This window comes from Xenopus laevis, chromosome 7L (assembly GCF_017654675.1).
Source record: "Xenopus laevis strain J_2021 chromosome 7L, Xenopus_laevis_v10.1, whole genome shotgun sequence".
Classification (NCBI taxonomy): domain Eukaryota; kingdom Metazoa; phylum Chordata; class Amphibia; order Anura; family Pipidae; genus Xenopus; species Xenopus laevis.
In genome coordinates this window covers 52,374,120-52,518,298 of record NC_054383.1, presented here as the reverse complement: position 1 = coordinate 52,518,298, position 144,179 = coordinate 52,374,120, and the positions used below count along the sequence as shown (strand labels likewise).

General features: G+C 38.8%; 1 protein-coding gene and 1 pseudogene across 1 annotated transcript; one reads left to right on the top strand and one right to left on the bottom strand.

The window, feature by feature from the left end:
* The window catches only part of LOC108695801, a 15,536-nt pseudogene extending 9,446 nt beyond the window's left edge, over positions 1–6,090 (top strand).
* A 33,128-nt stretch (positions 6,091–39,218) lies between these two features.
* On the bottom strand, positions 39,219–138,252 carry cdhr1.L (cadherin related family member 1 L homeolog). Its single transcript, NM_001172196.1, is given in 17 exon segments — positions 39,219–40,501; positions 43,115–43,369; positions 44,269–44,497; positions 59,484–59,551; positions 62,789–62,953; positions 63,788–63,940; positions 65,141–65,344; positions 75,264–75,364; positions 76,841–76,919; positions 78,044–78,187; positions 79,090–79,206; positions 106,983–107,069; positions 107,767–107,856; positions 109,795–109,845; positions 115,953–116,098; positions 117,965–118,060; positions 138,100–138,252. Coding segments are annotated over 17 exon segments (2,604 nt in total). The 5' UTR covers positions 138,164–138,252; the 3' UTR covers positions 39,219–39,946.
* Positions 138,253–144,179: the final 5,927 nt, after the last annotated feature.

The following is a 144,179-nucleotide window of genomic DNA, read 5'->3' as shown; positions in this document are numbered from 1 at the left end:
TTTCAGTAAGTGCAAGTAGGTTAAAGGAATTTGAAATTAAGTGGTTGTGTATAGCAGTGAGTTTGTTGCAAACAGATCTGGCATTCCAGAGAGCACAGGAAAGAGTAACTGGGGTTTTGGGTATAGGAGTAAGAGTTCTGTACTGTTGGAGTTTGCACAATAGAAAGGAAAGATAGACTAAGTGAGAGCGGGATTTGTAAATTCTTAGTTTGTATGAACAAGAGGAGTTTTGTGGAATAGCTATAGACAGAGTACTTTATAAACTTCATGTGTGGAGAGGGAAGGAGAGGAGAGTAGAGAGGCTGAGATTTGTATAGAACTGGGATTTGATGGGGGAGGTAGTGAAAAATGTTTTATGAAGCATGAAAGTGAAAGGAGGAGAAATGCAGGATAATGCATGTTTGGAGTAAGAAGTTACAAACTGGCAGGTACAAACAAATCTGTGTTCTTCTTATCCCAGCTGGTTCAAAGTTGATAGAAGATAATGCGGTTCCTTTTCCCTTGTCAATACCTTGTCCAACTGCCTTGTATAACTGTCATTTCAAGCACTTCTGAAATATTAGCACTTAGGAAAAGTTAGCACTAGTGCCATGCCCCAGACACTAGAGTATCTGGCCTGGAAGTTCTTACAAATGTCTGAGAAATAGAATGGTGCACTTATAATGATTCTACAGAAAGATAAGTATGCAAAACATAAATATAATCATTTTAGGTGATATGGCTATTCTTATTGTAGTAATCTGCTTGTGTGGCCATTTTGGTTAAGGGCATTACTGCTGTTTTGCCATTGTCTTATGACTCATTCCTGTTTCCCTCTTCCTGTCTAAGCTGAAATCAATAATGGGACAGGCCACACCTACCTGCCATGTTGTAATAAATGTACCAGAAGCAGGGGTGTAACTACAGAGGAAGCAGACCCTGTGGCTGCAGGGGTGGGCAGGAGGTATAGGGGCCCCATGAGGCCCTAATTCATATAAAATTTCAATAAATATTGGTAAAACAAGTCAACCTTTAAACATTTTGGGGGCCTTATGGATTTTACCGGCCGCGTAATTGACGGTATTTTTAAATACCGGCACCAGTCTTCAGACCTGTTTTTCCGGTTAAATACCGGCTGGGTGGCAACCCTAGACACTGAAGCAAATGACAATCACTGATTGCCACATAATCAGTCCTGCCCCTGATGTCACCTGCACTGCCCCCCCCCACATAACTCAGCTGCTTTACTCAGCCACATATACCAGATTATCCATATGGGAAACATTCACACATGGTTAGTCTCTACTCAATCACAAACTGTTACACTTCAATGAAACGCAATGGGCGTTAAAATGATTTTGACGCATGTCAATTTTTGACTCGAGCTACAATTTTTATACATGGAACTATTTGGTCCAAATTCATTAAACTTAATGTGCGTCTGAATAATTTTGACACACAACAATTTTTATGTGCACAACAATTTTGTCGCTCACAAATTTTTTGTAGTGGATTTTTTTCCGGCGAATAAATTCACTTGCGGCAAAGTGTGGTAATTCGCACCAAATTTGTGTCTGGCGAATTTATTTGCCCATCACTATCCCTAATCACCAAGGTTACACATTGTAATATATAGACTTTTTGTAATTGTAATAAATCTAGTGGCACACAGAGAATGTTATTGGTTATTAATATTGTTTGTTATACACTGTGTTTGTTATATACTGTATTAGCTGCTGTTATCTCAAAAATGTCATCCAAAATTTCTAGGGATATTATACTTACTTGAAAAATATTTCTAGGGTACCACCACCTCCGCCCTTACTCTATTTCAATGCCATGTGGGCCCCTGATTTAAATTCCTAAGAAGAACATGTGCTTCACTTTTAGTTACGAAATGCCATACCATATGGCATGATAAAACGGTCTGTGTCTGGAAAATCTTAGCCAAAGAATATGTATATTATCCACAATCGGCTTTTCAATAATATTATACATGTATATTATGCTGTTTTTTTGCATTTTTGAGTTGGATTCATATGCATTTGCATAATACACATTCTTTGCATTTAGTGAATTTCATGTCAAAGGAAATTGAATTTATACTGTTTTGCTACTCACACAGGGAAGTGCTTTGCAATGACGCTGAGATGACGCTAACACCAGTGAATAATCCGGTAGACACTTTCAAACTTTGCATAGAGAAAACCTCCATTCGCCGAGTGCAAGGGCAATCTTTCCGTCTTCTCACCAATCTGGAATTTCCGTGCATGCCCTATAATTCTGTGGGGAGCATAAGTATGGTAATTCGATGAACAGACAGCACCACACTTGAGATAAATTCTTAAAAGGCCTTTATTCCAAAAGGGCTTATTTCAGGATAAACAAATAGCAGCGACGTTTCAGGCTCACAATCGCCTTTTTTCAAGCTACTGGATACAAATTAGTACAGGCATTTTATAGTGCTGCTGTCTGTTCATCGAATTTGTTTACAGAACGGGTGGAAGTGGCCACCTCAGACCTACACCTGCATCCAATATACCCTATGGGTGAGTGCTGACTTCTTATCTCCACAGCATAAGTATGCTTACATTACGAGGGTTGGAGCAACTACAGGAGCTCAGGCTAGATGGCAATAACCTTACATCTTTCCCATGGGAATCATTCACCTACACTCCTGGCAGAGGTCCCTTGAACCATTTGAAGATGTTTGTGAAGATGTCGTGAGTTACACTCGAAAACTCGATCAGTTTGTGTAAGTCGAGTTTTTTTTTCACCAAAAACTCGATCAATTTGAGGATTTGCATTTTTCACCCCAAATTCACTGATTCCAGTTTTTCCGATTAGTTTTTTTTTTATATATCAGAAAACATTTGAGTTCTTTATTCATGGTAAAAAAAAAACTCACAAACCTCTAAAGCTTATGCATTTATCTCCATGTATTATTTGAATATATTACAGGTGTATGAGATAACTCATATACTATATATATATATATATATATATATATATATATATATATATATATATATATATATATATATATATATATATATATATATATATATATATATATATATATATATATAATTTTTTTTTTCTTATTATTATTTTTTTTTTTTTTTCAAGTTTATTAAAAGTTTGGGTTTACATTTATTATGGAAACAAACCTTAACCTCTTCTCATTATATACTTTCAAAATTGCACAAAAATATGCTGATTCTTTGGAGAGGTTTCACAATCATCAAACAAATACTCAGAATTTTAACGTCATTATTCATCAGTGACACAAAACCTAAATAGCAATGGAAAACTGTATTTAAAGAGTTTCTGTTTCTGACATTACATATGCCTGAAAGAGGTATTATTGATATAGCTATATTCTCTACATTTTAAATAGCTCTTGTTAAAAATCGTGGCATGCTTTCAGAAATAGCTAAAACCTGTTAAATGGAACATTTTGCCTCACTATTCACTATCCACTGGTTCATAAACAGTTTTGAAGGCAGCTGTAATATATTTAACCCTGGTCATTCAGTTAAGTGCACATCTAAGGCCTCATTTATGAAGTGTGGGGCAGGATGTAAAGTACAAAAAATGGGGTCAAACTGTTATGTCTTTTACACTTTGCACCCTGCCTCTCACTTAGTGCCCTAGGCGCTGCTTAGCACAAAAATCTGCTCTTTTCCCATGAATGCCTGGATTAGTTGTGCCCATGTATTGGATATAGAGCAAGTGCATAGCAGGGGCTATATTGAATCCCCAGAAGTAAGTGCTTTGTCAAAGTGCACTAAGGGGCACAATTCTGAGCCCTTTTTGCTCTAGCAATTGCATTCTGGGGATTTGATAAATTAAGCATCTTAAATCAAACCAGGGCTGGAACTAGGGGTAGCAGTAGAGGCACGTTCCTAAGGTACAATGGTAAGGGGGGCACTGGGCACATACTTCTTCAGTCACCTACCCCTAGTACAGGTCCTTGTGTCCCCAACCACTTGTAATCCAACCGCTTGCCACTAAACACCTCCTGCCTGTTAGACAACACGCATATGCATGCACTCAGTTACACTCATGCACACAAAGACTGTGGGGGTCAGGTAGAGAGTGTAGTGGCCTGACAGATTGCCTAGGGTGCCCAGCCAGCTTGGCCTGGTGGTGAATCAAACACGTTTGTAAAGTAAAAGATTGCTAAGATTCAAATTCATTGTATTGTTATTAGTCATTACAGCCAGATATCATCATTGGACTCTAGGACACTTAAAGGACAAGGACAGTTAAACTAAAGAAGTAGGCTAGAAATGTTGTACGTTATGTTTTAGGCTTCTGTACCAGCCTCAGGCAACCACAGTAAAAATCTGTGCCTCCAGAGATGCCCCAGTAGCTCCACCATCTTATTTTCTGTGGATTCACTGCACATGCTCTGTGCTGCTCTCAGTTACTGAGCTAAGGGACCAACTCAAAATATACAGTACACATAGAATATAAATGTTATAGTAGATGACTGATTAGTAATTAATATGGATAATTAGTACATGGCAGCACAGAAACCAGTGCAACTAGCATGCAAATAATCAGCACTGGAGCATCAACTTATATGATAGGCCAACCTGATTTTCTGCTTGATAATTTGTGACGACCCCTAAGCTTAGCTTCTCAACAGCAGACACTTTCCAAGATGGTGACCCCCTGTGACAGGTTTGAAGTCCTGGATCATTGCTGCTATTGAGAAGCTGAAACTTTAGGCTGGTGCAAAAGCTCCTTTAAATCAACCCCTATGCTAGGGTCTGGACTAAATTTAGTGTTGTCCATCCCAGTACCATTCCTAAAGATAACTTAATTAACAATTTGCTAATTGATTTACATATGCACTAAATTGATCTATTTGTGTTTTAATGACTATGTTATACTGTATAAGCGTGTATCACATTATAAGACATGATGAATGTTAAAGCAGCACTGTTCTGGTCAGGAGTGAGTTGGGGCAGTCTAATAGTACTGTGAATATTATATTCTTTCAAATGCAAATCCAACATAAGTGCTTGGTATTCCATTATTCAAGGACAGCACTAACTTAATGCACAAAGGCTCCCTATAAAGAAATATATTCTATTTTTCCTATTTGGAATCCCATGTATTCACTTTTCTACTAGAAACAATAAACTAAACAAACATTTATACCCTTAATGGAGCAGTATAGAGGCTCTTTAAATCAACAAATATTTAACTACTCAGAAAACTGTTATTCTAAACTATGACTACAATGTAAACAATTATATTAAGTACACCAGGAGATCTCAAGTGAAGGAATGAGCTGGTCTATGTTAAATGTGCCCAATGCCTCTTATAAAGATTCTGGAGAATATATCTGTAGAGCCAAAAATAGCCTGGGTATGACAGAAGCTTTTATATCTGTTTTGGTCACTGACTCCAACACCACAGATGAACAAAATGATAAAGGTATGTATTAAGAACACAGAATGTATTGAGATATATTTGATGGCATAACATAATATTGTTTTCTATGTCCACAGGCAGTATTCTGCCCACAGTAGGGAACTCCAATATCCAACAATGCCGAAAAGACAGCAGTAAGAATGCATTCAGTAATGAAGTGTAAAATATTAATCCAAATCCAGGAGTAGACATAGTACCTGACGGCAAGTATCCAAGTTATATTATTCCACTAATGTGTTCACCAACAAGACAGCCAGAGACTGAGTGTATGGTGAGAGGCGTTAAAGTAATCGGAGATACAGACCATAGTGTCTCTTTGGCATGAAAAGCTCCTCTCACTAAAAACATTACTGTATTTAGCATGCTCTATGCATTATTTGGAGAAACAGATATGCAAAGGATAAAGGTGGAGCCTGGCATGACAAAGATCACAATAGATGGATTGATGGGACACAGACACTGATTAATGTGGTAGTCATCATTGTGGCTTGTGTTATTGCAGTGCCTCTAACCTTGGTGGTGTGCTGTGGGGCTTTAAAAGGATGCTGCAGAAAGGACTTGAAATCCAAGGACATAAAAGACACTTATGTTGCATTTGAAAGCCTTTCTGTAAATCCAAAAACAAAGAGGGCTGATGGAGAATATATGACTAGGCTCTAAGATCAGGGAAAGGTCTTCCAATGTCATCTTTTCTGAAATTTTGCCCTTGCCACGTGCAAGTGTAGGAAGACAGCGGGAGCTTAGGGAGCTAAATGTGTGGCTCAAGTCTTGGTGTAGGAAGGAAGGGTTTGGGTTCCTAGAGCACTGGGCTGATTTTTCCTTGGGGTACAACCTATACAGTCGTGATGGTTTGCACCTCAATGGAAGGGGGTCCACTGTGCTAGGGGAAAGAATGGCTAAGAGGTTGGAGGAGTGTTTAAACTAGGCAAGGGGGGGTGGGACGAGATAAAGAATTATGGGGAAGCTAGGGTAGACGGGGCAGTGGGGTTAGTAAGGGGTCATGGGGGAGGAGTGAGGGAGGCATACAGTTTACCAGCTGAGGAGGTCCCTCTGTTACAAGGAAAACAGAATAATTCTAACTTAACATATCATTCTCCACTAAGTAATGCAAATTTCAAAAGTAAAAGTAATAATCGCCACTGTATGCTGGCAAATGCACGGAGTTTGTCAGCTAAAATGGGAGACCGAGAATTAATTGCATGCTCTAAAAATTATGATATAATTGGTATCATTGAGACCTGTGGGATGAAACATGTGACTGGACTGAGAATTTAAATGGTTACACCCTTTTTAGGAGGGACAGAGGGATAAAAAAGGGTGGAGGAGTGTGTTTGTATGTAAAGCCTGAATTAAAGCCATGCACTAAAGAAATAACTATAGCTGGCACTGGTGAGGGTGTAGAATACCTCTGGGTAGAGATTTTGATTGGGCAAAAGATTACAAAGAGAATTATCATTGGTGTATGCTATAAACCACCTCGTATAAGTGACGAGTATTGAGCCCAGCTACTCTTGCAGATACAAGCGGCTTCACAGCTGGGTCAAGTTGTTGCTATGGGTGACTTCAATTATCCAGACATTGACTGGGGTAATGGGGTTGCCAAGACAGAAAAAGCTAGTAGGTTTGTAAATATGCTGAATGACAACTTTTTATTCCAGCTCGTTCCAGAACCTACTAGGAATAACTCGCTTTTGGACCTTGTAATAACTAATAATACTGAACTCATCTCTAACATTTATATGGGTGAGCATTTAGGGAATAGTGATCATAACATGGTCTCCTTTGAGATTCTGTTGCAGAAGCAATTCTATAAGGGAGTAACTAAAACACAAAATTTCAGAGGTGCAAACTTTGACAGTATAAGGGCATCTCTGCAACATATTAAGTGGGAAATGCTTTTCACTGGGTTAAAAAGGTAGAAAAATGGGAAGTCTTTAAAATTCTACTTAGTAAATATACATATCAGTATATTCCCCTTGTAAGCAAGGAACGACGGTGCAAAGCAAAACCTTTTTGGTTTAATAGAAGTGCTGGTGTTGAGGTGGGTAAGAAAACACGTGCTTTTAAGGCTTTCAAGTTAGCTGGGACAGCCGAATCATTTATAAGGTACAAGGAGGCCAATAAATCATGCAAAGAAGCTATAAGGCAAGCTAAAATTGATATAGAAAACGATATTTCAGCAAGCAGTAAAAAAATCCAAAAATTATTTTTTAGATATGTTAATAGTAAAAAAATGAAGCAGGAAGAGGTGGGACCCTTACTATCAGAGGGGGGTCAGCTGGTTGATGAAAACAAAAAAAAAAACGCAGATTCTGAATATTTCAGTAGATCTCAAGACACTGTCAACAAATAGCTTGTCTATATCACCCTCCTATTTAATTATATTCATTCAGATATTTATTATGTTAAGTTGTTTGTTAAACATAGCAATATACATTCTCTCCTAAATCAATATAATGTTTAACTAATAGTTCCCATGGAACAGAATGCTAAAAAAAGCTAACAATGCTTTTATAAATGTAGATCATGGGACAACATCACTAAAAGTAGACTCTTTAGTAAAGTATGGGCACTCCTGCTCTAATGGCATCCCTGGCTATGATCACCCTATGGTTCATTAGTGCACTAGTACACATTTGCACAGTGGTTTTCTTAACCAGTGACTGATACTTACTACACTTACCTATTAACTCAAAGCATTTACATTTTTACATACAGCTGTTCCAAGTATTTAAACTTGAACCTTGGCCACATGGTAAAAGGGGCTTCTGACTATCCCCACCAAAGCAATATATCCATTGGCTAAATAAAGGTTTAATGTACTGTATAGCCATTAAGATCAACTTCCTTTACCCGGTCCAATATCTGTTTAGGTTGCAGATATAATTAACATTTACTATCAAAAGGTTGTATATTCTCAGCAACTTATCACCTTAAGAAAGGACACAGCGGGGTACAATCACCATTTGGACATATTTTATTAATTTAAAAAGAGAAAAGAAAAGTAAAACCCCGTATGTCTTTATATTCTAGAATCACTTAAAAGAGTTTACACTGCTGCCAATAATTAACTAAAAACCTCTAAAGTGCCTGTGCTTATCTACATGAAGATCACCAAAGTACTATGTGCTAAATTATATTATACGGTCAAATTAATAAAACTGCAATTCATTAAACATTCTAATACATCAATTTTAATTAATAGTGATACTTTATAAAAAAACACCAATTGAATTCAATTAACAAGACCAATTTTAAAATTATTACCTATGTGATTAATTCGGTTCTCCTATGGCCTGTTGTAATACAAGGTATTAGGGCTATTCCACACGGGGAGATAGCGATTTGCGGTCGCGGCGGCAAAGCGCCACGACAGTCGCCGCGACCGGCGCAGGCGACAGTTTTGTATGGGCGCCTATGTAAAAACGCCTGTGCTAACCACACGAGGCGATGCGCTTTTCAACAGTCGCCTGAAAAAGCCTGGCGAGGCATTTTCAGGCGACTGTTGAAAAGCGCATCGCCTCGTGTGGTTAGCACAGGCATTTTTACATAGGCGCCCATACAAAACTGTCGCCTGCGCCGGTCGCGGCGACTGTCGCGGCGCTTTGTCGCCGCGACCGCAAACGCGTCGCTATCTCCACGTGTGGACTAGCCCTTAAAGATAGAGACAACCTCTAAAGTGCATTAGTGCTAATTAATTAACCACCATAATTACCCCCAGGGGATTTAATTAACAAAAATAAATAATTGAATAAAGTATGTGTATAAATTCCACAAAAGCTAAAGTAAAATTGTTGAAAAACACAAGCTCCTTTCACAGGACTTCCTGTGAAGGATAAATTGTATCAACCTTATCAGTTTATTGGCAGGATATACAATGTAACAACAGATTCAAGAATTGTATCACATTCACACTTGTAATATATTAAGATTAGAATTGGAAAAAAGAGATAGTGGTGGAGTCATCCCGTTTGTTACTGTCTGGTCATTTTGCTATCTAGACCCTGGGATTACCACAAGTAAAGAAGGCAGAATATGGGGAACTGTGGTCTCAATAATACCTTTTCTAACTTGAATTGTTTTCTATCTTTCCTAAAAAAACACAAATTCCCCACGTCTTGTGAAAAGGAAGAAAGGATAAAAAGGAGTTTGCTAATCGGTAACTCCTGTAATTAATTTAAAAGAGTAAGGATAAGAGATCTATTTAAAATTGAATAATAGAGAGAGTGAGAGTGAACCACGCCGACGCGCGTTTCGCAAAAACTTTGTCAAGGCTGTGTTTTGCTGTGCGTGCCTCGTATCTATTTATGAAATTCTATCATGCGTCATCACCCACTGCCCGTTCGGTATCCTATGTAATGTAGTGTGCGACGTCCTATCTACAAACCAGGCAGTGTCAGGTTACGTGAAGGGCTGAAGCTGTATGTCTACGGAAGTTTCAGTATTTACAAAAGTTACCATGGATACCCTGCACCGGTTCCAAGGAGTTCTATCTGTTTACATGGGACTGGATAGTTTGAAATTCAATTCAAACTATCTATGTAAAAAAACAGGTTTCCATGGTAACCAAAATGGTTTAGTCAATTTCATGGGATCTGTGTTGCTTGCAAAACTATATGGTTTGCCCATTGGATTTATTATTAATTGGGTATATATATAAATATATCTAATTTACATGATTAATTGAAAACATCATTTATTTTATTCTATTTAAATTTTAATTGTATTTGCCTAGGTTCATCAGACCTGTAATTATATCCTCTTTTAAAAAGATTGTATATGCTTTACCCTATTGTATATATTTTACCTATTATTTATATTTTTAATTGATCTTATGAATTTCTTTGTTTGTGTGTATATATCATGATTTGATTCTGTATATTTAAATTTTTTATTATTGTGTACTTGATTGGTTATGGAATAAAGGCTGTGAATAAATTATTCTCATTTATACCTACAGGGGATACTGTGTTTAATTTAAATATCCAATGGCTTTCTCTTTTCAATAATTCTCTTTATAGATCACCTCTTCTAATCCCCAAATTCACCTTTTCCACGACCCAAAAGTTCAATCCTATGGGATTCATGTTATGGGCTTGTTTAAAGTGACTTGCCACGGTTGATAGGTTTATTCACTTTTTTCATATTATTATTACCTGCATTTCTAATAGTACTGCAATGTTGTATTCGAGTTTTTACCATCCGTGTGGTCATACCTACATATTTTTTCTTGCATGGGCATTCTAAGCAGTATATTACCCCTTTAGATTTACAATTGATGTAATCATTAATGTTGTGTTTTCTATCAAATCTATCTTCAAAGGTGGACTTGTGTATCATTTTGTCACACATATTACACTCCCCACATGGAAAGCAGCCTTTATGATTATTTTGTAATGATTGTCTGTTGAAATGGCTTCTGCTTAATAGATCTTTTAAGTTTGGACTTCTTTTGTAGCAGACAGCCACTCTATTGGTAAAATCCGTCCCAGGGTTTCATCTTCTAATAAGATTGCCCAATGTTTATCCATAATATCCCAAATTTTAGAACTATCAGTGTTGTATGTGGTTATGAACCTAACTGTTTCTTGGTCGGTAATCTTTCTATTTTTGGGTTTGAGTAATTCTGTACGATCAGTGTATAAGGCTCGATGGTATGCTTTTTTAATTGATTTTCCTGAATATCCTCTTTGTTTTAACCTCCCCTTCAATTCTGTGGCCTGTATTTTGAATACTTCCCTAGATGAGCATTTTCTTCTTATTCTTAAAAATTCACCCATTGGTAGAGAACTTTTTACTGCAAATGGGTGAAAGCTGGCTTGGTTTAGTAGGGAGTTGGTAGCAGTTTCTTTCCTGAACGTTTTGGTGGTTAATCTCCCCCCACCCTCATTACTAATTAGGAGGTCTAGAAAGAAAACTGACTTCTCAGACATGTCTAAGGTCAGTTTGATGTTTAATTCATTTTAATTAAGTTGTTCTACGAATTCGACTGCTTCCTCCTTGCTACCTTTCCAAATCAATAAGATATCATCTATATAGCGTATCCACCTGATGATATCCTTGTGGTACATGCCAAATTGTTCCCCCTGTACTATCTTTTCTTCCCAGAAACCCAGGAAGAGATTAGCATAGGAGGGAGCGCAGGATGTTCCCATTTTTGTACCTTGCACTTGAACATAAAATTTTCCATTAAAGGTGAAATAATTGTGATATAATATGAATCTCATTAATTCACCCAAGAAAATGATAGTCTCTTCAGTTTCCCCAGAATATTGATATAGGAAGTATGACAAGGTTTTTAATCCAACTTCGTGTTTGATAGAGGTGTACAGGGATTCTACCTCCATGGTTATAAGAATAATATCCCCATCAATTTGTATGTTATCTATGATATTGAGGATGTCCATTGTATCACGTGCATATGATGGTAGACATTCCACTAGAGGCTTAATTCTGAGGTCTATATATTGACTTGCCTTTTCTGTTAGATTGTTATTTCCAGATACTATAGGTCTCCCCGGTGGTTTTTCAGTATTTTTATGTATTTTGGGTAAAAGGTAAAAAGTTGCTACCCGGGGATTTTGGACAGTCAAAAATTGTCTTTCCTTTTTGTTAATTACTTTATTAGCAGAGGCTTCACTAATTATTCTATCATATTTCACCTTATAGTTATCAGTTGGATCTCCTTGTATCATTTTGTAACTGGATGAGAACAACTGTTTATTGGCCTCCTCCATATACATGGTATTTGGCCAAATTACTGTTTTCCCTCCTTTATCTGATTGCTTGAATTGTACATCATCCCATTTACGCATTTCTTGAATAGCCTTTTTCTCTGTAACAGATATATTCTGTTCATATGCACGTGGTTTTAACTTAAGGATAATAATATCCCCACATTGGGACAGATATTGAATGCCGGACAAAATTGTGACCTAATTCTTAATTTCTTTCTCCAATCATCAAACGTAGTTAATACATCATCACTATTTTGTTGTTCACTTAGGTTTTCTTCAAAGAGTTCCTCTAAATCTAGTAACGCTTGAATTTCTGTTGGTGTATTAAATTCTCTATTCTCCTTATCAAACTGTCCAAAATGTTTTTTTAGGAGTAATTTCCTAGCAAATAATTGTAAATCTTTTACTGTTTCGAATAGCAGGGAGCAGGGAGAAACAATACCAGCTGAATATCCGATTTTTTTTAGGACTTGGGAGGGGTGTGAAGGATACATGACACACCCTGACCAGCCACTAAGTTGGATTAAAAACCTTGTCATACTTCCTATATCAATATTCTGGGGAAACTGAAGAGACTATCATTTTCTTGGGTGAATTAATGAGATTCATATTATATCACAATTATTTCACCTTTAATGGAAAATGTTATGTTCAAGTGCAAGGTACAAAAATGGGAACATCCTGCGCTCCCTCCTATGCTAATCTCTTCCTGGGTTTCTGGGAAGAAAAGATAGTACAGGGGGAACAATTTGGCATGTACCACAAGAATATCATCAGGTGGATACGCTATATAGATGATATCTTATTGATTTGGAAAGGTAGCAGGGATTACCATTACAGGGTTTTACTTTTCTTTTCTCTTTTTAAATTAATAAAATTAACATTTACTATCATATACAGTATAAACTCACCAGCATTGAAAATATGAGAACTCAGAGTTTCCTATTAATTTGTGAGACCCCACAGCTGAGCATGGGCCCCTGAAATACATTTTGGAGGGGCATGCACTGCAGAGAGGATGGTATGTACTGAGAATATTTTTTGATCTTTGTCTCAATGTATGTATTAATAAATGGAAATCTTTCCTTTTTTTCCATTTTACAGATTAACAATGGCCCATACACTGTTGCTTTTGCTGCTTGATGTAATGTTACATAAACTCTCCTCAGGTAGCAGTGCCCCACTGGTTACCGCCGCAAAAAAGCTGCTCATGGTAACTTTAAGAGCTGAATTTCCAGGTTTTAAACATCATCCAAGCGCACAAGATAGAGAGTGTTTGCAGGGTCTCAGACACCAGATTGTCTTTGCAATTTACCCTAAAGTCTCTATATCTCAATGAAAGAATTATAAATCAGTTTTTGAAAAATATTCTGATTACATTGCTCTTTTCAAAATCTGTCCAATCCATAATTATAGTGTACTTTCTTTGTTAAAGAAGCTACTTTCAATCTGGCCAACTAACCTCTCCAAGGACAATATTATTAAAATGTTTAATAAAGCTGATTTTACTTCAGTAACATACTTACTAAATATACCAGAATATTCATTGGTCATTGTTGGTAAACATTTTTTTTTAAACAATGACAACTCTAAGTGCCAACAGAATTTGATGTTTCGGTTATACGAAATACCAGACATTTTTTAAACATTTTGTGCTCTCTCACTTTAGTTTACCTAGGAAAACTATACATTGTTTTTTTGTAAGAACCTGAGCTTTCTAAATTTACCTGAGTTTTCATGTATGTCTACCTCTGCAAAAAAAGATTTATAGTGCTAAATACCATAAAAGATTTAAAATTCCTATTTTTTATAATATATGAATTTATACCAGAAAAATATTTCATTTTACGCATGAAAATCCCACTGATTTAGAAACCCTCATGTCTCTCAAACGTGTCAATACCACATATGTATAGTTTTAGGGAGATTTAGGACTTCTGTACAGCAATAACTTCCAGCAATATATTACCGAGTTTTGAAAGCACTGAGGCAGAAAACAGCATACTTTAGTTTCCAAGGCCAAAAAATCCTGAAACAGTAGGTTTAGCACAGACAACTAAATATTTTTAAAAAGTACACATTCTGATGATTCCAAAATAAGTAACTATGTCTCCCTACTCCTAACTACCAAACATCAAAGCTTGTCTGAACGTAGCGGTTTTTATAAAAGTTTATCAACATTCTGAAAAATCACTTCAAAGGTTTTATTTTGCTGCTCTGCATATCCCACACTGTATTAGGTACCAAGAAAAAGCACCCTGAATATGATTTCCAGGGGTCCACTGAACAGTTGAATGCCCATTGTGCATAGGTTTACCAAAGTATCTAGCATTTAGAGAACCCAATATGAAATTAGCGCATCCAAATGGTCCAGGGCTTTGCTTCAGCTACTGAAAAAGCAACAAATATACTACATTTTTTGTGGGGTAAAACCACAGAAAAATATGTTTACCCCCCAAAGCCATATATTTTTGTAAAGTTCACATTCTACCAAATATAAAATAGGTACCCATGCCTTTCTTCTCCAAACTTCTGAGTGGCGAGCCTTACCCAAATTTGTCGATTTTGGTGAAATACCTGAAAATTGCTTCCAAGCTTCAACTTTCCAGCATCATATAGCCTATGTATCATTGCATACCAAGAAAAAACACCCTAAATATGATTGGTAGGGGTCCACTGAACAGTTTGATGCCCATTGTGCATAGGTTTACCAAAGTATCTGGCATTTAGAGGCCCCAAAATGAAGTTAGTGCATACAAACAGTCTTGTGGGTAACTTGAGCTTATGAAAAATCAATTCATTGACTGCATTTTTGTGGGGTGAAAACATAGAAATATATGTTTACCCCCAAAACCATATATTTTTGGAAAGTACACATTCTACCGAATGTAAAATGGGTACCCATACCTTTCTGCTCCAAACTACTGAGTCGCAAGGCTTTCCCAAATTAATCGATTTTGGTGAAATATCTTAAAATCGCCTCAAAGCTTCAACTTTCTAGCATCGTATCATCCATGTATCATTACCAGGATAAAGCTTTATAAATATGAATGCCAGGGGTCTACTAAACAGTTTGATGCCCAATATGCATGGATTTACCAAACTATGTGGCATACAGAGACCCCCAAATCCAAATAGTGCATAAGAGTTCTCACATATGGCTACTACAATATAAAAAAGAAGGAAAAATATAATGCTCTATCTTCTGTGTAGCTTCTGTTTCCTGATTATAACAAACAAGTAGCTCTCCAAGAAAGTTTAGTTTACAGCAAATTGCCCATTTACAGTCTTAAAAGCCAATATGACTTGCATAATTATTATAGAAGTTTTTTTTAATGTCTGTATTTTAATGTCTGTATTATGTGCCATGAGACCCAGTATGGAGACCCTAGAAAACCAAATCTATGCTAAACATAATGGTTTTATGAAATTTCTGAAAATATCACAAAGCTTGCATTTTACCCCATTATATACCCCACATTTCATAACGTACCAGCAAAAGGCATCCTAAATATGAACTCCAGGCAGGCCCGGATTTGCGGCAAGGCCGCATAGGCCCGGGCCTAGGGCGGCAAAAAATAGGGGCGGCATGCCGTCCAGCCGCATTATGGGGACGTTCGTGTCCCCATTCAACTACACCAGCTGCGCCGGCGTTTTTTCGCTGGCGCGCTGGGAAGGCGGGCGCTACTGGTCGGACCGTGCGGCCTAGGGGCGGCCGGGGGAAGAAATCTGGCCCTGACTCCAGGGGTCTACTAAACAAGTTTATGCCCCATATGCATAGATTTATCAAACGATGTTGAACACTATGTCACACATAGAGACCCCCAAATGGATATATAGCAGACAAAATGTCCATGGGCAAAATAAAGTAACAAAGAACAGAGCAAAATGGTATAAAATCACTAAAAAGCAGTCAGAATCAAAGTTTGAATATTTTAGCATGGCCAAATTTTACGGACAGAAAAACCTATTTGGCCATTTTGTATGTACGAATGGTCAAAATACCGCCATCCAGAATCCAGACACTCATCAAAGGCTATAGCAGGCATCTAGAGGCTGTTACATTTGCAAAAGGAGGCTCAACTAAGTATTGATGTCATATCTCTGATGGGGTGCCCAAATTTATGAACCTGTCTAATTTTGTTATGATGTATATTGCATATTTCTGTTAATCCAATAAACTTTATGTCACTGCTGAAATACTACTGTTTCCATAAGGCATTTTATATATTAAAAAGAAGTTGCTACTTTGAAAGCTCAGCACATGATAAAAAAAAACTCTAAAGAATTAGGAGGGGTTCCCAAACTTTTTCATTTGACTGTAACCCGACAACACCTACGCAAAGCTGAAAATGCAATAAAATGGCTAAAAATGCACCAAAATCACTGAAATCACCAAACTAATGTACAAAAGGTATTGCGCAGTGCGATTAACAATTACACTATTCGCAATGGCAATAAAGCATTTTTTTCAGGCAAAATAACACAATGCAGTAATAAAAATAAAAAAAATTATAAAATTGCATTCCTCCCAACATTTTGTAAGCAAAAAGAGGGACAAAAACATGTGCCGTGCATAGCTCCCAGCACCAACACTTAGAGAGCTACAGACTTGGCCCAGGGCTAGTGGGGAGAGAGAAGAGGAAAGAACCTGGGCCTGGAACTTTGATGTCAAACCAGTGTCAAAACACACACACAGTAACACACACCCAGTAACACACACACAGTAACAAACAGTAACACACACCGCTGTGATGAACAGCACCGGATCCAGCCCTCCACCTGTTGGGAGCAGCATAGAAGGGAAATGGCGCCATGTTTCAGCTTAGTTTAGCACTAAAAGAGCCCATCCAGGCGTGCCTCTCTCAGACACTGACGCACCACTCTGTAGGTTCCGCCCCCCCCTCCCAATGAATGATGCTGGCATGGTCAGAAATTATTTGTCCTGGCTGTTGCAAAAGTCTGGATATTTAAGTATAATAGCGGGACTGCAGGTTGAGCTGCCAAAAGTGGGACTGTACCACTGAAAACGGGACAGTTGGGAGGTATGAAATTGTGTAAGTGTGTGTACACTAGGCAAATTGTGTGTTGTATGCCTGTATGTGTGTGTGTGCAAGTATGTGTGAGTGTTGTGAATATTTGAACCCCCCCCCGGAACCCCCAAAAGTGTAAAAGTGTGTAATAGTGTAAAATGTGTGTGTTTGCGTGTGTGTGTGTTATACTAACCTGGATGAAGACTGGCTGAAGTCAGTTGCAGAAGAGGTAAGAGGGTCCACGATGATGATGTTACAGTTACTTTAAGGAACGGCAGTGAAGTTCACAGAAATCAGATCAGCTTTATAAAGTATGTCACATAAATGGTAGAATAATTTGGTTTTAGCTTATTTTGAAGCTGTATTCTGATCAATGTCCACAAGATGGATCCAATGATCACTAAATTACTCTGATGTATATACACCTTAGTTTATTATTATTAACTATTTCAGGTATGATTGAACAATAAGGGGCCGATTTCTTTATGTTTTAGTGCTATGAATCTTGCATATGAAGAGCAGTATTAAAACACAAAATTTTGGATATTTATTAATTGTAAAAACCACAACAACCTCTAATGTAAAACTATGCCATCTAAAACTCTCAAATTTCACAAAAATGTATTTTGATAAATAACCCCCTTCAGCATGCATGATGATGAAGAATGAGGAAAAAAGCATTGTGTTGTTTTAATGAAACAAAGAAAGTAAGACAAAGTATACTGGTCAATTGAAAATATACATTTATGCAAAATGTTAGCATCTTAGGTAACCATTTTACATGTGAATTTTAGGAGACTGCACAAATAGACATGCAATGTGTGGTGTTTATACAAATGGCCTGCAGGTGTCACTGTGCACAAGAGTTATACTGTGTACATAGTACTTTCTAGACTGTTTTTAAAGTTGAAGTGTAATGGCTGCATGAACCTGTTAATAAAGCACAGTTATAGTCTACTCATCCTCAGCTACCAAAACATAACACAATGTTATCAGGCACAGACTGGCAATCTGTGGGTTCAGGCAAATATCAGAGGGACTGCTGTAAGATGCCATAGAAAGTGACTATTAAGTGGGCTGGTGGGGGGCTGTTTGGGCCTCTGTTTGGGCCTCTGTGTACTAGATATTAATCACATTTAACTTCATATAATTTCTATTAGGCTTCTATCTTTTTCGTTGCATAGATAGCAATACCGTTTCTAGGTTACATCTCAAAGATTTTTAAGTGTGGCAGGTGCAAACACAAGACCAAGTCTTTTCATTCGTAGTTTGAGAGTATCCTTCCAGTACTGGGATTTCTTAATGGGGTGCTCTCGGGGCTGGATTACTAGAAATCAAAAGTATCTTAGAGATGGCTAAGCAGTGGCAATAGTCTTCTCCTGACATCTTAAAGACTGGCAGTGAGCAATTAAGTCCCTATGCAAGGTGTCAGAACTCCAGGGGGTATATTTATCAAAAAGTGAAGTTTCGCCACATTCCTCCAGAGGAAATGCCGCCATTCTCCATTCATTTCCAGGGCATTTTTAAAACAGTTAAAGTGAAAGTTCATCCTTTAATAAATACGCCTTTCAAAATCCCATAGAAATGAATGGAAAGTGGCAGAATTTCACTCTTGGGGTCCCAGAGAATATTTAAAAAAAACAAACAAAAAACTGGCAGGGCCCTGAAGAGTATTAAAATAATACATTGGTGGCTATGGCTTTAAAGAAAAACACACACATTGTGGATCAGTGCAGTGGAACTAAACTTGCGGCTTCAGGGCTTCAAGTTTTGCTGTTTTCTTGACTTTGGGTCTTTTCGTGGCTTCAGGACTTCAAGTTCAGCTCTTTTTGTGCCTTCAGGTCTTTCTGCGGCTTCGGGACTTCGGCAGTTAGGCTCTTTTCATGATGTTGGGACTTCAGCAGTTCAGGACTTAAGCTTTTCGGCAGTTGAGGACTTTCGAATAGGTGGCACATTTTAGCACTACCAAGGGGGGCCCGGCTATTGCAAAAACTGCAGCACAACCAGGCCCCCTCCTTTAGGCCCGCCCAGGTACACTTGTACCCCCTGTGCCTCCCTGAAGGTGGCCCCATATACAGCTATAAAGAAAACACCTGACATCTCTGTGCCACAGGGGAATCCACAGCCACCCACAGGTCCACATTGGAAAAGGCTGTGCCTCTTCACACCCATGCTTGCACATATTAGATCTCTGTCTAAAGATATTAAATTGTATATGAATTTAATCCCTACAAAATAACATTATCAAAGAACTATCTTTAACAGTTAAATGGGTAGTATAACCCCCCACCCCCTGTTTTTAACGTGAGCTTTGTGAACTGGACTTGAACTAAACAGATTTTTGCCTGTTATTTTAAAGAGGTTGTTCACCTTCCAACACTTCCGACCCTGCTGAGCAGAATCCAAAGAGTTTCAAAGAGTTGTTCACCTTTAACTAACTGATAGTATTATGTAGAGAGTGATATTCGGAGGCAATTTGCAATTGGTATTCATTTTTTATTATTTGTGGTTTTTGAGTTATTTAGCTTTTTATTCAGCAGCTCTCCAGTTTGCAATTTCAGCAACCATACATTGATTTGAACAAGAAACTGAAATATGAATAGAAGAGGGCCTGAATAGCAAGATAAGTAATAAAAAGTAGCAATAACAATACATGTGTAGCCTTGCAGAGCATTTGTTTTTTAGATGGGGGTCAGTGACCCCCATTTGAAAGCTGGAAAGAGTTAGAAGAAATAGGCGAATAATTCAAAAACTATGAAAAAAGAAGGCCAACTGAAAAGTTGTTTAGAATAAGCCATTCTATTACACACTAAAAGTTAACTTAAAGGGGCTGTTTACCTTTGAGTTAACTTTTAGTATGATTCTGAGATGATTAACAATTGGTTTCCATAGTTTATTATTTGTGGTTTTTGAGTTATTTAGCTTTTTATTTAGCTGCTCTTCAGTTTGCAGTTTTAGCAATATGGCTGCTAGGGTCAAAACTACCTTAGCAACCATTCGTTAATTTAAATAAGAGACTGGAATAAATATATAGGAGAGGGCATGAATAGAAATATCTATATTATGCTATATTTTACTGCTTTACTGAGCACTGCTATTTCTGTTTTCCCTAGTTTTACACATTGCCCTTTGTTAATAAAACTGAAGCTTAATATCCTGTGTCAGTGGATTAATGAAGGAAGGAGTTTAGCTGCATGTCAAGCTACACACTACCCATGGGTAACACGCAGTGAGGACAGAACAAATGTTAATGGCAATCTCAAATACTAGGGATGGGGAAGGTAAAAAGTCTTTTAGGAATGTGTGTTCCTGTTTCCTGCTGTCTGCAAGTCGTGTAAAGCTTTCTGAAATCAGAAGGTATTCACATGTCTCATGCTACACATATAACACTGCCGAAAAACCAAAAATAATAAATCATTGACAGAGAAATGCAAATCACTTCGTAATGTCCTTGCGTGACAACTATGCATCCAGAGCTGCTGGTTTAATAGTACAAATACGGCCTAATAATAAAGAACCATATATTTAAACCTGCAAAAAGCCTGTTTCTACCTTGTCCTTGTTATCAGCGAAAGATTCGTGAACATGGATTCTGGAATTCTTTAAGGCAACAGGTATTAGTGAAAGTGAGCTTTCATTCTAAAAACTTCAAAAGACACAACAGCAAAACAAGAGATTCTCAAATGTAAATGTCAAATGTAAACTTCAGACATTTTTCAATTCCTGAACAAAAGGTTTAGCTGAAAAAAAATGATGTTAAATTATTTCTTTGCACAGATAGTTACCATAATATACCACACTAGATAAAATACCATTTTGTATGGCTAGCATATTTATTTCTATATTTGAACTGATAACAAATGACTGTAAAACTTTTGAAGGTTTCTTTAATAGTGGGATAATGTTTTATTGATCTATGTATAATTGTGCTCTTTTAACCACAATCATGGATCAATTTTACATTTTTGTTTTCCAAAACATCAAATGCTCAATTATATGATATACCATATATACTCGAGTATAAGCCGAGTTTTTCAGCATCCAAAATGTACTGAAAAAGTCTACCTCGGCTTATACTCGAGTCAGTGGGCAGTAGCTGAGATTGCAGTCACTTTTAATCATTCCTATACCAACAGTTCGCTTGGGGAGAGACTGCAATATCACACAGCGCCCTCTGTTGGTTATATGAAAGAATAACAGTGCGCCCTCTGTTGGTTATATGAAAGAATAACAGTGACTGCAATATCACACAGCACCCTCTTTTGGTTATATGAAAGAATAACAGTGCGCCCTCTGTTGGTTATATGAAAGATTAACAGTGACTGGAATATCACACATTGCCCTCTGTTGGTTATATGAAAGATTAACAGTGACTGCAATAGCACACAGCGCCCTCTGTTGGTTATATGAAAGAATAACAGTGACTGCAATATCACACAGCACCCTCTTTTGGTTATGTGAAAGAATAACAGTGACTACAATATCACACAGCACCCTCTGTTGGTTATATGAAGGATTAACAGTGATGGCAATATCACACAGTACAGTCTGTTGGTTATACAAAAGATTAACAGTGATGGCAATATCACACAGCACCCTCTGCACATGGTAGTGGGACAGTGGGACAATGCACACAGTAATCCTTTTGGCAATTCTCTGTCACCATCAACTTTGCAAAAAAGTCCGGTTGATCGCTGGGGGGTCGCTTTGGCGGAATGTGCGCTGCTGGGAGACAGGGCTGTAGTGTCTAGGCTTATACTCGAGTCAATACGTTTTCCCAGTTTTCATAGGTAAAATTAGGTACCTCGGCTGATACTCGGGTCGGCTTATACTCGAGTATATACGGTACCTATCAGGGTTGGGGGCTTTCTGGATGGTCTGGTCTGTCAGGGCAAATGATTGCCAGGAGGGGTTAAGTAAGGACTAAAGTGGAGTCAGATCCTGGGGAGACAGACATGACTATTACTGGCAAGGTGGAAATAACTCTTTATTTTATAAAGACAAGATTAGCAAGACAGGCAATGTTGGTAACAGGTAAGACAGGCAATGCTGGCACTGATTGTAGACAGGAAAGGTGATAATGAAATAAAGGAAAAGCTAACCCTAAAAATTGCACCGCCCCATCATAGGATCCGATGACTCAAGGAACCAAATAAAACAACTTTTAATACAAACTGATTAAAAAATATGTTGTGGTAGGTCCAAGAACTATTTAAAATGAAGTTAGCAACAGGAGGATGAACCTACTAAAAGTGGGTTAGGCCAAATGTGTAGGTCTTGGGGTGGGTAAAGAACCGACCTGTTAGGTCTGTTAACTGATCACATAGAGAGAGGTGGATATCAGACACATCTGTCCCATTACTCATTGGTTCACTGTCGAACCCCAATGAAACCACCACCCCTTCACCCTCCGTTTAGCCCTCCCAGCGATCTAGCTAGAGAGAGTTAAGTAAAAGTGGCGATGGTGCCATAAACGAAGCATATTTTTCCCAGAAAGAAGCTCCAGTTAGTCAACCACCCCTTCACAAACAGAGCTTCCCTCCCGGTGCAGCTGCTGAGCACTACCCAATGTGCGCACGTATTTATTCAGACACCCTAGCTAACAAAATCTAAAAAGCGCCTGATGCGCGTTTCACCTGCAAGCAGAAGGCTTTGTCAAAGGCTGCTGGAGGCTTACCTATATATATAGACACACGGAGGACGGTTAAGATTTGAACCGGCCAGTCATACAACGGAGGAGGAGGATCAACTGTGCTCCCTTATGCAGTCACTGTGAGTACCTTAATTGGCAATATGGTCATACAAATCCACTAATAACCTACTGGACCCCCACAATCTGGTTTTAGGCAACAACACTGAAACTGACCTTACCTAACTAACTTATGGCCTTTTATCAGTAAAAGCCAACAACCACCATTACTAATACTTCTTGATCTCTCGGCTGCATTTAACACTGTGGAACATCCTCTCCTCCTCCAATCCCTTTATTTACTTGGCCTTTGTCACAACTCCCTGTCCTGGTTCTCTTCTTACCTAACTAATTGTTCTTCCAGTGTCTTCTTCAATAGAGTATCATATTCTCCCCTACCTCTTTCTGTTGGGGTTCCTCAAGGCTCTATCCTGGGTCACTTATATTCTCTCTATACTTCCTCCCTTGGCAAACTAATCAACTCATATGGTTTCCAATAACCTCTCTACATGGATGATACTCAGATCTATTTCTCCTGATCTCAACCCAGTGCTCATAACTCGGGTCTTCTCCTGCCTGTCCGCTATTTCTACTTGCCACAATGCTACCTTAAATTAAACCTCTATCAAATGAAAATTTTTCTCTTTCGCTCAAACTAACAACCATAACATCTCAGAAGTATCTATCATAGTTAACAATTCCACTATTACCCTGTCTCCCTGGGCCATGTCAATTTCACCTAAGGAACATATCCAAAATACGAGCATCGCCCAAGATGCAGCCAAAATTCTTATTCACTCACTACTACTATAATTTTCTATTAATTCTCCTTCCCCACCAGAGACTGTCACCTCTCCACTGCATAATGAACACTACTGCCATGCTTATACACCTCAGCAACTGCTCCTCCTCTGCCATGCCACTCTGCCAATCTCTGCACTGGCTTCCACTACCTTTCAGAATAAAATTTAAACTCATGATCCTGACATTCAAAGCACTTCATAACTCTGCCCCACCCTACATCTCTGAACTCATCTCTAGACACTCACCCAACCGCTTACTACACTACTCCTCAACTGACCTGCTGCTCAACTCTTCTCTCATTACTTCTTCTCATGCTCACATTCAAGACATTGTAAGGGCTGCTACCCTCTTCTGGAATTCCCTCCCACAGTCTGTCAGACTTTCTCCCAAACTTTCTGATTTCAAAATACCTTTACCTGTTCATTATGTATGTAACTCTGTATGTTCTATGTTTGTAATTCATGTGATTCATGTATAAACAAATTTATTTTACAGAGCTGCACAATATGTTGGCTCTAAAAATGGATGTTAATAATAATAGCAAAGACAGATATGTATAATATCCAAGTAAAGAGAGATAACTACAACAGTTGTTATAAAATCCATTGCATAAAACTGTAATTTAACTGATTGAAGGAGACATATTCATTTATGTGTAATCTTTACCACAGAGGCAAAGGAAAGTGACTGTTAAAATCCAAACCCAGCCTAATGGAGATATATCACATAATTTATTTCACAAAGCAACTGAGAAAGTGGGTTTATAAACTCTAGAGGAATAAACTAAAGGTTATTTATTAATTAATTAATTGTTCAGAATGAAAATTAAAGAGCTGTGTTTCATCTGAAAAAAACCCAAATCATTCAAAGAACATTGCCTGGTCTGAATTACTAATTTAGCCGAACTTTAACTAAAAAGTTGGCTATTTAGTTTAACTGCGCATGTGTTTGCCCTGGGAAATTTGGATCAAGAAGAAGCCGGAGGATCGCTCCATGGTGCAGTTTTCTGCTGATAGGAACACTGGCCGGGGGTTTCAGGTAAGTCAATACAGTGCAGGATGACTTTCTTTCTCCTTTAAAGGCATAAACAGAAATAACCATCACAACATCATCTGACAGGGCTTTCCACACCCTCACTATCCTCACTATCCTCACTTTGAAGAACCACCTATGCTGCTTCAAATGAAGGTTTTATTCCTCTAGTCTAAAAAAGTGTGCTCTGGTGCATGGATCTTTTCTATGGGAAAAAAGGTCCCCCACTATCTATCTATAATTTCCTCTAATGTACTATGCAATTGTCTTTTTTACATAAAAAAACCAACCCCGACCTTGACAGTCTAACATCATAATTTAAATTTTCCATTCCATTGACCAGTTGATTTTTATTCCTTTTAAGGACTGGAGCCCAAAACTGCACTGCATGCACAAGGTTAGGCCTTACCAGGGACCTATAAAAAGGCAAAATTATGTTTTCATCCCTTGAGTTAATGTCCTTTTTTATGCAAAACAGTACTTTATTTGCCACAGAATGACACTGCCTGGAATTAGACAATTTATCTACCAAAATGGTAGGGAGAGATTGTGTCTATAGTAGCCAGTGTCAGACTGGGATGCCAGGGGCCCACCAGAAAACCTTAGACAGTGGGCCCGCTTTCCAAACTAGTATTCCTCCTCTCCTCACCCAACCTCTTTATTCTCCTAGTCTTTTATATCTACTTACTATAATCTTCCATTATTATGCATTTTCCCATGAATAAATAAATAGGGAATGACTATGAAATTGGCCAAATGTTAAAAAGCAAGAGGGCCCACTGACACCTTTGCCCACCGGGACTTTTCGTGGTATCCCGGTAGGCCATTCCGATACTGATAGTAGCAATGGGGTTAATAATCTCTGGGAAGAGACCAGATGACAAAAGCAACCCTTTCAGTGATATAGAAGCATAACATGCTGGATCACAGAGAACCAAAGACTGCCAGAGGCTACTGTATACTTTACTAGGGTTGCCACCTCAACCCTTTAAAACCGAACACATACAGTATTGAATACACAGCATGCATTGCTAATTAGCAATTCAATCAGATGCATGATGCATGGCTGCACATAAATCAGTTCAGTCTGCAGCATGCATCTAAATGAATTGCCAATTAGCCATGCAGGCTGTGTATTCCATAAAGTGTCTGACTGGGGTACCAGGGGCCCACCAGAAAACCTTAGACTGTGGGCCCACTTTCCAAACTATTATCCCTGCTCTCATCACTCAACCTCTTTATTCTCCTAGTCTTTTATATTTATTTACTACTATGGGCCAGTCCGCCACTGATTCCATATGTATTCGGTTTTAAAGGGGTAAGGTGGCAACCATATACTTTACTACATTAGAATGCATTATACAAAACATTTACTTAACGCACTCCCTAAATCACAAATGATCAGGTTAACCGTATAGATACTGACAGTGACCCAGAGCAAAAGTAAAATGGTTAACACATTTTAAGATAGGGGCTACCTAGAAGTGCTGGTTAAGGAAACCATATAATGGGTAATGTTGATTGATCAAGAACAGTTAGTAGTTCACAAAAAGGGAGGTTAAATACAAAAAAACAGTGTTAAATTACTGGGAAATGGTGGTCAATAATGACACACTGGTTCCAAAAAGGCCAAAGTTCAGTTAGAGCAGCGGTGCCCAAAAGGTAGATCGGGATCTACCAATAGACCTTTAGCTGGTGATCAGTAGATCTCAAGACACTGTCAACAAATATCTTGTCTATATCACCCTCCTATTTAATTGTAAGGATGCAGCGCGCATGAACGCGCGCGTCAAGATGGGCACCAATGTGGATGCATGTGCGTCATCACGCACTGTGCGCCGAAACGGACGCGGGAGTCTAAACGTCCACTTATGTGAACGTGTGTGGCGTCATGACGCAGGCGTCACCTTAAAAGTTCATACAATGGTGTCAGATTTTCTGCTTTTTAGTGAAAAATGCCCTCTAGCGTTCTGGATAAATACAATCACCATATAGTGTTCTGAATAAATATACATTGTGTCAATTTTTAAAAGCCAATTTAAAAAGTTACAAAGTCCACAAAAGTCCATTGTTAGATTTAATTCTTTCAAATCTCTGAAGGACAAAAAACAAATTTGAAATAAACAAAAGCAATTGTCATAAAAAAGGTTTTGTCATAAAAAATTTTGTCATAAAAATTTTTTTGTCATAAAAAAGGTGGTACTACTCTCTTTTACCTATCCTAATCAACAAAGAAGCATGTTAAACTATACCTTTATACTCCATATTATTCACAATGGACAAAATCTTTGCCACATTTGAAAAACATTTTAAAGCTTTTTAGAATTGGATTAATAGAACTGCCAGGGTTATTATTATCTTACTGTACCCCAGACTCAGAGGCAACTTTTAATGTAGGCTGCCATCATATTAATATCTGTAAGACATAGATATAATGGTATTACACATTTATCATAAAAACACTTCAGACTCCAGGCATCATTGAGACTAAGGGAGTTTAATCTAGCAATCCACTTCGCTTCACGCTGCAACATCCTTTGTTCGAAATTACCACCTCTAAATCAAAAGTACCACCTCTAAGTCAAAAGTAGTTCAGCCCTTGCTGAACTACTTCCAGGACTACCATTTTAAATTGCCAATGAGAATGTTTTGCTTCCTTAAAATGTCTGGCAACTGTGGTATCTGTCTGGGTCCCTTCTTTAAAGTTTCTTATATAACTTTTGTGTTCCTTTATCCTGGTTTTCACATTTCCTATGGTTTGCACCACGTACAGTATGGCAACCCTCATGGGCATTTAAATATATATATATATATATATATATATATTTATTGACGCATAACAAATACAGTTAAGGCACAGGAACGTGCCCTTCTTTTGTGTCCCCAAGAATTGTTTGTTTGGCTTAATATCAGGTTCAGCTGGACATAACATATCTCTAATACTATTCCTTTCTTATAGCAGAATGGGGGGGTGCACTAAACACTTTCCCATAATTTCTATCCCCTTGGAGCACTGGCCAGTATTTCTTTTTCGATTTGTTGCCAGGGGCCCACCAGAAAACCTTAGACAGTGGGCCCGCTTTCCAAACTAGTATTCCTCCTCTCCTCACCCAACCTCTTTATTCTCCTAGTCTTTTATATCTACTTACTATAATCTTCCATTATTATGCATTTTCCCATGAATAAATAAATAGGGAATGACTATGAAATTGGCCAAATGTTAAAAAGCAAGAGGGCCCACTGACACCTTTGCCCACCGGGACTTTTCGTGGTATCCCGGTAGGCCATTCCGATACTGATAGTAGCAATGGGGTTAATAATCTCTGGGAAGAGACCAGATGACAAAAGCAACCCTTTCAGTGATATAGAAGCATAACATGCTGGATCACAGAGAACCAAAGACTGCCAGAGGCTACTGTATACTTTACTAGGGTTGCCACCTCAACCCTTTAAAACCGAACACATACAGTATTGAATACACAGCATGCATTGCTAATTAGCAATTCAATCAGATGCATGATGCATGGCTGCACATAAATCAGTTCAGTCTGCAGCATGCATCTAAATGAATTGCCAATTAGCCATGCAGGCTGTGTATTCCATAAAGTGTCTGACTGGGGTACCAGGGGCCCACCAGAAAACCTTAGACTGTGGGCCCACTTTCCAAACTATTATCCCTGCTCTCATCACTCAACCTCTTTATTCTCCTAGTCTTTTATATTTATTTACTACTATGGGCCAGTCCGCCACTGATTCCATATGTATTCGGTTTTAAAGGGGTAAGGTGGCAACCATATACTTTACTACATTAGAATGCATTATACAAAACATTTACTTAACGCACTCCCTAAATCACAAATGATCAGGTTAACCGTATAGATACTGACAGTGACCCAGAGCAAAAGTAAAATGGTTAACACATTTTAAGATAGGGGCTACCTAGAAGTGCTGGTTAAGGAAACCATATAATGGGTAATGTTGATTGATCAAGAACAGTTAGTAGTTCACAAAAAGGGAGGTTAAATACAAAAAAACAGTGTTAAATTACTGGGAAATGGTGGTCAATAATGACACACTGGTTCCAAAAAGGCCAAAGTTCAGTTAGAGCAGCGGTGCCCAAAAGGTAGATCGGGATCTACCAATAGACCTTTAGCTGGTGATCAGTAGATCTCAAGACACTGTCAACAAATATCTTGTCTATATCACCCTCCTATTTAATTGTAAGGATGCAGCGCGCATGAACGCGCGCGTCAAGATGGGCACCAATGTGGATGCATGTGCGTCATCACGCACTGTGCGCCGAAACGGACGCGGGAGTCTAAACGTCCACTTATGTGAACGTGTGTGGCGTCATGACGCAGGCGTCACCTTAAAAGTTCATACAATGGTGTCAGATTTTCTGCTTTTTAGTGAAAAATGCCCTCTAGCGTTCTGGATAAATACAATCACCATATAGTGTTCTGAATAAATATACATTGTGTCAATTTTTAAAAGCCAATTTAAAAAGTTACAAAGTCCACAAAAGTCCATTGTTAGATTTAATTCTTTCAAATCTCTGAAGGACAAAAAACAAATTTGAAATAAACAAAAGCAATTGTCATAAAAAAGGTTTTGTCATAAAAAAAATTTTGTCATAAAAAATTTTTTGTCATAAAAAAGGTGGTACTACTCTCTTTTACCTATCCTAATCAACAAAGAAGCATGTTAAACTATACCTTTATACTCCATATTATTCACAATGGACAAAATCTTTGCCACATTTGAAAAACATTTTAAAGCTTTTTAGAATTGGATTAATAGAACTGCCAGGGTTATTATTATCTTACTGTACCCCAGACTCAGAGGCAACTTTTAATGTAGGCTGCCATCATATTAATATCTGTAAGACATAGATATAATGGTATTACACATTTATCATAAAAAACACTTCAGACTCCAGGCATCATTGAGACTAAGGGAGTTTAATCTAGCAATCCACTTCGCTTCACGCTGCAACATCCTTTGTTCGAAATTACCACCTCTAAATCAAAAGTACCACCTCTAAGTCAAAAGTAGTTCAGCCCTTGCTGAACTACTTCCAGGACTACCATTTTAAATTGCCAATGAGAATGTTTTGCTTCCTTAAAATGTCTGGCAACTGTGGTATCTGTCTGGGTCCCTTCTTTAAAGTTTCTTATATAACTTTTGTGTTCCTTTATCCTGGTTTTCACATTTCCTATGGTTTGCACCACGTACAGTATGGCAACCCTCATGGGCATTTAAATATATATATATATATATATATATATATATTTATTGACGCATAACAAATACAGTTAAGGCACAGGAACGTGCCCTTCTTTTGTGTCCCCAAGAATTGTTTGTTTGTCTTAATATCAGGTTCAGCTGGACATAACATATCTCTAATACTATTCCTTTCTTATAGCAGAATGGGGGGGTGCACTAAACACTTTCCCATAATTTCTATCCCCTTGGAGCACTGGCCAGTATTTCTTTTTCGATTTGTTGCCAGGGGCCCACCAGAAAACCTTAGACAGTGGGCCCGCTTTCCAAACTAGTATTCCTCCTCTCCTCACCCAACCTCTTTATTCTCCTAGTCTTTTATATCTACTTACTATAATCTTCCATTATTATGCATTTTCCCATGAATAAATAAATAGGGAATGACTATGAAATTGGCCAAATGTTAAAAAGCAAGAGGGCCCACTGACACCTTTGCCCACCGGGACTTTTCGTGGTATCCCGGTAGGCCATTCCGATACTGATAGTAGCAATGGGGTTAATAATCTCTGGGAAGAGACCAGATGACAAAAGCAACCCTTTCAGTGATATAGAAGCATAACATGCTGGATCACAGAGAACCAAAGACTGCCAGAGGCTACTGTATACTTTACTAGGGTTGCCACCTCAACCCTTTAAAACCGAACACATACAGTATTGAATACACAGCATGCATTGCTAATTAGCAATTCAATCAGATGCATGATGCATGGCTGCACATAAATCAGTTCAGTCTGCAGCATTCATCTAAATGAATTGCCAATTAGCCATGCAGGCTGTGTATTCCATAAAGTGTCTGACTGGGGTACCAGGGGCCCACCAGAAAACCTTAGACTGTGGGCCCACTTTCCAAACTATTATCCCTGCTCTCATCACTCAACCTCTTTATTCTCCTAGTCTTTTATATTTATTTACTACTATGGGCCAGTCCGCCACTGATTCCATATGTATTCGGTTTTAAAGGGGTAAGGTGGCAACCATATACTTTACTACATTAGAATGCATTATACAAAACATTTACTTAACGCACTCCCTAAATCACAAATGATCAGGTTAACCGTATAGATACTGACAGTGACCCAGAGCAAAAGTAAAATGGTTAACACATTTTAAGATAGGGGCTACCTAGAAGTGCTGGTTAAGGAAACCATATAATGGGTAATGTTGATTGATCAAGAACAGTTAGTAGTTCACAAAAAGGGAGGTTAAATACAAAAAAACAGTGTTAAATTACTGGGAAATGGTGGTCAATAATGACACACTGGTTCCAAAAAGGCCAAAGTTCAGTTAGAGCAGCGGTGCCCAAAAGGTAGATCGGGATCTACCAATAGACCTTTAGCTGGTGATCAGTAGATCTCAAGACACTGTCAACAAATATCTTATCTATATCACCCTCCTATTTAATTGTAAGGATGCAGCGCGCATGAACGCGCGCGTCAAGATGGGCACCAATGTGGATGCATGTGCGTCATCACGCACTGTGCGCCGAAACGGACGCGGGAGTCTAAACGTCCACTTATGTGAACGTGTGTGGCGTCATGACGCAGGCGTCACCTTAAAAGTTCATACAATGGTGTCAGATTTTCTGCTTTTTAGTGAAAAATGCCCTCTAGCGTTCTGGATAAATACAATCACCATATAGTGTTCTGAATAAATATACATTGTGTCAATTTTTAAAAGCCAATTTAAAAAGTTACAAAGTCCACAAAAGTCCATTGTTAGATTTAATTCTTTCAAATCTCTGAAGGACAAAAAACAAATTTGAAATAAACAAAAGCAATTGTCATAAAAAAGGTTTTGTCATAAAAAAAATTTTGTCATAAAAATTTTTTTGTCATAAAAAAGGTGGTACTACTCTCTTTTACCTATCCTAATCAACAAAGAAGCATGTTAAACTATACCTTTATACTCCATATTATTCACAATGGACAAAATCTTTGCCACATTTGAAAAACATTTTAAAGCTTTTTAGAATTGGATTAATAGAACTGCCAGGGTTATTATTATCTTACTGTACCCCAGACTCAGAGGCAACTTTTAATGTAGGCTGCCATCATATTAATATCTGTAAGACATAGATATAATGGTATTACACATTTATCATAAAAAACACTTCAGACTCCAGGCATCATTGAGACTAAGGGAGTTTAATCTAGCAATCCACTTCGCTTCACGCTGCAACATCCTTTGTTCGAAATTACCACCTCTAAATCAAAAGTACCACCTCTAAGTCAAAAGTAGTTCAGCCCTTGTTGAACTACTTCCAGGACTACCATTTTAAATTGCCAATGAGAATGTTTTGCTTCCTTAAAATGTCTGGCAACTGTGGTATCTGTCTGGGTCCCTTCTTTAAAGTTTCTTATATAACTTTTGTGTTCCTTTATCCTGGTTTTCACATTTCCTATGGTTTGCACCACGTACAGTATGGCAACCCTCATGGGCATTTAAATATATATATATATATATATATATATATTTATTGACGCATAACAAATACAGTTAAGGCACAGGAACGTGCCCTTCTTTTGTGTCCCCAAGAATTGTTTGTTTGGCTTAATATCAGGTTCAGCTGGACATAACATATCTCTAATACTATTCCTTTCTTATAGCAGAATGGGGGGGGTGCACTAAACACTTTCCCATAATTTCTATCCCCTTGGAGCACTGGCCAGTATTTCTTTTTCGATTTGTTTACTCAGTTTAACATATTTAGATATGAAGGGGATACGGGTTGTTACTTCCTCTATCCTTTTTGTTCTTATATAATAAATCTGCTCTTGGTATGGACTCCACCTCTCTCATAATTCCCACTATGTTTTGGATCGTACCCTCTTTGTATGAAGCGTGAACACAAGTTTTGACTATATAATACATAATTGTCCATAGTGGATGCAATCTTTTTAGCCCTAAGAAATGGTTTCATAGGGATTGCTTTTATTGTATTGGGGTTGTAAAAACTTTTAGCATGCAGTAAATTGTTCCTGTCTGTATCTTTCCTATACAATTTGGTATTAATTACCCCATCTTTCACAGTCAGTTGGACGTCTAAAAAGTGTAATTCAGTATTAGACATTTCAACTGTAAATCGTATGGTCTCATACGATCTATTTGCTTCATTTACCATTTCATTTAGGGCATCAGGGGTTCCATTCCACAGGATCAGGATATCATCCACATACCTTAGATATAAAATAATGTGTTTGCCCAGTCTATATTTTAAGAAGACATTTTCTTCTAGTTTATTGACAAAAATAGTGGCAAAAGACGGGGCAACTGAGGCCCCCATTGAGGTCCCCTGCTTCTGCCAATAAAATTTGCCTTCAAATCTAAAATAATACACCACGGTCAGACAATCAAGTAAAAAATACACCAATTTGTTTTCTATGTTAGTGTTCAGCAATGACTCCTCAACATACCGCACACCCTCCTCCTTGGGAATGGAGGTATATAAACTCTGTACGTCAATACTAGCCAACAAAATCCCTTCAGGTAATAGTGGTAATTTTTAAAGTCTACACAAGTCATTTGTGTCCTTTAAGCTTGTCGGTATGTTAGCTACTATCAATTGTAGATAAGCATCTACAAACTGTGCTAATGGCTCAAGCACTGACCCCATTGTGCACACTGTAGGTTGACCCAGCGGATTCAATAAAGTTTTATGAATCTTTGGTAAAAGATACAGAACAGGTGTTCTTGGATGTTCAGTCATCAAGAATTCTTTAACATTTTTTGGGATAACATTGTTATCATATGTATCACTGACCATAGAATCAACCATGTCCTTAATATTATTAACAGGATTATAACCTATTTTTTCATAGTGTCCATGTACTGTTAATTGTCTAATGGCCTCATTGATATACATAGATCGTTCCATTATCACCAAGGCACCTCCCATATCCGCCTTTTTAATCACTATCTCATTGTTAGACTTTAGGGTATCAAGTGCTTTTTTCTCATTCAATGTTAGGTTAAACTTGGGGTTTTGTTTGCTAGATTCCCATATCCATTTAACCTCACTGTAAACCACATGTTCAAAACATTCTAGTGCAGCCTTTTCTATTTGTGGAATAAAGTCACTCCATCGGTTAAATGTCCCACTCACTCCACTAGTATTCTCAAGCAGTGGTGTATTTGCAAAATGCATTTTTAATTTTAAAATGCAAATACATTTTTTAAATTCAATATACCATTCTATCAAATCTCCACTATATGTGGGTACAAAGACCAAACCCTTATTGAGTAGTGACAATTCATGCTCAGACAGTTCATACGCTGAGATGTTAATAACGTGGTTTACCTCTTGTGTTGCTTCATTCTCAATGGGCAATGTTCTCTCTGCAGTGGAGCTCTAGGATTCTTTTGATGCCCTGTGGTGCTTAGAGGTTTTTCTCTCTGGCTGGCTCTCTGCTCACTCTTGTCCGTTGGGTGTCGCTGATGAGGTTGGCGTGGCTGGTGTGCGAAGCTACTTCCTCTTTGGTATGTTGAAGTGTAATGTACTGGGCATCTAGACCACAGTTTGGTCCACAGATACCACAGTTGCCAGACATTTTAAGGAAGTGAAACATTCTCATTGGCAACTTAAATGGGTAGTCCTGGAAGTAGTTCAGCCCTTACGTAGTGGTGATAATTTCAAACAAAAGAAGCAGCCTGGAGTCTAAAGTGTTTTTTATGATAAATGTGTAATACCATTATATCTATGTCTTACAGATATTAATATGATGCCAGCCTACAGTAAAAGTTGCCTCTGAGTCTGGGGTACTGTAAGATAATACTAACCCTGGCAGTTCTATTAATCCAAATGCTTTAAGTGGCAAAATAAGACAAAAGAGATCATAAAAAAATGCCCTAGACAAGAGCCCACCCTAAAACAATGTGGTATGCCCCTCAAATGATTGGGGAAAAAAATGTTAACACAAAAATAGTTAGGACTTTTGAAGTCAATCTCGTTTTAAAAAATGAAAAAACGGCAGAGTTTTTTTACAACTTTTATGACTTTTCGACATACAGGATATGATGTCACTGACATAAGATTGAGTAAGATGTAGCTTCATCTTCATCTGCTTGGTCTAAGGTGGCAAAGGAAACTCTGGCGAAAGAGGTAACATTCTGTAAAATACGCGTCTGTTCGTCTGTGTAAAAATGCACCTGGCAACATGGCGTGAAACTGCGCTATTGACGGTCTCTTCCGCTAGCGAATTGTCGTCCTGTTATGACCTGTTAATAAATTGGTGATGTCTTGCTACAGTTTGTAATTCTTAGTTTAGACCACAAATGCGCATGTCTATGTATATTAGCATTACTATAGATGCCTAGCAACGCTTTCCTATCAGTCATGGAGCTCCACATTTTGTGACATATATTCTAACCATAGTTAGTTTTTTGGGAAGTTTAAATCGTCTATTTTAGTAATAATTGAACTCTAATATTCACCAACAGCGGAGAGTTTATAATAAACATTATTTGTACATTAATTGCATAATTTCACTAAAATTTGCAATACAATATATATTTTTATTTAATAAAAAAACAATAAAACCTGTTTATTGTTTATATAAGCATTTGTGGTCTAAACTAAGAATTAATAACCGTAGCAAGACAATGATCAGGAAGCAGTGTGCGGCCTCTATAGTATTGCTTAAAAATTTTAGACATATGCAGTTTTAATTAGACCGGATGAGCTAAAAAAAATTGCCACATGCATATTTGCCAAATTGAGGGAACAAAAGTAATTTTGCTTGTGGGTTATTGGAGCACTATTTATACGGAATCCACTGTGTGACTCTGATACCACTGCTGGATAGCAGGACGACTTTTCTGCCTCTAGAAATATTTATGTCAAGAGGCATTATATTTATTTTTCAACCCTGAAGAAGTCACCTTGAGTGACGAAACACATTGGTATTGGGACTTGAATCTTTGGAAAGCACCAATTGTGTTGTTATACATTATTGATGCCTGCAAATAAGTGCATTTTATCTACAATTAATAAATTGTTTATGAAGATACACAGAGGGGAGTGCGCCCTTCTTATTATCTGTTTTTAGACTTTTACCCAGCGGTTCAATAACTTGCACAATGACTTACGTTCTGGGTCATTAGAGTTCACTAGATCCAGAATAGCATTTTTTGGTTGGCTCCTCAACAACCTATGCCATAAAATTGTCATGCAACAACTTGTTCCCATTAATTGATCTGGCAGTACTGTTGCTCCAGTCAATATCTCGGTAATTAAAATCACCCATTATTATTACTTTATCCAAACTAGCAGCCTCTTTTGTTTGCATCAGGAGCTTAGCCTCCTCCTCCTCACTTACATTAGGAGGTCTATAGCATAATGATTGACTCCTCCCCCTTAATTAGCAGGCAGAGGGAAAAGCATTATTAACTTTAAAAAATGTTACCCATGCAAACTACATCCCAGACAAAATAAATGCACTAAATGTATCTACCAGATTAACCCAACAAGAGAAAAGAAAAAGCTGTTTGTCTCAGTCAGATCGCACTCGGAACACGCATCAGTTTTTTGCACTTACTCCCTCCTCGCACCCAGCATTCCAGCATGCACAGAAAACACCAACGCCTTAAGGTTTTAATGCTGCTTAACACTTAATTGCCAAGCAACGCTTAGGGGCAAATTTATCAAGGGTCGAAGTGAAAATTTGAAGTAAAAAATTTAGAATTTCGAGCTATTTTCTGTGTACTTGGACTAGGGAATAGTCCAAATTCGATTTGAATTTGAAAATAAAATCGAAAATGTGAATATCGAAACTTATCATGTACTGTCTCTTTAAAAATTCAATGTTGACCATTTGCCATCTAAAAGCTGTCAAATTGCTGTTTTAGCCTATGGGGGACCTCCTAGAACCTATTTGGAGTCAAATGGTTGATTCTGACAGTTAAAAGTATTTTTTTAAAAAAACTTTGAATCGAATTCGATTAAATACGATGTTACTTCGATTCATACGATTCAATTTGAATTAACATGGCCCATTCACTCGCAAAAAATAAACTTTTTTTGGATACATTTCGGTTGGTCTTTTTTTATTCAAATTTCGAAGTTCAAAAAAACTCCCATTACTTCGAAATTCGACCCTTGATAAATCTGCCCCTTAGATCACATGCAACACTCACTGTGCATTAACAAACTTATTGAGGTATCAAACCACAGAACACAAAGTCTGATCAGCCTGTAGAAGTCAATGGCAGAGGTCCCTTTAACCATTTGAAGATGTTTTTTGCCTTAATGATTTTTGTTTTTTTACACTGATTTGCACTTGAAAACTTGATAAAATCAAGTATTCAAGGTTTGTTTTGCCTATAAACTCGATAATTTTGAAGTATTCAAGTTTTTTCCCCAATTGCATTCAATCAAGTTTTTTACATTTGGGGTTTTTCATAAATAAGCAAACATTCGAGTTGTGAGTTTATGCGAGGTAGAAAAAACCTCACTAACCTCACAAACTCGACCTTTGATACCCCCCTATGTGTCTCTCACTACTTCCTTTTTAGAAAATCCCTCAGGCCCCCACAATCCCACCAAAAACCCACAGACCTTCCATATATTTTTGTTTGGGCTGTAGTTATACAATATACTGTTATGCAGGCTGGAAAGGTGTGTCTGCTTTAGCAATGACAGTGCAGAAAATAAAACAATGCTGTAAATATTTGTGGAAAAAAATTAAATGGGATTATGGGGTAAAAGTGTAATAACAGTGATAAAAGGAGACAGCAAAGCCATGTCATCTTATTTTTGAGTTTTATTGATTAAAAAAGCAAACAAATAATACATGATAGGATAATTTAATGATAAAAGAAAACACAATACATAAAAGGTTTGCACAATGTGTATTCCGTTTTTTAAAATATTTTTTTGCCATTACAGTCATATTAAACACAGTGTATTTAAGCATTAACAAAGTTAATCAATATGTGAAAGAGGAGGTAGACTAGAGTGATACGCAGAAATATTTGCAGAAGTTGAGTGGGAAAACAAAAATGTGCATTAGACAATCCATTTCTGCATCATGCTAAAATTAATTTCAAGGTTAAAATCATCAGATATTTTCTTGCTATCAGGTGCACCATCAGCCTCAGGACCAGGTCAACCTCTTTCTCTGGCCAATCCAAAACCTGGGCCTAATAAATGTAAGTTTTTGTATAAATCAATGCATAACCAAATATTTCTTTACCCAATACACATGTCCAAAAGTCCACTATTGTAGCATATATGGCAGATAATACTGTATATCAGACATTTAGACAAACGATTAATGACATAAAAAAAATTTACATAGAAACCAGGGGCTCCTAAGTGCAGTACAGTCATTTTCTTTTCTTCAGTCCCCTGTTATGCTTTTGTTTGGTTTATTCATTACATATATAAGAACTTAAAGGAAGACCCAGGTTTCATTCTTTAAGTGTTCTACTGTGTGCTATATCACACTGCAGCATATTTGATATTTATCAAATTTATTTTCACGTATTGCCAGGCATTATAAGTTATTACACATAGTTTGTAATTCTGGTACACGGCACACATTTGTATATGTCAATACATGCCTATATTATTGTATAAACTGTCATACAAAAATCATTTTGAACTTAATATGTAAGTTGGCAAAAACTCAAATGCCAGCTTTCTTACACATGTGCTACTGAAATAATTTTGAAGGTAAATGTGCCGAACTGCCTAAACTGCAAAGCAAATACAAATTACAAATATAATTACATTTTTTTTAAAGAACCTTAATCTTACATTTGCCATGAGTTTGGATTTATGCAATAAAGCATTTGGTAACAAATCACATTAAACCCAAGGGAATTATACATGAAATGATTCAGCCTATGGAGCATGCAACCTCGGCTTCATCAATATAAATGTATAGTTAACTGTCCTGTCATTGTCTTTCAATTCTAAAGAAAAGCTGAAATACTTAAAAATGGCTAAATATAAAGATTGGTTAAGAGTACTGAGAGCATTTTTTCTCAGCTGCCATGTGAGGAGCCATATCTTGTGCTACTGGACTGGAATGAACATGTTGGCACAGTTTGAATGCCATTTATATTGAAATTTCTAATGAATCCATGTTTGATGTTTTGGATACTCTTGAAGCAAAAACAATGTTTTCAAGTATATGTGTAGTTATTGTAAGGTGTATGTGACCAGTGATACTGGCCCCACAGTAAATTAATTTTAGGGCCCCCAACATATCTAGAGGTTGTCCTGTTTTACCAATATATGTTGAAATGTCTCATTAATTAGGGCCTCATGGGGCCCCTATATCTCGTGGGCCCCCCTGAAGCCACAGGGCTGCTTCCTCTGTAGTTACACCCCTGTATGTGACCAAATTTTAGAATGCAAAGGTGGCCTCTTTTCAGTAAGATGTTTTATTACATATACTGCACACTGGTGCAAACTATAATATTTTTAATGTTTCTTCCACTGATGCATGGGCTTTTTTTAATGTTGAAAACTACTACTATAAGTTCTACTATAAGTTCACAAATATTGCTCTTCTGCCTTTAAAACCATTTAAAAGGATATTTAAATACACCCTTGTCTTCCCCTGGCATTGCTGTTGATTATCAATATTATAACGAATACTAATACTGTTACTACACAATCCAAGTAGCCTTAGTGGTTAGTTCATAAATGAACTTCAAATACAGTTACAAACAATACAGATGATTACAAGAAAGCAGTGAACTATTTTGTTCTTTGATTCTTTGTTTCTTTGTTTGTGGGCCCCTTTTTAAAAATGCTAATAATGAACAAAACCAAGGCCTACAAGGTTAATTTTTAGAATTATAGCAGCTACAGTATGTGGCTTCTGCTGTCAGTTCTAAAACCAAAGCATAGCTTATTCACATGTGGCATTAGTATTGCTTGATGATTATAAAGTATATTTCATTTGAGAACTATTCTATCCTTAGAAATACTAATAGAAGGACATTGAGCTTCCTGCATTCTTCTTTTCCAACATTTGTTTCAGTTCAGAGACAAGAGCAGCACTAGCACTGGGGACTCTCTCGTTCATCTGCTGATCTATGATCTTGGGAGTCAAGGACCCAGAAACTGTAGGCAGGCTCCGTTCTGTTTTACTGACCTTTGGCATTAGGCGAGGTGGTGGAGGTGGGCAAGGTGCCCTTGGAGGAACAGGAATACCTTGGTAATTGTTGTTTCTATTTTCATTCTTAGGGCCTGATTCCATTTCCTGGATGGTGAATTTATCTGCAGAATTGTTGGATTTTTTGAACTTCAACCACTCTGTCCTGGCTGTTCTTGGAGGGTGGTCATTTTTTCGTCTTTTAATTATTCTCCGCAGAGGCATAACTCTATTCGACTTTTTATTGCGCCAGAACATGGCAGTAGAAATGAAGATTGTAATGACCACCATAATAGCCATAACACCAGCTAGAACTCCTAGGGCTTTCATTGGATTATCTTTGCTTTGCATCAAAAAGGCAGCCATTGGCCCTTTGTGAAGAAGTGTCTGTAAAAGAGTACAAATAAAACATGACATGGATTTAGCTGGCCTCCATGTTTGCTATTCTATTTGCTCATAATGTGAGCATACAGAAGCAAAATGCCTAATAAGTAGATTGCATTCTTAACATTTATTATAAAGTGTATATTTTAAATTTTCTAGTACTCTTTTACAAACAAGAAAACACATCACAAATGTTATACATGTAGTATGAAAGTAAATCAAATAATAGTAATTTTACACTAGGTCATTTGACATGCTAGCAGACGTGCATTACATTTACTGAGTGGTTGGTCTTCTTATGATTTTTTTGACTCTGCCTTTGGGTTGAATTTTGGACTTTTTCACACTTTTCCAATAAATGATGGTGGATATCACTATAGTTATAGATATGCTTGAGAGGACGGTACTCATGCAAATCCCAAATATCATCCAGGGGCGCTTCTTGAGACTCAGTACATAGGATTTTACCCTTGATCTGATCTGGAAATTTCAAGCATAAAACAACGGAACTTGGGCATGTGGCAAAAAAAGTTGTGTGATTAAAGGAAAACAAATATGGATAGAGGGACCCAAGGGCAAATTGTATCTATGCCATTAAAAAGTTTTAATTCATCCTTTACATGAATAAAATTATCACTTTTTATAGGGTAGTATACACTTGTTGTTCTACATAAGTTAAATGAACAGGGCTTGTGTTATATATATATATATATATATACACACACACATACAGTCTATGGTGGTGCACTCTCGATATAGGCAACTGCCTGGGTGCTGGTTATAATATAGCATAGCCCGAAAGTGCCGAAACGTTGAAATAAAATGTTCTATTTTTTTCACTATTTCAAGTCCTGGAGTGCGGTTTTATTTTGGGTTTGCTATATATATATATATATTTTTTTTTTTTTTTAATCATGAAAACAAGCAAACCGAAGATCCTCCGTGTTTGGTCCTTGCAATGTAGATAATTAGGTTACCAGTATACCAGTTTCTTGCAATTGTTCTGTTAGCAGAGTCCATTATCTGTGCACTGATAATCAAATTATCTACCTCTTTCTGTGCAATGCTTGCAAGAACTGAAAATCATGTAGCTTCATTCTACGTGTTTTTCCCCATTTCACTCAAGAGATAACAAAAAACTTTTTGATTAAAACAATAGCCAAAGAGTATGTTCAACATAGTACTGAACATACTTTTCACTGAACTCATGTTGGATAAGGTGGTATTCCATCCTTTTAAAGGACCAGTTTCACAAAAGTGTACCAAAAATGTCAAATAATTAATCAAACTTGACACACCAGATATTGCTTTCTAGCACATGCAAAATGCACATAGATTGCATAAGCAGGTACCTTCCCATTTAGTCTCAAGTAAACTGTTCTTTTAAACAAGCCCCCCATATAATATATTGGAGTGAGGGATAGTGAAGATAAACTTGATTATATGGTACAGAATGTTTAATTGATTGTATTTAGAAAGTTTCTTATTTCAGTATGATGAAGCTTATATTAAATTGTTATTTTCAGGATAGTTCTACTTTAAGTTAAAAAGTACAGTGCTCAGATTCAGCAGAAATACTGCACCGAGAAGGATTCTATAATTCAGTGGATAAGTAGATGTCACTAGGCCCCATAGCAAATTAAATTAAGGGCCCTAAAACATTGGTATGGTGACCTATTTTTACAAGATATGTTGATATTGCACATTATTTAGCACCTTACTAAGACCTCTTCAGGGTCTGCTTCCTCTGTAGTTACTCCTGCTCTCATTTATTAAACTACTTATTTAATATTTTTCAACCAGCAATTTAGTAAAGTAATCCTACATGACTTGGAAAGATTATTTAAACTTGAAAATTGGTATGTTAATTTACAAAAAGGCAGTATCAGTGGTGGATTATCCTAAAGACAACCAGGATAATCACTGTGGGACCATAGAGCAAGACAGGGGTGACCACTGGGGGCCCATAGCTAAAAGGAAGGCTGAGCGCTGATGAAAGGTGGTGGAGCTTGATCAGACTGAGGCAGAGCTGTGGTAGGTCAAGGGCAAAACTGAGGATGGACAAGGAACTGTCTAGGGCAGGAGTGGAGGTTAATACACCCCTGGGCTTAATACACTAGAAGAATACATCATGGACAAACAGACCACAACGATACGGCAATGGTGGAGCTCATCCAGTGTATGCTGTCTCCAACCCGATCACAGCTCTTGTGATATGCCTTTCACTTCTTGCCGACTACAACCTCCTGGATCGCTGCGGAGCACTGAGATGAAGTGCCAAGTTTGGGGGCACGAAATGCGTTAGATTTGCACACCCACAATTGGAATGTAACCTGATTATGTGCCTAAATAAAGCCAGGTTGTTATTAAAGATACCGGACTCCTAGATATATTTGATTAGTGCTCCGCAGTGTTCCAGGAGGTGAATACATCATGGTGTCTGACACAGACAGGAAAGATTGAGCATGGAGGACAAAGATTTGTTTTAGAAAGTATGAATAATATAATAAAGGTTTTAATATAAGCAGTCCTAACATCTGGAACATGTCCATATCACTTTCAATGTAAGAAGGAAGGAACATAATGTAAAAGATAGGCAGACCATTATAGTTTTACCTCCTCTGTCACATCAATCTTGACTACTGCAGTTGTGCTGAATGAAGGTGAGCCTCTGTCTTTTGCTTGAACCACTACTGACCATTTGCAGTCTTTATTTCGTGTTATATTCTGAATAATATCTAGGGACCTTATGTAAGACTTTAGCTTAATCTCTCCAGTACTTTGGTCAATATCAAAAACATTGGATGGATCCGCTTGCATGATGGAATAATCAACAATATTGTTTGGTTCTTCTGCATCATGGTCTGTTGCCTAGGAAACATGTTCAAAGAAAACACTTTCTTTATGTGTCATAAATAAATCTTAAGTCTAAAGCCTTACTTTTAAGGGCTGTGTAGGATTAGTCATGAATACTACTAAAGAAGACATTAGTTTATCAAATGATAACAGACACATTAACATTAGAAAATGCCAAAAAATAAAATAGATATGAATAGTGCTGTGGAGTTCTTCTAGTCAATTGTGGTCCATTGTCTGTTTAAAACAAACTTAAAAGGACAGACTGATTTGTAATTCTGCTGCAGTTTCGTAGGATGCTATAAGCTCTCACCAGATACACTGTGCAAAATCACAAATGCAATAGAATAAAGGCAAGCACATCAATTTGATGGGGAATTACATCCCTTCTATTAAAATGTTTTATTGCAATTTTACTGTGAAAACTAATGTACACCACATAATGAGCCACACAGTACCCACAAGAAAAGCATAATGTCATAAAATCTCATCAAGATGCTGCCGGGGGAATTAAAATAGGCTGAAGAAACCCCTTGAACATTGCATAGCTGAACATATTCTGTATGGAGGAATGAGAAAAAACTTTCATCAAGTTGATGAGAGACTGGTAGACCGTTTTAAGAAATGCCTACTTGAGGTTGTTTCTGCATTAACAGGTACTTACTTACTTTTGACACAGAAGGAAAAGGCATAGCTAATTTTTTGTTGAATAAATTATTGCAAAGCCACCTTTTTTATTTGTACAACTGTGTCACCTTTCAATTAAAATTTCCCTTTTATAATATTTGAATAAAGATAAAATATTGATGGGTTTACATACAGTATGTTAAAAAGAAAAAACTTTACATAAGGGGTGCTTACTTTTTCTTATAATTATACATAAATATATACATATATTTACTGTTGTGCTGTACCTCTATTTTAACTGGGGTGCCAATTATCAAGGTCTTTTCTTGAATATTCTCACTGAACTCTGGGCTGTGATCATTGATATCCAGGACCGTCACAAATACCTCAGCTAAGCTGTACTTCCCTTCGGTATCTTCAGCTTTTACATAAAAGTTGTACTTGGAGGTGACTTCTGCATCTAAAGAAGCCCAAGGTTGTGTGTAGATGATTCCAGTTGAAGGATGGATGAGGAAACTGCAAAAACACAGTTAACATTAGCACTTTAGAACATTTCAATTCAAAACCAAGCGTTGGGCAAAAACTGACTCTGTTGGTTGTTTTAGTGACTCCTTTACTGACATACACAACCAAAAAGATTCATCCCATTGTTTGTGATCATCATAATGATATCAGAAAGACCTTTATGTCTCTAGAATGTGTTCCATTGATTCAGAAGGTGAAACATGGTACAACCTTTATCTCAAAGATTATATATGTATTGAAAATATTACGGAGAATATGATCTGGGGTTTTATAGATTAGATGCAGAGTTTAGAATTAGACAAGGGATCTATAAAGAATCCAGATGTTGTCTGCTCAGATGCAGCTTTAATTAAAAAAAAAGTACTATGATGTTCATTTTCTCATTGAGCATCTGAAATTACTTAAATTTCTCATGTGCGGTGAGCAGTGAATAATACTATGTTGTAGATGTGCAGGATACTGTGACTAGGTGTGGTGCATTGAGCAGAAAGGGCTAGCTTTAACCCTTACTGGACCTTTGACCAAAAAGTGTATATCTACCAAAACAAAGGAAACAATTTAATTTGCTTTTCTTGTTAAGTGATTGTTCTGCGAAATCTAAAAATTTAATTCAAATGGCTGGCTGACGGTTTCCATTGTAAAAGTGCTATGGCTTCAACTACACTTTAAATCAATGTGATTTTAGTTGTTAGTAATCACAGTGTCACACAAGTGACAACAACAGCCATCATGATAGATGCTGTAGTGACCATTACAATGGAAACTAATGACATGAAGATCATTGTTACATTCTCATGGTTGCCTGAAGTTTGCTGCTAGGTTGAACATTACAATGGTTATTGGTTGCTTTTTAGATGGTTACTATGGAGATAGTTGCTATCCTCTAAGTGGCAATGGTTGCTATAGAAAAAGCTGCTATGGTGATACTTGTTATAAGGACAATTACCATGGTGATGGTTACCATGGAGACAACAGTTATGGTAATGGCTGTCTTTTACAGTGACTATTATCATGTAAAACTACTATATAGTGGAAAACATTGCGTTATTACAATAATAGTGGTAGTCAGCTGTTTTTATGATGGTTGCTATAGCAACAATTGCCATCACAACATTCACCATTGTGCATTACTACTCAGAACCATTCAAAATGACAGTTGCTAGTTACACAGTTGACATGGGTGTAATTGCCATGGCAAAAAGTGCCATAGGATAGTAAAAATACACATAAAAAGTGATGAAAAAAGTGGAGCAGGAGGTGCTAAGGGCAGAAAAAATGGTGACTGTACCCCAACATTTCTCCCAACTAAAAAAAGTACAAGAAGAGTATGCCAAATGCACATGGGAAAGGTCACAATATAAAATACTTCTTTACTAAAGCTAGGATCCTGGAACAAGGTGAAAAGGCTGGTAGAATGTTGGCTATGCTTACTTAACAGGGTACTCCCCCCATAATTAGCAAAATCAGAACAGGGGCTACCTGGGTCACCACCGACCCCAGGATCATTCAACAAACTATGGTTACGTTTTATGAAGACTTGTATAAATCCAGGTTGGACCCAAAGGGACACACAGTGGAAACCTTTTTAGGTTCATTAGACTTCCCAACTTTATCGGTAGAGGCTAGGGAATTTCTGGATAAACCCATCACAGCCGATGAAATAACAGATGCAATTAGCACATTCCATGTAGGTAAAGCCCCAGGGGCAGACGGGATACCCATAGAGCTCCTTAAGCCCTCATCTGCTTAAAACTTACAATTACGCCCTCCAACACTAGCATCTCCCTGCTTCCATGTATGAAGCTACTATAATATTATTACCAAAACCAGGGAAGGACCCAACCTACCCAGAAGCATATAGACCCATATCCTTGTCAACGACGGATGTCAAAATATTGGCAAAAGTTTTAGCCAGGAGGTTGGCACAGGTGGTTACGCAACTAGTTACGGAAGACCAAACCGGTTTCATTCCTGGGAAGACCACAGCCCACAATATCAGGAGGCTTATGCTAAATTTGACCATAGAGCACTCAAACTCAGGACAAAGGGCCATAGCTGCGCTAGATGAAACAAAGGCTTTCGATGCGGTCGAATGGGCATACCTTTGGAGGGTTTTGAAGACCTTTGGGATCGATCCTCATTTTATTTCACTAGTCCAGTTGCTTTATGCCTCACCTACCACCTCTCTGAGAGTCAACTTCTCTTTGACTGAGAGCTTTACATTGGCCAGAGGTACGAGACAGGGGGGCCCGCTTTCCCCATTGCTCTTTGCCTTGGCAATAGATCCACTGGGTTTAGCGGTTCACCAGAATCCACGGATAAAAGGGCTTCAAGTGCAGGACAGGGAAGAAAAAATACAGATGTATGCAAATGACACTTTTGGTGTACCTAGGAGACCGCACTTCTAGACTTAACCAGTATTTTTGGAGGTATTTCGAGTCTAAAAACTAACCCAAATAAATCTACTCTCTTCCCCATTGACACAGCAGCCTACAACGGTAGTAGGTCAGGCAGGGCCGGATTTGCAAAGTGGGTGCCCCTAGGCCCACTGCCGTTCGTTGCCCCCTGTCCCCTCCCCTTTCATCATCTGGACTGGAGTAATGGGGATTGGTGCACGGAAAAATTAAAAAAATTATTGTAGCTCCAGCACATCCCCAGTGTTTTTGAACCAATGTGGGTGTGGTTCGGCAGTATGCCGTCCCCCTAAAATCCTGCCGCCCTAGGCCCGGGCCTAGGTGGCCTTTCCACAAATCCGGGCCTGAGGTCAGGCATCCTGTAACTAACAGCCTGCCAGTTTACCTATCTGGGGGTTAAAGTGGCTCTGCCGGTCACCACATATTATGAACTTAACATAGCCCCACTTCTACAATGGGTTCAAACTAAATTTCAAATATGGAAACAGCTAACGCTAGGTCCTACGGGCCGTATACAAACCATTGAATGATTATTGCACCAAAATGTCTTTATTTACTATGGCATACCCCCGTTTAAAATACCAAACTGGTTCTTCTCCAACTTAGCCTCTCTATTCAGGCAATTAATATGGGGTCACTCTAGGAGTCGTTTATCCTTAGCAACACTATGTTGACCGAAAGATGAGGGGGGGAATGGCGGTGCCAGATATGCATTTGTACTACATAGCTGCACAGCTGTCACAGCTATGGTCACTGAAGCAGGCAGGTCTGACAGAGGCTGTATACCAACTGTGGCAATCAATAACCCATAATGAATTACCACCATTCTATGTCCTAGCGGCTAAAGATCCTAAGAAACGTAAGCCTCCTAATAACCCTATACTAACTTTGCAAAGTAGTGTTCTTAATATGGTTCATCACCTTTCTAACCCGGTGGGATTAGACCCCTGACACCACTATGGTACAATGCTAGGCTAGCCCCTCTGGATAGGGTAAACCCACCTTAGGCCTGGCTGGATGCAGGGGTCTATTCTTTGGACAAGTTTGGGATGAACAAGGAATGGTTTTGTTTGCTAATCTTATAGAAATATTTGCTATCCCCCCTGCGCAATGGCTGATATATCATAAGGTGAGAGGTTCAGTGAGGAAGGCGCTTAAGGCCTGTGATTTTCACCTGTCCTACAAAGCTTTACAAAACACTAATTTACTAAAAGTCCCACTGAAATCTAGAGAGGGTTGGGAGTCTGATCTGAGGCCTTTCTCAGATGAGCAGTGGCATCAGGTACTCCAAACACCCCTACTGATCTCCCCCATCTACAAATATAGAATTTTGCAGCTTTACCTAATGCTTAGGGCGTACTACTCACGATCATTGTGGCATAAGCTAAATCCAGAAATGCCATCCATCTGCTTGAGGTGTGGAGGAGGGAAAAATACTTCATACCTTATGGTCATGCCCCAAAATACAACCCTATTGGGTGAACATACAGGCTCGTATTACTAAGTTGTTGGGGTTTGAGATACCATTGGACCCCCAATGGTTCTTACTAGGTATGGATATCCCAACCCCGCTTACCTGCCCAGCTTAACTGATGCTTCATAAATTACTCTTCCTGGCCCGCAAGATTATTACGCAGAACTGGAAAGCGTCTGATCCCCCCACATACCAAGTTTGGCTAAAGGCGGTCCAGGACTTTGAGAGGATCTAATAGCGAGGCGGAAAGGCTCCTCTAACTAAAATGAAAGTATGGCAGTTGTGGATTTTGGAAAACGAATGAGTGCTCAATGGCTGCTCTCCCCTGTAAATACTGAGATGGGGACTGCTAGGGTGGGTAATCCTGGCTCCTGGTCATAAATTGATGCCGTGTGTTACGAATAGGGTCACGTGTACGCAAAGGTTAACTACGCCTTACTGAACAAAGTAAAATCAGCTGCTGGGTAGATTGAATTTATGCATAGACAGAAATAACATACTTATACAGGATTCAAAAAACTTGTCGTTTATCATGTAAACAATGGATTTACTTGAATAGTTGTATTTATTCTGATACATTACTGCTTTGAACCTTTTGAATATGTGTGAATGCCAATCTGCGCATTGGCGAATTGTTTAATAATGCTGATATATTCACTGTCATGTATCTTGATTTCAATAAACCTCACTTGAACCAAAAAAAAAATGTGATGAAAAAATGGTTCCAAAAAATCAAAGTCCTTTAGTGAAGCGATACCAAACTAACCAAAGTCCATAAATTTACCTAATATATAAGATAGGCAAAAATTAACATACAAAATACAAAAAGTGTAAAAAAGTATAAAAAAGTATAAAAATAGAAATATTCTGCAGTAAGCAAATCTTACCCTACAAGATGATGGGAAAGGGCGTTCAATACCTGTCCCTGTCATATATTGAGGAATATTATCTGTAAAAGAAGAAATAACAAGCCAAGTTGTACTCCTCATTTAAACCCTTAGGCTGCCTGGACTGTAAGAGCCAAATCCAATAGCATTCTCTTTGGTGCAACAGCATTTTAATATCATGCCCATGTCTAGTAACCACCCGCTCTAGTATCTGCCAGCACAGTTGCGCCACCCGATGGCCGTGGGCAAAAAAGTGTCTTGCTAAAAGCATTACTTTCTTCTCTTTTTTCTCCTTTATCTCACCTTCCCTCTTTCCTTAAGCAGGTCTTGGTAAACTGGTTGCAGGTTTATAATTTCTTATTATCGATTTATGTTCATTCAGACGGATTTTGATAGGTCTCGTGGTTTGGCCTACATAGGCCATCCCACATGGGCATTTTATGCAATATATTACATTAGAGGTGTCACATGTAAAGTAACCTTTCATCCTATGTAAATTTGGACATTTATTTCAGTTACCACCCCTCTTTTCATATAGAAGGGGAAGAAATATAGGTGACTTAATCAAACCTAAACCAAAATGTAAAGCGGATGTTCATCATTCAGTTAAATCTAATGGCACTTTCCCAGGAGATGTGGTAATGCACCCTTCACTGGGTACTAAACATATTTATTTACATGTGACACCTCTAATGTAATATATTGTATAAAATGCCAATGTGGGATGACCTATGTAGGCCAAACCACGAGACCTATCAAAATCTGTCTGAATGAACATAAATCGATAATAAGAAATGACAAACCTGCAATCAGTTTACCAAGACCTGCTGAAGGTAAAAGCGAAGATGAGATAAAGGAGAAAAAAGAAAAAAAAGAGAGGAAAGAAATGCTTTTCGCAAGACACTTTTTTGCCCACGGCCATCAGGTGGCAAAACTGCGCAACTGTGCAACTGTGCTGGCAGATACTAGAGCGGGTGGTTACTAGACATGGGCATGATATTTAAAAGCTGTTGCACCAAAGAGAATGTTATTGGATTTGACTCTTACAATCCAGGCAGCCTAAGGGTTTAAATGAGGAGTACAACTTGACTTGTTTCATATAAGTAAACTTGTTATTTCTTCTTTTACAGATAATATTCCTCAATATATGACAGGGAAGCCCTTTCCCATCATCTTGTAGGGTAAGATTTGCTAACCGCACAATATTTTTTTTTTATACTTTTTTACACTTTTTGAATTTTGTGTGCTAATTTTTGCCTATCTTATATATTAGGTAAATTTGTGGACTTTGGTTAGATTGCTATCGCTTCACTAAAGGACATTGATTTTTTGGAACCATTTTTTCATCACTTTTTTGTGTATTTTTATCAATCATTGTAAATGTATGACTTTATAATTGCACTAATCATTGCGAGTGTATGGCTATATATGCTTGATCTCACTAATTACCGTAGGCTTGACAAAGGGGCGTGACCCCGAAACGTTGCTCACTTCCGCAATAAACATGCAAGGGGTTCCTTGCTTGCAGCAGCCTGTGTGCCTTGGATAATTTTTTGCCTGAACATTGTTGTGAGGTGGCCGAACCTCTAACATAGAGCACCAGATATCGCATAATATATTTTGGGTGTGCGAGAGCCAGCTGTATCATTTAAACAGTGCCATAGGAACCATGTTGGCAACACCTGCCAGGTACAGGTTTTGTAAAAATGCTTTTAAGAGGGGCTTGGATGATTTCTTGGACAGACAATTTCAAAGGCTATAGTTAGTATACAGTAGATGTGGGTATTGTGGTAGAGTGACCAAAACAATGTGGGAAAATGTGTGTTTTACCTTTAAGTTCTCCTTAGTGGGAGAGGTAGGCACCAAGAAGGGTGTTCATAAAGAGAGAATAGGTTCTCTCATTAAAGGTTTTGGCAGCCAGATTCTGGAAGCTGGAGTATTCTGGAAAGAACAGGCAAGCCAGGTTCTCCGATCCAGAAGTCCAGCTCATGGATTAGAGCTCACCTTCCACAGGAAGGCTGTCCTGTGGAAAGGTATTTAGTTCTAGTGAGGCTGTTAGGAAGGTCTCTCAGAGCAGGACACAGAGCAGGAAGGACACCTGCCTGTGTAAGGAACTCCCAGAGGGGCTGGGGGTGCCATTTGCTACTACAAGGTGCAGAGAGAGGAGAACAAGTGACAGAGGGTCTGTCTGTCTGTCTGAGGAAAGCCAGGAGGCTGAGCAATTCCCCCAGAAGATTTGTGAGTACAGGGGTGACCCCTACTTATGTGTTTGCTTACTGGTAGTCCACAAGGGGCCCAGTTTAGTAAGGGAACTCTTCATGTGTAAAGGTAGCGCCCAGTGGGCAGGATTTATTTTTATTATTTGTTTTGTATCCTGAAATGGTCACCCCTGTGTGTAAATAAACTGCCTTAAAGAGAAGAGAAGTGTCTGTCGTGGATCCCGCAGCTTACATATGGTGGAGGCATGCAAAGGGCAGAAGTTTGTTAGTACAGCAAACTTTGAAAATTTAAAGTGACAGACACCATCTTAAAGGCGAGGTTAAAGGTTCACCAAAAACAGTGAAGTTGGGAAACCGTGTACCGTGAGTTTAAAGTACCCATATTGTGTGTTGCAGTTGCTGTGGACTGTGTAAAGTGAACTTGGGCTAAAACAAGTGTTGAAACTCCTGGCAAAAGTGTGTTTGAATCATTGCTCTGTGGTTCAGAAGCTGCTGCTGAAAGTCTGCTCACAGGTGCAGCTTAATTAAAGTGGCTAATTGATTCAGCTTGTATATGCAGTGTTCACAGTGCAGAAATGGGCAAGAAAAGCAGAAAAGGTTCTGTGAAAGCAAAGTGTTTGCTGAATGTGTGTCCTAAACAAAAGGAAAGTTTGGGAAATCAAAGTTATGCTGCTGGAAAATGTTTACCACAAAATAATATGAATTGTGTGCCTAACCTTAAAAATGCTGTTGGTGTTAAACAAACATGGGGCATAGACTGTGCATTGCTTGGAGATGGCAATAAATGTGATTCATACAGAATTGGTGAAAATTGTGCAGCTAAAGTGGGTAGTTCACAGCCCAAGGAAATTAACACTAAAGCAAACTTTCAGGTGCAGCAATGGTTAAATAGAGTAAAAACTGACAATGAGAGTCAGAAGCTGCAGTGCCTTACTGAAATGGTTCAGTGGTTACAAGAAGGGACTGCAAAGTATTTACCAGAGTTTCCAATAAAGAGTGTTGTGTCTGCACTTATAAAACTGCTGGGAATGAAACATAATTATGATATGATGAACTTTGCCTGCCAAGCATTAAAATGTGTTTTGGAAAAGTTTCCTGTCTCTTCTGAAGTAGTAGTTGATGCAGTTCCCATATTACTGGAAGAGGTAAAATGTGTAAGAAACTTGGATGTGGTAGAACAAGCTTTTGCTATCCTTGAGATTATGTCTCATACACATGGCAGGGCCATATTACAGACTGGTGAACTGGGTGACTGTTTCTATGACTTAGAGTCCTTCAGCATCCAAGCACAGAGAAATGCTCTAGCCATGGCTGCCAAATGTTTACAGGAAATTCAGCCCAGTGAGTTTCATTGCATTGATAGAGCTTTTCCAGAGTTGTCACAAAGGTTAAGCCATCCTGACAAGGAGTCAACAGAAAGCATACTCCTGTGTTTCATGCACCTCACCAATAACTTTAAGTTTAACCAAGTGCTTTTGGAAAAAGTGTTGTGCCCTGAACTGGTAACCTACATCTTGCAATGTGATGGCAAGGGGAACAAGATGGTGGCATCCCTACTCCCACTGATAACGGTATTGACAAATCGTGAGAGTGAATCTGTGGTGGGGAGTGTGCCAGTTATAGAGCAGGAATTTGCTGTAGCCTCTCGGGAGGTTGGTGCTTCTACTGCATACAAAGCAAAAGAGGTAAAATCTGCAGCTGGAGTGCCCACAAAAGTTGTGGCAAAAGAGGCTGAAAGGAGCGATCAGCCTGAGCAAGTAAAATACATTGAAAAGTTGAAAATGATGTATGCTGAACTGGCCAAGGCTTTTAAAGAGAAAGAAAGCCAGCTTGAACAGTGCCAAAGAGAGGGAGTGACACTTAAAGAAGTGCACTCTGTAAAGGTCCTTGATCTGGAAAGAGAAACCCAGTCTCTAAAGGGGAGCCTTGCTTCAGAGATTGGGAATAATGCCCTGGAGTCAGAGGGTAAAAGTAAAGTCATAACTGTGTTACAGAAGGAGGTCACTGACCTGACAAAGAAGCTTGCTGAGGCCTCAAACCTTCACAGAGAGATGGCTGTGAGAGAGCAAAAGTGTACGGAATTAGCCCAGGCAAATGCAGCACTGCACACACATGTAGTAAATTTGCAAAGGCAATGTACAGAATTGACTGATGCCAAGGACTTATTGGCTGAAGGCGAAAAGAGTCTGCAAGAACAGTTGAGAAGAGACACTGCAGAAATAGCAACATTGAAGTTAATGTTGGATGACCTTTCCAAGTCACACGGGCTGCTGGAGAAACAGCTGTGTGATATGAAAGCCTAGAAAGCAGATCTGGAGAGTTGCATACAAGCAAAGGCCAGAGCTATGGAGCAGCTTCAGGCCCAACTAACAGCCACTCAATCAGAAGGAAAGTCTCTGAAGGATCAGAACTTTGAGTTTAAAGCTGAGAGAGATTCTCTGCAGCAAAGACTTTGCATGTTACAGGATCAGGTGTTTCATGAGACACAACACCAAATCACATTACTCCAACAGAGGGAGTGTTTACAACTTAAAGTCTGTAAGAAGGATGTAGAGATTCAGTTGTTAAATGAGCAGTTCCTGCAGAACAAGTTAAAAGATACCAATGCCTTTTTGGAGAATCGGAAACCTGAAAGGGGAGTTAACCATGAGCTGAAAGTAGTTGTAAGCTTTACTGACCAACTGCAAGGGAGTGCAGTTGCACAATGTCCTAAGCTTAAAGAAGCAGGTGTACGTAATTGTAAAGCTTCACATTCTGGTGAGCCAACAAAGTTATCTGGAGATGGGTCAAGTACATACAAGGAAAAGTGCTTTGATGTTGAGCTCACAGGAGTGAAAATACCACAAAGTACAATACTAAGAGACTTTGGGACAGAAAGCCCAGTTTGTCATCTGGAGTCACTCAATACTCCTATGGATTCTGATGACCATTGTACTGGTGCGGTTGGACAGACCAGAGATGCTTCAGAGACCTCAGAGAAAGGTTTACTGTGTTGTGACCCAGAAAGGGAAGTGTTTTCCAATCTAAGAGTTAAGCATAGTGGGGAAACTAACAATGAACTTTCTGAGGTTAAAGATCCAGATGGAATGACAAACAACTATCACAAGAACATTGAAATACATGCCAAACGTACTGCAAAGGAACAGTTTAGAGACTGTAGTTGTAATGTTTTGTTGTCTAACAAATTTTCTTTGCAGGTTTCAGATCCAGTTGTGTTGCAACAAAAATGTATGATTAATGTGATGCCAATGATGTTACTGAAAGGAGACTTTAAATTACTGTGGGGGTCACTAAGTAAGAAAAATGTACCCCTAGGACAGGTATCCCAAGTGGTAGGGATTTCAACAGAGTATTTGGAGCCAATAAGTCAAACTGAAAATGCTGAAGAGAAAGGGGTAAGTAAAAAGGTTTTGATTTCCCGTTCCACTTTACATGAGACAAAATGTGTGGAGCTAAACTCAAAAGTTCAGAAAACCCCCACGATGGTCAAGTCCCTAGAGCCAGAGAGCAATGGGATGGCTTATTGTGCTCACCCCTACGGGCTGAAGCAGAGGGGGAGGATATGTGGTAGAGTGACCAAAACAATGTGGGAAAATGTGTGTTTTACCTTTAAGTTCTCCTTAGTGGGAGAGGTAGGCACCAAGAAGGGTGTTCATAAAGAGAGAATAGGTTCTCTCATTAAAGGTTTTGGCAGCCAGATTCTGGAAGCTGGAGTATTCTGGAAAGAACAGGCAAGCCAGGTACTCCGATCCAGAAGTCCAGCTCATGGATTAGAGCTCACCTTCCACAGGAAGGCTGTCCTGTGGAAAGGTATTTAGTTCTAGTGAGGCTGTTAGGAAGGTCTCTCAGAGCAGGACACGGAGCAGGAAGGACACCTGCCTGTGTAAGGAACTCACAGAGGGGCTGGGGGTACCATTTGCTACTACAAGGTGCAGAGAGAGGAGACCAAGTGACAGAGGGTCTGTCTGACTGACTGAGGAAAGCCAGGAGGCTGAGCAATTCCCCCAGAAGATTTGTGAGTACAGGGGTGACCCCTACTTATGTGTTTGCTTACTGGTAGTCCACAAGGGGCCCAGTTTAGTAAGGGAACTCTTCATGTGTAAAGGTAGCGCCCAGTGGGCAGGATTTATTTTTATTATTTGTTTTGTATCCTGAAATGGTCACCCCTGTGTGTAAATAAACTGCCTTAAAGAGAAGAGAAGTGTCTGTCGTGGATCCCGCAGTTTACAGTATATATAATTTGTGAGGGTATTCAGGGGTGTGTGTTTGGATGCTCGGTTTGAAGGGGTTGAACTTGATGGACTTTTTTCAACCCATGTAACGTTCATCTTATGTTGATCAGTATGTATACCACAGATCATAGCTTCTACAGAATCTGCACATCGGGACCTGCCTGGCTTGGACTATATTTCTTGTTTTCCAGCAAAGACAAAGCAGATTGAGTGTTAACAGTAACGTAACTGGAGGGCCCTGGTGCGGGACGTGCAGCCGGGGCCCCGCCCCCCTCCATACCAGAAATCGGCAGTGCGTGAGCTGCCGGGGGGCCCTGAGGCCCAATTGCACCCCCTGCTCCCCCAGTAGTTCCACCACTGAGTATTAATGCAGCAACATGCAGTCTGCAAACACTTCAAGGGCCTCTTTTATAAATATAAAGGAACCATGTGCCTGCCATTTTTCTAGGAATGAAGATGTTAATAATTTTTTTAAGTAACTGTAAAGATGGATGAGAGTTTGCTTTAGCCCCTTCTCACTCTCACCCCCACTAACTTCCTGCACATGTTAAATTACATTAACACAGTGATCAAAGGCAAAAACACCATGTCTATATTTAGGTTTTCACCTTTAAGAAGTGAGAACACAAGAATAAATTGTCACAATCGTCTCTCCTCTATATGCTCAGTAGCAGCTGTCAAATTTGCTTATCATCTCTCCAGCTGTGTGTTTGGCTTCTCGGCTTCTCTCCATCACACCCTCATCCAATTAACAGCTTGTTTTTAAGATTTAATGAGAGACCAAATTAAAGTCACCAATGAATATCATGGCATTTGTTCATGTAGTACAGCAAGCATTTATAAAATCATTTCTTTCAATATCCCCTTGTGGGCAGACATTCAATTAAAGTTATTTATTATATTTATGAAAGGACTGATTTCATCTGAGGTTGGATTTTGTATTATTTCATTTATAAACGGAATGCTCTGATATGCCAATTTTCTTCCTGAAGTAAAGTTTATACCCAATTTCATTTTACTTCTTCAGTTTTAAGTATGTAAATGATCTCTAATTCTTTCTGTACTGACTTCCTCTTTTTCTTAAAAATAACACTTTAAATTCTTGCATTTTGTCTTCCCTTTTTAAGTGTTTTTATGGTTTGTTTAAGTCATATCATACATTGTTAAATGTTTGTTTCTATAATGACTATATAATAATTTCCAGACACTCAGATGCTCTAATGGTCCTTTTTATGAGGCACTGGCAAACACATAAATTACCACTGGCTGGATTATATACTAGCTACACCACTCTACGAGGCAAATTGTGGTGTAAATAGTGACAATGTAAACTTTTAATTATTTCTTGTTTTTTATGCAATCTTGTACATATTGCCTTTCTGCATTTTTAGTATAAAGATGTGTTTATCTTTTGATTATTTCTGCAATACAGTAGCTGCCTGTATGATACTACACATTCAGTTTTTAAAGGGGTTGTTACCTTTGGTTTTTGAGTTATTTAGCTTTTAATTCAACAGCTCTCCAGTTTGCAATCTGGTTACTAAGGTGCAAGTGACCCTAGCAACCATACATTGATTTGAAAGAGAGACTGAAATATGAATAGGAGAGGGGCTGAAGAGAAAGATGAGTAATAAAAAGCAGCAATAACAATAGCCTGTAGCCTTACAGCGCATTTGTTGTTTAGATGGGGTCTGGGACCCCTATTTGACAGGTGGAAAGAGTCATAAGAAGAAAGTAAATAATTAAAAAACTATAACAAAATAAAAAATGAATGCCAATTGAAAAGTTGTTTGAATTAGCCATTCTATAACATACTAAAGTTAACTTAAAGGTGAACCACCTCTTTAAAATAAAAAAATGTTTAAATGTTAAAATATTGTTACAACTTAACCATTAGATGAGGCGTAAGAGACAATGCCATATAGAACTAGTACTCCAACAAAAAACAAATATTCTTTTCTAAAAAAAAAGTTTTCAAAAAAGTTAAATAATTGTAAGTGTAGCTTATTTTTCATCATTACTGCTCAATCACTATAACATATATTATCATTTTGCAAATGTAGAAGTAAATAGGGACCATAACCTGAATTATATAGTTGTTATAGAAGTTATTAGTTCTGGATACATTAGCTCTCACGCTACCATTTACATTGTTCTAATTCTTCATAATGTGTACACTGTGACAACCTTATATAATTACTGCCTCAATGGATTTCTGACTTTTTTTCCTGACCATATGATAGGGTCCTACATTAACCCTCGTCTAACTTTCCTTTTTTATTCTTAAAAATAGGAAATCTGCTAATAATAATTTTAAGCACATGCCAGAACCTGACAGTGTTAAGAAGGTGTTAACGTGCTTCAGAAATTACAAATATCCTACCCAGACCACTGATATTTTCACTGGTTTCAGATCACTATCAGACCATTCTGACCGCTAAAATTTTATAAATGTGTTGTATTGTTCACAGTTCAATTTTTGGTTTCAAATTGCATGTTTTTCACCAAAAATTCCAGTGCCAAGCTGTACACTGTAGTCAATGTGTTACGAAGGGTACAATTGCGGGTATGGAGATTTGTGAATCTGGCATTAAAATTGTCAGAGTAGGAGTTATTATTAACTTATTAATAAATTGCCAACATATTCCGCATTAAACAATAAATACAATATTATATATTATACAACAAAATGTGTGTAGGCACTGAACATAGAGGTTTACATGCAAAGTAAACAATAACACATACAACCTAGAATAGTCTACAATTTGTGTCATTAATGCCATGGTGCGTTAAAATGGCATAAGTGTGTAATTTTGTTTAGCACAAGACTGTTGCACCTATTGATGTAGTTGATCCAGGGACTAGTCTGATTGTCATTTTGGAGTCAGGAAGGATTTTTTCCCTCTCTGAGGCAAATTGGAGAGACTTCCAATGGGGTTGTTTTGGCTTCCTCTGAATCAACTAGCAGTTAAGCAGGTTAAAATAGTGTTGAACTTTGACGTGTGTCTTTTTTTCAAGATAACATACTAACATACAACATAACATACTATGGAATGTAACCTGCCATGAAAACAGGGCAGGTTACTGAGATGAGGTGTTGAGGGTGGTGGTTTGTCTAGGGTTCTACAGAGTCAATAGTTGTAGTAGTTGTGCACACTTCATCAGAGCACAATGGACAGCTCCAATATAGCTTAACACAACTATATGGAAGTGTGAGCACACATTCAGTTGTGTTTGTAAATGAGAATTAATTTCTTCTTATTTTCTATAATTACTATTGATAAGCATGTACCTCAATATGAAGGACATTAAATTAACTTTACATGCTTGTTAAAATACTTGGAAGTAGGCTGTGTGACCTGGCTGATAGAGAGACGTTATCTCTGAACTATGAGTAACAGAATGCTTATCGTGTGGTGGTCCAGAGTCTGGGAGAGGCAATAGGGAAGTCAGGAAGACTACAATCTCATATTGCCATATAAAGACAAATACCCTGTTGACGTGAGCCATGAAAATCATGTAAATTATATCCTTATAAATGGTGCTAGGTGATGTCATAAAGTATAATCAGTTCTTAGTGTTATATTTTCACGACACACTGAAACTTATATTATAATAAATTTATGTACCTCATGTTGTAAAATATGAGGATATTAAACGCCACCTCAAAGTTTATATGACCTGTGTGTTGAGTTGCAAATTTATCATAGATAAAAACATAAAAATAATGTTAAAAAAATTATTTACTCACGGATCAGATCCTGGGCCATAAATTGAATACTTGATTTCTCCCCAAAGTCCTGAATCCAGGTCAGTGGCCTATGTTAGATAATTAAACTGAATTACAGCAATTATAGCATAGCATAACAGACATGTCACTGTAGATATGTCATACCCACTGGTACTGTTCTTATTTATGGGTGTATTGAAAAAAAACCAACTAAAAATATATCCATTAAATGAATTTAGCTATACATCCTATTAAATGAGATACCAAACATTGTTTTTTGGAGAATGACACCAGTTGTACTTGTGCTGCAAATAATTAAGTCTTCAAAGGAAATGAATAAGTTGCTCCTTGTTTCTAAGTGTGTAGTGAATCACGAAGTTCATTCAAATAAAACCATATTTATTTACGATTAAACATCATGTGAAAAGGCATTTTAATTTTGAATAGTTTAATATACTCCTTCAACATAACAACGTCTTTCTACAGCAACTCAATTTTACGGTTTGGCAGTTGCACAGTCTACTATTAATAATGACAATGCTATAAAGATTGTATTGCTCCAAGTTAAATATGTGACTTAACCTTGAGCAAGTTGTTTGCAGCATAAATATTAGAGTGAGTATTGTTTCTACTTGGTTTACTAAAGTCGCAGAAAGTTTGCCCAACAACACCACAGGCTGGCGCAGGTGAAAGAAGTGGCCATGCGGGACGATGGGAATTGGCTGAGGCGTCCAGCACCACAAAGCCGCCAGGTCAAGAGGATGAGATTCCTGCGAGTCTGTCCAGGGCTCGCAGAGCAAAGGCTCCCATGGGTCTCAGCCCCAGTCTGGTTGGAAGACGCAAAAGAGCGGGCAAACTCCATCTGCCTCCCCACATGCTGCTCCCCTGCCTCATGAAAGGTCCCAAAGACGCTGTGGCACAAGTCTGGTGGAAAGAACGGCTTCTCCCTCTGGCACCAGCTAATTGGGCCGAGTTGTGCAGGAGGACCCGCCCTTCCCTCCACTTCCCAAGGTGGTAGGAGTGTGCCCAGCAGGAGCAGGCGCTCCAGGAGCAGGCCCAGCAGGTGGATGGCACGTCCCGTTGCCAGGACCAGACCTGCATCTTCAACGAACACCATTCTGAGGACGGAGGAATTACGCACCGTTATGACGTTAAAGCCACACAGATGCCCCAGATCACAGCCCAAGGCACAGATCTGTCAGCTAAGACAGGGACCACAGCCCACCAGCCGACGCACAGCAACTTGCAGTGGACAGGAGCCCAGAATGCCCTTGTGGTCCACTAGAACCCTCTCACTCAGCTAACGGTTGTGAGTATATGTATGAGGCTGAGATTCCTGCGAGTCGGTCCAGGGCTCGCAGAGTGAAGGCTCCCACGCGTCTCAGCCCCAGTCCGGTTGGAGGACACAAAAGAGCAGGCAAATGGCGAATTCCGTCTGCCTCCCCGCATGCTGCTCCCCTGAAAGGTCCCAAAGACACTGCGGCAGAAGTCAGGTGGAAAGAATGGCATCTCCCTCTGGCTCCAGCGAATCGGCCGAGATGTGCAGTCGGACCCCCTTCCCTCCACTTCCCAAGGCGGCAGGAGTGTGCTCAGCAGGAGCGGGCGCTCCAGGAGCAGGCCCAGCAGGCGGATGGCACACCCCGTTGCCAGGACCCGACCTGCATCTTCAGATGACGAACGCCATTCTGAGGACGGAGGAGTTACGCGCTGTTATGACGTCACAGCGCAAGATGGCCACCGTAATGTGAGTTCCAACGTGCATTCCACTGTGGCTGTCACAGCCAATCCACAGAGATGCCCCAGATCGCAGCCCACGGTGCAGAAGACAGTGACCACAGCCCACCAGCCGGCAACACCAAGTTGCAGCGGACAGGAGCCCAGAATGCCCTTGTGGTCCACCAGAATCCTCCCACTCGGCTAACGGTTGTGAGTATATGTCCCATGCCTGGGGACCCAATAGGGGGGGAGGTGGTGAGAGCAATATGTGTAACATGCTGCAGCTGATTTTGGATAGATTAAAGGCTCAGCCCTTTCCTCGCAACCCACACCCCGGCAGCCGCTCACCACAAAAAAGGGTTATACTGGCTCTACAATGAGAGCCATTGTAGATGCTATTCATCCTGTCGTTTTCGACACAAATGCTGCTTTTGTGGAGGCATGAATCCCGTGGTCCGATGTTTTAAAAAGAAGGCAGGGACCACCAAGACAGCCCAGACTACTGCCCTAAAAGTCGATAACCCCGGTGAACGTCCAAAGGATGGAACCGTGGCTAAGACAGTATCCCAATGAGAGAGGGGCTTTGATTATCCATGACGGTTTTCTTAAGGGTTTTTGGATACCATTTGAACCTGGAAAGTACCGACTAATTCATCATTTGTCATTCCCCAAAGGGTCTTCTGTGAATGATGGGATTGACAATGATGAATCCAGGGTACAGTACACATCTTTTGACAGGGCTCTGGAGCTTGTCAGGGGGGCAGGCAGAGGAGCACTCATGGCTAAGTCCGATATTGAGTTGGCTTTTGACTTGTTGCTGGTTCACCCAGATTGTTTCCACCTCCTGGGCTCCGCTTTAGGCAGGTCTTACTTCGTAGACATGTCTCCCAATAGGGTGCTCGATATCCTGCTACTACTTTGAGTTATTTAGCACATTCCTGGAATGGTTCCTGGGGCACGAGTCAGGCTGCAAATCGCTACTGCATTATCTGGACGATTTTTTGTTTGTGGGCCCCGCTAATACTGAGCAATGCTCTACTTTATTGTATGCCTTCCGTGAGCTCATATGCCTTTATTTGTGTCTCGGTGGCGGAGGAAAAAACGGAGGGAACAGCAATGGTCATCACTTTCCTGGGTATACAAATTGACTCTGACAGGATGGTTTTCCAGCTTTCTAAGGATACGTTTGAAGTTCTTAGTTGCCTTATTGACAGGGCCATCACAGCCAAAATGGACATCAGATGTTTGATTATGTTTTGCTAGACAAGATTTACCACCTGTTTTCCCGATAAACATAAAACAAGCTATGATCACTGTAAGATCTTGGCTGTTGCATTTATCCAGAAAGCTTTAAAATATGGTATTACCACTTCCAGAATGTCCTGTCATAACAAATAATCCTCAGCTATTACATGATTGTTTTGCATTTTCTTAATAAACAGTACCTTGTACTTGATGTTACCTAAAATATCCATACATAACTCAATAAATCATATTGATGCCAAAACAGATGTTGAGGCAATTGTTACTATATATGTCAGATATAAATAAACATGTCTAGATCCCTAAAAATAAGCAGAATAAAAAAAATTAGAAATATTTCAACTTACAGTTGCAGCTACAACATTGGAGCCCCCTGGAGAATTCTCTGGAATCCTGGCAATATAATACTCTGAAGAGAACCTTGGGACATTGTCATTGATGTCCAGAAGATGGATGGTTATATCAGCAGTTGAGCTAAATTTTTCAGGAGTGTTCACTTCAATAGCAAGAAGCTACAGAGATATAAAGATATTTTATAGGGTTTAGTGTAGTAATGAATGCTTTCTTTAAATATTTATTTTTTACGATAACATTGCTGTATTAACCCTTTAAGCATCACAGATCATAGAATCTATGGTGTTTAACCAAAACATTTACACTGATCCTTTCTGATCAAGTCACACATGAATGAGACTCAGTGCCTGGCATTTAAACAGTTAACCAATATGCTGCACGATTTACTTACAAATATACTGTCATTTTGCTGAATAACGATTACTTGAGATATTATAATGTGCATATTAATCATTTGTCAGTTTAGTCAAAATGTGACACTTCACTGAACACAGGCCAGGAGAAGGGTAAGTCAAATTAGAGGCTAGGGTGCTTTATGAATGCAAAACAGTTTGGTTTTAAAAAAACAAGGCACAGTATTTAACCTTGCCCATAATGTCATGTTATCATGACATTTGATAATTTGAACAGGTTAACTTACATAGTAACATAGTTAGTTAGGTTGAAAAAAGATACACCTCCATCAAGTTCAACCTTTTTACTTTTTTTTTTAACCTGCCTGCCAGTTGATTCAGAGGAAGGCAAAAAACCCCATCTGAAGCCTCTCTAATTTGCCTCAGAGGGGGAAAAATTCCTTCCTGACTCCAAAATGGCAATCAGACTAGTCCCTGAATAAAATTGATTTGGGGCATCCTTGTTAAGACAACTATTTACTGTTAACTCTTTTTAACTTAACTCTTACCACCCTTTTATGTTGGAAGTTATAGAATATCTACAAAAATACAATCACTTTAAGCAATATTGTAAATAAATAATAAGAAAACATACTGTACCTTAAATGTAAACAAGTGAAATTTTTCATAATCTATTCCTGCAGAATTTTCCACAATAATTGTAACTTGGGCTTCGTTCAAAACAGTTTGTGGCACAACACGGAAAATGCCACCAGGCCCAACCAAGCGCAGATTAAATTTGGCATTTGCACCCTGTAAATATGTTAAACAGGAATATTTATCAAAATAATAACTTAGGTGACGTTCTTGAAATTGCATCAAAAGAGTTATGTTAAACTAATTTTATAACTAAATACTGTGTGATAAGTACCCCATTTCCCTCGTTGCAAATTCAGGGTATCGGAGTTCGCAGATGCCATCTTCTTCTCTTCAGTAAACTTCGGATCATCTTCAGGCGTTCAGCAATTTCCGTGACTTTCAGAGCATGCGCAGTTGTAGCGGAACAGAAGATTGCTCCAACTGTGCATGCACCATTACGTTGCTCTCTTTCCGAAGATTACCGAAGAGAACAAGAAGGCGCCCGTGAACTCCAATGCCCTGAATCTGCACCGAGGAGTAAGTAAAGAGTTAGAGGCATTTACCAAAGGTACCACCTATGCAGGGAGGGAACAGGGGTATCGGAGTAGGGGTTTTTATTAGCAAGGGTTTGGTTCTCCTTTAAATCCATAGGTCTCCTCCTCCCTTGTGGATAACACAGCAACCCCCAGCACATGATTAAACACCTTAGGGGCCCCTAACAATAATTTTTAAATGCTAACAAACCCCCAGAATAAATACCAGGCTTATGTTCCACAGGCAGAGCAGGGCACACACGGAGATCATAGGGCAGGCAGAGTATGGCACACCCAGGAAGCACAGGGAAGGGAAGGCAGAACAGAGCAGGAGACAGGGAAACCACTCAGCACCATTCTAATATGTACTACATACAGTGACACTGTACTAGTTCCCCAACAGAATTTTGTATGAGGTGTTAACAGGTAAACTGGGTCTCAGGTGTGAACAGTACACAGTTTTAGGGTGTGAACAATAGAGGCGTTACAAGTGTGAACAATGCAGGGGGATAACACATGTGAACAATGCAGGGGATGACATTTGGAATTTGAGGTTTAAACAATGCAGGGGCCAGTTAATCGCTGTAGTAGTACCTTTTAAATCTTACACATTTTAAGCAGACACAGGCAGACTTTCATATGGGGGGCCACACAAGGGGGCCGTGGGCCACCAGCTGGGCAGCCCTGCTCTAAAGCATATGTGTTAGTACCGAAATCTTGACATTTCTGAAATCCAGCATCTGCTATGCTCTGCTTCTTTTAAAAATAATTTTAAAATTTAGTTTCATACATGTTCCAAATATGTAGCCCTTATTTTAGTTGTATTTTGAGTTGTACAAACCTGATCAGAATCATTGACAGTAATTTTTAGACCTCTTAGTATCTCTCCTTCTGGTGGATGTTCATACATTGTAAGTTCAAATCTGTTTTGGGGCCCATTTTCCCCATAGAATGTTGGAGGGTGGTTATTAAGATCTACAACTCTAACAGTTGCAACAGTGAAGGCATGAGCTACTTTATCCCCTTCAGGTGTAATTTCTGATACCTGCAAATAAATAATTAAATAAAAGGTATATTACATGAAAGCAGTTACAAGTTACCCCAACTGTGAAATACTGTTCTGAAGACTGTGTGTTTGGATTAGTATCTTTGGCAATAAGAAAAATGTAGATTTATTGGACTGTCAAACAGATCTGAGTAATGTCAGAGTGATATACAGTTTATATAAATACATAACCAACCAAGCCAACCCTAGCTACTCTTGTCAAAAGCCCACATTTTGGTAGTCTAGGATATGGTACATTACTTATAAAATAAGATTTAAAGATCATCCTTTTTAACAGGAATTGTTTCAAATATCAAAAATGGATTTTATAGAACAAAAGCAATACCCTTTTTTAAGTTTTTTTCAGGGGGACCAGAAAAAAATGGTTTAAAATTAGGGAAAATGTTAAATCATGGAAATGCATTATAGATTAAATATTGGCGGGGCCACAAAAACTGGTGTAAAATGAGACAACACATAAAAACAGGGTAAGTAAAATTGAGGGTCCACTGTATCCGTATAACTAATCCTTTACATGGTTATTTTTAAAAATCCCATTCATTAAAGGTACTTGTGTCAAAAGGTGTTCCTTGCACCTTTGCATATTTGCGCTTCTGTTCCCCTGCCTTTGAATCTCTTCCAAATCAAGCACAGTTGTGCCTATTGACAGTGAGAACCTTGGAACTAGGGTTCTCATAGCAGCCTGCATCAATAGAGACACAGTTACACCAAAGATTTTTTGTCTAATTTGGAAGTGTAACTATAAGTGCAACACACCTGCAGCAATTACATCAAGCACATCTGCCCTGGTGACTGCAATTATGCTAAAATCATGTAAAAAATGCTGCATTGTGGGTAGAGAACACGGTGGCTGTACTAGAAACTGCACTTGGCCCACTACTGAGTGGTAAGTAAATATCCCTAAAGATAAGGAGGAGACAGGAAAAATGCAGAACTATAGATTATAAAGCATTGCTCCTGTTTCCTCTTTAACTATGCCTTTATTACTGAATTCACCTTGAGTGGGAATGTTTAGAGAAAATAGCAGAAGAATTTTTCCTCATTTGGTCCCAATCAAGAGCAGGGCCAGAATTAGAGGCAAAAGGGGCATCTGCCTTAGGGTGCAAGTGCCCTCCCTAACAGTGGCGCCAAGACCTCTTCTGCCTACTACTAATTCCATCCCTTACAAAGTAAGAAGAGTTTATTGGCATATTTAGTCTGTTATATTTAATGTATGATTATTACTGTACTGTTTTATTGTTACTATTGATAAATAACTCACAACTGCAGATGCCACTGACATTCATAAATTGGCCATGATCTACTGGTTTAAACCATCTCATAAAGAGAAAAACTCCACTGCTGGCCACATCTCCTGGGTACTTACACATAAAAAGCCACCTGAGAGAGGAGTGCTTAAGGGGGAAGGGTACAATTTCATTTATAAAATGAGCTAGATGTTACATCATAGATGAGATGGTGAATATTGCACAATAAGGGTGGTTATGCATAGAAATTGGCTGTTATTGGCGCTAAATAAATTACTCACCTATAAGAGTGAGAGGTGTTTTAAACTTCTTTTCAGATTATATTTGTCATGTTGGCCTTAGTAGGTTTTCTAGATGTGATTAGATGTGTTTTTTTCTTTTTTGAAGTCTATAAAGAATTTTGTAATTTTGTGCATTTGTTGGTGGGCATAGCAACCGTTTGCTTGTCCACCAAACAGCAGCTTTGTGTAGACTGCTGTAATGTTTTGAGGATGATTAATTGTGGTAAGAAATAGTAATGATCTTCATGGACCATAATTCACTAATAAGAATGGTTTAATGAAGGACGGTTATATGAAACAAAATTACTTTTTATAATATCGTAAGTAGAAATTTGAATGTTGCGGGGGGATGAGGTCAACTTAGATTTTTTTATAAAGTGCCACATACACATTAGCTAAGTACTAAGTTCTGTTGATCCTGATGATTCACTGTGTATATAAGGGAGAACTAGTTAAAGAATAATATACAGAGAGTTGATAACAGCACTTCTAATTAGCCTAATTTTCTAGGGTTATGTATTAGGTCCATGTTTTATTGATTACAAGAGGAGAGCAATGTATTACCAAGGTAATTACTAGTGACAGAATTATGCAGAGCAGTTAACTTCGTTCAGAATGTATCATTATAGCAGTAAGATCTAGATACACTGGTGATATAGGCATTTTAGGTGCTGATCCAATTCAGTACAAATAAACACACTTACATACACATGGGATGTAAAAATATGCATGCTACATAGGACTAGTGATGGGCAAATTTATTTGCCAGGCGTGAATTCCCGCGATTCGCTGCTGGCGAATAAAATTGCAAAACTGCCGCGAAAATACACTGGCAAAAATTCGCCGGCCTCAAAAAAAATGTTTCTGTTTTCCGAATTTGGCGAGAAATTTGCTAATTTTTGGGCGAAACGGGACAAATTCGCCCATCACTACATAGGACAGGATAATCTTTGATGTAGAATAACTGAGTAGCTACAAATCCAGTACTAGACTAGCAATCAAGTATATCAAAACATCCAAGCACAGCTTGGAAATTCCAGATCGGTGTGTTCCAAGTCCAGCAACCACTCGGGCTCTTCACCGCCCGTATTAACAAACAGATTCAAAGATTGGATTGCTGTGTCCCTCAAAAACTGTAGTTTAATTGAGGGGGAAACAAAAACAGAAAAACGAAATAATATACAGTATAGTGCAGTATTCTCAACACCCTTGACACACCCTTGGGGGTCCGTTTATTAAAACACGGTAAAAATATGCACACAAAATATAGACAAATTTGTCGCCAAATATGTTTTTGCCAGTTTACTAACCTGCGGTAAATATAAATTTGCGAATTTTCTTGTACAAAAATATGTTTTCGCCAGTTATCGCATTCTGAAAATAACGATACGTACACATTAACGCCTGGTTTACTAAACAGCGAAATGTGCAAAAGACAAAATTTATGCAAGAATATTCGCCAAATTTTACCGCCACCTATGTAGTGATTTTAAAGGTTTTTTTTTCGCCAGAAAATTTTCAAGAGCCAGGAAATATCCTAAAATACTTTTTTTTTTTACCCATCATTATTTGCTGACAGGAGAGAAATCTGTAGCTATTGCTGACAGGATGTTTTGGCTTCTGCTTCTATCAGCAGCAGTTCCAGCTCAGAGGCGTATTATTGGCAGCGGGCATCCCAGTCCAAAGATTCGTCATCCTCTATGTTTTTTGGTTTCATTGTGATTGGCTACATTAAACTGTGCATTTATTTGAAGCAAAGAGATTAACTGGTATGATTTCTTGTTCATATGATTCTATTGGCAGAAGGGTTTATATGATGCATACATGTTTGGTGAACTTGCAGCACTGAGAGCATCGGCAAACGAGGGGAATGACAGGAGGCTCGCAGAGCAACCACTAGCAGGGGCTAGTGGAGTGGGGGGAGGAGAAGGGGCAGTGGAGGCTAATGAGGGAGGAAGGTTTGTGACAGTCAAGAGGGGAAGTAGGGGACAGAAGAGTAGGGGGGCTGGTCCAAAGTTTGTCCAAAACAGCAAATTCGCCGTTTTGGCTGAAGATGCTGGGGAGGAAAACTCTGAACTGGCGTGTATGGAGCAGGCTGACTCTCGGAGCACCCCGGGAGGCAGTGGCTCTAATACGGGTGGTGGGGGGAGTGCAAGGAAGGAAAGGCAGGTTCTAGTTATAGGGGATTCAATTATTAGAAAGGTGGATAGGGTAATCTGTCGCAAGGCCCCTACATGCCGAACAGTCTGCTGCTTGCCTGGTGCTAGGGTTCGGCATGTGGTGGAACGAGTGGACAGATTATTGGGAGGGGCTGGGGAAGACCCAGCGGTCTTGGTACACATAGGTACCAATGACAAAGTTAGAGGAGGTGGTGAAGTCCTCAAAAATGATTTTAAAAAACTAGGTGCAAAGCTGAGGGCGAGGACTTCCAAGGTAATTTTCTCAGAGATATTACCTTAGCCACGAGCAACACTAAGGAGACAGCGGGAGCGTAGGGAGAATAATGCGTGGCTGAAAGATTGGTGTAGGGAAGAGGGTTTTGGGTTTTTGGAGAACTGGGCTGATTTTTCAGTCGGCTACAGGCTCTTTGCTAGGGATGGGCTGCACCTCAATGATGATGGGGCAGCTGTTTTGGGAGAGAAGATGGCTAGAGGGTTGGAGGAGATTTTAAACTAGGTGTGGGGGGAGGGTTCATTAAAAGTTTCAGTGGAAGACCGGTTAGATGAGATAGTGGGCAAAGAAAGGGAAAATGGGGGAGGAGATTTGGCTAGGGATACTGTTAAGGATAGGGAGGACCACATGTCATATGTTCAATATGGTACCAGTATTAAATGTATGTTTATAAATGCAAGAAGTCTGACTGGTAAAATGGGAGAGCTGGAGCTGCTGGTGTTGGAAGGAAAATATGATGTGATTGGTGTGGCCGAAACATGGCTGAATGAGTCGCATGACTGGGCAGTAAATATCAGTGGCTATACTTTGTTTCGGAGGGATAGAGGCAATAGAAAAGGAGGAGGGGTATATCTGTATGTTAGGCAGGATTTAAAAGCTCATATAAAGGAGGAGGTTATGTTAGAAAATGAGGGGGCAGAAGTCGTATGGGTGGAGTTCTTCACCAATTGTAAAGAATCCAGCAAATTAATTGTAGGCGTATGCTATAGACCCCCTAATGTAAGTGAGGAGGAAGAGACAAAGCTCCTAATGCAAATAGAAAAGGCTGCTAGTTTAGGTAAAGTAATGATAATGGGGGATTTTAATTACCCAGATATTGACTGGAGCAACGGTACTGCCAGATCAGTTAATGGGAACAATTTTTTAGCACAGGTTGTTGAGGAGCCTACCAGAAAAAATGCTATTCTTGATTTAGTGATCTCAAATGACCCAGAACTTATAGCAAATTTGCAAGTCATTGAACCCCTGGGTAATAGTGACCATAATGTTATATCTTTTAATGTCTGGTGCAAAAAACAAAAATATACTGGGGCAACAAAAACCATGAATTTTGGAAAAGCTAATTTTAGTGCCTTGAGGGCTGCCCTACAGAGCATTGATTGGGGCATTAGGTTTTCAGCTAAAAACACAGAACAGAAATGGTTGCCCTTTAAAATGATATTAAATCATTACTGTTCTCAATTTATTCCCTTAAGGACTAAACGTAGAAGCTTTAAGAATCATCCTGTGTGGCTTAATACAGAAGTAAAAAGTTAATGGGAAAGAAGAGAAAGGCATTTAAAAACTACAAATCTGTAGGGACAGAAGCTGCATTTAATGAATATAAACACTGTAATAAATGTTGTAAATCAGCAATCCGGAAGGCTAAGAAAAGAAATGAAGAGTTAATTGCGGTGGAGGTGAAAACTAACCCTAAAAAGTTTTTTAAATATATTAATAGTAAAAAGATGCAGGTTGAGAGTGTTGCTCCCTTAAATAATGGTACCAGTATGGTTGTAACATACTGTATACAGATAAGGCAAATGTGTTAAATCAGTTCTTTTCTTCAGTGTATGCAATAGAGGAGTCTGGGTTCACAGGCTCACTTAACTGCACGAATGGTTCAGCTCAATCTAGTCAGTGGCTGACTCAGGATATGATTCAAAAAGCTTTAATACAAATTAATGTAAACAAGGCTCCAGGGCCTGATGGCATACACCCCCGGGTTCTAAGAGAGCTTAGTTCAGTTTTAGATCAGCCCTTATTTCTGATTTTCTCAGATTCACTGTCATCTGGTATGGTGCCTATGGATTGGAGAAAAGCTGATGTTATTCCAATATTTAAAAATGGATTACGATCTCAGCCTGGCAATTATAGGCCAGTAAGCTTGACATCTGTGGTGGGCAAATTATTTGAAGGCTTGTTAAGGGATCACATTCAAAATTTTGTCCTAATGAATGGCATTATGAGCAACAATCAGCATGGCTTTGTGAAGGATAGGTCATGTCAGACGAATTTGATTGCATTTTATGATGTGGTAAGTAAGATTCTGGACAGTGGGGGGGGGCAGTAGATGTGATCTATTTGGATTTTGCCAAAGCGTTTGATACTGTGCCCTTCTAAACTAAGGTCTGTTGGGCTTAATGAAGTCGTTTGCACGTGGATAGGAAACTGGCTACAGGATCGGGTACAGAGGGTGGTTGTTAATGGGACATTCTCTACTTGGAGTAAGGTTTTTAGTGGGGTCCCCCAGGGCTCAGTATTGGGTCCACTTTTATTTAACTTGTTCATTAATGACTTAGGGGAGGGTGTTGTAAGCAATGTATCAGTGTTTGCAGATGACAAAAAATTATCCAGCCCAATTAATTCCATCCAGGATGTGGCATCCTTGCAACATGATCTTGACAAACTGGCAATCTGGGCAGCTAAGTGGCAAATGAGATTCAATGTTGATAAATGTAAAGTCATGCACCTGGGATGTAAAAATATCCAAGCCACTTATACCCTTAATGGAACTGCATTAGGCAAATCCATTATGGAAAAGGACCTTGGAGTCCTTGTAGATAATAAACTTGGCTGTAGCAAGCAATGCCAGTCGGCAGCATCAAGGGCAAATAAGGTCTTGAGCTGTTTTAAAAGGGGCATAGAGTCAAGGGAGGAGGGGGTCATTCTTCCACTGTATAGAGCACTTGTAAGGCCCCATCTAGAATATGCCGTACAGTTTTGGTCTCCATCACTCAAACAGGACACTATTGAATTAGAGAGGGTACAGAGAAGGGCAACTAAGCTGGTAAAAGGTATTGAAAATCTTAGCTATGAGGAAAGACTGGCCAAATTGGGGATGTTCACGCTGGAGAAGAGGCGCTTAAGGGGTGATATGATGACTATGTATAAATATATAAGGGGATCATATAATAATCTCTCTTAATGCTTTATTTTCCAGTAGGTCTTTCCAGCTGACACAAGGTCACCCATTCCGATTAGAAGAAAAGAGGTTCCGCCTAAATATTCGGAAGGGGTTTTTTACAGTGAGAGCTGTGAAGATGTGGAATTCTCTCCCTGAATCCGTTGTACAGGCTGATACATTAGATAGCTTTAAGAAGGGGTTGGATAGCTTTTTAGCAAGTGAGGGAATACAGGGTTATGGGAAATAGCTCATAGTCCAAGATGATCCAGGGACTAGTCCGATTGCCATTTTGGAGTCAGGAAGGAATTTTTCCCCCTCTAAGGCAAATTGGAGAGGCTTCAGATGGGTTTTTTGCCTTCCTCTGGATCAACTGGCAGATAGGTAGTTAAAAAAAAAAAAAAAAAAAAAAAAAAAGGTTGAACTCGATGGACATGTGTCTTTTTTCAACCTAACTTACTATGTTACTATGTTACTATGTGATTGCTGTTACTCTGGTAATGTTGTTGGATGGTATAATCATCAATCAATAAACTTAAAGTCAGATGTACTGCACTTTAGTAAACGGACCTTCTAGCAGAACATAGGTGTTTCTGTGAACGAACTTAGTTTTAAAATAACCGGTGACAAGTGGTGAATTTCAACAGAGTGAAATTGGAAAAAATAATAAAAAATAAAAAATATCTAAAAAGGTTCAGATTTTTGGCTATTATATCCAAGATGTTTAAATATCCCAATTTTTGGATTTACTATGTAAAATAACTTGTAACATAAGTTATAGGGAATACCCCTATAAAAAAATGCCTTTTGGCCTCCCAAAAAGGCATTTTTTGTACAGTGGAACATGAAATGGATATAAGGGAATTTATTCCATAAGAAAATTGATTTTGAATCAAACAGTAGAGATGAGAAAAAGTAACTGTGCAAAACAAATAAAGTTAAAAACTGTTTGAATAATCGTGGGCATTAAAGAGTGACCATCAAAGGAGGACCTCATCGATTTTGGAGGAAGCCATTCGGCGAAACGCGTTAGCGAAGACTGGCAAACTTTCTGGAGGCTGCAGAAGCGAATTATGGATATGCGCAGTCGATGGTGAAAGACGCTGAAAAATTCGGAACAGCGGACAGAGACTTTTCATATTGATTTTATCAAAGAAGTTGTGAGTTTATTTTTAATTATTTATTAAACATTTGTAAGCGCTTCTGCACGTCACTTTATTTTTGCCCAAAAAGGATCTAAGAAGCCAAAAAGCAGAGGAAGTCATCCATTACATTCAATGCCTGAAATCTTGTGAGTATAATGTACCACTGGGAAATCTCACCAGATCGGGAAATTCCCTATAATTTATGTTACAAGTTATTTTACATTGTAAATCCAAAAATTGGGATGTTTAAACATCTTGGATTTAATAGCCAAAAATCTGAACCTTTTTTTGATATTTTTTATTTTTTTCCGTTTTTGATTGTCTTTCTCCATTTATTTTTGTTTTTTATATATCCTAAAATTTTTTATTTTTTTATTTTATTTCTCTATTTTTTTAATTTTTGTTTTTCACTCTGTTGAATTTTGAAACTAAGTTCGTTCACAGAAACACCTTTGTTCTGCTACACTTGAGATCACTCTCATCACTGAAAGATAATTCTGAAATTAACACTAAGGGGCAGATTTATCAAGGGTCGAATTTCGAAGTACTTTGAAATTTGATCATCAAATAGAATCCTCCGACATTCGAAGTCGGAGGATTTTATACATCGTACGATCATATTCCGATCGTAGTACGTTCGTACGATCGTACTCCAAATCGAACGATTCAAACTATTTTATCATACGATCGTACGATTTTCCCAAAAAATCCTTTGACTTAAAAAAACTTTGTAAAACACACAGGATGTCCCCCATAGGCTAAACAGCAATTCGACAGGTTTAAGTTGGTGAAGTATTGAAGTCGAAGTACTTCGATTATCGAATGGTCGAATAGTCGAACAATTTTACTTCAAATCGAAGGTCGAAGTCGTAGTAGTCTATTCGATGGTCAAAGTATCCAAAAATTACTTCGAATTTCACATTTTTTAACTTCGATGGGTGTGTCAATTAATGGGTAGAGAATACTGCACTATATATTATTTTGTTTTTCTGTTTTTGTTTCCCCCTCAATTAAACTACGGTTTTTGAGGGACACAGCAATCCAATCTTTGAATCTGTATAGTCAGGAACATTGAGGGAAAATATTGTCCTGTGTAAAAAAGGGTCTAACTGACTATGCAAGATAGACATAGCTCTCAGAATAAATTATACAAGGGTAGATATATTATGAACGCAGAAGTTTATTATGAATTCCCAGCATTTTAATCTATTTTGTGTTTTCTCAAAACTTCCTTGACTGTCAAATATTCTTTCAACCAATTGACACATTTATCAAAGTGATACTTGTGTCAATTCATTTGAACATCATTCTACTCTATGGGGTGGTAGTTGTCTGCTCTGTTCAGCACCAAGCATTATTACCCATCTGAGGTCTTGTTCCCCACTGCAATACACAAGGAAGAAAGGACTAGGGATGTAGCGAACTGCCGTTTATGTGTTCGCGAACGCCGTTCGCGAACACCGGCAAAAATGCGAACAGTTTGCGAACTTCGAACATCCGCAAAATCGTTCGATTCGAACGATCAAAGGATTTTAATCGTTCGATCGAAGGATTTCCGTTCGAATCGAACGATCGAAACCATTCGATCGAATGATTTCATTCAATCGAATGGCTTTGATCGTTCGATTCGAACGAAAATCCTTCGATTTTAGCGGTCGAAGGAATCGAATGGTCGAACGATTTTTGTTCGAATCGAACGCGAACACATATTGGCGAACGTCGCGCGACGTTCGCGAACATTCGGCGGACGCGAACAGTCGAAGTTCGCGCGAACTAGTTCGCCGGCGAACAGTTCGCTACATCCCTAGAAAGGACCATGAGAAATATATCACTGTTAAATCAGACCCACAGTTTTATTCCTGCCATGTATTTGGCATTTTGAAACAATACCTGAATTTTAAGCTCATAGACTTCTTTCTTAAGTTCATCTGGGGTTTTTATAACTGTAATTCCTCCAGTAGCATTATTGATTGTAAAGGCTCCATCACTTCCTGTCAATAAAAGCAGACAGACATCTTACTGATATAAACAAAAACTTGTGTTGCACATATAGATTAGTAGCTGGTACTTGTAGTTGGTTATAAATTAATATCTAGTGTGAAGTTTGAAGGGGATCACAGCGAGATTGTTGGCATAAATGCAGGCCACTCCAAGGAGAAATGAAAAACAGTCCGTTTATTTTGAAAGACAAAGAGCTTCCAGCAGCATTCAAATGTAACAGAAAGAAAACAGCTTCATTCAGCAACATAAAGTTCAGCAATAACATTAAGTTTACAGTACCCCAAGGTACTATTCAGGCTTGGTCTGTGGGGAAAACACCAGGAAAATATCCCCCTGGCTAGCAGGCCCCCCAGGTCTCTGAAAGTACAGCCGTTTCAACAAACCCAGCCCAGCCCTCCTGTGCAGCTTCTTCTCTCACACACTGCACACCTGCTGCTGACTCCCTTAAACACCACTTGGCTGTCCAGCCAACCTTCTGGCTGCTTAACCCTCTGGTGTTTCTTAAAGGGAACATTCTTAAATGGATGGCTCAGAACCTAAAAACCGGGGATACATATCTGCCATCCACTATAAATCCCGTCCGGTACACTAGGGAGAATAAGAGACTATGTACTTTTGTCACAGAACACAACAAAATCTATTTTATATTATGATACTAATGTCATAATATACTAATACAGTATTATGATGACATTGGCTAAACAATGAATAATTTTTAAAAAAAAATGTCAACGGGGCTTTAGCTTAAATACACAAGTTACTACTTGAATTTAGAATCGATTGGTTTGTTTGTAGATTGAAATTTCATGGTGCCACATAATTAATAAGATTACTGTTCTACTTGTTTATGTAGAGAGTGGAACTTGAATCTGGGAATTGATATTACTATCAATTACCGTTTATACTCGAGTATAAGCCGTCCCGAGTATAAGCCGAGGTACCTAATTTTACCTCCAAAAACTGGGAAAGCTTATTGACTCGAGTATAAGCCTAGGGTGAGAAATGCAGCAGCAGTTGGTAAGTTTCAATCAAAAAATTGAGGGTTTCTGCTCCCATTGGAGGTGCCGGCATCTCATTTTTAGATGCCGGCGACCATTCTTGGACGCCGGCGAATATTCTTGGAGACTATTCTTGGACGCCGGCGACTATTCTTAGATCCACTTATTTGGTGAGGTGCATGCCGAACATAAGTTTTTTTTAACTTCTCTGTAGTATTAATTGTGTTCTGTGCCTATACTTTAACATGCACAAAGACCTTTACACTCACCCCACACGCAATAGTGTTGAACTTATGTCTATAATGACATATTATTCAGTGTACTTTTAATTTGAGTTTCTTTATAAGTTAGTGCTAACTCTATTTATTATATAAATAAACAATAATTGCCATCAACATATGCAGTGTATATAAATGTACCCAGCCATTTTCCATCTGCATGTCTATTACAAAACACCTCAAAACTCACCATTCACTATGGAATAGTATATAGTATTAGGGTTGCCTCTGTCTCCATCATATGCCTTGACAGTAAGTACTTCAGATCCCTAAAATATAGAATACAGTAATTATGTATTGACAAAAGCCAAAATAAAGTAATAAGTAAAGAAGAAGAAGAAGAAAAAGTAATGTTGTTCAGCATTGCATTGGCTAGTAACTTTCTTTACCCCAACTAAAGTGGGAGGAAGATCCAATTAAACAGTTGTTTCTCCCCTTGCAGAAAAGTACTGCAAGGGGAACAATTTGATGCTGAAAATGAAAAAACAGAGAGTAAGAGCAAGCTCCCCTATGTCAGTTAGCATTACATCCGATGTCAGTGGGTCAAGAATGATGAAAAAACTTGTTTGTCAGGATCTGCTGGTAATCAAACTCTAGTCACAGTGTTTCCACACACCTGCATTACCTCAGTGAGCCACTGGAAGCATATACAACTGACTAGTTTCAATAATGGGTCTTTTACATTCCTTTCCACACAGTGCCCTCTTCATTTGATTCATCTGTTCTTGATCAAGCAATCTGGGGCCTTTATAAGCCTGCTTCCTGCATCTCCCAGTTGCTTGATCATTGTAGCCCACAAGCCTGATCCAGCCCGTTACTCTGTTCCTGCTTGTTCCCTGCCTGATTCCTGTTATGTTCCTTGCCGATTCCTGATCTGAGTCTTTGTCCTTGTTCCTGAGCCCTGCTTGTTTTTGACTGATCTCCTGGTAGTGACTTCGGCCTGTTCCCTGGTTTATCCTTTGTCTGCAACCTGCCCCAGACCTCTGCCTGCCTACCGGATTTCCCTTGCTTGCTCCCTGTCCACAACTCGGCCTGTTTAATGGACTCTGATTACTTGCCGCCTGCCTCTGAACCCTGGCTTGGTAAAAGTACTTTTAGTTTATTTTTAACCTGCTACATTGTTCTTTATTTCCAATAATAAATCCTCTTCATTTATAACATGCCTATTATCATGCTCCGTTCCTGCATTACCCTCGTTATACAGCACATAGGCTCCTACCTGCCAACCACACACCTGTGGTCAGTCCTTATAGTATTGAAGTAATTGCACAAAGTAACTGGTTTGATGAACAATATAGTTAGTTCCTTGTAAATAATTTCTTGTAAAAATTAAGCTTACTAAATATGTGAACACATTTTACTTTACATTGTGGCTTTAAAATATATGATTTACCATTGTGGTGTCTTCATAAACATAGCCATAATATGGTGTTCCTACAAACACTGGAGGTGAATCCTGCACATCTTCAACATTAATAGTCACTGTGGTGGTTGATGTGAAAACCTGGTTCTTTCCTCGAAGTTTCCCACCACCATCCTTGTAGACAAAGAGAATCAATTAAAATATAACATTTCTAAAACATAGATTCCTCTATATGATCATATCGCTGTATATTTCATGAAACTATACAGTACACGCACAAAAGTTAATTTGACATGTGTAAGACAGACTAAATGCTGCAGGTCATTTTAGAGCACAGAACCCCCCTGTGGTCCTGCCTGTGTTTGTACTGTATTCCTAAGGGTGGGCTCTTAGAGGGGAGGCACATACAGTAGGTGTTCCCCTCCCACCCGCTGCTAATTTCTAAACTTGCATGTCATTTGGATAGGCAAGTAAGGGAGCAGCAGGGGACTTAGGCCAAAATGGCCTGCAGCATGTCAGGTTCCTGTAGTGTAATGCAAAGTAGTTACATGCAGTTGCATCTTTACGGGTCACTGACAGATTTGGTGGAGCATTTTGCACTGCATCTATCAACTAGGCTTTTCCAACACCCTTACAACCGTCTTTCCACCCTAAGAAGATGTAATTTCCATGCTTATGATGATATAACTACCATGTTTAAGGAAAAGCAGAAGGTAGCAGGGTTTGGTGATGAGTAAAGATGTTTGAAGTCAAGTCAGTTATAGGGGTCAGATTGATTAAAAATGTGAATTGTTTGTAACTATAGAGGAAGCAAACCCTGAAGCATGGGAAGGTATGAGCAAGCAGGGGCCCAGTAGGGAGAGATATGTGGGGGAGGTGCAACTGGCAAAATTATGGGAAGGTCAACTTAATTTTAAGCAAATAATAAACATTTTTAAAAACTTCTTTATTCTCTGTATTAGCAGAAAAGTAACTTGTACTCGATCCTAACTAAGCTCCAACAATCTAAACTAGTAGCAAGGTACAGTATGGTGATCCAAATGATGGAAAAAATAATAATAGGTTATATTACATACCTTTGCCAACACAGAGACAAAATGAGTTCTTGACTTTTCAAAGTCTAATGATACCCCCGCTTTTATCCTCAAAACTCCACTGTGACGATCTATAGTAAATTTACTGCCATGCACTTCCTAAAAACAAAACAAAATTATAACAGACAAGACAAATTATAACAGATATTGCACACTTTTTTATTTAGAATCTTTTAATATTATTCGATGGAGATGCCAATAAGGAGTTACAACAGAGGTTATGCAGAGGTTTGTACACCTAGGGGGTTATTTATCAAAGGTAGAATTTCAGAGCTATGTGAGCTCTTTTAAACCTCGAATGAACTTACAACTCGATTGGGAGCTCTTTTAAACCTCGAATGAACTTACAACTCGAATGGTTTCTTATTTAAGACAAAACACAAATGTAAAAACTTGAATCCGCATGTTCGGGGTTAACAACCCAAAAACTTAAATTGGTCAAGTTTTCGGCAAAAAAAAAACTTGAATAGATTGAGGATCAAAGTTTTTGAGCGAAACCCTCCATCATGAAGGCTATTCACATCAAATGGTTCAAGGGACCTCTGATATTGAGTTATACATAACCTTGATAGGTTTTAGATGGTGTGTTTTCAGATTCAAGCTATTTCCAGGGTGCAGAGTGAAGCCCCTCCCATTATTCTCAAATTCACTAAAGGACGAAGCACCTAACGCTAGCGTTAATTCGCTAGCGTAGCGCATTTTCGTTAATTCGCCTATTCACTAACGGACACTGGCATAAATTCGCTAGTGTTACTTTGCACCCTTACGCCTGGCGAATTTGCGCAATGGACGTAAATACGAAAATTCACTGACGCGCGCATTTTTCTGAATGCTACCTTTTACGCCAGACTTCATTCGCCACCTCAGACCAGGCGAAGTGCAATAGAGTAGATAGGGATTGCTTCAAAAATAGTTACAAATTTTTCTAAGTCTCAAAAAACGCTGGCGTTTTTTCTTTTTTTATGGGTGATAGGCTGAAAAAGATCGAAATTTTTTTTGGGGCTACCCTCCTTCCCCCCTACATTTCCTAACTCATGGCACCTTAACTATACAGTGGGCACATGTGTAGGGCAAAATAAAAATTTTATCTGCTGTTTTGAAGGTTTCCCAGGCTTGTGTAGTGATGCTACATATACAGTACCTCCATTGTAACTTCAATTTGGCGCCGTATGCAAATTAAGCATTGCTAGCGTAACTTTGCTTTTAACGCTAGTGCAACTTCGCAACCTTACGCTTCCCCTGAGTGCAACTTCGGATTTTAGTGAATTTGCGTAGCGCTGGTGAAAATACGCCTGGCGAAGTGCGCCGAATCGGACGCTGGCGTAACTACAAATCTTAGTGAATTTGCCCCCTTATCTCTCTGACTAGTCGGAAAGATCATTTGCATGCTGTGACATAGCAGGGAGGAAGGAAGGGCCAGTGTGTGCACCAGCAGCTTTTTTTTTTCTCCTCACGTGCCACTTCCTGCTTGTTCTGCTTCATTCCAGATCACAGCAGCACTGGGAGGAAGAGCTGGAAGACTTCTCTGATACTGCTAATGCACTGTAGCTAAACTAACAGCCCTTTCTGAATTTTTAATACATTTTATAATTATTCATAATAATATACTTCTAATGCACTTTAGCTAAACTAACAGCCCTTTCTGAATTTTTAATACATTTTATAATTATTCATCATAATAACTATACTCTAGTACTTGTCTGTGACTTTCCCAAGTCACAGACTGTCTCTCTGCTGTCTCCTCCTGGATGTCACAGCGCCACCTGAAACTTAACCTTTCTAAAACAGAACTCATTATATTTCCTCCAAGATCTTCCCCTGTCCCTCAGATATCACTCACCGTAAACAACACCACCTTTCATTCCACCACACAGGCACCCTGCCTAGGAGTTATCTTAGACTCTCATCTGTCTTTTTCACCACACATCCAAACACTTGCAAAATCTTGCCGTATTCAACTGCGCAACATTGCTCGAATACGACCATATCTCAGTTCAGAATCAACTAAAACACTGATTCAGTCTCTCATCATCTCCCGCCTTGATTACTGCAACTTACTCCTCACAGGTATCCAAACAAATCACCTTTCACAACTCCAATCTGTTCTAAACGCGGCCGCTAGACTCATTCATCTAGCTCGCCGCTCAACATCAGCTGCTCCCATATGCATGTCCCTTCACTGGCTCCCAATGTCTTCTAGAATCAAATTCAAATTACTAACACTCACACTCAAGGCCCTTAATAATGAAACCCCTCTCTATATTTCATCTCTAATCTCCAAATACACTCCTTCACGAAACCTACGCTCTGCTTCTGATCTTCGCCTCACTTCTCCTCTGATTACTTCTGCCCATTCTCGTCTACAAGACTTCTCTCGGGCTTCAGCTTTTCTCTGGAACTCTCTGCCACAAGCTGTCAGCCTTTCTCCTTCTTTCCAAACTTTCAAGCGCTCCTTAAAGACCCATCTGTTTAAAGAGGCTTATTTGATGTACCTTAATTAATCACTGCTGTATCAAAAATGACCAAGTGTTTGTATAATCCTAATGTCTCAATTGTACCCTAACCTTTTGTTTGTAAACTCTAATCTCTAGGTCCTTCTAACCCTATTGTACTCTGTAATCCTTGTTTGTTATCCACCATTTATTCCCTGTTTGCTATAACTGCAGTAAAGCACTGCGTATCTTGACAGCACTATATAAATAAATGATGATAATGATGATACAATAGTTATGTCTGACAAAGCTAGTGACAGTCTCTCTCTGAAAATTGTACGGCAATACATGCAGATATATCGGCAGACGACAGAAATTTTCTAACCTGTCCAATCATCCGATCTTCACCGGACAAAAAATGACGGGACTCTCCACACATGGTCCGAAAACCGTACGATTCCATGATTCGTACGATCGGATCGTTGCGTCTATGGCCAGCTTAAGGTACATTTATCTGGGGGGCTGTTTAGAGTTAATTTATAGATAAAAAAAAAAAAAGTGTTTTACTTCTTCTTTAATAAATCTGCCCCCTAATATCTAGTCATTTTTTAAATGCTGAAAATCTGTATGCAGTATAAAAATCAAATCATCAAATCAGACCATTATTTATTTTTTATATTTTTTCCAAAATCTAAGTTTAAAGTTGAATGTCCCTGTCTCCGGTGTTTGAGTCTAGGCTGCTCGGTAATTCAGGTGCAGACTCTAAATTGTTACAATTTTGCAACATTTAGTTGAAAACATTTCTCAGCAGCATCTCTGGAGTATTAGCAACTATTGTATCAATTCTAACAGCTGACTGTAATGAAACCCAGAGATTCTGCTCAGCAGGGACAAAGATAAGAAATGTATCAACTAAATATATCCATTTAGAACAGTTCACAGGAACTGCTTCAGAAGGAGAGAAATGACACTTTACACTTCAATATTAGAAAAACCATCACACATAGAAAATAGAAAGTCATTGGAAAAAGTCATTATTTCTGGTGATCTATCTGAAACCAACTAGTTGTCTGAAGGTGAACAACCCCTTTAACATCATTAAGATAAGCATGCTATGGGAGCTTTAGAATTCTCACAACAGAACAATTTAAATAAGCTCAATATTGTTACATATATTTTTCTGAAAGACTGATGTTTAACATCATTAAGCTAAGCTTTAACTATGCAAGTGCCTCCTTCTCTAGATCCCAGCATCTAACATTACAGTACTGTTGTACCTGTGTTGTAGATTCTATGATTTGTCTTTGATCAATACCACACTGCACATTTACTGGCAACATGGTGTTTGGAAATATAAAAAAGATAATGCAGAAAGATTTAAATTTTGTCAATTTTTGATTCACATTTGTTTGCTTAACCATTTTCATTATTTTTCATCCATTGATGTTTTTTCACATGGTGGCTGTTACCTTGACAACAGAACAGGCAACTTAAGTGCAAGTTATGTGTGAAAGCAAATGTGTGAGAACAAATCACATAAAAAGCTCAAAGCCTAAATCTGTATCACAGAAAGCATCAGTGTAGACAGAGGTTCATCTCTAGATGGAAACAGCTGAGTAGACAATCAGTAAGAAAGTGTTATAATTTCTGATAGATGCTGAATAGTTTCTAAATGTATATAGAGGGAGAGAGAGCAATAGATCAAAAATTTTGCCATGAACCTTGTGACACTTTTGTTTTGATTCAGATCAAATGTAGAATGAGTACATGCCATAAAGAATGGCAAGGCTCACATGAATACATGGAAATTCACTAATTCCATTATAAATACAAAAAGTGACAAACCTATATATCCCTCTTCTGCTACTGCATGAGATCTATTATGCATTTACGTGTGTATGGCACTCCTGTGTCTCTGCTATATGGGAGAGTCCTGTACCTCTTCCCAGGGCAGGACAGGCTGAACAGTAATACCCCTCCCTGGGAACTTCTCTGATCCACAATACACATACACAGTGGAAAGGTTGATGGATTTATTTGGCAGGACACTATACCTTTAAGTTACAGTGATACAGGTAGCCTGCCAGCCAGGAGCAACTTGAACTAACACAGCTAAGGATCTCTGAACTGATGAGCGGAATCCCCACTTATGTGGCAGTTGCTTTGAAGTCCTGAGAAGGACTCCCTTTGGTTTTCTGTGCCCTGAGAAGAGCACACTTTGCTCTTTAGAGCCCTGACAAGGACCCCCTTTCCATCTGCCCTCTAAAGAGAGCGTGCCTTTCTGCGACTGCGGTTCCATAGTAACTTTCCCACACAGAAACTCTGGGAATGTGCACACTTTGCTTGTACTCTGCTGCTTCTCTCTCCCAGCAGCACTTCCTTTCTCCGTCTTCTTTCTGCCAGCTCACTGAGAGTGGGGCTTCTTTGCCTCCTTGCACAGAAACAATACAGAGGAGAAGACAAGTGTACACAGCCAGTGTCGGACTGGGATGCCAGGGGCCCACCAGAAAATCTTAGGCTGAGGGCCCACTTTCCAAACTATTATACTTCTTCTTCTCCTCACTCAACCTCTTTATTCTCCTACTCTTGTTTCTCTACATACGATAGTCTAATCTTTCATTATTTTCTCTTTGTTCCCATTAAGAAATAGGAAATGAGCATGAAATAGGCCAAATGGTTAGGCGTAGGCTGTCCTACATTCTCCTCCTTCTTAAAAATTGTCACCTCCTGGCTGACATAAAATAAATATAACCAAAGTAATGCAATAACTTGAAACATACAAAATCTTCTGGGCCTGCTTTAGATCACAGTGCCCATTTACATAGATGCTAGCTGAAAAGGAACTGCATGCAACATGCTCAACAGTATACCTACCAAGGCACATTATATAAACAAAATAAAAAAAAAGTATAGTCCCGGTGGTGCAAACACTGGCAGCATATTTACCAAATTCAACACTGCCCCCACATGGGCATGGTAAAGTCCAGCATGTGCTGCATAATAAGGATTTCCCAGTGCATGAAGTCAGTATAGGTGGGGGCTGCTGAATCCATGCACCCCATCTCACTTCTCTCTGGGGTAGTCCACTAAATGAGTCCTCATTAGAAGAATTTCCATCATTCAGCAACGACCTCTGGTGAGTTTCAGTCCTCAGTACAAACTCTGGGGATGCAGGATTCAAATTATCCCTGACAAAATTAGGCCAATCATCAGAAGGAAGAGAGCCACTCTGGGCTACATCACTGCCATTCTCAACAGGTTCAGACCTTTGCATATCCAGAGGGGGTTGTTGAACTGGAGGTGGAGTTTCAGTGGTGTTATGGAAGTCAGATGTACCCTCCATTGGACCCTTCTCAACATCAACACACGTAGAAACATCACTTACTTGAGGTACAAGAAGTAGGTGATTCCTATGCCAAGCTTTTATTCAACCCTCTGGTCCCTTTATCTTGTACACAGGCATTCCAGTCAGCTTGCTCACCACTTCAAACAGTTCAGTTCTCAGATCAGGTCAACAGTCAGCCAGCTTATGCATCCCAGGCAATCCTAAATTCCTCAGCAATATTTGGTACCTGGAAACAACTCTCTGTACTATACTTTATGATCAAACCTTCTTTTGTTATTGGTATTCAACTTGCTAAAATTCTCTTCAGCTAAGTGGTAGGCAGTAGCCAAGCTTTCTCTCAACCAGGAAACATACTGGTCCCAATGACTCACTACATCTGTAGATACACCCAGTTGGATATCAAGGGGCAACTGTGGCTCCCTCCGAAACATCAAATCACGACCAGCTCCCTAAATCCAGAACAGCTGCTAGGCTCCCTGGTCTCGGCTCCGCTTCTGCCTGTAGCAGTCGCCTTCCACTTTGGGAGGAGCACTCCGCTAATCGGATGCCGCCAGGTCTTAATAAGAGAGGAGCCAAGCAAGAGTTCTGGACAGGCAAAGGGGCACGGTCGTTAAACAAGGTTTTGGACAGAAGGCACAGTTCTAGGAATAGACAAAGCGTAGTAAGGCAGGCCGGGGTCGGCACGGGCAAAGTTCAAGCAAGGCAGACAGGCTGGGTCAGTGCGGGCAGAGTTCAAGCAAGGTCAGACAGGCAAGGGTCAATACCAGTACAATTGTCAGGCAGGCAGGAGTGAGGATTAGCAGAGTTCAAGATAGCAAGTCAGGCAAGGGTCAATATTGGCAGATAAACTAAAATTAATGCGGGTCGCATCAGAGCTCACCCAATAGGCTGTGCCTTCTCCATTTCTGCCTTCGCGAGATGCTGGCTACTCCATGCCGGTTTTAATCCTTGTGCGACAGATTCTCCCGCAAGATAGGCGCTAACTCGGAGGACGATGCAAGGACACAGTCGTTGTGCAAAAAGGTGGCTTTATTTCAACACACACGGTGGAAATTTTCTAGCGTGCAGTAGGCTGTGCTGTGTTCACTGACTTACGCAGTCATTTCTGGCCGAATGCCCGGCACTTTGTCAGTCAATCAGTGTCACGTGACTTAAAATTTAAATAACGTATTGAGTGCTCATTAGTGATTTTTTATACAGGTGTAACATATTCTACAATGCAATTTATTCCTTAATACTATATTTAGTGACAAGCTCAATATTGGCAGAGTTCAGAATAAACAGACAGGCAGGGATCAAAACCAGGAATCAAACACGAGAAAATCACTCCCAGGATACTAGCAAGTAGAACCTACAACGGCAATGAGTTTGAGCTAGAAGCCCATTTAAATATTTGAATTTCACGCCACTCACGTGATGATGTCTCTCATTCTAGGGCAGAAAAAATGGTCTTGGACCAACCCATAAGTCTTCTCCTCTCCAAAATGTGCATGGTGATCATGCAGACTTCTTAACATCATGTACCTAAACTTATGGGGCAACACTAATTGCTGCTTCCCAGAGTGCTTATGATATGGTATAACAGTCCTTGCTCCACACAGAACTTCTCCCAGTCATGCTGGAAAAATGCATACCCTCCTGGCAAACTCTTCTTGAGCAAAGTAGGAGTTCTGGCATTTACAGCTCTACACAGGGGCCCTATCACAGGATCGGTTTTCTGGCTTTGCACCGTGTCCTTATGACTGATAACCTTGGAGTCTCCACCCACTAGGTAAACTGAATAACAGTACATAGGTGGTATAGATGCCGGCCCTCCACCAACAGAATCCACCAACACAACTCTCAGTTACCTTGTCATACACTACAGCAGCATGCCTTCATACCTGGGCTGGGTATGTCCTCCCACTCCCCATCATCTTCCAGGGCAGGCATGCCCGGTTATCTACAGAGGGCATCTGCTCCTATATTCTTAGGCCCTGGTTTGTACTTGAGGGTGAAAGAGTAGTTTGACAGCGCAGCTAACCACCGGTGCCCTGCGGCATAAAGTTTAGCAGTAGTCAAAATACAGTATATGTGAGAGGATTATTATCTGTTCTTACTTCAAACTCTACTCCATGCATGTAGTCATGAAACTTGTCTGCAATGGCCCACTTGACAGCCAGTAATTCCAGTTTATACACAGGATAATTGTTTTCATTGGGTGTCAGACTACTAAATCTCTTCTGGGTATTTCTGTTGAAGGACACCTCCCAATCCTTCACAACTGGCATCAGCATAGAGGATATATGGCCTGTAGGGGTCAACATAAGCCAAGCTTCTGTTAGCCATTTCTTTAACAGAACAAAGGCCTCCTCAAAGGCTGTGAACCCCACCTATCACCAAAAGGGGTTTTAGGAGCTATGTTTGTCTCTTCGCCATGCTCATCAGCAAGCCTCAGCAATTCATTTAAAGGGTGAGCCAATCTTGAATATCTCTCTACAAGCCACCTGCAGTAACCACAAAACTCAAAAAATGATCTTAGCTCAGAGACATTTTGGGGTTTGGGCCAGGTTACCACCACGTCTATCTTGGCGGGATCCTTTCATATCTCTTTTGCAGAGACCACATGGCCTACATAGATTATTGAGGAGCGGAAAAACTTGCATTTTTCGATTGACAGTTTCAGTCCTTCCGCTATTAACCGGTCAATCACATTCATTAATCGCTACTCATGCTCCTCTAGGGTAGTTCCAAACACAACAATATCATCCAGATACACCAGGCACTCTCAGGCGACATGTCCCCACCACCTTCTCCATAAGTCTCTGAAAGGTAGCTGAGGCCCGACAAAAACCTTGGGGCATTCTGGTGAACTGATAAAATTATAAATTCCTTCTTGTCCTGATCCTCAGGCACCTGATAATAGCCAGAGCGTAAGTCCATTACAGTGAAGCATTTGCTACCATTAAGGGGTCTTCTCAATTAGATGTAGGGTATACTGGTCAAGTACCATGCATCTATCTAAAGAACAATAGTCCACACACAAACTTATTGAGCCATACTTTTTCCTCACAATAACTATAGGGAAGGCGTAGGGGCTCCAACTATCAACAGTAATTCCTCGCCCCTTCATCTCCTGCAAAGTGCGCCGGAGATCCTCACGGTCATTAGGAGGGACTCTCCTTGGCTGCTCCCTAAATGAGGTGGAGTTGGATAGGTGGATGGTGTGCTGCGTACTCTAAGCACACCCCACATCCATTTCATCTGTTGAAAAGACTGCGTGCCAGTAAACCACTACTCAGCCTCTGCTTCCACTCCTCAGAAACAGGTGAATCCCCAAAATCAAATGGCAAGTTTGACACAGAAGCAGATACTGGAGTGGACTGAACATCAGCAAAGTCAGAAATCTCTTGGATTTGCATAGTAATACGTGTAGTAATATGTATACTACTGTTTAGGCCGGATTACCACAGCATACAGCGAAAGATTTTGAATAGTAACTCAGGCAACTAGGGGTATTTTCTTTCACCACTTCTTTCTCTCTGGAACAACTTGCCATCCATTCTGGGCCACAGCCTCAACCAGAGATGTAGCCTTGCATTATCTCTGGTTTTACATCTGTTAGTGCTCTCACAGTTCTAATGGACCTTGGAGGGAGCTCAACAGTTTGGCCAGCAACATGGCATAACAATCCATACTTGTAACTGTAAAGCTGTCACATACAATTTTTAAACTGTTATCAGTGCACATAGGGGCTCCTGCACCAGTCACTGAAGGGTGTAAAGTAGCCCAGAATTCACTGACATTTGTTCCCAGAATTATGGGAACAGCCTTTAGGATCTTCCATATCTGGGTAGACAACAGCTTCAGCTTCCTGAGGCCTCTGCATAGTTAGACACTTGTAGCAACCCATGTATGGGGTAGGCCTGCTGATTCAGCCCCCACAACTCTAAACCTACAGCAGACTGCAAATGTTTGTGGGCTAGATGTTGCAAGTAATAGCTATAATGGATTACTGTGACCTGTGATCCAGTATCAAACAGGGCTTGTACTGGGTGCCCATCTAAGAAAATATCCATCACAGACTTAGGGCCCACCATGCTTCAATGCCTTGTCACACAGGATTTTATAACCTGGTTGAGGCAACTACTCACATCCCACATGACATTGTCTGCACCACATTGGGGGAATCTTTCTTGGGACAGTCTTTAATAAAATGCGTGTTCTTACCACACCCAAAACAACTGGTAGGGTGGGCGGCAGGTATCACTTTGTGCCACTCTGATGGGGGCTACCCCCTTCTAGTAACCTTGCTATCCTTCACATTAGGTAAAGCAGGGCTCTGCTTTAGTACAGATTGGGAACCGGAAAAGCATAGGGTTACCTCCTCTTGCTTATTCATCAGGTCAATAAAGCCTGTGTCTGTTTTATCCCTCAGTAGCATTTACAAAGTGGAATACATGGGGAAGAAGCGTGATATTCCCTCTAACAATTGTTTTAGGGGTAGATTGTCTACTTCATCTGCTACAATGACTTTCCTAGACAAGGGATGCCATAGCATTCTCTCTAGCCGGAGCGTGAATGCAGACACACCATCTGTAGGCTTCTGCTGCATCTTTTTAAAGTCAGTCAATAACTGGTCACGAGTCCTCATGCTTCCCATATGCAGAAGTGAGGATGTCAATTATGTCCATAGCAGTGTAATCTTTGTGACTGGCTTTAAAATTTAACACAATGTGTAAAGCAAAAGTGGACGTACATGCTCCATAATTCACTGTCTCTTGGTTTGTTCTAAGCAAGCCTACTCATCCAACGCTTGTAAAGCAGATTCCTTCCAGGTTCTAAATCCCTCCTCCCTGGTAGGGACAGGTTCTATGCCTGAAAAGGTCTTTAGCTTTTTAAAGTGGCTCAGCTGCAGACCCTGAGCCAATGCCTCTGTCATTTGGGTTATTGCATCATTCAAGGAATGCTTGATAATGCTGTCATCCTTAACTTCACTGGTCTCAGTTATAGTTGGTTCTTGCTTTACTGCGTGCAGTACATTACAGGGTAGTGATTGCCGCAACCTCCTTTTTCTACCGGTATAGCTTTCAGATAAACTGGGTGCTTCAACTTTACAAGGGGCAACAACAGCCTGTGGATATACCAGAGGGCATCCCACTGATAGGTCATCCTGGGGGAACATGACCTATGGTCCCCACTGTATAGAGTGTATCATTCACTTTGAAAAGCAGGACTGCATAACCATCCATGGTTGACCCCTCATCTGCTATCAGGCGTGCAGAGTGTGAAGTTAGAGGTTGCCACAGTCCTCTAGAGTAAAATTCTGCCACTCTCCATTCATTTCTATGTGATTTTGAAAGGCGTATTTATCAAAGGATGCACTTTCACCCATTGATAAATACTCTTTTAAAAATCCAATAGAAATAAATAGAGAGTGGTGGAATTTCTAGAGGACTGCGGCTACCTCTAACGTCACTCTTTGATAAATATACCCCTAAATGTCTATATATACATAGACACTCTCTAGCATTTCTGCAATACACATACACAGTGGAAAGGCTGAAACTCTGGGAACATGCACACTTTGCTTGTACTATGCTGCTTCTCTCTCCCAGTAGCACTTTCTCTCTCCCTCATCCTTCCTGTCAGCTCACAGATAGTGGGGCTCCTCCCTTTACTCACACAGAAATACATAGGAGATACAAGTGTACACAGCTCTCCTACACTTAGTTAAGCTATTCTATTTTACACACTGATGATAGTACTATTTTCATTAATTTCCTAGAAGCATATACTTATAGTACGGTATCTGTTATCCGGAAAACTGTTATCCACAAAGTTCCAAATTGTGGGAAGGCCATCTCTCATAGATTCCACTTTAATCAAATAGTTTTTAAAAATCTGAGCCTAGCTTGCTCTTCTACAGGAATCTGCTGACTAATACTAACAATGGCATTGTTGCAAGGTATCCAATGGGCCATAACATATAGTAATACGCCAGTGGTTTTCGCAGCTTCAAATTGACAAAGGCTATTTATTTATATTATTCTGTAAAAGGGCATAACAGCACTTCTTAAAATCTATTAGTATAGAAAACTTTGTGGACATTTATCACAATCTTGCTTCAAAATAAAGGTTTTAAAATGCAAAAAATTTTTCTTCACATTTAAATAAACTTTCTCAGCATAGAAAGATATTGTGATAGACACTTCAATACATGACATTGTTTGTTCTTACTTTAGTAGCCTTTTTAGTACCGCAGGTGCAGAGCACAAAGCCTCCTTATGACTATACCTTGTTTAAAATATGTGAGCCAGTTACTCAAAAGCCTGCACACTTTAGCATGTGAACAACGTACAGATTGTCAGAGGAAGCCCAGTAATCACAAAAGGCTTGAAATTATTTTCACCAGCTCCAGGCTGGCTAGAGTGAAAGGCATTATATCAGTGGAATGTCTCTACTTCATCACTGGAGGTGCCTTCTGCTTTGTCCCCCATACATACTAAAACCTAACATTTATCAAATGAGCATGTAACTTGCATTGCCATTATTATTTTATTGTATACACGTTTGGGATCCATTATCCAGAAACCCATTATCCAGAAAGCTCCAAATTATGGAAAGGCTATCTCCCACAGACTCCATTTTATCCAAATAATCCAAATTTTTAAAAGGCATTTCCTTTATCTATGAACAGTACATTGCACTTCTTCCAAACTAAGTTATAGTCCCTTGATGGAAGCAAAACCAGCCTATTTGGGTTTATTTAATGTTTTTATGGTTCACTAGATCCAAATTACGGAAAGATCCATTATCTGGAAAACCCCATGTCCCAAGCATTCTGGATAACAGATTCCATATCTATATTTAATAGTATCAAATGGTCTCTATGATCCCTGCTTCAGCTCATAGAAGCTTCTGCATTAAGAAAAGGTTCAAAATATGCTCCAACCCAGAGGATTAACTAATTCAATACTGACATTTGATGTACACAAATTTATGCGTAAACTTTGTATGAAAAAATATTTCTTGTCTCTTTGAGGGAAGGGATTGAGGGAGGAGCCTGCGCTCGAGGCAATGGCTGCATGAGCTAGTAGCTGGTCCGATGGGGGAATCTTAATTGAAATAAAATACCTTCTATTGGCGAGACTTTGGAGATTCTGGAGATATCGTGCTGATAAAAGCTTCCGGACAAGGCAATACCCTTCAGCATGGCGAAAAGGGGTAAGAAGTCCCCCATAATTTCTACGCCACTACCGCTATTGAAATTTTCCCAAGGTCAGCGCAGATGGTACAGGCCTCGGCCATGGCGCCGCAAGATCTTAAAACCAAAGACGCTAAAGACGCTATAGATGCCCATGGTGGATAAAAGTCCAAATTGGGACAAGAAGGCGAGAAACCGTGCACAAAACAAGACTTTGCGGAGTTACGGGATTATCTTGCGACAATGAAAAGAGATCTGCAGGATAATTTCCAGAGCGGCCTAGCAAAGCTGTCGGTGGATAGATCATCGATTAGAAATAGAACCGAGCGATTAGAGAATCGTCAGGAGGAGCTTACTGATGTGACCACCAAGCTGGAAACAACTGTGCGTGAGCTGCAGATGGAGGTTAGGTCTTTGCAGGAAGCACACAAGGATCTTGAAAAAAGATCTCGCAGATCAAATATAAGGGTAAAGGCTGTTTCGGAGGATATCACAGACATAGAGGATTACTGTACATGATGCGGCTCTTCAGTACCTTGTTAACGGAGATCCCGAGGCAAGAGCTGCGAATGGAACGGATACATCGGGCAATGCGGCAGAAGCCAGGACCGGGTGAGCGTCCAAGAGACATAGTAATTAAAATGTGCTATTTTTCTGTGAAGGAGAAAATCCTCCATGCTGCACAGAACAGCAAGATTAATATAGAGGGTTCAACACCTGAGCTCTACTCAGATCTTTGTCCATCTACCCTTGCTAAAAGAAGGGAAAATCCAACATATTACAGATACTCTGCTACAACATGGGGTATGATATAGATGGGGGTTCCCTTTTAAGCTGCTTGTTACAATTAATGGTGCAACGACTTTTATTAGAAAGCCAATGGAAGGCCCATGCTGGCTGCAAAAGCTGGGACTGAAGGAAGCAGAAGCCAATTAGAACATGAACCATTAAACTGAATAATATGGTGTAGAGAGTCAATCTGGAAGTATTCGGCTATACTCTATTATATAATCTCAGCAATATGGTGACATTATAACTCTATTACTTTGAATATTTGTAGAATGCAGAGGAAGGATACCCCACAAGGACCATGCGGTTTTAAGGTCTATTTTACCTCGGCCTGACCCATTCACCCTCAAAAATATATATCAGGGTTAGGGGATTGGGAAAAATCCTGATATTGGTTGTAAAACAGTTATTTTGTTTTTTCACCCCCCCTCAAATTTTTTTTTTGGGGTATTTAAGTTTCTATGATGTATAAATGTGCATTAATTAATGTAATGTATTGTCATTATGTGTATCTATATTGGATAACATTAAAGGTAAGAGCAACAATGGAGTATAGTAGGAGCAATAGAGCATATAGCGAAAAATAAGGGAGTGTGGCAATTAATGTAATCTCACACAAAGTTAAGGGTCTCAATATACCACAAAAACAAAGACAAGCATTAAGATACTATAAGGCTTCAAAGGGAGACATAATTATGATTCAAGAAACGCATTTCAATAAAGGCTTAGTTCCAAAATGGGGTGATAAAACATACCCAACTGTTTTCCATGCAACAGACGACAGGAAAAAGAATAAGGTGTCAATTTTGTTTCATTGCAATTTAAATTTCCAGAAGCAAGAGGTGATTGTAGATAAAGAGGGTCGATACCTATTCCTAAAGGGAGGATTAAACTCAAAAAAATGCCTTTTAGGTAATGTTTATGCTCCAAGTCATTCAGATGCACAATTCTATAAGAAATTGTCAAAGATATTAGATGCTAATTGGTGCCCCCTAGTAATTATTGCGGGAGATTTTAATACTATATATGACAACATTTTTGATAGATCTCCACCGGGAAAAGTAGGGGAGAGCCATCCTAATAGACAGAGATTTATTAATCTCTTGAAAGATCATAACCTGATAGACACATGGCGAATGGCTAACCCCACAAATAAGGATTATACATTCTATTCCCATCCTCATAAATCATATACACGGATAGATTTTGTGTTGATTAATCATTCCGATATTGATAAAATATCTAACTCCCGTATAGGGGAAATGTCTTGGTCTGACCATGCAATGGCGGTGACTTCATTTGTAAACCTCTTCATGGAACGACAGGGGTTTTCTTGGCGTCTGAATGAAATGTTGCTATGTATTCCAGAAGTGGTTACAAGCGTAGTGATGGATTTGAAAATATACTTTCGGGAAAATGATCTAGGCGAAATCCCAATAACAACGCTATGGCAAGCCCATAAGGCAGTTTTGCGAGGAGTATTAATTAAGTTAGCTGCAAAACGTAAAAGAAAGAGGCAGGAGAAATTAGATAATTTAAGAGAAAAACTAATAAGATATGAGTTAGAGTATAAAAAGAATAGATATAATAAAATATATATGAACATGGTAAAAGCTAAGACAGAATTAAATCTTGCGCTCTCAGAAGATACGTATAAAGCACTGCTATGGACCAAACAAAAATTTTTTGAAAGGGCTAATAAACCAGATACTCTATTAGCTAGAAAGCTAAGGGGGATCCAAATTGGTAAAGGATCCAATAGAAATAAATAAAGCATTTGTAGATTTTTATACAGATCTATATAACGGGGAAAAACTGTCAAATCGGATGGAATAGAACAGGAGATGGGTAGATATCTGCAGGACTGTAATCTTCCTAAACTTTCTTATGAACAACTTATGAGATGCAGCTGATAATATTAGGAGAACAGTAAATTTAATGGATATAGTGAATATAAAAAGGATACCATCTATTGTGTTATCTTTGGATGCCAAAAAGTCATCGGGTGGACTGGAGATATCTTTATACAACACTTGAGATCTTTGGCATTAAGGGTCCATTTTTAAATGTGATCAATCGCCTCTATGGTTAACCAATGGCAGAAGTTAGAACTAGTCATATAAGGTCTGGAGCTTTTGAAATTAAAAGTGGCACACGACAGGGGTGTCCACTATCTCCCCTCTTGTTTGTCCTTTGTATATAGAGCCACTGGCACAAACGATCAGGCAAAAACTGGATATTACAGAAATAGAAATTGAAGGGGAGGTCTATAAGTTTATTTGCAGATGATATTTTGTTAACATTAGGCCAACCACAAATCTCATTACCTAACTTAAATAAAGCACTAGAGGTTTTTGGCAGATTCTCGGGATACAAGGTAAATCTTGCTAAATGTGAGGCATTGAACTTGAACATTCCTATGGAAATAGCAGATCGGCTATCAATTTTTTAACTTCAGATGGCAACCTGAGGCTAAGTACCTGAGAGTAATGTTAACTAATAGATACCAAGATCTAAATCGATTTAATTATGCACCTCTGATAGAAAAGCTTAAGAAAGATTTGATTATATGGGAAGGCTATAGTATATCGTGGTTGGGACGTATATATAGCGTGAAAATGAATGTTGTGGCAAGGATTCTTTATTTAGAACAATGCCTACTAAATACATTAGGATGGAATGTAGAGTTTTACAAAAGGCTATAGAAAAATGTATTTGGGCAGGAAAAAAGGCCAGAATAAGTAGAAAGATCCTATACAAGAACAAGTTTAAAGGAGGTTTGGGGGTCCCAGACCTGTTTTCTTACTATAAAGCAGCTCAATTTGTACAATTTTGCTCGATTTGTGCAGGCATGGCATCTAAAGGATGACAAACCAAGATGGGCTATATTAGAACAGGATTTACATATAAAATTAAATTTGCCAGATTTTATCTGGAAATCGTATCAACCATCTGAGATTTAGCAGACTACCTCCTGTGTAGCACACTCATTAAAATTATGGGCAACATATAAGTGGAAAGATAAGCTATGCAATCAAGGATCTTTAATGACTCCTTTGTTTCAGAATGAGGATTTATTACCAGGTTCTATAGTAACTGATTTCTGCTGGTGGACATCAAGTGGCTTCTTTTTTCGTATAATAGATTTTTTATTAAAGTTTCAAAAGGCAAGGATAGGGGTACAGAAAGAAAAAGGGAAGGGGAGGGAATATTCAATACACATAGCATGACAAAGTTAAAATCACACATCTCTAGACATGCAGTACTTACAAACATAACCAGATATGCCGAACAGCTAAGAGCCCAGTATTCGCTTGTATTCCGCGGTCCCCCTGAACAAAAACCAGCGTACCCAAGTGTTCCTAAAATTGGTGTTTTTCCGCAGAGGAAGAAAGTTCCTCAAATTTCGCAACCTCATTTACTTTCCCGACCCAATCTTTCAAAGTAGGGGCCAGAGGGGATTTCCATAATCGTGGGATAAGTATCTTGGCTGCGTTAAGTAAGTGCCTTTCTAGAGCCAAATCTGAAACGACCGCCATGGGGTCCCTAACCCAAAACAACAGAATTCGTTCCGGGGTATTGGGTATCTGTCGACCTAATGCTTGCGAACTGAGCTGGAGAATTCCAGACCAGTAGCTGTGAAGATCCGGGCAGGACCAAAAAACATGAAGGAGAGTGCCAGTATCGCCTTTGCATCTCCAGCACGTATCGCTCGTGGCCGGATAAATCAATTTCAATTTATGCGGAGTATAGTACCATCTACTCAGTAACTTATAATTCAATTCCTGTATTTTACAACACCTGGAGCTAAATAACAAATTAGCAACACCATTAGTGAGATCTTCTTCCGAGAGATCTAGACCCAGAACCAATTCCCAGGCCCTAATAAAGGGTAATTGTTTCTTCCCACCTCCTAGCTTTTGCATGTCATATATCATAGAAATTATCCGTTTCGGGGGAGTTTCGCTGTGGCAGAGGGTCTCGAAAGAGGTAAGTGGTCTCCCCAAATTATTACTACCACCATTGTATTTGTAAAAATGTTTGAGTTGACAATATTGAAAGTCATGCAGAACATTGTCAGGCCTGGACTGTCTGAGGGTGATAAGGTCGGCTAACTGAGTCTTGTCCATAATATGTATAAATTGTAAGTGGCCATCTACTAACCAATCTTTAAAGGCATTAGGATGCAAAGCCGGAGGAAATGCCGGGTTATTAGTGATAGGGGTAAGTGGAGAGGGAAATGAGGTGAACTTAAAATTCCCCTTCACTGAGTCCCATGTGATCAATGTGCTTTTTAGTAATGGATGGGATTCATGTAGAATCCTCCGATGGATCTTATCTATCCAAGGTAAATGAATCAAGTGCGTGGCTGTGGACTGCTGCTCAATCTCTACCCAATCCTTATTATCTAAGTGATGAGACCAATCAATTATCCTTGATAATTGAGCAGCCTTCAAATATCGCGCACAATCAGGAAGGGCCAACCCGCCTTCGAACTTGCTGCGATATAACGTAGAGGTCTTAATCCTGGGTGGTCGCCCTTGCCAAATAAATCGGATTATCAAAGACTGAAAGGTTTTTAACCACTTGTCGGAATACGAAAGAGGGATGCACTGAAACACGTATAGCAGGCGTGGCATAACATTCATTTTTATGACATTTATTCTACCTAACCATGATAGATACTGTTTGGACCAATTTTGCAAGTCCTTTTTTACCTTGGAGATAAGCACCTTACAGTTCCCGTCTACCCAATCGTCATAATCCTTAGTAATGATTATGCCCAGATAAGTGAATTGTCTGTTTGCCCAGCTATATGGAAATTTTTGGGAGAGTCCCTGCAGAGTGTGAAGAGAAAGGGAGATGTTTAACGCCACCGATTTACTATAGTTCACTTTGAAATTGCTAACTTTACCAAATATGTCAAATAGGTGATTCAGGTTCGGAATCGTAATAAGCGGATTAGTTAAAAAAAAAAGGAGGTCATCTGCATATGCGGCCACTTTGTAATGTTTCTGTCTGACAGTGACTCCTGAAATATCCAGATTGTGACGGATCTGTGAAAGGAAGGGTTCAAGGGCCAGGATAAACAAAGTGGGTGATAGGGGACAACCCTGGCGAGTCCCATTTTTAATACTAATGTAATCAGAGAGTGTTCCATTTACTCTTACTCTGGCTATAGGGCCATTGTAAAGAGAACGTATCCATTTGCAAAGACGGTCCCCAAACCCAAATCTCTGTAGGCAACTGAACATATATTCCCAGCAAACCCTGTCGAAGGCCTTTTCGGCATCCGTCGACAATAGCATAATAGGAATTTTCTTGAGTTTTGCATGGTGAAGAATATTAATTAGTTTGTTGGTATTATCTCTGGTTTCCCTACCAGGGACAAAACCTGCTTGATCGAGGCCGATCAACCGACCGAGGACTGCTTGCATTCTAGTAGCAACTATTTTGGCTAAGAATTTGACATCCACATTTATCAATGAAATAGGTCTGTAATTGCCAGGGTCATCGGGGTTCTTATTAGCTTTCAATAGCAGAGAAATATGGGCTTCCAAAGAATGATGTGAAAACTGGGCCTCAGTTTGCAAAGCATTGAACGCCTTAGTCATGTGGGACACCAATAGCGATGAACATTCTTTGTAGTAACTAGATGTATAGCCATCCGGACCAGGGCTCTTGCCTGATGGAGACCCTCTTATTGCCTGAGTGACTTCTTCTGCTGTGATGTCTGCCTCTAAGGCTTGTTGTTGCGCTGGAGATAGGCGCGGCAGCTGGGTGTTATCTAAAAAGGAGGTGATGGCAGCCCCTCGGGATAGACCATCATCAGGCATAGGGTTAGGTATCTGATACAGTTCTGAGTAAAATCTATGGAATTCTTGTGCTATTTGAGGGCTGCTGTGAACCTTACTCCCAATTTTTGGTTGTATGCTGTGAATATGATTTCTAGCAACCTGCGACCTCAAGAGGCGAGCTAAAAGCTTGCCACATTTATTCCCGTGTTCGTAAAAACGATGTCTCATCCTAGTGATAACCTTTTCTGTGAAAAAATTATGATGGTTAGCCAGGTCAGATCGTAATGAAGCTAATTTAGTGGAAAGTTCAGTGGTCGGGGTTTGTTTATGTTGTGTTTCTAGGTTTCTGATTTCAGTCAATAGCGACTCATGTTTTCTCTTATGTGCCTGTTTCCTTCTAGAGCAAAGTTGAATCAATATACCCCTAATATAACATTTGTGGGCCTCCCAAATTGTGACAGGATTAACATCAGCAGTGACATTTTCTTTAAAATAGGTTTGGATAGAAGCTTTAATTTCATTCAATGTTTGAGTATCTTTTAGCACCGACTCATTCAGTCTCCACAGCCCCTGCCTGATAGGTTCCCCATTCACTGACAAGACTACAGAGACGGGGGCATGATCAGTCCAAGAGCGTGTATGTATGTCTACATGCTGTAAAGTATTCAAATAATGATGGCTAATGAAGAGATAGTCAATTCTGGTATAGAGATTGTGCCTAGCCGAATAGAAGGTATAATCTCGTTCTTGAGGTTTTAATAAGCGCCACGCGTCAATTACTTGTAAGTTATGTAAGTCTTTGATTATGTTACGAATGACTCGGTTCGGCACACTAGATTTGTTCAGAGAGCAGTCAATATGCGGGTCAAGAGGGACATTCAGGTCTCCACCTAAAACCAAGAGGCCCTCCGAAAAACCCAGTAAAGTTTCGGATATCTTATGGAATGTAAGGTCTTGGTTTTCATTAGGCAAATATAAGGCAGCAAACGTGATCGTCTGAGAACCTAAGGTACCTTTAACAAACACATATCTCCCGTCAGGGTCTCTTTTTGTGGAGGTCACCTTAAAGTTAAAATTTTTCCCAAAAAGTATAGCTACCCCTTTAGTTTTACTCTGTTGCGGGACGCTGCTATAAATATCGGGAAAATACCGGTTTGACCACTTGGGAACACAATTTAATTTGAAGTGGGTTTCCTGGATAAAGGCCACCTGTGTCTTAAGGCGCCTCAATTCAGAACTTAGCAGGATGCGTTTTTGTGGGGAATTGAGTCCATTAGCGTTTATGCTCACTACTTTCACTGGTGCACATCTTGGCTCAAGAGAAGGACTTGTCGGTATTGCCATTACGCTGTGTAGAGAATGTGAGGAGAAGAGTGAGGCAAGAAAAGAATGAGGGAGAGGGAGGTATGAAAAAAAAAAAAAAAGGGGGGGGAGGGGGTGAGAAGGGAAGGAGAAAGGGGAAGAAAGAGAGAGAGGGGAGGGTAGTTAGTTAGAGAGGGACCAGGAGGAGAAGAGAAGTATCAGGGAGTAGTGGGAGGAGAGGAGGAAAATCAGTTCCCCCACTAAAGGTGTGACGAAGAGCTCTGACCAACGAGGGTACGTCTAGCGTTACCTCTGTTTAGTTGTAGTAGGAGGAGCTCGAGGAGAGAGGTGTGTCCGAGAGTGGACCGGTTTGGGGTAATTCCGATATATTCGCGCGTAATATGCTAACTCCGCAATGGTATAAAGCTGAAGGACATGGGGAAATATGTCACCGGTGTATGTGGTTGAAACCTTAGGTCGAGTTCCAAGTCTGAACCCACTCATAAATGTAAAGGAGAGAGTATTATACACAACAGGAGAACAATGCAAACATTTATAATATAGTATCATATACTCATGTGCCGGGTACTGCACCCGTAAAGCATAGGTAACTTAAACAATGAACATGCAGTATGGATGCTGAACATGCACAACTACAGGTAAAATCCGAGGACTCATTTAGTGCTGGTTGGAAGGAGAACTGTCCAAGCAGTCCCAAGTGGCTTCTTAAGGGTAGGGGATATAGTGGAAGGAAATAAAGTTGTTATATTAAATAACGATATTCGCATGCGAGAGTATTTTAGATATTTATAATTGTCACATTGGCTAAAAGAATTTATAAAAAAAAGGATGTGTAGTTAACTATTCAAAATATGAACTGGAGTGTAAATATGGACAAAAAATGAGAGGATCTATCTCTCGCTTGTATTATCATATGATCCATGAAGTTGATAAACGGCCTCCAATGTTTCAGTCCAAATGGGAAGGAGATATAGGGTGTTTAATAGAAGAGAAATCTTGGAATAAAATATATGAAAATATCTCCAAAATCTCAATAAATACTATGCTAAAGGAAAACTGTTATAAAACCATAATGAGATGGTATATGACACCAGAGAAAATTCATAAAATACATTGCATGACACCACCCATATGCTAAAGAGGGTGTGGACAAAAGGGTACTTATTTCCATATGTGGTGGGAGTGCCCACAAGTAAATAAAGTATGGGAGCTGGTATTTCGTGAAATTAGTTTGATGTGTAAGTTACAGGTCCACCCCTGCCCTAAAGCTGCATAACTTAATTTAATAATAAATAAGGAGGGCTATACTGAATATAAAAAAAAGTTAATATATAAGGTATGCTTGGCTGCTAGATTAGTTATTGCAAAATACTGGAAAGGCCCTATACCTCAGACTTGGGACCATACAAGCTAAAATAGGGGAGATACTGGTAATGGAAAAAATAACAGCATTATCTAATAATGAGCTGGATAAATTTAGAACAATATGGGAACCATATACTGCCAGATACCCAATTGATATTGGTATAGATCAATAATAATTAAGATATATCCTGTGTATGGGGTGAACTAATGCTATCCATTCTAAACTCCATAATATAACAATCTGCATATAGCAGATATATGTTACCCTGTCCTTCTTTTTTTTTTTTTGGGGTTTAGTTTCTAATTAATGTAGGGGTAAGAGGGAGTGGAAAGGTAAAAAAAAAAAAAAAACAGAGGGGAAAAAAGAAAAAAAAGAAAGTGATATATTGTGATAAAAGAACATTGTAATTTGCAATTATGCTGATGTGTATTTGACAGTAATTATTTATTATGCAATAAAAATTTTGTAAAAAAAAAAAAATATTTCTTAGGGAAAGGTCCCATTGTAGAAAAGAAGCAGGAGGGGAGTAAAGGAATAAAGCATATACATTTACAAAATAATTCCACTTTTAACCCTACACTTATGATATATCACCATATGACCACTTTCAGAGAGCATTAAATTATATAAACTAACTAAAAAATGTTTAAGCCAATCTAAGAAAGCAAGGCATTGAATGATTTGCAATAAAATAAAAGAAATTGTGATTAACCCGGCATATAAGGGTGGGGCTATAGTGATTGATGATAAAAAAGATTAGATCAAGAAAATAAGTAGACAATTGGCAGACAGCGATACATACAAGAAACCAAATAAGGATCCCGCAATTGAGATAAAAACCTATATATTATGGTAGATAGAGCCTATGCAGAAGGAATCTTAAATAAGAAAGAAAGGGATTTTATTAGCATAAAATACCCTAAGATCCCTGTGCTATATATTCTTCCAAAAATTAATAAGAGCCTAGAGAATCCCCCAGGGCATCCGATCATATCAGCGAACCTTTTGTTTTCAAAAAAGTGGGGAGCAGACTCACTTTAAGAAAATATGTATTGAAATTAAATATAAATATAAGGCACCCTAATGCTTTGTAATGGAAGATTACAATATCATAAAAGGTTTCTGCTAAATTTTTGCATAATGATACAGTATCAATATATACAGGCTACCAGTAAAATTAGGGGGTTGTTTTTTGTAATACCATACCAGTGCAATTTCATTACTAGCTGTTTTCAGCCCCACACAACCTTTTCATTTCTTATAAATAACATTGCTAATAGTGATGAGTGAGTTTTTTTGTCATGTATGGTTTTGATGTGAATCTCTGAGTCTCGCCGCTGGCAAAAAGTTTTGCAAAACTGTGCAAAAGATTTGGCATACTGTCAGTTCATGTGCAACAAAAAAGTCACCCATCCAAGGCTACTACTGCCGTGAGGCAAGGCGAAAAAGTTGCCTCAGGCAGCATGAAGTGGCCAGTTACCAGGGGCATCAAAAAGCCTCCTCTGGTAACTTTAAGAGCCGAATTTCCATTTTTTAACATGGACATTTGGCTCTGCTAGTACAGCAAGCGCAGAGCGGGAGGGGCAGTGGCATCGGGGATGATGCCTCAGACTGAAGCAGCCCCTGAAGTGCCGTAGCACCCATCATGGTATCCTTCCCTTTCGTTCTGCATTAAGCAATGGGATTTGAGCACCTAGATATTATCTATTGGTGATTGGATTTATTAGTTGTGCCTGTGTTAGTAAACCAGTAATATATAAACTATAGATGGTACTTTTTGGTTAAGCAGAAATAAAGTTACTAAGTGTAGTGGCAAATACCAGTACTTGTCAACCTGAGGTAATGTCAAAAATCACAGACATGGTTTTAAGAAATTAGCAACATGTGAGCTTTTTTATATTTAAAAAGCAGTTGTGGCTTAGTGGATAGAAGGTCCTCTAACAATGTAGGGCATGTGTGTAACAGTATTCTGATGCAGATGATTTTACCTTCCTATTGAATCTTTGGAAAATTTTGACACTGGTTTGCAAATTTTGACACAAAGCAAAACATGACAGATTCGCTCAACGCAGTCAACAAGACTTGAAAGTAAGGAAAATGATTTTATTGGTAGCCCAAAAGCAGAAAAAAGGTGCCATAAAGAAATACCCATAGACTGTAATTTAGTTTGCTACACAAATGCTGCAACAAAAAATGTTACTGCAACAAGAAAGTCACCCATAAAAAATTTATATTGTTACAAAAAAGTTGCTGTGACAAAAAGTTGTCCATAGACTTTAATGTGTTTTCGCAAATTTTTCATCTTAGGGAAACAGGACAGATTCACTAATTATGGTTGTGGGTGGTAAGAAGGAAGGTTGGGGTCAGCTTACACAAACATGCTATTGTAATGCAAACCAGTTATATCTACATGAATGTTATTAAAAACAAAGAAAGGGGAAAATAATCTTATGATTTCAGTTTTAATTAATTCAGTTCAAAATTTAGTTATTTAGGTTGTTTGATATTTATATTACATAAGTTGCCCTCTGACAATAGTATAGTAAAACCAGTTTCTGTTGCAATAGCTTACTTTGATTCAGTGTTACATGCTGCTCCCTTCCCCAATCTGCTTTCTCTTGGCATTGAAATTCTAAAATCTTATAATGCTACATTTTGTGAACAGAATTTCGTCTCAGTTTAAAAATTTATATAAATAATATATAGTGAATAAAGTACCCTCTCTTGTAAAATATAAGGATATTATAAGTTACTGAGGAGTTTCATGACCATATAAAAATACGAGGCCGAAGGCCGAGTGTTTTTATACAGGTCATGGAACTCCGAGGTAACTTCTAATATCTTCATATTTTGCAACTGGGGGTAATTTATTTATTATAATACACAAATTTCAGTGAGTCATGTGACAGAAATGACATCAGAACTCACCGTTTATAACTGATGACATCAGAACTCACTGGTTATAAGGATATAATTTACAAGATATTCATGGCTTTTGTGTATTATAGAACCATATATTTTATGGGCAATGAAATGCTTCTAAACAAAACTTTACAGTAAACTCACTGCATTTGAAAAGCATTTATGTTCCTCCAACATTTTATACAAGATATTTTGTACTGAAGTGGATCTATTTGCTACAGTATTTAAAACATCAACTTTTATTATTGACTGTAATTGTCTGTAAGCCTTGAGTAAAACTTTGTAAAACTCAGGACTGTGACAGGCTGACAGGCTTTTTTGTGAGAATCTTGGCCACAACTAGAGATGTCGCGAACTGTTCGCCGGCGAACTTGTTCGCGCGAACATCGGGTGTTCGCGCTCGCCGGAAGTTCGCGAACGTCGCGCGACGTTCGCCATTTTGGGTTCGCCATTGTTGGCGCTTTTTTTTGCCCTCTCACCCCAGACCAGCAGGTACATGGCAGCCAATCAGGAAGCTCTCCCCTGGACCACTCCCCTTCCCTATAAAAACCGAAGCCCTGCAGCGTTTTTTCACTCTGCCTGTGTGTGCTGAAGAGATAGTGTAGGGAGAGAGCTGCTGCCTGTTAGTGATTTCAGGGACAGTTGAAAGTTTGCTGGCTAGTAATCGTTTTGATACTGCTCTGTTATTGGAGGGACAGAAGTCTGCAGGGGTTTGAGGGACATTTAAGCTTAGGTAGCTTTGCTGGCTAGTAATCTACCTTCTACTGCAGTGCTCTGTATGTAGCTGCAGTGGGCAGCTGTCCTGCTTCTGATCTCATCTGCTGACTGCTGCAATAACAGTAGTCCTTGTAAGGACTGCTTTTACACAGGCAGATTTTTCAGATACATTTTTGCCCTTGATCCCCCTCTGGCATGCCACTGTCCAGGTCGTTGCACCCTTTAAACAACTTTAAAATCATTTTTCTGGCCAGAAATGTCTTTTCTAGATGTTAAAGTTCGCCTTCCCATTGAAGTCTATGGGGTTCGCGAACCGTTCGCGAACCGCTCGCATTTTTGCGCAAGTTCGCGAATATGTTCGCGAACTTTTTTTCCGACGTTCGCTACATCCCTAGCCACAACTCTATATTTAAGACACATATGTTCACAAGTCTATTACTATATGTTCAGGGCTAATAAATGTTGGGACCCATAGGGTTAATGTGCCAGTATGGCTTTAAATCCCTACACTTCCTGATCTCCCTAGTTGCTGGGCAGATGCCCATGTAGCTGGTTGTAATTTACATATCCCAGTTATTGGCCAAGAGGCATTTCACATTTTGGTATAGTGGTTGTGAAGGAGTGGATTTTCCTCTTTGGCTTCTGGTTGCTGATCCAGCTGAATGTTTCCAGGGAGCCTGGCTACACCAAGGCCCAGTAAAGGCATTGTGCCCTAGGGGCCTGAACCTCTAGTGTTTAAAGTAGAACTAAACCCTAAAGTTGAAAAACCCCTACCCCCTTCCCTACATAGATCCCCTCCATCCTTCCCCCCCAGCCTAGCTGCTACGCCAGGCAATTGCCCCTAAGTATTTACTTACCCCTCCATGCAGATTCTGTCCAGTAGAGTTTACGGCAGCCATCTTCAGCCGCTTCCATAATCTTCGGAATGAGACCAGCGCTTTGGCAATTTTCATGACTTTCAGCGCATGCGCAGTTGTAGTAAAACAGAAAATTGCTCCAACTGCGCATGCGCCGCTACGCCGGTCTCATTCCAAAGATTACCAAAGTGGCTGAAGATGACTGCCGTGAACTCTACTGGACAGAATCTGCATGGAGGGGTAAGTAAAGACTTTGGGGCATTTGCACGGGGTAGCAGCTAGGCTGGGGGGTCTATGAAGGGTAGGGTTTTTTAACTTTAGGGTTGAATTTTCCTTTAAGTCTAGGAGTAGGAGCCCCGTGAATGAGGCTAGTGAGTGGCAGGAATATAATTGTTATAGTACTCTCTAGGAGAGTAAGACAGTGAGGGAAGAGAAAAAGCACAGCTTTGTGCTCCATCAAGGAGGTGTAGAAGGGAGTAGCTTCTCAGGCTATAAGATTTCCCTACAGTGAAGGGACACAGTGGATAGGGTGTCAGGCTTTAGGATCTCCTCCCTGACCAGTCCACTGGGTGAGATCCAGACCATGTGTGAGGTATTTCTGCCTAGAGGGAAGTTGTACTGGCTTGACAACATCCTTTGGGAATGCACCTGTATCTACCTCTGATATTCTGTTTGAGCTATGTTTCTATATATATTCTGCAAATGCCTCTTTACTGATGTAAGTAACCTGTGAATCATTTGTCTCTGATAAATAAAAGTTTGTTCTGTTTAATTTGCAAGAACTTCCTGGCGCCCATTTCTTTATTGGTTAAAGCACAGTAGCCGGTGGGAGTTGTAGTTGTACTACACTGCACCTTCATTTTTCCATGCAGTGTAGTGTAGTTTCAAAGGCCCTGCTTAAGTGTTAGAGTCCAGTATAACCCATGCTCTAGTTTACTAGCTGGTTGTTAACCCCATGTCTGGATAGTCCAAAAAATTGTTACATAATTATTATTATATTTCAGGGCTACCTTGATGCAATTCTATTTAAACACTTTTCCTAAACCAGAGGCTCCCAGAAGATCAGAAGAAACTATTGCTTTTAGTGAAACAGCCAAGGATGGAAAATATTTGGTTATATTTTATAGCAGTAAATGTACCTGTATTATATAGGTGATACTACCTCCAGACCCTGTATCTTTGTCCACTGCTTCTATCTTAAAAATGCTGCTTCCTGGAGGAGTGTCCTGTGATTTCAAAGATGTGTTATTAACAACTATAATTCATAGCATTGCTTTAAGCATTTAATTTCAATTCAATTAAAAAATGAATATTAATGACAATACATTTGTAGCCTTACAGAACATTTGTTTTCTAGATGTGGTCAGTGACCATTTAAAATCTGGAAAGATTCAGAAGTAAAAGGCAAATAATTAAAAAAATATGAAAAATAAATAATGAATACTTGCAGAGAATTAGTCATTATATAAAATAGTAAAAGTTCACTTAAAGGGTAATCACCCTTTTAAAGGAGAATTCAACCCATACTGAAAAACCCCCCCTAACCCCCTACGTAGACCGTCCTCTCCCCCAGCCTAGCTGAAAAAGGGGACACAATTCTGGAGTAACACTGTGCAGGGAGAGACGGAGAGTGGGGCCAGCGGGAACTTTTGACTGTGGGGGGTTTAGTTCTCCTTTAAAGAAAACTGCAACTTTATTAAGGGACAATGTGCTATTTCTAAGACTTGGGGGGGAAGTTGTAAGGTCCCTTGAAGTGCATAGATCCCTTTGCAGTTTACCTATACAGTAGTGATCCAACAACTAAAATACCTTTAAACCTTCAGCCTCTACCTAGGGTTAAGTGGGAACTTGGAAAACTGGGAGAACTATGTAAATTAATAAACTAATTGTACATGTTAATATTACAAAATTTTTAAATCATACCTCAGGCACAGTCACAATATATGGAGTATTAAGGAACCCCGGGCTTTCGTCATTGGCATCAGTTACCAAAACTCTGACTTTTTCAGAAACCTACATATAAATGGAATGAAAATATTTATTAAAGTTATCCTTTAAAGACCTTAGGCCTCATTTACAAAAAATCTGAATGCTAGAGCACCAAGAACTGCAATATCACCCCCCTTTGTGCTAATTTAGTATATATAGTGAATAAAGTACCCCCTCTTGTAAAATATAAGGATATTATAAGTTACCAAGGAGTTTCATGACCATATAAAAACACGAGGCCGAAGGCCGAGTGTTTTTATACAGGTCATGGAACTCCGAGGTAACTTATAATATCCTCATATTTTGCAACTGTGGGTACTTTATTTATTATAATACACACGTTTCAGTGAGTTATGTGACAGAAATGACATCAGAACTAACCGTTTATAACTGATGACATCAGAACTCACTGTTTATAAGGATATAATTTACAGGATATTCATGGCTTTTGTGTATTATACAGTACTTGTGTCCAGGTTCTTGCTGTGCTCTATACCTCATGCTGGATTATAAATGATGAACAAGTTAGGGAATGGCAGGGACCATGATGGGGGATTTCTACGTGCCTACTCACAAATACAGTCTTGCCCAAAGGTCCTTGGGCTCCATCTAGAGGTCAAAGACTTGTGCTATTGTGCAGGGTGCAGAAGTGGTGCTTTGCGCTTTGTACTCTGCCCTGAACTCTTTTGCTATTAAAGAAGCACTAGTCTTGTATAAGAATACAAGATTAAGGTGGTTGGTTGTTTTTTTAATAAAATTACATTACAGTATATCCGTTTGAAGATAGAGGAACATGACATTTTAGGCACTCTTGCACCCTTTACTGCTCATTCTAGGAGAACTTGCACTTGAATAAAAAAAATCAAGTGCTCAGTGAGTTTTTAAATGGTTTTTATTTATCTTGATTTATCTTCTTGTTTAGCTGTTCTCTAGTTTCGAATTAGAAGAGTTAGACAAGCAGGCAAATAATTAAAAAATCATAAACAATATAAAAATTTAAGACCAATGGAAAAGTTGCTAAAATTGGGACATTCTTTAATATACTAAAAGACAACTTAAAAATGAACTACCCCTTTAAGTGCTTCCTGATAAAAATGACCGTAGTGTGTGAATAAGAAAGGGACTTAGTATGTAAGCTTTACTAAAGCTGAGATTGAGGTGAATGATGAATAATCTCTGTTAAGCACTGGAACTATTACATTTCAGACATTTTGTCAATTTAAAGGAACAGTAACACCAAAAATTAAAGTGTTTTAAAGTAATGCAAATATAATGTACTGTTGCCCTGCACTGGTAAAACAGATCTCATTGCTTCAGAAACACTACTATAGTTCATATAAACAAGCAGCTGAATAGCAATGGCGGAAGTTGAAAAAAAGGCTATAGTGGATAACAGATAACATTATGTTCTACAGAGCTTACCTGCTTATCTGCTGTGTAACCTGAGCCTTTTCTCCTTTTGAATAGCTGCCCCATGGCTACACAGCAGCTTATTTATATAAACAATAGTATAAACAATAGTTTCTGAACAAACAAATCAGTTTTACTAGTGCAGGGCAACACTGCATTATATTTGTATTACTTTAAAACAATTTCATTTTTTGATGTTACTGTTCCTTTAAAGCTATGTTAACAATTTTGGTGTAGAAGACCAATTTTAACCAATGATTCAACTGAACAACCCAACAAGTCTATTTTTTAAACTGACCACAAAAAGAGACATGTAGCAACTACCCTTGGGAATTGGGGATTTTTATAAACTCATAATTTTCCACAAGAAAAAAAACAAGCACAACACAAAAATATGATGATTAAATGCTTCTAGCAATGTAGTAATTTTAAAAAACACACTGTGAAGCTTTAGAAGATCAATTTATCTTATTATCAGTGGGAATATTTCATTATTCTGAGTAAAATAATAAAGTTGTCATTATCCCAAGAATACTTTATTTTCAAACTTACTTTATTTATCCCATCCGAAATGCTGACAATTACTTCAATCTCATCTTGTTTCTGCAAAACAAACATTTATTGTATTCATTGTATTAACCTACAAACATATACAGTACCATGTTACAAAATTAAAAACAGCCACAAATGAAGCAACTTAAAATACAATTTCAGTCAATTGTTATTGAAAATAATATCCCTGGCCAACTCCATGTCATACAGGGATCCCCAGTGCTCCCATCAGAAGGACCCCCCCAAAGCCCCACCCCATCCCCAAGTTTATTTTTGCTCCGTTTGGAAGCAAGTTTTTTTTTCTTTTTAGCCTTGGGAAAGCATTAGTGCTTGCTGGAAAGTGTTCTAGGGATCTTTTTCACCCATATGCACATTACATCATGTCTGGAGTCTTCAGTGTTTCATCATATGGATCAGGTAGGCACAGTGATACTGTGGCTAATATCACTGGTTTGTCCTCCAAGCCAGATTGTAACCTGTCCGGTGACAAGTGCTATGTCCCCCCCCATCCATGTGCCTAACTGGGCATGTTTGAAAAGCATCTGGCAGCAGTGGGGTATGGCCCCTATTCCCTTTTATGGATGGAAGATGGAGGAGACAGAATGTTTAGTTAGCGGCCTAAACCTTATGGCCTCCTTCTCCTTTTCCCCTATACTGGGGTATCATTTTTTTCTTCTGAAGGAATTTAGGTTTCAGAGCCAGCTGCCTCCCTCACAAGTCTTTACCAAGGTTGAGGTAGTTTACAAAAATAAAAACCCTGGGTTTCAACCCTTTAATCCACTGGCAGTTAAAAGTTATGCTTACGCTTGGAGTACCATCCTGATGCTGGAATCTCTTAACTTTCAAGAATGGATGGGCCAGCTTGGCCATTGTGTGAACAATGCAGCTGCAATGCTGGTCTAAATGTTCTGTGAGCAGTGCAAATTAAATTCTGGTCTGTATGTTCTGTTAGCAGTGCAAATGCAATGCTGGTCTCCATGTTCTTTGTGTAGTGCTAATGCAATGCTGGTCTGTGTGTTCTGTGAGTAGTGCAAGTCCAGTGCTAGTCTGTATGTTCTGTGAGCAGTGCATGTCCAGTGCTGGTCTGTATGTTCTGTGAGCAGTGCAAGTCCAATGCTGGTCTGTACGTTCTGTGATCAGTGCAAATCCAATGCTGGTCTGTATGTTCTGTGAGCAGTGCAAGTCCAAAGCTGGTCACTGCAGAAATCAGCTGTAGCCTGTAAGTAATCAGGTAATTACTCTGGAGGTCAGTGTTCAGGTGCAGGTAATGAGCAAGTACGTTCCCCTCCCACTCCCTCCCCAGCTCAGAGTAATTCTCAGAAACATCAGGTAGAATTTTCTGTTTTACAACTCTGTTCTGTTATTTCACAGGTTTGTTGTGGGTATATGTGGTCTATATTTCTCACATTAAGAACTGTAGGCTGGTTGAGGGGTAGTAATCGGCCATAGTAAAGTCACTAATTACAATCCGGGTTCTATGACCTGACTTTGTGCCTGCTTATTTTGAAAATAAGTTGTATATTGTATCCTGCCTTTTGCGATATGGTCTTGGGCTGAATATACATATATGGATAGTGATTCAGCAAATATTCTAAATATTGCCACAGCCTGAGCCTCTGGCAGATAACTTACCACTCCTTGGGAGCAGAGGGGGTAAAGACTCCTTATGTTCTGATGATAAAACAATGGTTTATTCCGATAACTGTGATTAAAATGATATTCACCAGGGTCTCTCACTTCGGCTACTGGGGTTTAACTCATCATCTGGCCTCTGTCCAGTAGCCAGTGGGTACATTGGTTTAAATAATCTTATATGTATATGAATATGTATATACAGTCACAGTATGAAAAAGTTTGGGAACCCCTCTTAATTTTTTGGAGCTTTGTTTATCATTGGCTGAGCTTTATGTAAACAGTAGTATTTCAGCAGTGACATAAAGTTTATTGGATTAACAGAAAATATGCAATATGCATCATAAAAAAAAATTAGACAGGTACATACATTTGGGCACCCCAACAGAGATATTACATCGATATTTAGTTGAGCCTCCTTTTGCAAATGTAACAGCCTCAAGAAGCCTCCTATAGAGACTGTATAGTCTGGATGGCGGTATTTTTGACAATTTGTCAATACAAAATTTCTCCAGTTCAGTTAAATTTGATGGCTGTCGAGCATGGACAGCCTGCTTCAAATCATCCCATAGATTTTCCATGATATTCAAGTCGGGGGACTGTGATGGCCATTACAGAATATTGAACTTCTCCCTCTGCATAAATGTCTTTGTAGATTTTGAAGTGTGTTTAGGGTCATTGTCTTGTTGGAATATCCAATCCCTGCGTAACTTTATCCTGAAGAATTTATTGATATTAGGTTGAATTAATCCGACCCTTCGACAAGGGCCCCAGTCCCTGAACTAGCCACACAGCCCCACAGAATGATGGAACCTCCACCAAATTTGACAGTATGTAGCAGGTGTTTTTCTTGGAATGCAGTGTTCTTCTTCAGCCATGCAAAATGCTTTTTGTCATGACCAAATAACTCAATTTTTCTCATCAGCCCAAAGCAGTTTGTTCCAAAATGACTGTGGCTTGTCTAAATAAGCTTGTGCATACAACAAGCGACTGTCTGTGGCGTGAGTGCAGAAAGGGCTTCTTTCTCATCAACCTGCCATACAGATGCTCTCTGTGCAAATTGTGCTGAATTGTAGAACGATGTACACAGAGGCGTAACTTCGGATTCCAGGGCCCCCCCTGCAAAAGTTTGTTCAGGGCCCCCTCTGCACAAAATAGTGGTAGAATTTCATGTATAACATCCCCACAACTCATAGAAGGATGGCACAGTAGCAATCCGATGTATAAATACCCCAGTACTATAGAAGGATGGCACAGTGTCAATTTCACATATAAATACCCCAGAAATATAGAAGGATGGTTAAGTGTCAATTTCACATATAAACAACCCATAACTATAGAAGGATGGCACTGTGGCTCTTCTGCTGCTCTTTTTCCTGTCACCCTCCCCTTGCTCTACCCCATGCAGCCTGAACACAAGAAGTTCAAAAGCAGGAGACTGAAGATGTGATCAGTGCCAGACCTGCATCATCAATCACTGTGTGCGCTGTTAAAAAAAAAACAACTTTTGTGTGACGTGTGGTAACATTTTGTACTGCACAAAGTTTTGTATCAAAGAGCACAAGGGTCGGACTGGGGCACCTGGGGCCCACCAGAGAACCTGATCTCAAGGCTCATCATTCACTCATGAAAGCTCAACAGGGAAAATCAAGGAAATTCATATAATAGTGAACATTTTTATTTGTATGAAAATAGAATATACAAATTAAATTAGATAACTGGTAGATATGAGTATAACACTTACTAGTAAAAATCCATGTCCCACTGCATTATCCTGGATCCCCACCCCAGTAAAATAATTCATAGCTAGCTCAATAGCAAGTACACAGATGGAGAGCTGGAGAATATTATGAGATGCAGTATCTAGTGCAAAAGGGGGGTGGCAGAGCATAGAGAGGAGGGGAAAGTTATTGCAGCAATATTTACAAATATAAGAGACAGCAAACTAAAGGGTCAAACAGACATTAAGAGTTTTTAGGGGTTTAAAAGTAAAATTAAATGAAAGAAGTAGTTGGTGGTTAGCACTATACAGTATGTGTGTCTTACAAGGTAATTAACCCCCCCCCCAAGTTCTCTGCGCATAGCCTTGCTCACCAAAGCAGCAGCAGCAGCAGCAGGCAGTCGGTGTGATCATCCACTTGTCTGCACTGGTGCATAAGATTAAGCAGATTTCAATATAGAAGGTCTGGGCTGGCCAGCAGCGGTGGTACGTATCCACACAGTGATTGATGATGCTGGTCTGGCACCAATCACATCTTCAGTCCAAGTCTCCTGACTCCTGCTTTTGAACTTCCCCTGTGGGGAGGAAGTGGAATGTGGGGCCCAACTGGACACAATCGGTGCATCCCAGCCCGGCCTGCAGAGGTTCTGTTTGTGAGCAGCAATCCACCTACTGAGGAAGCAGGCCCAGCCGGGTCCCCTGTATGCCCAGGACCCCCCGCAACTGCGGGGTCTGCTTCCTCGGTAGTTATGCCACTGGATTTACAGATACACCATCTGCAGCAAGATGTTCTTCCAGGTCTTTGGAGGTGATCTTTGGGTTGTCTGTAACCATTCTCACAATCCTCCGCATATGCTGCTTCTGTATTTTTCTTGGCCTGCCAGACCTGGGTTTTACAGCAACTGTGTCTGTGGCCTTCCATTTCCTGATTACATTCCTTACAGTTGAAGGAAAAACTCATATGGGAGAATGCAACCCACCAGAAAACCTAAGACTGTGAGCCCACTTTCCAAACTATTATTCGTCCTTTGCTCACTCAAACTCTTTATTCTCCTAGTCTTTTATATCTGCTTACTATATTCTTCCATTATGAAGCATTTCCCCCATAAAGTAATAGGGAATGACTTTGAAATTGGCTAAATGGTTAGAAGCAAGAGGCCCACTGACACCTGGGCCCACCGGAAGTTTTCCTGGTATCCTGGTGGGCCAGTCTGATACTGCTTATGCATATCTGCATGTATTTCTGTTAGGATGCCCACTCCATTGGGCATGCAGATCCTTAATACTACTATGCTACTAGCATATGATAAGAACAAGTTCAGCCCGCACAGGAAGATTTTCATAGGCTGCTGTATGCTCATAGTTACCTCACAGGGCAGGTAAGGTATGCCTGCAGTGGCGGCACTCAGTCACTGTAAGTCACTCTACGGACCTTTCATTCATAGGGTGCATTGGTTATGGTCCAGGACAAATATTAGTTCCTTATGTGCTCTGTAGATGTTTTAGTATTGAAGAGACTGGTACAAGAAACTATACATATCTGGGGCATGTAGAATACTAGTGATGGAATGTTTCTTTCCCCCTTCTAAGTTGTCTTTTGCAGGTGCCTTGCTTTTGAGCTATTTCCAAGAGTGCTCTTGTGGTTGGTACACAGTTGGCACAGCTGTGTTGGTAAGTAGTGAGATAGTGAGAGTAAGACTCTGGAGAAGTGTTACTCTGGGTTACTTTCCTCTTCTCTTTCAGTGGAGTTACTGTAGTTCTCTCCTTTCAGGTGAAAGTGCCATGCTGATTTCACACTCGGTCTCATTACTTTTGCCTCTTGGCAGTCCCTGTATCCTCTGCAGAAATAGAGTTCACAGGTTTTCTACAAGGTGTTTCTCTGTTCGCCTGTGTAAGTTTCATTCTTCTGAGTTTTATCTGGATTAGATTACATTCGGGATCCAGGTTTCCTTATGTGGAACAAATACCATCCCATTATGACATGGAGTTGGCCATGGAAAAGGGGAAATTGTACCATACTTACAATGATTTTCCTTTCCTGGACAACTCCATGTCATAGTTTCCCATCCCCCTTTCAGTAATTTCTTGAAGCTTATTACTAGACGCCTGATTGGGGGGTGGGGTTTGGCTTTTAAAGCTTTGGGGAGGGTCCTTCTGATGGTAGCACTGGGGCGGGGCTATCCCATAAGTATGACACAAAGTTGTCCTGGAAAGGAAAATCACAGTAATTTTCCCTTATTTTTGACATTGGTTCAGCCAGTAGGGAATGAACTTTTTACTGAAGTTCATCTATCTGCAAATCAGATTACGTGAGTGGCATGAAGGGATGCTGTAATGATGAAGAATGAGGGGGAACACATTAGCATCTATTCTATTCTTACCAGAAACTACAGAGAGAACTCATACAGTATGTGCTTAAGACCTGAGGCTTCAGTCTGATACATACAGTTCAGTATGATGTATTTGAGTTTGATGCATTTCTCTCATTATACTCTGTGATAGAAATGCATTTCACAGAAAAAATGTATTTCACTGCCTATGATGCATTTTGATGCAGACTTTCCACCCCAGGATTCCTATTGTGTAGTATTTCCAACCCCCAATTTTTTGCTTTCTGCCTACAATATAATTGTTCTACTGTTTTTTTTTCAACCTGCACTTTTTCCACTTAGGCACCTCAGTTTTCACTTCCCCTTCCTGCATCTTCAATATTTTAGCTTTTCCTTCCATATTGTTCAGACCACCTTACCCTAACATAAAATTACTATCTTTTTCTCTGATTTCAAAGCATGTTTTTGCTTCTTACCTCTCTGTCAAGTTCTTCAATTAATGTAACGTTTCCATTGTCTGGATCAACAGCAAAATAACGTTTTGATCCAGGTTCAAATGTGAGCCCAAATGTCACAGGGTCTCCATCAGGGTCACTTCCATTTAATGCATAGATGTAAGCACCTTCAAGAAAACACTTGTTTGATATTACATTAGAATTAGATTACATTACAAATCATTTAGATAACTTTTTTGAAAAAATTAAACTGTTCACCAGACAGGGCCTCATTGGGACCTCTAAACAACAGGGTCTGCATCCCCGTTGGAACTCTGTGATAAAGGAATATATCAATTAGGGATAGCAATTCAGTCATAGAGTTTTTAGGGGCACAGAACTGGCACTGTGTTAGCCATTGGATTTATAATATACCATGCTTGAAGCAAGGACCGGAACAGTATTTTATGGGCAAGAAAAAATTGTGGTGAATGAAAAGGTATAACGCAGGAATTGACTGCAAAATTCAGGTGCGTTATTGTAACACAACATGTTTCGAGCTGAACTCTTTTTCAAGTGAAAAATCACTTGAAAAAAAGCTCAGCTCAAAACATGTCGTGTTACAATAAAGCACCTGAATTGTTTTCATTCACCACAATTTTTTCTTGCCTGAATAATGATTCGTTGGACGGAAGCGGGGACCAGGGCCCCTTGGTTTTTACCTAGCTTGAACATCTATATGCACTTCCCACCTATGCACTCTCATGCTTCATTTCCAGTAAATATCCCCTTGCCCCTTAACCTGAAATCCTCACCCTACTTTGAATCTATGCATTAGCTTTCATCTTCAGTATATTATTACACTGTTTTCTAATTATTTTATGCAACATTTCTGTATTACAGCGGCCAAATATTCTTTTAAGTCACTTCAGCTACACAGTTGGTTGTACACTGCAGATTGAAACAATGCAGACTATTTACATTATTAATGCATTCATAGAAGCTAATAAATAAGTAAAAGTCACCTTTGAATTAATGCTAGTACAATGTAGAGAGTGAAATTCTGAGACAATTTGCAATTGGTTTTCATTTGGTTTAGTATTTGTGGTTTTTGAGCTCTCCAGTTTGCATTTCAGCAATGTGGTTGCTAGGGTCCAAATTTTCCTAGCAACCATGCATTTATATGAATAAGAGACTGGTATATAAATAGGAGAGGGCCTGAATTGAAAGATGACTAATAAAAAGTAGTAAAAGCAATATATTTGAAGCCTTACAAATCATTTGAAAGCTGGAAAGATTTAGAAAAAGATGGTAAGTAATTAAACAACTATATATTATTTAAATAAATAATGAAGACCAATTACCTCATCTTCTAATTCAGGAGAAGGTTAATGACTATTTTTTTGTTCACAAAATATAATCAGAACTCCATAGAGTGTGACCAAAGGCAAATAGATAAATAAATATAATATTAATGATCAGGGGCCATGCTCATTTCTTGAATGAATATCAAAAACTATTTATTTACCTCATGCAATGACCTCATCTAATGATCAACTGCCTGTATTACACCCACCTATGTATGTGACAAAATAGATAATGCTATTCTATATTTCTATTATTACTCAACAGTACATTCTGGAAAAGAACAAAACATGTACCTCGGGGTTTCAAAGGTGCTGAGCTTCAACTTGCCATTCAAAATCACTGCATAATCAGAGGTATGTGCCATCCATAGTACCAGAGAAAATAAATACTGCAAGGGTTTTCAGGAGTGTTGTTAAGTGGCCCATTTGAAACATAATTTTCTGACCAATGATATTCCAAAATTCTATAACATTGAACTGCTCAGCAATGCATTAATAGACCACATCTTCAGTATCGATAGAATCAAATAGCATTTAGTAGTATACCCTAGCCTCAGATTTTAAGATTTTTTAAACTGCTAACACAATCCAAAATATGATAACTTCAAATTCACAACTTCTCAAATTCATTATTCAACCGTTTTGAGATAAATTATTGGAAAATTTTAAGGTAAAATATTTACTTACCAACTGGTGTGTCTTCAGACAGACTAAGCAAGGCCATATTCCCATTAGTGCTTCCAGGCCCATTATCAAAAAAATAGGGGCCGTAATTGGTTTGGACTGAAAAGAAATATCAACAGTGTTAAGGGATTGTTTACAGCAGTCATTTTTCTTTATTTTTTCACTCGCAGTCAACTCTGAATATATAACTATATAAAATATAATAATATGCAACTGAAAAAATATTAAAAGTGACAGAGATTTAATATTATCCATTGCAAGTATCCATCCAAGTTATTTATTGTTTTGAATTCATGTTATTGCTAAAAAAAGATAAAAAAAGATTTAGTCTAGGATCTGATTTTTCCATGATGTAGTATTCTTATTTTAATTTTCTAGGAAATCTATTTTCTTTGTTGTTTGTGGCTTAGTTGGAAGTGAGCATTGTAAATACTGTCACTATTTTTGCTGATGATAATAATGGGTTCAAAAGTTTTATGTAAGATACTGTGACTTTGCAGAGAGATTTGGCTAATTGGGTAACTGGCCAGTAAACTGGCAAATTAGGTTCATTGTTAATCAATGCAAGGTTGTGCACTTTGGTAGAAATAGCATACGGTAAATGAAAGTTATACAGTAAATGGTATTTTTGTGGATAACAAGCTGTGTAACTCCAGGAAGTGTCACCCAGTAGCTACTAAAGCAAATAAAGGGCTGTCTTTATAAAACCCTAGTGAGTCCTCAACTTGAGTATGCAGTGCAGTTTTGGACTCCAGTCCTTAAGAAGGATATAAATGCTAGAAAGAGTGCATAGATCTATAATATCTATGGCTATAGTGATCTTAGATATCATTACAATTTTTATAGATCACTTTATTTGGGGATTTATTTTGCATAATCCTGCCCTCCTTTGAATGGGAGGCCAGCTAATGCAGTATGTTGGTCAGGAATAAGGTTAAGACAAAAACAATAAGCAAAACATCCTGCTAGGCACTTTAGTTAGCCTTTTTGTGTTTTGTAGTCTATTATTGCTTTTACTACAGTATATGCTTTATTTGTTACTATTCTAAGTGTTAACAAATTGTCACATTTATACAAGCATATAAATGTGCCAGTTAGAATAGTCCTTTTTAGTGAGCGTCAGGATATAGCATTGCTCAGCACACTATGTAATAACACCTATCTGATGCAAGTTAACAATTTGAGCAATTATTCATTCCAGCACGGAAAATAAACTATTAAATCTAAAACGATGGTACTGCTCATATACATTTACAGTTCATAAATCAACCATTATGTAGTCTTGGAAAAAAAGACTGCGTGACCTAGTTGGTGGAGGTTCTATAAACAGAAAAGTCATCAAGATCAATGTATCAAACTAAAATGACAGAATAATGCTGAAAGCAGAACAACCACCGAAAGAAAAAAAAATCTGAGCCCCATCTAACAGAATATCCTTATTACTAATTGTTGTATAATACATTTTGCTAATACTAGGGATGCACCAAATTCACTATTTTGGATTCGGCCAAAACTCCCAAATCCTTCGCAAATGATTTGGCCAAATACCGAATCGAATCCTTACGGGAAGGGGAAAACAGTTTTTACTTCCTTGTTTTGTGACAAAAAGTGACGCAATTTCCCTCGCCAAAATTGCCTCAAAGCTTCAAATTTCCAGCATTGGATTGTCCATGTATCATTACGTACCAAGAAAAAGCACCCTAAGTATGATTGCCAGGGGTCCTCCAAACAGTTTGATGTCCATTGTGCATAGGTTTACCAAAGTATCTGGCATAGAGACCCCCAAAAACCATGAAAATCATTACAAGGCTTGAATTTTACTCCATTATATACCCCACAGATTGTAGTGTACAAGCAAAAGGCATCCTAAATATGAATGCCAGGGGTCTACTAAACAATTTGATGTCCAATATGTATAGATTTACCAAACTATGTGGCATACAGAGACCCCCAAATCCAAATAGTGCATATGAATTTTCACATATGACACCCTGGCTACTACAATATAAGTACCCAGTATGTGTATTATGTGCCATGAGACCCCCTAACAGGAGACCCTAGAAAACCATATATTTTCCCAAAAGTACTCATTCTGATGAATCTAAAACAAGTAAATATGTATTTCTACTGCAAACTGCGAAACTGCAAAGCTATGCTATACATAATGCTTTTTATGAAATTTCTGAAAATTGTCACAAAGCTTGCATTTCATCCCATTATATATCCCACATTTCGTAACATACCAACAAAAGACATCCTAAATATGAATGCCAGGGGTCTACTGAACAGCTTGATGCCCAATATGCATAGATAAACCAAACTATGTTGTGCACAGAGACCCCTAAATGGATATATAGTAGACAAAATTTCAATGGGCAAAATGAAGTAACAAAGAACAGAGCGAAATGCAATAAAATCACTAAAATCCAACAGAACCACAAAAGGCAAAGCTTTTTTTTTTCGCCTAGTGTAATCAGCATTCAGCATCAGTTTGAACATTTTAGCATGGCCAAATAGGTTTTATGGACAGAAATTAGCGAATAACACTTACGAAGAGCTTAAAGGGATACTGTCATGGGAAATTTTTTTTTTTTTCAAAATGAATCAGTTAATAGTGCTACTCCAGCAGAATTCTGCACTGAAATCCATTTCTCAAAAGAGCAAACAGATTTTTTTTATATTCAATTTTGAAATCTGACATGGGGCTAGACATTTTTTAAATTTCCCAGCTGCCCCAGTCATGTGACTTGTGCCTGCACTTTAGGAGAGAAATGCTTTCTGGCAGGCTGCTGTTTTTCCTTCTCAATGTAACTGAATGTGTCTCAGTGGGACATGGGTTTTTACTATTGAGTGCTGTTCTTAGATCTACCAGGGAGCTGTTATCTTGTGTTAGGGAGCTGCTATCTGGTTACCTTCCCATTGTTCTTTTGTTTGGCTGCTGGGGGGAAAAAGGGAGGGGTTGATATCATTCTAACTTGCAGTAAAGCAGTAAAGAGTGATTGAAGTTTATCAGAGCACAAGTCACATGACTTGGGGCATCTGGGAAATTGACAATATGTCTAGCCCCATGTCAGATTTCAAAATTGAATATAAAAAAATCTGTTTGCTCTATTGAGAAATGGATTCTGTTGCAGAATTCTGCTGGAGCAGCACTATTAACTGATTCATTTTGAAAAAATTTTTTTTTTCCCATGACAGTATCCCTTTAACATCTCATCTCTGCCTTTATTTCTTACTTTCTCACACACTTTTTCTATTTCACCCTTTTTGTAGCCTTTGTTTATAAACCTTTTTGTGAGGACTTGTGACTGTTTGTCATAATCTGATATTTTGTTACAATTTTTTCGTACTCTCCTAAATTGCCCATTTGGAATGTTTTTTATCCACTGGGGGTTATGGTTGCTAGAAGCCAGCAGATCGTTGTTTATATCCACCTGTTTAAAATAAGTTCGTGTTTGTATTTTTCCTTCTTCTATGTAAATTTAGGGATCTAAAAAATTAATGGACGCTATAATTTAGTGAAAATTCTAAATCCATATCATTTTGGTTCAGTTTCTCCACAAATTCTTTCAGTTTTACTTCCCCTTTATCCCAAATTATTATAATGTCATCAATATAGCTTTTCCATAGATATACGCCCCGCACAGCTCCGCAAGACCAAGTGTCTTCTCTTCCCAGTATCCCATACACAGGTTTGCGTAGCTGGGCGCGAAACGCGTTCCCATGGCAGTACCACAGATTTGTATATAATATTGTCCCTCATACCAGAAAAAATGATGGTCGAGTATGAAATCAATACCCCCCATAATGAAAGTTCATTTACATCTTTATCATTTGACAGGAAGTAAATTGCCCTCATTCCTTGCTTGTGCTTAATGCATGTGTAAAGTGATTTTACATCTAGGGTTATGAGTAACATACCTGTTTCACACGAAATATTTTGAGAATAATATTGAGAATTTGGGTGGAATCTCTAAGGTAGGAAGGTAGGTTACTGACATATGGCTGTAACTTTGCATCAATAAAGTGAGATAAATTACTAGTCAGAGAATCTATGCCCGATATTATGAGCCGTCCTGGGGTTTTTTCTGGCTCTTTATGGATTTTTGATAAAATATAGAAAAGGGGAAGTTTAGGGTATTGTATAGTTAGATAATTTTTTTTCTGTAGTATTTATCACTTTGTTTATCTCTGCTTCTGAAATTAGTTTATCAAATTTCTTCTTAAAGATTTCAGTTGGATTAGTTTTTCACAATCCATAACTACTATTCCTCCACCCTTATCATCTGGCTTAATTATTATTTTCTCATTTTTACTTAAAGGGATACTGTCATGGGAAACATTTTTTTTTCAAAATGAATCAGTTAATAGTGCTGCCGCAGCATAATTCTGCACTGAAATCCATTTCTCAAAAGAGCAAACAGATTTTTTTATATTCAATTTTGAAATCTGACATGGGGCTAGACATATTGTCAATTTCCCAGCTGCCCCAAGTCATGTGACTTGTGCTCTGATAAACTTCAATCACTCTTTACTGTTGTACTGCAAGTTGGAGTGATATCAACCCCCCTCCCTTTTTCCCCCCAGCAGCCAAACAAAAGAACAATGGGACGGTAACCAGATAGCAGCTCCCTAACACAAGATAACAGCTCCCTGGTAGATCTAAGAACAACACTCAATAGTAAAAACCCATGTCTCTCTGAGACACATTCAATTACATTGAGAAGGAAAAACAGCAGCCTGTCAAAAAGCATTTCTCTGCTAAAGTGCATGCACAAGTCACATGACCAGGGACAGCTGGGAAGTTGACAAAATGTCTAGCCCCATGTCAGATTTCAAATTTGAATATAAAAAAATCTGCTCTTTTGAGAAATGGATTTCAGTGCATAATTCTGCTGGAGCAGCACTATTAACTGATTCATTTTGAAAACATTTTTTTTCCCATGACCGTATCACTTTAACTCTTTTAGGGCTATTATTTCTCCTTTTGTTAAATTATTCTTCCTATTTCTGGGGCTACCATCTTCCAATTTTTCTAAATCTTGTAAGATCAATCTTTCATATACATCAATGGCTTTGCCTTTCTCTTGTGAATGTATAAAGGTTGATTTCTTTTTTAATTTTTTGGTCTTTTCATTTATGTCATTCTTAGATTCGTAATTCCTGATTTCCATATTCTTAGTTATAAAGTATTTTTTCAAAGTAAATTTTCGAGCATCAATGAAAAGGCCAAAACCATGTGGTTTGTTGGTAGGGGCAAAAGTCAGTCCTTTTTGTAAAACTTTTTGTTGATTATTCGTTAAGATGTGTGAACTCAAATTAAAAATGCCTCCTTTCACATCAGTTTCAGCATCATTACTAGTACTTATTGATTTATTTTTTCTTCTCCTCCTTTTCTGTCTTTTTGTATTGTCTGCCAGGGATGTTTCCAATATTTCTGTGGGTTTTGGTACTTTTGGGGTTTCCTCTGATCTGATTCCTCTCCGTCTCTGAATCTCTGTTTGTAATGTTTCCATGTTTCTCCCTTTTCCCAGTCTGTTCTTTCTCTCCTCTCTGAATATTTGTTTTATTTGGTATAGTCTCTCTTTTATTCTCTTTTGGGGGTTCAGGGAGAGGGAATTCTTTATTATTTTTATGTGGATAGCTTGTTTTTAAGGGATTGCTATTATTATTTTTCCCATATCTATCAGAATTTTTGTTAAAAACTTTTTATGTTTTCCCCAAATGTTCCTTGTGTAGTCTTCTTTATCCCTTAGGAATTTCTTTTTCTTCCCCTCAATTACTTCTGTCTCCAATTTATTCAATCTTTCTGTTGTTTGGGATTCCAAACTTTGGAATTCTTTCAAACATGAGAAAGGTTCAATTTCTTTTTGCATAGATATTATTTGTTAAGTGTCTCTAAATCTTTTGTATGTTTCTGTATAATCAGTTTCATCAGGTTTATACTACATTCTTCCAAAATGCCATTCCAGCCCTTCATAAATGTTTCATCCCCTGTACCGAAGGTGGGGTTCTTTTGTAGCCTCAGACCCCTTCGGATTCTCCCACATTCTATATATTTCTGTAGGGTTAATTTATCCCACCACATTCTAAGTTCCCTCTTCATCTCAAGTTGTTGTTTAAAGGGTAAGGCATTTTTTAGTAGCAGTTTTAGTAGCATTTTTTAGTAGCAGTATGCACAAAATGTCTCTGTCACCAGCTATAGTCAGGTGATCCGACTGGTGTCTAATAAAAGGGCAGCCAAGTTTGGGAGTTTTACTTTGAAAGCAGCTAGTAAGTTGCAGGTAAAACGTAATCCCTTTGTAAAATGTATAATTAAGCAATTGAATTCTTAATGAATCAGATGAAAATTAAGCGTAGGACTGGCCAGATATGGGATGACTTTGACGTAGTTGGCCAGCTTAAATATATTGCAATATATGGACAATCCCTGTGTTGTTTAAAGGGTAAGGCATTTTTTAGTAGCAGTATGCACAAAATGTCTCTGTCTTAAATATATTGATAATGGGTTGAGTGCAGAGGACCTCTTGTAGTTGACTATATATATATATATATATATATAGACAGAAAAGCAAAAAAGGACCGCAAACAGCTCACCGCTCTCCCCTCAGGCCAGGTGCTCAGTCAGACAGTGTCCCCACTGTACACACAACAAAAATCGAAAAGCAGACGGCACTTCTGAAAATGGGGTTTATTGGAGTTCCTGCTGGAAAGATCTAACGCATTTCGGGAGTTATCCCTTAGTCATAGGTTAGATATATATATATATACACACACATTTCATTTTGGCCACTGGAAAAAATATTTTATATAGATAGTTTATTATATTTGTTTACACAAAAATGAATGGCAGAAACACAGGAGTACACTCCCAGGACTGTTGACAGGGAATAGAAAAAAAGAATAAAATAAGGAGGACATACTTGAAAACCAGGAAAACTTAGGAGGAAGTCTAGGAAGGGTTAAAATAGCTCATGAAAAGGAGGCAGTAAGTAGTTAATGTAAAAAGAAGTATTGCAGGAAAGGAGCAAGGTCTGTGTGAGGTGGATAGCAGAGGGAACTCACAGCTCCTTTACCCCATCTAGTAACCAGTAAAACTAACTAGGAAGGCAGCAAGGAGAGAAAGTTCCCCCTCCAAAGCAGGCGCGCTCCAGGTTGTTTTGCCACCTGAGGCAGCGTTTAAAATGCCGCATTGCCACCGCAGAGAGCAAAATCGCGCGCTCTGCGCTAGAAAAGCCGAATTTCCGGTTTAGAAACCGGAAATTCGGATCTTAAAGTTACAAGGAGCGGCTTTTTGCCGCCCCTTGTAACTGCTGGGGAGATGCCGCCTGAGGCAAGGTACTCACCTTGCCTCATGGCAGAAACGCCCCTGCTCCAAAGGAATGCAGAGAACAAACTTGCAGAATGGCAGGAGCTTTGATAGTGTCTGTGGGAGGAGGGGCTGCTAGTGCACGCTGTAGAGCAGGCAGGACGTAGGAAAGTGAAAGCAATTGCTTCCCTGCAAACCATGTGACCTCTCTCCTCCAGACATCACATGCATGGGCAGAGAGGGGGAGTGTACAGCTAGATTCTCATGCCGTAGTGCGACCTGGCTTTTCATTACAGAGTGGCTGCCTCCAAGCACACAGGTAATGCTGTGCCTGCTGTTAGAGCAGCACAGGATGAATGTGTAATGAGCAGAAATGGAAGCCCCCATGACAAAATACAAACTAAAATAACTTATGCATGGATTTGTGTATTAACATTTTATTTGCCAGACAGTGTTTATGGATGTGTGTTTTTTTATAAAAATGCAAAAAAAAAAAGTTTAAAATGACGACAGATTCCCTTTAAATAAGAGACTGTAAAATGAGTAGGATATGGTCTGAATTAAAATAAGTAATAAAAAGTACCCCTTAACTAAAGCTGTCAGTGACCCCCATTTGGAAGTTGGAATGAGTCAGAACTAGAAGGCAAATACTTTTAACAATATAAAAGAAATAAATGAAGGCTAATTGAAAATTTGCTTAGAGTTAGCAATTCTATAACATACTAAAATTTTATTTAAAGGTGAACTACCCCTTTAAATGAAAAGCAATTACAAGTGTGGAAGGAATGGGGTTTCACTTCTCTGGTTCCTCCTTTAGAGGACTAGAGGGCATAGTGTACAGCATTCCTTATATTGTTTTATAGAGATCTCCTAAAGGGCATGCCCTCCCAAAGAAACAACAAAATAATTCTGTTAGCAGAGATCTGATCTGAACTGCATGTGCAGCTTCTCTGTAAGTGAGGACAGACACACCAACTTCTGTGTGAACAGTAACATGGTTGCTATATAGAACTCAGCATAAACACTTCAGCATAACATGTCTGTAACAGAAACTTTTCATAGAGAGGATACACAGGAAGAGGAAGAAGAAAATCACACAGGGTTACAGGTCAAACATGACATAACATTGCTAAGCAACAATAGACCCTCCCTGCATTAAGTAACATGCACTGGAACAATCTCTGTCTGTTGTTTTCCAACACCCCTTCTCAATAGTATGGAGATTATTCCACAAGATTCATTCTTTCAATCAGTTTCTCAAAATGATCTGTAGGGACCTATAGGAATAACAGGTTCCTATAGAGTTAAATCCCTACCTTTCTTATTTCCTTTGTTATTGGGTATAAGCCAGCTATACAGCTATACAGCTATTGGCCAAAAGTGTAGTGACCCATCCCTGCCACACTTATATATAGTGTGTGTAAGGGGGGAGGATCTTCCTCTTTGGCTCCTGGTGTCCTTGAAGCTGGGTGTTCCCTGTGAGCCTGGGATCACCAAGGCCCAGTAAAGCCACCGCCCTAAAGGAACAGCACCTTTAGAGACTGAGTCGGGACCAGGCAACCCCGTGAACGAGGAATCATTATCCTAGGGCAGTTTTGTAATACACTCTCTAGGAGAGTGAGACAGAGAGCATTAATCAGCAAGAGCAATTGTTGCTCCATCGAGGATGTTGTGCCTTTAGTGCAGGGACCTCAGTGACAGGGTGTTAACATTTGTCTCCCTGATTCCCCACTGGTGGGATCCTCACAAAGGTGCAATCCTGTCTTTCTGGGAATTGATGTACACTTGACTACTGAGACTCATGGAAATTACAACTATCCAACTGTATTATGTGATCTGTCCTCTGTGATCATCATCTGCTGTTACCTCATCACTCATGAGAGTAAACCTGGGGCCATTGTTCTCATAATAATAAACTACAACCTTTTGTTTGCACCAAACAACCTCCTGGCATCCAATTCCTATCTGTTATATACAGTTGCCTGTGTTTTGTAGTTGTACTACACCCAAGGGAAAGCTTCCATTTGGCGAAGGCCCTGACCCTGTTGTGTAAGTCGCAGTGTAACCCATGCTCATAACACTAGCTGGATACTTCAACTATGTGTGGTCTGGTTATCCCAGATTAGCATTACAGATCCTTGGATAATGGTTTGGTTAATGTGTCTGCTACCATAGTCTCTGTTGGACAGTACTGCAATTCAATGATGCCCTGATTGAAAGTCCCTCAAAAGGTGATATTTCACATCAATGTGTTTAGTACACTGGTTCACCTTTTCTGTTTGTGACAACTTAATACATTCTTGGTTGTCTTCCAAGAGTAGGCTTGGTTCTTGTATGTCCATACCCAAGTCCATCAAGAGTTGATGTAACCAGATAACTTCTTCACAAGCTTGTGCTGCGGCAATATATTCAGCTGTTGATGATAAGGCTACTGTGGCTTGTTTTCTACTGGTCCAACATATGGTGCCTTTTCCAAGTTGAAACAAAAATCCTGTAGTTGACTTGCTATCTTTTACATCACCTGCCCAGTCTGCATCTACATAGCCAGTTAACTTTGCTATGTGTTCTGCTGGCAATTTCAGGTATTTTATTATACGATTTACCGCATTCCAATCACGATGTGATGGAGCTGAAACCTTTCTGCAAAGTATTCCTACTGCTGATGCAATATCTGGTCTTGTCACTGTCGCTATGAACAACAATTTGCAAAAACCTTTCAAAATTGGTTGTCTGTCAACAATCGCTCACCATTCTTGCCATTCTTCAGATATTCAACTTCGATAGGTGTTTTAACTTCCTTTGCTTCCTCCATTCCACAATAGGTTATCAGCTCTTCAATTTTATTTTTCTGTAGGAAACTTCCATCCTCATCTCTCTCAATTTGTATTCCAAGGTAATATGTGACATCAACCAAATCCTTCAGTTTTGCCTTTAGTCTTTAAACAATATCATCACTGTACCCTTCTTGCTCATAATAGACAAGCACATCATTCACATAGATCAATACATATATCCATCTGTTGGTTTCTTTCTTACTGTAAAGACATGGATCTGCCTTGCTTTTGGGAAATCCTCCATGTTAAAGGACTTGATTTATTTTCTCATTCCAGGCTCTGGCAGCTTGCTTAAGTCCATATAGGCCCTTCTGAAGCTTGCATACCAAATCTATGGTTTCTGGATTCACAAAACCAGGTTGTTGTTCCAGGTATAGGTCTCTTATCAATTTCACCATAAAGAAATGCAGTTTTCACATCTAGGTGTCTTACTTTGCTGGCTGCCATACATTAGAGTGTTCTCGCAGTTGTATGTTTCACTACTGGAGCAAAAGTTTTATCATAGTCCTGACCAAATTTTTGTGAGTACCCTTTGGTACAACAACAAGCAAATGTCACAGAGGACACTGACCTTAGCAGTTCAGTGTCCTCTGTGACATTTGGTTGTTGAGGTGTACTTTGTCAATTTTCCATGTGCTTCATAGAGTCACCTGTTTTGGCAAGTGGTTCTACCCCTCCTGTCACATACACTATTGCTGTCTCTTCCGAAGATTCAGGTATCATGGTTTTTGATAAGGAAGTCTTGTTTAAATATATGCTGTGGCTTACTGTCACTTTGCAGGTTTTAGGATTTAGAACCCTGTAAGCTTTACTTTGCTCACTGTATCCAACCAATATACCTTCTGTAGCTCTGTCTCCCAATTTGTTGCATTTTTCACTTGGAATGTGCCCATATGCCTTGCAACTAAATGTTCTCAAGTGATTTACACTAGGTTTCTTACCATTCCACAGCTCGTAAGAAGTAGCTGCTATAGATTTTGTTGGTAGACGTTTTGTAGGTATGTTGCTGTGGTTATTACTTCTCCCCAGAATTTGTTTGGGAGGTTGGCTTCATTTAGCATAAACCTTGTCATCGCTACAAGTGTGTAATTCTTTCTTTCTGCTACACCGTTCTGGTGTGTGTGGAGCACTTGTTCGATGTTGAATGCCTTGTTCCTTTAGATATGCTTTAGCTTCAATGCTTGTGTACTCCCCTCCATTGTCAGATCTTAGTGTCACAGGATTGCACTGGAATTCATTTGTGGATTCTGCTGTATACTCCTTGAGTTTATCCAGTATTTCACTTTTGCAGTTCATTATATATACTTTTGTGTATCTGGAGTAATCATCTATGAAAGTCACAAAATACTTGTTTCCAGCTAGGGTCTGCATTCTCATTGTCCACACACATCACTGTGGATCAACTTGTTGCCTTTGATTTGATACAGCAGATGCATTTCATGATTGTATTGCATGGTGAGATATCCATATCAGAAGTCATATTTTTGTTTAACAGTTCCATGTATTGCATCTGGATGTGTCCCAGATGACTGTGTCATGTATGAATGCATTTCTGATGAGGCGATTGAATGCCAATTTTACCTTGTTTTCTCCACATTTGAGCTCATACAGGTGTCTGTCTGCTGTTCCCTCAGCTATAATTTCTGAACCATTCTGAATTGTGCATACTTTGCATTTAAAATGAACAGAGCACCCTGCATTTGTTAAACCTTTCATGGATAGGAGGCTACCCTCTAATTCTGGAACATTCTGGTACTTTCTTCACAAGTATATTATGTTTTTGTCCTGTGCTTGTGATACAGTTCACATAGCCTTGACCAATTCCTTTGATGCTGTCCCCATTTGCAAGGAACACTTTCTTGTTTGTATCACAGTCTGTTTGATCAAAGAAATGCTTATATCTTGTCATTTGGCTCCTGAGTCAATACACCAGTTTGATGAGCAGTTATCTTGAGCAAGCTTGAAACACCCACTCCACTGTGTATTTATACTATCTGGAGTTTTATGTGCAACACTCCCTGCATTAAGTAACATGCACTGGAACAATCTGTTGTTTTCCAACAAATACTCTAGAGTTCCTTATAGATATCAGATCTCTTATGCATTATCCAGAAAAAGGTCTAAAATACTGGTAGACCAACTACCATATAGTCCATTTTAAGCACACAACTTTAATATTTTTATAAAATACTTTTTTCTCTATAAATTCCCGATACATTATTATACTGTATGTAATTGTAGTTATATTAGCGTGTAATAGTATATCCTGAATATTACAACAAGTCATGTTTAGCAGTAATAGCAGAAGACTGATGACTGCATGATTTGGATGTTTTTAGTCCACAAACTACACAACTGAGCTAACTAGATTAAGAAGATTGAGTGGTAGGATAATCATAAAAATAAGACAGATGGCTTGAGTGTTTGTGTATTTTAGAGGCCCTAAGGCACAGTAATCTCTACCTTGCAATGGGAATCTAGTATAGATATATTTAAATTGCTGAATTTTGTGGATAACCACTTTTAGGTGGAAGATCAAATGGAACATTTTGTCTTTATGTGAATATAGAAACAATTTTCTCTGCATCACTAAACATAGCCATTGGACAAATGTGAGAAAAACGGCAGAGCAGACAAATTAATTCGATTTTAAATAAGTTATCAACAAGCAATAGCTGTACTTTAATCTGTTGTGGTTTATCAAAGCAATGTTTTAAGTGGGTTGACACTTGCTTCTGCTTATTGTTCATTTAAATGATTAGACCTGTTTTTGGTTGGGCCCTTCATAGATTCTAATAAGGTTGCAGTTACAATGTATAAATATGGTCACAACAGTGAGGGGGTTATTTATTTAAGTCCGAATCGAAAAACTTGAAGAATTCCATTTTTTTTTTACTATAAAATCCGAATTTTTAGTGGACAAAAAAATAAAAATGTTGGGGATTTATTAAAGCCGATGCTGCAAAAAGTCAGAATCCGAAAATCCAGCATCTGAGACCTGCCAAGGTTGTATATAAGTCAATGGGAAAGGTCCCTATCCTATTTGGAAGTTTCTGTGGTCTGTGCTGGAATTAGCCTGAAAATCCAACTATTTCTGCCTTTTCATGCAAAAATCCAAAATATTTGGGCTTTTCGGGAAAAAGCCTGACAAAAAAACTAATGATTCTGGGGAAAAACTCATACGATTTGGGTTTTTGCTTGATTTTATAGAGTTTCTCCCGATCCAATTAAATGGTGCTATTTTAATAATAAATAAAATCACATTGTGAATTCTAGTTTGGTCACACTTTTTTTTTATTAAAAAATCAGAAGAAATCAGATTTCAGTAAATAACTCCCTTAATGTCTGTCCAGGGAAATGTAACATAATGAATAAGCATTCACCCTACAGTTGCATCCTAATTGGCCATCATGCTAGGCCAAACCTTCATCCTCACAGTTTGAGAAACTGGTTTAAAGTTTTCATATACTTTATAAGACATAAATGAACTTACAAAAAAAATGTACTCTAGAAAATATCACTTTGTGAAATGAAACTGACAAGACACAGAAGGTAAAATTCTGGCTGTGCTTTGCACCACACACGGGATATGAGATGTGGAAAGGAAAGGGCCCAGTTGTGGCCTGTTTCTTGTACCGCTCCTTAACTTGTGAGTCCTCCTTCCTTACCCTCTTAAATAAAGCATAACAGTGATTGGGGCAGACACTGGTCTCTGTTCTCCAAACAGAGACCTGCAGCAATTAAAGATCTGGGGAAGGCAGTGTGCAAAGTTCAAAAAATGGCAGATTGTGTTAATTTGCCAGGGCCTTCATATAAGTAAATTATATAAATATTTTTTTAATTTTCCAGTTACAGATAACAGAGCGGTAATAATAATTTTATTTTGCCTAGGGAAAGTATAGCTTAGTATTATGAATTCCAAAATCAAATTAAGACATCTTTTCAATTATACACAAGTGCTATCACTATAAATATGTCACTATAAATTACACTAAAATAATACATCACCTATATGCAACAATTTTTATGACGTCAATAAATCAGTTTTTATTGAAATGCATTCTAGAATTTGCAAAGTAAAACTGGGAGAGCAGAAGTTCATTTAGTCTTCATATTTATTATGCCTGAGACCAGTACACTGGGACAAGTTCACAAAACAGAAGGTATCTTAAGGTATTAAAAAACAAATAAACAAAAAAAAAGATTGGTTATTGATTGGACTGTTCTTGCTGTCAAATATAAATATACTGTATATTGCTCCCCATAATATCTCTCTCTCTCTCTCTCTCTCTCTCTCTCTCTCTCTCATCTAATCTAATCTTTATTAAATTACATTAAAACTGGTCAACGTTTCGGTCCACCTCTATGACCATTATCTTGATAATGGTCCTAGAGGTGGACGGAAACGTTGACCAGTTTTAATGTAATTTAATAAATATTAGATTCTTAATCAAAATCCCAGTGTGCACTCATGCTTTCTGGATTAGTTATGCTTTTTGTTATATGAGTGGCACCTGGGTGCCTTGCTGATTCCAGTGGAGTGCGGACTACCAAGGATTTTATATATATATCTATATATATATATATAGAAGTCATTTATGTCTCTTTTAAAACAATTAACCATGATCCATGATATTTCAATTACAGATTAGAACCTATTCAGATGGAAACTATTCATGTAGTTACTTGTTACATTGAACACTGTAAATGAAGAATGTTTTTAATTGATATTTATGTCTTTTACAGTCTAGATCGCAAGAATGGGAGGGCATAAAGCTATTTTCTATTCTCTTTATCTATAGTAAACTGGGAGAAGTACATTATACATGTTAAGGTATTTAATATATTATAAAAAAAATAAAAAGTAAATTTTTTTCATTAGATTACATGGAACAAATACTACACATACCCTTATCACAGAGCTCCAGCTGAACAATTATATTATATATTATCCCCTTACATTATGTTACCTTTAAAATAATTTATTAACAGAGATCCAAGATATATATATTACAGAGTCAAAGCTGTTGAAATCTAAATATTTAAATTTACAATATAGAAAGCAACTTGTAATATTTTAACCAGACAAAGGGAGGTGGACCATTTTGATTATTTTTATTCCATATTTGTTCAAATATTTGCAGGGATTGTTCCTCAATGATTAAATCAGTTACACTATTTTTTGGGCTGAAATCTTTATGTTGTCCTTATGTCTTCCACATGTTAGGGGGCAAATTTATTAAAGGGATACTGTCATCGGAAAACATGTTTTTTTCAAAACGCATCAGTTAATAGTGCTGCTCCAGCAGAATTCTGCACTGAAATCCATTTCTCAAAAGAGCAAACAGATTTTTTTATATTCAGTTTTGAAATCTGATATGGGGCTTGACATTTTGTCAATTTCCCAGCTGCCCCTGGTCATGTGACTTGTGCCAGCACTTTAGGAGAGAAAGGCTTTCTGGCAGGCTGCTGTTTTTCCTTCTCAATGTAACTGAATGTGTCTCAGTGGGACATGGGTTTTTACTATTGAGTGTTGTTCTTAGATCTACCAGGCAGCTGTTATCTTGTGTTAGGGAGCTGCTATCTGGTTACCTTCCCATTGTTCTTTTGTTTGGCTGCTGGGGGCGGAAAGGGAGGGGGTGATATCACTCCAACTTGCAGTACAGCAGTAAAGAGTGATTGAAGGTTATCAGATCACAAGTCACATGACTTGGGGCAGCTGGGAAATTGACAATATGTCTAGCCCCATGTCAGATTTCAAAATTGAATATAAAAAAATCTGTTTGCTCTTTTGAGAAATGGATTTCAGTGCAGAATTCTGCTGGAGCAGCACTATTAACTGATTCATTTTGAAAAAAAAAAAATTCCCATGACAGTATCCCTTTAAGGGTCGAATTGAAAATTCAAATTCAAATTTTCAATTTTTTTATGGTCAAACTCTCAAACTCAACTAGGGAATTATCCAAACTTGATTTGATTTTCTTAGAAAATTTTAATTCGACTTTCGAGATTTATCATACTCTGGCCCTTTAAAAATTCAAGTTAGACTATTTGCCACCTAAAACCTGCCGAATTCATGTATAAGTCAATGAGAGAGGAAAAAAACTCGCTATGCGCTATTCCTTTGATTCGCACAATTCGAATTTGGCCGAATACGGACCTATTCGATCGAAAACGGACCTGTTTGACCCAAAAAAACTTTGACTTAATTTCGGTTAGTCTTTTTGAATTCGAATTTCAAGGTTTTTTCAATTCGAAATTCGACCCTTGATAAATATGCCCCATAATGTTAAAAAACCTGTATGTTATTCGTACACACAAGGTGTTGTTTAACATTTTTCAGAGAACAATACATGCTGAATTTTACATTTTAACTTATGCAAGTCACTATAAATGTTAAATAATTATCTGAAATAAGCCTGTACTTTGGTAGGCATATATGATACATACAGTATACATTTTTTGTAAGCATGCATTTAACTGATTGTTTTGTTATAATTCTTTATCCTTTCACATTAAAATATGATATCACATTAAAATAATGATATGTCCAAAAGGGCAATTTAAGGCCAACCAATTTTTAAAATATAATTCTTGGCCTCATCAGCTGATGATTTTTTATAAGTTAGGTTTATTGTAATAACCAGTTTTACATTAATTATGACCAGTGCTTAAATTGGAGTGAAATAAGAGGAGGGATCCTCTGTGTGGTCAGTGTAGTGCAACATGCTAAACAAGCCCCTCCCACAACCAAAAGCCACACCTATTATAAAAAGCCTCACGCACCAATACTTTTTCTGGTTTCACTCACTTTAAAGCAAAGCCATTTTGCTATTTCTTGTTGGTATTTCCTTTTAAGACACAGTTTGATGCCCAGTATGCATAGATTTACATATGTGACTGTAGGGACCCCAAAAGAAAATTGTGCATATGACTTTTCTTGGCTGCCAATTCAACTTCTGCAAACACAAAACCTTTTCTGTGTATTGTGTGTCATAACATAGCACAACCCCATCATATTCTATGTTACCCAAGAATATTTCATATATATCATTCTCTCACTATTCCTTCATCTGCTGCTATTTACCACCTTCATTTTCTCTTTTTGTTTCCCTTGTTTTCTTCTTCTCTCCTTTTCTCTATAACTTTTCTCTCTGATGCCTCCACCTTCTTTATCTGTATAACACTCTATCTTTTCTACATCTCTGTGGTGTTTATACAAATGGCCTGTAGATGTCACTGTGCTCAGACTTATCTGTGCATACTTCCTGTCAGCTTAGAAGTGAAAGCTGCTGTTGTGTAATGCCTGCACGAGTCTCTGCTAATAAAGCACTGTTATACTCTACTCATCCTCGGCTACCCAAAACATAACAAATGGCGAGAAGAATGGCTCTTCTACCTCTGCATCAGCCTGCACCTTTTCTTCCAAACCCTGGTGAGCCTACCATACTTTTTACTGCTTGGCTAAGTATATTTGAAAATTACATTATTGCTGCTGACCAAGGGAAGATTTCTGCTGCTAGAAAGCGTGATTTACTTATTCACTGCCTGGGAGCAGAGGGACAGCATATATTATATACATTACCATTACCTGATGAGACTTATGAAACTGCTCTTACTGCTATAAAGAACTTTTTTGTGCCAAGAGTAAATGTGGTTGGTGAAAGATATAAATTCCGCCAATGTGGACAATGTAAATACACAGAACAATTTGTAGCAGCATTGAGAGAGCTGGTTGTTACCTGTGAGTTTGGGAATTGTAACAGATGAAATGCAAAGAGTCCAAATAGTGGAAAAAACAAACTCACCTTTTATTAGACTGCTCCTAGAGCAGGATTTAACCCTTGCAAAGGCTATTACAGTTGCTAGCTAAATTGAAATAGCACTAGCAGAGGCTAAAACTTTCAGTCAGGGAACTGCTGGGAATGTACAGATTGTGAATTCAGCACTGTGGCATAATAATACACAGTCACAGGCAAAATAAAGGGCTAAGGAAAGGGATTCACCTACACTGCAAAACCGTGCAGCAAATACAAATAGAAAATACTGCTTTTGATGGGGTTCAACACAACACACTGCAAATCATGTTACATGTCCTACAAAAGCTAAACTGTGCCGCAACTGCACAAAAGTACGACATTTTGCTAAGATCTGCCGTAGTTCTGCTAAAGATGTTCATGAAGTCACTACTACAAATGTTACAGTATTAAGTGTGGATAAAGCTGGCACATTTATTCCAGACAAGTTTATATGCACTGTCAGTGTCAGTACTGCTTCGGCTAACAAAGGGCACTCCATTAACCTGATGCTTGATACAGGTTCAGCTATTTCTATACTAGCAAAGGATATTTTCTTGAAATACTTTGTAAAAGATCCGCTTGTTACACCTGCCCTGAAACTGGTCAGTTACTTAAAGGATCCAATCCCTGTGCTTGGTTGCTTGCCAGTGACTGTACAATTTGAATCAAATACTGAAAAATCTGACTTTTACATTGTGAATAAGGGTACTGCTATACTTGGAAGGGATCTCTTTGCTGCATTAAACCTACAATTAGTAGGTTTAAAAAAAAAAGATCTCTCCCAACATTCTTTTCTCTCCTTTTATCCTCTATATATTTAACTATATTATAAGTTACCTCTGCATTTTATTTGCATCCCTCCCCAATTCTAGCACGTATGAGTATGAGTATGACATCATAAAGCAAAGCAGTTGTACACAGGGTATGGTACATAAAAATATTATTCAAAATAAAACAGAACAGCTACAGTTACATTTATCTCTTTTTAAAGAGAATGCAAATGAATAGAACTCTGTTAATACTATTTACAGGTACACACAGATTTTACATGAAGGCATACATTCTAATTCTAAAACCAGACCAGCATCCCTAAAGCTTAACTGTTAACAAGCTGTCCACCATACTTACACCAAGGATGAGCAGCCTGCAAATCTATAACAATGACTTAACTAAACCTCCCACCTCCTCCAAATAAATGGAACATGTACAGCTTTCTTGCTGTTGTTAGACTACAACTCCCAGAATATTCTGATAGATTTAAATGTTATTATGAAGTGATTTTTATATGGGATGCATTTAGAGTTTAGAATAGGCTATTTGTCAATGTTACTAGCTTCACAGGATTTCTTGCAAATTATTACTCAGATTAAGTGCCACTGCTCTCTTGTACTAACTTGGGACAGTAAGTCTAACATGGGTCTTTCAATGCATCACAGAAATCAAACTAATAGGACTAATTCAACCTTTGTCTAAATACCATGTTAACACTATCAGGCTAACTTAAGTAGTTGTGCCAAAAAGTAATTTCACTGCACAATATCAATATAATAAAACATTGCATAGTATAATAAAATTCACAATATATTAAAAACATGTTCACACAGCAATATTTATATAGTTACATAATAAAGATAGAAACTGCATATTAACTACCAGTTTCTAATAGAGGACTCTGGTGCAATTCCAAAAAAACCTTTTTTAAAGTACATCACTTAACCTCACCACTAGCAGAATAGATTAAATCCTTATATGGACCCCTTATATGGACCAGAAATTGTCAAGAATTGTTAGTACTTTAAAGCAATGTTTATGGATACCTGCCACAATTTTGTAACTGTTCTGAAGCAGTCACGAAGAAGCTATTAGATCAATATTGTGGATTAAAGTTTGTACCAAATAAAAAACTTGTATTTTTGGTTTAGCTTTACAAAACTAGAAAAAAGTAAAATGCTTCATTCATTCTTCCTTATCTTAAAAACTATTAAAATTATTTGTTGTGCTACATTAGTTATTGAATAAAACATTCAAATATTATGCTTCCTTCATACCATATATCATTAGCATAGCCCACCTTTCCTTACTCTGAACAGCCTGAAGTCTGAGCGGTTAAAGCCCCTTACTATGAGCATCGTTAACAAACATGGATTAACTGCCTTATGCTCAGAGCTTCTTTGTCTGGATTGCAATTTCACTTACCTGATAAGCAAATGTGGAATATGGAAAAAAAGATGCTTGGGCATAGGTTCCACTCATGCTTCATCATGGAAGGCAGCATTATTTAAATCTTTATTTCTAGTAGTTAGTGTATCTATTGCAGGGACTACAGAGGTTGGTACCTTTCAGGGCAACGTAACGAGACTTATCTGGGCAGTGAGTGGTAACATATGTTAAGATGCTAATCCGATGACACATCTTGTTTTTCTCCTTCCTTCAGTCTAATTAGACCAATTACCTGCAAGGAACTGAGGGTTTTTTTTTCACCAGAGAAGCTGCCTTATTCACAGTTTGTAGTTTATATAATAAGTGAAATAACAACTGCTCTTTTTCAGGAAATTCGTTGACAATTCATCTGTTTTAAATAACCCCCTGGAATTATTCATAATTTAGAGAAAAAACAACCAATTTAAAATTATTTACCACAGAATGTCTTGTCCCTTGTGCAAAATAAACTTGCTTAGAAAGTGATTAGCTGTGGCATTTTTTTTTTGGTAAAGCAAAACTAAAAGGATGACAGCTACAGAGGGGGAGTGATATGGATTGTGCAAACAGTTTATCAGAAGTGATCCTTTCATGGATTACCGTATCTATTCACTATGCATGATTAAAGAGGTCTTTCCATAACACGTAATGCTAGATTAGGGTCTTTCAAATAATAGAAGATCTCTGATTACATGAACTTTGCATTTCTGCATTTCCTAAATAAGTGAATCCTCTCAATTATTGAGAAACCTAATAATCGGCAGAAAAAAAACTGAATTAATTGGCCGTGGAGAAACATGAGAACAATATAGACATAGACATTTCTGGGAGTCAGACAATACATTTGGTCCTAACAGACCACAGATTCTGTTACCCATTAAACAAGCAGAATTATTAGTTCTACATGTAGGGGCCGATTCACGGATTCGAAGTTAAAAAACTTCGAATTTCAAAGTATTTTTTGGGCTACTTCGACCATCGAATGGGCTACTTCGACCTTCGACTACGACTACGACTTCGAATCGAAGGATTCAAAGTAAAAATCGTTCGACTATTCGACCATTCGATAGTTGAAGTACTGTCTCTTTAAAAAATACTTCGACCCCCTAGTTCACATTCTAAAAGCTACCGAAGTCAATGTTAGCCTATGGGGAAGGTCCCCATAGGCTTGGCTAACTGTTTTTTGATCGAAGGATATTCCTTCGATCGTTGGATTTAAATCCTTCGAATCGTTCGATTCGAAGGATTTAATCGTTCTATCGAAGAATTTATCCTTCGATCGAAGAATTTATCCTTCGATCGTTCGATCGAAGAATTTATCCTTCGATCGTTCGATCGAAGAATTTATCCTTCGATCGTTCGATCGAACCATCTGCGCTAAATCCTTCGACTTCGATATTCGAAGTCGAAGGATTTCAATTCCTAGTCGAATATCGAGGGTTAATTAACCCTCGATATTCGACCCTTAGTGAATCGGCCCCGTAGTGTGTCTCACTTGGGATATATTTATTGAAGTAGCTTATCTTGAAAACTCTCCAGGTAGAGAACTGCTGTTGAAAATCCTACTGTTTTCAGAAGATGAGGCCTGAAATACTAAACACTGTACAAAGTCTATGGAGACAATCTGCTCTGAGGTTTATTTAAAAGTTTGTGACAAGAAAGCAGAGAGGTATGGCTTCAAATATATATATGGAATCTTTGCAACAGTGTTATTCTGTGAGGATTTTAGTTGTTAGTTGAACAGTACATGCTCTACCTAGTGACAAACAGAACCTATGCATAAATATGGGTATGGGATCTGTTATCTGGAATGCTTGGGACCTTGGGCTTTTTTACAATAATTTTCGATCACTGTATCTTAAGTATACTAGTGATGGGCGAATATGGTATGGATCTGCGGCAAATATTGACATTAGCAGGCCTCACTCTGCAAAGGAAAAGGAGCGAAGATGAAGTGCTGGATCTGTCTATTTTACTTCATGGGTTAGGTGTTGTGTGCCAGCTTAAGAATCACTATAATACATTGCAGCCATCAGACTGGGGGGGGGCACCGGAGCCACCACATCAGGGGCCAGCACCCAGCGTGTACCTTATCTCTTTATCTCGGTCAGGGTGGGGGTAGGTTAGGGAGTATCTCAAGCAAGGGCCAGGCCCCAGTCTGGCCCTGCTTACCTGTATTTGGAGGGTATGGGTTACACACAGTCATGCAGTAGACCAGCCAGGCCTTCTTAAAAAATACAGGGTAAAGGCTGTTTTTGCGGATTTGAAATTGTAATTTAATCTTTACATTACTGTCAACATTATTTTTCGCACACAACAACCTTGCACAGCGGGTGCACTGACACACACTTAGCTCATTTGCAAAAATGTGTTCACAATGCGAATTCCCAAAAACTGAAAAGACATGCACAACAGTGCAATATTTTAGCAAATAAATATGCACTGGGTGAACTTTAAAAATTACCCCCATTGAGTTATATTTAGGAGGCAGATAGAAAACTTTGATTTTAAAAATGTAATAGAAACATACATAAATTGTTAAATACAAACATATAACTGCCAGCAATGTTAATTAATTTTGCATCATGTTTTATGCTCCTGTTTTAAAGAGATAACATTTCCATCTCTAATGCACTGTAAGACAGTCAAAGTGTGACAGGATGTGGGTTAACTAACACACTCAAAAAAAAAATTTCTGGACTTCTCTGCTCCCAAAATTATGCAGTAATTGCTTATTATACAGAGATAATTGGATGAATACAGGACTGTTAATTTGTTCAAGTGTGAAATAAAATTAGAGAGAAAAGAGAACATCCTCCTTCAAGTTTCACAATTTTATAGAATCTTTAGACTAGTCCCCTTCACTATGACCAATACATTGTGCTGTCAAGGAAAATCAAAAATGCATGGATAGAAATATATTATTTCATTATTAAAGCAACATTTTGCTCTGTTTTATCCTTTACCTGTAAACAGGTAAAATTGTAAAAGGGGAATGTATGCCACTGGAAAACAAATTTACCTGAGCATTTGACAGACTTGCAGAGGCATGTGAACATTTTTTGGGAATCGTTATAGGCTCCTATACATCATGAGTGCGTTTACAATAAAAGGCAAAAAGACCCAGACCAAAGAGAAGCAGTAGAATATTGTGTAATATACTGTATTTTATAATTAAAGGGGAATTATCACTATATATATATATATATAATATGTAACGCTTTCTTGGCCTATTTTGCCAATTAGGAGTTAAGGGTGACTAGCTAGGTAGTGAGCATGGGTTACATTGCGAATCTTCACCCAGGGCAGAGCCTTCGCCAAATGGAAGCTTCCCCTTTAAACTGTAGTTGAACTACAACTCACAGGCATATAAGTGTAAAATAGAATAATGGACGCCAGGAGGTTCTTTAAAAAGGTAAAACAGGAGCACAGATTTATTATGCCAGAGGCAAATGACCACAGGTTTACTTACAAATATACTGAGGACACAGCAGGTGGAATCACTTTGGACAGTACAAGGTTCACAGTCAAACAGGTGCGACTCCCAAAGGATATTGCAGATAGGTGTACATCAATTCCCAGTTTAACCGACGTTGCACAGTGAGGGGATCGGGATCGATCAGGTAGGGTACAGGTAGTCCTTTGCTCACCTAGATGCCTATCAACTGAGTTCCCTGCTCTAAAGGCAAACAGGCCTTGTGGGAAGCTACTCCCTACTACAATCTTCGTTGGAGCAACAACTGCTCTTTCTGCTACACCTCTCTGTCTTTCTCTCCTAGAGAGACTATAACAAGATCTTACTATATTAGCTGGTCCTCGTTCACGGGGTTACCTGGTCCCCGACTTAGCACCAAAGGTGTCAGGTCCCTCTGGGGTAAATGCTTACTGGGGCCTATGGTGATCCCAGGCTCAATGGGGATTCACCTAGCAGCAGCACCAGGAGCCAAAGAGGAAGAGGACACTCCCTGCACAACACTATATAGCAGTGTGGCAGGGGAGTGTCATTACACTCTTTGTCCAATAGGTGTGGGTGTTACACTTTAGCAGTTACAAGGGCTTGGCCCAATAACAAGGGAAAAGAGAACTACATACAAAAGCAGGGGATTAACTCTATAGGGATAGGATATCCTATAGCTCCCTACATATATATATATATATATATATATATATATATATATATATATATATATATATATATATATATATAGACAAATACAAGATTCCTCTGCACTCAACCCATTATCAATATATTTAAGACAGAGACATTTTGTGCATACTGCTACTGAAAAATGCCTTACCCTTTAAACAAAACAGGGATTGTTTGTCCATATATTGCAATATATTTAAGCTGGCCAACTACGTCAAAGTCATCCCATATCTGGCCAGTCCTATGCTCAATTTTCATTTGATTCATTAAGAATTCTATGGTTTCATTATACATTTTATAAAAGGGACGAATGCGTTTTACCTGCAACTTACTAGCTGCTTTCAAAGTAAAACTCCCAAACTTGGCTGCCCTTTTATTAGACACCAGTGGGATCACCTGACTATAGTTGGAGGGGGTGGGAGCTACAACATGGAGCTGGTCACTGCTCTTGTAGAACTATAACAAACAAGGGAAAGTTGTGCTCACCACTAGTTATTAAAATCATTAGGCGGGGGTGCAATGAGGCTGTGACCACAAAATACATATAGACAAATACAAGATTCCTCTGCACTCAACCCATTATCAATATATTTAAGACAGAGACATTTTGTGCATACTGCTACTGAAAAATGCCTTACCCTTTAAACAAAACAGGGATTGTTTGTCCATATATTGCAATATATTTAAGCTGGCCAACTACGTCAAAGTCATCCCATATCTGGCCAGTCCTATGCTCAATTTTCATTTGATTCATTAAGAATTCTATGGTTTCATTATACATTTTATAAAAGGGACGAATGCGTTTTACCTGCAACTTACTAGCTGCTTTCAAAGTAAAACTCCCAAACTTGGCTGCCCTTTTATTAGACACCAGTGGGATCACCTGACTATAGTTGGAGGGGGTGGGAGCTACAACATGGAGCTGGTCACTGCTCTTGTAGAACTATAACAAACAAGGGAAAGTTGTGCTCACCACTAGTTATTAAAATCATTAGGCGGGGGTGCAATGAGGCTGTGACCACAAAATACATATAGACAAATACAAGATTCCTCTGCACTCAACCCATTATCAATATATTTAAGACAGAGACATTTTGTGCATACTGCTACTGAAAAATGCCTTACCCTTTAAACAAAACAGGGATTGTTTGTCCATATATTGCAATATATTTAAGCTGGCCAACTACGTCAAAGTCATCCCATATCTGGCCAGTCCTATGCTCAATTTTCATTTGATTCATTAAGAATTCTATGGTTTCATTATACATTTTATAAAAGGGACGAATGCGTTTTACCTGCAACTTACTAGCTGCTTTCAAAGTAAAACTCCCAAACTTGGCTGCCCTTTTATTAGACACCAGTGGGATCACCTGACTATAGTTGGAGGGGGTGGGAGCTACAACATGGAGCTGGTCACTGCTCTTGTAGAACTATAACAAACAAGGGAAAGTTGTGCTCACCACTAGTTTTTCAGTAGCAGTATGCACAAAATGTCTCTGTCTTAAATATATTGATAATGGGTTGAGTGCAGAGGAATCTTGTATTTGTCTATATGTATTTTGTGGTCACAGCCTCATTGCACCCCCGCCTAATGATTTTAATAACTAGTGGTGAGCACAACTTTCCCTTGTTTGTTATAGTTCTACAAGAGCAGTGACCAGCTCCATGTTGTAGCTCCCACCCCCTCCAACTATAGTCAGGTGATCCCACTGGTGTCTAATAAAAGGGCAGCCAAGTTTGGGAGTTTTACTTTGAAAGCAGCTAGTAAGTTGCAGGTAAAATGCATTCGTCCCTTTTATAAAATGTATAATGAAACCATAGAATTCTTAATGAATCAAATGAAAATTGAGCATAGGACTGGCCAGATATGGGATGACTTTGACGTAGTTGGCCAGCTTAAATATATTGCAATATATGGACAAACAATCCC